A 131,679-nucleotide genomic window follows, 5' to 3' on the forward strand; every position below is an offset into this window, starting at 1 on the left:
CGGTCTTTCAGAGACTCAATTTCTCCAACGCTTCAGGCAAGACTTCACTCCCTCTCTTTCTTCAGATCTCCGTGACTTAAGGCCATCTGCTCAGAAAAGCCTTCTTATTTCTGAAAGAGAAATAGACCCACAGACCTAGAAAAAAAATCTTATGGTTATTAAAGAGGAAAGGGGAAGAAGAAATATATTCAAAGTTTGGACCTAGCAGAAACACACTACTCCATATAAGTACATAAACGTCGTGGTCTGACTGTATAGCACAGGGAATTATACTCATTGTCTTGTAATAACCTGCGATGGAAAAGAATCTGAAGAAAAAAAATATATATATATTATTTTATAAATTACACGTTTATAAAAGAATACATATACACACATAAATAAAATTGTATCACTGTGCTGTATACTTGAAATGAGTACAACAGGATAAATCAACTATACTCAAATTAAAAAAAATTTTTTTTAAACAAAGAAAAGAAATGGATAAACAAGATCCCTACTGTAGAGCATAGGGAACTATATCCAATCTCTTGGGAGAAACCGTAATGGAAAAAAATGTTTTAAAAAATAATGCATATATGTGTCAACCTGAGTCACCATACTGCCCAGCTGAGATTGGCACAACATTGTAAATCAACTGCACTTCCTTATTTTTTTAAAGCCTCTTTAGTCTTCTGTCTAAAGTTCTGACCCCCATAGCTCGCTCTCTCCTTCTCTCTTAGCCTGAGTTAGTGGTCTGCACAGGGCTTATCTCCACCTGGCCTGCTTCTCCACGTTCATGCCCAGATATCCTTGTCTAGGACCCTGCGTGCTTAATGCTTGCTACCTCTCTCCTCCAAGACAGTGTGGACTCAGGAGGCAGCCTTTCTCCTGATCAATACTTTATCTCCAGTAGAATGAAACAGCCTGAGATAAATAATAATACGTGTTCAGCAGCCATTGTTTTAGACTTTGGGTTTTTTTTGTTTGTTTTTTGGCTTGTGGGATCTTCATTCCCCGATCAGGAATCAAACCTGTCCACCCCATGCAGTGGCAGTACAATGTCGTATCCACTGGATCATCAGGGGATTCTCCAAATGAATGGGTGGCCCCCTCAAAGGCTTGGTGGGAGAGATTTATATATCTGAGCAAAATTGTCTTTGTTAAGTCCTCAACATTCATTGGAAGGACTGATGCTGAAGCTGAAGCTCTGATACTTTGGCCACCTGATGCGAAGAACTGACTCACTGGAAAAGACCCTGATGCTGGGAAAGATTGAAGGCGGGAGGAGAAGGGGATGACAGAGGATGAGATGGTTGGATGGCATCTCCGACTCAGTGGACATGAGTCTGAGTAAACTCCGGGAGGTGGTGATGGACAGGGAAGCCTGGGGTGCTGCAGTCCATGGGGTCGCAAAGAGTGAAACATGACTGAGCGACTGAACTGAACTGAAGTAATGATTACTGTTGAGAACACTGTTCCTGCTGTCAGACTGCCTGGATTCAGCTCCTGGCTCCTCTATTTGAACCTCGACTGCTTTATGCCTCACTTTGCTGACATACAAGCTGGAGTAACAACGGCACCTAAGGACTCCCCTAGTGGCCCAGCGGCTAAGACTCTGTGCTCTCAGGGCTGGGGGCCTGGCTGCAACCCCTGGTCAGGGAGTGACCCCCCACATGCTGCATCGAAGTTTCTATGTTCTGCAACTAAGGCCAGGCACAGCCGAATAAATAAATGAAACAAAAATAAATACTGAAAAAAAAAACAATAGCACCTAATTTATAAGATTGCTCTATTATAAGGGTTATTCTGTGTAATGCGATTAAAACAATTCCCTGGCACAGAGTAAGTGCCCAATAATTGTTTTCTTTAATCTTTGCTAAGGCTAGGAAAATCTGCAGGAGATGTGGGTTCAATCCCTGGGCCAGGAAGATCCTCTGGAGAAGGGAGTGGCAACCCACTCCAGTATTCTTGCCTGGAGAATCCCGTGGACAGAGGAGCCTGGTGGGTTACAGTCCATGGGGTTGCAAAGAGTCGGACACGACTGAGTACTAACACATGCACACTGTTAGAAGAACTATTAGGACAGCTAATAATAATAAAATCATTATGTAAAAATTATCACCATATTATATAATCCTATCAAAGTCTCTGTAAGGTAAGCAATAGTATGAATCCAATTTGTGGATGGAGAAATCAAGGTTGAAAACACACAATTTGAAGCGTAACCACTGGTAAAATGTGGGTTTGGAATTCCAATCTCATGTTGTCTGATTCCATACTACATGACCTTCTTGGAAAGGGCCTCCCAAGTTCACAAAATCATGCTTTACTCCAATAGTGAAGTAGAATTTTTCTCTTTTACATGAAGCTTGAACGGTGATGGGCTCAAGCCTGACCCCTAGTGGATTTCTTGAGGAGAACACAGGAGGGTTCCCTTTCCTCCCCACTCTGGCCAATACTTACCTTTGACATTTTGATGATAACCATCCCACCCCTGAGAGGTGATACCTAATTGTGGTATTGGTTTCAATTTCCCTGATGATGAGAGATGTTGAATACCTTCTCACATATTTGTTGGCCATCTGTAAGTCTTTGGAAAAATGTCTATTCCAGACATTGTGGAGAAGAGTTTGGAGGTTTCTTTAAAAACTAAAAATAGAATGGCCATATGCTCCAGCAATCTTACTTCTGGGTATATAGTCAAAGGTAATAAAGTCACTACCCCGAAGAGATGTCTGTACCTCACCCCAAGTTCATTGCAGCGTTAGTCACAACAGCCAAGATCCAGAAACAATCTGCCTCCCTCGATGAATAAATGGATAAAGAAAATGATATATATCATTATGTATGTACAACTGTAACTGTGTGCTATGCTCAGCTGTATATAATGCAATAATATTCAGCCCTAAAGAAGAAGGAAATCATGCCATTTGTGACAACGTGGATTAACTCAGAGGCATTATGCTAAGTGAGATAAGTCACACAAAAAACAGTGTGTTAGTGACTCAGCCAAGTTCAGCTGTTTGTGATTCCATGAGCTGCAGCCCTCCAGGCTCCTCTGTCCATGGAATTCTCCAGGAAAGTATACTGGAGTGGGTTGCCATTCCCTTCTGCAGGGGATCTTCCCAACCCAGGGATCGAACCTGGGTCTCCTGTATTGCAGGCGATTCTTTACCAAGTGAGCCACCAGGAAAGCCCTTATTACTCCTGGTACCTGGGAAAATATTACAGGGGATACTTGGTATCACACTGAGCCAAGAGCATGGGGAACTTAAGTCAGGATTCAATCTCGTGTTCCTAGAATTATCCATTCTAATTACTGGATATTCCATTTTTAATGGAAGATTCTTTTTAGAGGTTCCAAATAGGAAAAGGAGTACATCAAGGCTATATATTGTCACCCTACTTATTTAACTTATATGCAGAGTACATCATGAGAAACGCTGGGCTGGAGGAAGCACAAGCTGTAATCGAGATTGCTGGGAGAAATATCAATAACCTCAGATATGCAGATGATACCACCCTTATGGCAGAAAGTGAAGAAGAACTAAAGGGCCTCTTGATGAAAGTGAAAGAGGAGAGTGAAAAAGTTGGCTTAAAGCTCAATATTCAGAAAACAAAGATCATGGCATCTGGTCCCATCACTTCATGGCAAATAAATGGGGAAACAGTGGCTGACTTTATTTTTCTGGGCTCCAAAATCACTGCAGATGGTAACTGAAGCCATGAAATTAAAAGACACTTACTCCTTGGAAGAAAAGCTATGACCAACATAGACAGCATATTAAAAAGCAGAGACATTACTTTGCCAACAAAGGTCCGTCTAGTCAAGACTATGGTTTTTCCAATGGTCATGTATGGATGTGAGAGTTGGACTATAAAGAAAGCTGAACTCAGAAGAATTGATGCTTTTGAACTATGGTGTTGTAGAAGACTCTTGAGAGTCCTTGGACTGTGAGGAGATCCAACCAGTCCATCCTAAAGGAGATCAGTCCTGGGTGTTCATTGGAAGGACTGATATTGAAGCTGAAACTCCAATACTTTGGCCACCTCATGCGAACAGTTGACTCATTGGAAAAGACCCTGATGCTGGGAAAGATTGAGGGCAGGAGGAGAAGGGGATGACAGAGGGTGAGATGGTTGGATGGCATCACCGACCCAATGGACATGGGTTTGGGTGGACTCTGGGAGTTGGTGATGGACAGGGAGGCTTGGCGTGCTGTGGTTTATGGGGTTGCAAAGAGTCAGACACGAGTGAGCGACTGAACTGAACTGACTGAACTTTTTAGAGGATCGCCTATTCCTCATGAAAAACTAAAACGAGCCTTCTGGGTCCACAGAGATGCTGTTTCCAGACTTAAAAAAAAAACAAAAAACAAACATGATCTACAATATTTAATTAACTAGTTTGTTGTTTTTGTATTCAATTGAAAATGAACCCTCGCTCATAACCAGTATTCAGTAGCTCCTGAAAAGTTTAGGTATTTCCCATTATCTAACAGTTTGGCCACCTGATGGCAAAGAGCCCACTCACTGGAAAAGACCCTGATACTGGGAAACATTGAGGGCAAAAGAAGGGGGAGGCAGAGGACGTGATGGCTGGATGGCATCACCCCGACTCAATGGACGTGAGTTTGAGCCAACTTTCGGAGATAATGAAGGACAGAGGAGCCTGGCGTGCTGTAGTCCATGGGGTCGCAAAGAGTCAGACGCGGCTTGGTGACTGAACAACAGCAACTTTCTCCTGTGCACTAAACCCTATTGCCCCTTTGGGGAAGTCTTCCAAGGAGGATTACGGCGTACACCTATAGAGTTACATCAGTGTGTGTCTTCACTATGATCGAGCCTCCCCTTCATTCAAGAGGCTTTGAGTCTATGAACTGACTCATGCTGGGAAATCAGGTAAAGGGCTTTGATCCTAGCATGGGGGCTCAAGGTTGGCCCTTTGGATCTTCCCTGTCATAGGTCTTTTAGCGAGCTATCTGTTGTTTTTATTTCTGAAAAAACTTTGTTTAGATCATCACCACCAGAGGTCTCCAAGGGTCCACCATTCCCTAGGCTCTAATTAGTTAAGTGATCCCTGTTGTCTGGCATTATCACCATGGTCTCTTGGCTCCTTAAGAAGAATCAGTTCTAATGAGGTGGATGAAACTGGAGCCTATTATACAGAGTGAAGTAAGTCAGAAAGAAAAACACCAATACAGTATACTAACAGTATGCATTAGTATACTGAACACATATATATGGAATTTAGAAAGATGGTAACGATAACCCTGTATGCGGGACAGCAAGAGAGACACAGATGTATTGATGTCTTTTAGACTCTGTGGGAGAGGGCGAGGGCGGGATGATATGGGAGAATGGCATGAAACATGTACATTATCATATATGAAACGAATCACCAGTCCAGGTTTGATGATACAGGATGCTTGGGGCTGGTGCACTGGGATGATCCAGAGGGATGGGATGGGGAGGGAGGTGGGAGGGGGGTTCAGGATGGGGAACACATGTACACCCATGGCAGATTCAAGTCAATGTATGGCAAAACCAATACAATGTTGTAAAGTAAAATAAATTAATTAATTAAAAAAATTATACAAAGAAAAAACTTGAAAAAAAAAAAAAAGAAGAATCGCTAACACCTGGATTCACTCACTGCCAGTTCTGCCCATCTCCATTGAGAGAGTTAAACCCATTTCAAAGATGATTCTTTCTACCAACAATTCCAGACTAGAAAGACAAATCAGAAGCATTCTTTTTAGAGGATCACCTAACCCTCATGAAAAACTACAACAAGCCTTCTGGGTACACAAAGACAATGTTTCCAGACTTTCTTTTTTTAAAAAACCATGATCTACAGTATTTAATTAACTAGTTTGTTGTTTTTGTATTCAGTTAAAGTATATTTGATTTACAATGTCATGTCAGTTTCAGCTGAATAGCACAGTGGTTCATATAAATATATACATATTCTGTTTCAGATATATATATCTGGATTGGATTCTTTTCCCTTATAGATGGTAACAGAATATTGAGTATAGTTCCCTGTGTTATACAGTAGGTCCTTGCTTTGTCTATTTTATATGTAGAACTGTGTTTCTGTTAGTCCCAACCTCCTACTTTAGCCCCCCTTCCCTTTTGGTAACCGTGTTTGTTTTCTATGTCTGTGGGTCTATTTCTGTTCTGTAAATAAGCTCATTTATATATATGTATATATTCCACCTGTAAGTGATATCATATGATATTTCCCTTTCTGACAGTAAGAATACATTTTAAAATATGATCTGGTATATATGGTGATTGTAGCCATGAAATTAAAAGACGCTTGCTTCTTGAAAGAAAAGCTATGACCAACCTAGATAGCATATTGAAAAGCAGAGACATTACTTTGCCAACAAAGGTCCATCTAGTCAAAGCTGTGGTTTTTCCAGTAGTCATGTATGGATGTGAGAGTTGGACTATAAAGAAAGCTGAGCGCCAAAGAATGGATGCTTTTGAACTGTGGTGTTGGAGAAGACTCTTGAGAGTCTCTTGGACTGCAAGGAGATCAAACCAGTCCAATCTAAAGGAAATCAGTCCTAGGTGTTCATTGGAAGGACTGATGCTGAAGTTGAAGCTCCAATACTTTGGCCACCTGACAGGAAGAGCTGACTCATTGGAAAAGACCCTGATGCTCGGAAAGATTGAAGGCAGGAGGAGAAGGGGACGACAGAAGATGAGATGGTTGGATGGCATCACCGACTCGATGGACATGAGTTTGAGTAAGCTCTGGGAGTAGGTGATGGACAGGGAAACCTGGCGTCCTGCAGTCCATGGGGTCACAAAGAGTCAGACACGACTGAGTGACTGAACTGACTGACTGACGTATATGTGTATATATGGAAGGCTGCAGACATCAATACTATGAAGAGGGAAATTCCTATCTATCTAGGTCCTAGTTCTTTCAATAGTAACAAAAATAGCTAATATTTATTGATTACTTTCTAGTGTTAGGAACCATGCATGATACAGTTGCATACTCTGTGGGTCTCGTTATTCATGGATCCCATATTTGTAGATGTACTTACTTGCTGGAATGTATTAAGGACCACAAAGTCAATAGGCACGCATTGCCTTTGCAGAGTCCTTCACAGAACCGAGCAGAGCAGTGATATCGTTGAGGATCTCAGTGTCGCTGTGTTCCCAGTTGAGAGAGAAGACAACAGATCTCCATCTTCCTGTTTCAGCCTTCGTACTACAAACGGTTCCGTTTGCAGTGCATGTGTTGTGTTTTCTTTCTGGTGATTTTTCTGTTTAAAATGCTTCCGAGTATAGTGCTGATCTACACTCTGGTGTCTTAAGCCCAAGGAGGCTGTGATGCATTACCTGGAGAAAATACATGTGTGAGATGAGACTCCTTCAGCCTTCAGTTATGCTGCTGTTGGCTGTGAGTTCATTGTGAATGAACCAACAATATGTATTGAATAAGGTGACTTTAAACAGAAACACATAAAACCAACCTATGTGTTGATCAGTTGGTGCCCATGTTGTGAACGTGTCACCCTGTATTTCACTCTGGAACCATGAGTCAGCAGTCACTAACTCAGCATTCATGGCAACTTTATTGGACATAACTATGGCGAATAATGGGAATGGAGTGTATTGTTTTATGTGCACGGTGAGCCATGAGACGTCGACTGTGCTTATTTTATTTTTAGTAATATTCTCATTTTATTTTATTAAATAGTGACTTATCTGGCTTTGCCAGATCTAAGTTGTGGCATGTGAACTCTTAGTTGCGACGTGTGGGAATTAGTTCCCAGACCAGGGATTGAACCCCTGCATTTGGGAGGGCAGAATCTTAGCCACAGAACCACCAGGGAAGTCCTTGTCCTTATTTTATAGATGAGGAAACCGAGGCTTAGAGAGATCAAGGAAATTGCCTGTCATAAGTGGCACAGTCTGGGTTAGTAAATATATCCCTTTGATGACATGCTTGCTGCAAATATATTCTTTGACCGTCAATGAATTCTTTAAGGAAGATCACAGGTGTTTAGGAAATAGATGTCCTCTGCCAATGGGATTTTTTTCCCATTGTGTGAACTGGGCTGGAAAAGATCGAGGGCAGGAGGAGAAGGGGGCGACTGAGGATGAGAGATTGAATGACATCACCGACTCAATGGACATGAGTTTGAGCTAACTCTGGGAGGTGGTGCAGGACAGGGAAGCCTGGTGTGCTGCAGTCCATGGGGTCACAAAGAGCTGGACATGACTGAGCAACTGAGCTGAGCTGAAGGAGAAAAATAGAAAATGTGAACGGGGCGGGAAGACTCAGTGCAGGGAAATCACCTGAAGGTACTTCTGGGATGACATATGGATGGAGTGGGTCAGAGAGGCTCAAATCTGAGTGTACACAGAGATTACCCGAGGACCTTAAAAAAGTGTGTAAATCAATTGGCACTGGATACTGTTCCTTACAAATGTTCCAACAAATGATTCTTTGTGTTGCTGTTCTTATAAAAAGAATCTTGAGAGTCTGCAAAACCACAGGGAATGATATTTTTCCCTTCCTCCTGAAACTCTACCTCCTAGTCAGTATCTAAAAAACTTTTTCGTGGTCCCGAGGCATAGGGGATCTTAGCTCCTCACCCAGGATTTGAACTCACACCCTCTGCTTTGTAAGGTGAAATCTTAACCACTGGACTGCAGGGAAGCCCCTGTAGTCTGAATTTTGATTGCCTTATTTGTTGGTTAATTTTATGGGTCAACTTGGCTGGGCCATGATGCTCAGATATTTGGTCAAATGTTGTCTTGGAAGTTAAGGGGAATTTTTTTTTTTTTGAGGGGGTGAGATTTATTTTTATATATGTGATTAATCTATTTGCTGTTTTTACATATGTTTCATTTCATTTTTTTCCAGCTTTCCTGAGATATATATGATCTATAACTATGTAAGATAAGGTAAACAATGTGATGATTCAATACATACATATATTATGTGAAATGATTCCTGTAATAAGGTTAGTTAACACCTTGATCACCTTGCAAAGTTACCATTTGTGTCTGTGTGTGTTGAGAGCATTTAAGACTGACTTTCTTATCAATTTTCAACTACTCAATATTAGATCTCCAGAATTTGTTTATCCAGAACTGAAAATGTGTACCTTTTCATCAACATTGCCCATTTCCCCCACTCTCTCAGCCCCTGGCAACCACCAGTCTACTCTCTGTTTCCATGAGTTTAGTTTTTTTAGATTCCACATATAAATGAAATAATATGGTACTTGTCTCTCTCTGGCTTCAAAGACGAAAAAAACTTTCTCTCATGCATCTTTGTTCATCTCTTTCTCTATAATATTGCTCATGGCAATGCTATAGGGTAGAACTCTAACCCAGAGAGTTAGAGGTGGTCAGTAAACAGTGAGTTTTCCATACTAATTGGTGGAGACTGGATGTTGGCAATCCAGTTTTAGCTCTCTGCAGGGTAAGTGCCATCAACCCCTTTCTATGCTTTCAGTTCAGTTCAGTTCAGTCGCTCAGTGTTGTCCGACTCTTTGCAACCCCATGAACCACAGCACGCTAGGCCTCCCTATCCATCACCAACTCCCGGAGTCCACCCAAACCCATGTCCATCGAGTCGGTGATGCCATCCAACCATCTCATCCTCTGTCGTCCCCTTCTCCTCCTACCCTCAATCTTTCCCAGCATCAGGGTCTTTTCAAATGAGTCAGTTCTTCGCATTAGGTGACCAAAGTATTGGGGTTTCAGCTTCAGCATTAGTCCTTCCAATGAACACCCAGGACTGATCTCCTTTAGGATGGACTGGTTGGGTCTCCTTGCAGTCCAAGGGACTCTCAAGAGTCTTCTCCAACACCACAGTTCAAAAGCATCAACTCTTCTGAGCTCAGTTTTCTTTATAGTCCAACTCTCACATCCTTACAGGACCACTGGAAAAACCATAGCCTTGACTAGATGGACCTTTGTTGGCAAAGTAATGTCTCTGCTTTTTAATATGCTGTCTAGGTTGGTCATAACTTTCCTTCCAAGGAGTAAGCATCTTTTAATTTCTGTGCTTTACTGCATCTCTAAATGATTCAGCATGAACAGAGGACTAAAACTCAATCCGATGGCATGCTCTATTAGTCAGGGATCTTGCTTACAAACCAAAAAAGTTGGTTAATTTAGACAGTGCTGTGTTTAGTCACTCAGTCATGTCCGACCCTTTGGGACCCCGTGGACTGTAGCCCACCAGGCTCCTCTGTCCATGGGGATTCTCCAGGCAAGAATACTGGAGTGGGTTGTCCCTCCTCCAGGGTATCTTCCCAACCCAGGGATCAAACCCAGGTCTCCCACATTGCAGGCAGATTCTTTACCATCTGAGCCACCAGGGACGCAATTTAGACAGACAAGCAACTTCGTGCAAATTATATTAGGAGAGGCTCATGAGTACTGCAAAGTATGTGAAAACTTCAGAGCTGAAGGAAATGAAAGTTTGGTTCTTGACAAGTGCAGGTGAAGGTGACGTGAAGGAAACCCACCAGGTCCTTCTCTGCGGTGGGCTTTCTCTCTCTCTACTTTAGGGTCCTCTATTCTTTCCTCTATATCCGGTTTCTCTTGAGTCTGAAAATTCAAGTTCTCTGTGATGGAGGAATGTGTCTGAAACCATATCCATCTACAGTGGCCACCTGGCTCTATTTGAATGCTTGAGCCATAGTCACTCCATTTTGATTTTTTTTAAAATAATTTTATTTATTTATTTTTGGATGTTCTGGGTCTTTGTTGCTGCACGCGGGCTTTCTCTAGTTGTGGCTCACAGGTTCTAGAGCACAGACTCAGTAGTTGTGGTACAGGGGCTTAGTTGCTCTGTGGCATGTGGAATCCTCCAGGACGAGGGGTCGAACCAGTGTCCCCTGCATTGGCAGGAAGATTCTTACCTACTGCACCATCAGGGAAGTCTGAAACTCATTCTTTTTTTTTTTTTTAATATTTATTTATTTGGCCATGTTGAGTCTTAGTGGCAGCATGCAGAATCTTTAGTGGCAACATGTGGGATCTAATTCTCTGACCAGGGATGGAACCTGGGCCCCCTGCCCTGGGAGTGCTGAGTGGTGTCAACCACTGGACTGCCAGAGAAGTCTGAGCCTCATTCCAACACTTCACCTAGTCAACACCCATGTTTCCACCTTCCGTCCCGTCTCAATTATCACTTATTTTTTGTTTTTAAAAAAATTATTAAAATAATGAATTTTAATACATTTTATTTTTTTAGGTGCACAGAAAAATTGAGCAGAAGATACAGAGATTTCTCATATAACCTGCACCCCCATTACAGGAACAGCCTCTCCATAATCAAAATTCCCCAACATCGGTTCTGATCTATGAACCCACATTGACACATCATTACCACCCAGAGTCCATACACTTTTTTAAAAGGACCCAATTTTACATAATCAGCAAGTTAAAGTGCTGAGGCTCGAATATATATATATGGACCTTATAGTCCATAATCAAAATCCCAATTTATTTACAGCCAATCACCTTCCATTCGTATCTCAGAATAAAATTCCTTTAATGAGAGTCTTACATTCTCCTTTCCCAAGCAAAATTGTACAATCTTTCCCATGAGAACAACTGAACATCTTCATGCCCTCCCCTAAATAAATCTCACCATCAGTCACAGTATTTCCAAACCTTGTCCTTGTTATAATTCTGGGTCAGTGAACACCATGCTTTCCCAAACGAATCCCCATCCTTGGTACATTCCCAGTAAATGAGGTGTCTGTACCAGAAGGGAAACACACATTTTGCAAAGTCTACAGAGAAGAGAGAAGCAATCAAAATAAGAACACTTTTCATTTTGTACCTTGTCTCTCTCATCACACACACACACACACACACACACACATGCATACATGTTCCCACTCCCATCTGCTCTGCTCTGTTCCATCATATGCATATGCAAACAGTATTGGTGAGGGATTGAGGTTCTGCTGAAAGGTTTCTTTTCAAGGTAACATGGTCGAAGCACTCAGATGCTTGGTGCAATGTGATTTTTCTCACTGTCAGAGAACCGTTCATCCCTTATTTCACAATTTAATTGACTGTGAATTCCCTTTGCAGAACCCTCTTGTGATCTCACCCACCCCCAGTGCCTCCACCCCAAGACCAATATCACCACCTTGAATTCTGAGTCAAGACTCTCACCTTCTTCAGAACAGTACTTCCAATATCCTTCGTAAGTTTCATTCAAGGAACACCACTTGTGTTTTACCTTGAACTGGACACAGTCATAGAAGATTCCATCTCTATAGTGGAATGGAAAGAAACACTTGCCCTCTAGAGAAAACAAAGATTCAGGTCATCCCTCTCTGGGACTGTTCATTGAGTTGTTATGTTACTTCCTGCTAGGGGATAGAAGGGGGTTTATACTCAAAAGTCAGAATCAGGACCCAATTTTATTGAGCAATATTGAGTCACACAATATAGTGGAGCTGTTGGAACTCTATTAATAAAGGTTTTTTTTCCGCTGTTTGTTTTATACTCCTACATCCATCCCACTATTTTCTATGGCATCAACAGTCTTGAAATTTTGCTCAGAATTTGACCCCAGTTCCAGAAATATATCTTAAGCTTAGAAACATAAATGTAGGCATCTATCTATTAAATGATTACCACCACCTCCCGCCATATCTCTTTTCTTTATTCTCTTCCACCATCATACACCCTCATCCTCACACACACACACGCACGTACACACACAGCTATTTATACTATTATATTTGTGGTTTATTTCCATACCTGATAATATTAATACAGGGTATTTCTCAACCCCAGCACTGTTTTTGTTCATAATATTCCTAATTACTATTGGACATTTTTTTTCTATATTAACTTTAAACTCAGGTATTTTTCTATTGGATTGGCAGAAATTAAAGAGCAGAAACAGACAGTGCCAGCGAAATTTCAGAGTGGTTTCTCCATCTTGTTTTTGTTTGTTTTGTTTCTTGGCTGCACCACATGGGATCTAAGTTCCCCGACCAGGGATCGAACCCAGTCACCTGCATTGCAAGGCAGATTCTTAATCAATGGACCACCAGGGAAGTCCCTATATTACATTTTATGAAAGGAGAAGAAAGATTATATTTTTAACCAGGAAAATATCCCACTGATTTCCCTATGTTTACATTTTTTTAAAAAAAAACATGCTTTTTAGCAGAAGTTTTCTGATCAACTTACCTTTGACTTCTGGAAGATGAGTTATAGTTTCTGAAAAATAAATTTGAAGTTGACATTTATTTCATTATTCCCATGTCTTTCATCCAAGAACATGGCATGATCTTCTACTTTTTTAGGAATTTGGTTTCTGTTCTTCAATATGATTATATCATTTACTTTATATAAGTCCTGCATATTTCTTGCTGATGTAGCCCCAAAACATTTTGTGACATTGATATAAAACAGAATGACTTCATTTTCCATCAGTGTCTAGTTGGTTCTTACCAGTATAGAGAAAAACTACTGATTAAAGCATTGATATGTCTATCTTCAATTCAGTCATGTAGCCTGATTCTGTTTCTAAAACTAGTCATCTACTAGTCTTCCTAAGGACTTTAAGTATACAACCATACAATAATTTTGCCTGTTATGTTCTGCAGGCTTACAGATTATTTCCTTTTGAAAATAGCACATACATTAGAACCACCTCCTTCCAATGATTTTCATCAGTTCTATTTACAATAGACACCTCAGTGGTTTCCTGGTTTTAGTTGGAATGACACTAGGATTAAGGATGGTCATTTCAGCATGGTTAATAACAGTAAAAGAAAAGAGAAAAGAATCCAAAAATATCAGTCACTAAGGGAATTTTAAAACAAAATATAGCTTTATAACATCATACAAGCATCAAAAATGATGAGCATATAAATAGATATGGAAACATTTACACTTTGTTTTCAGATGACAAAAGGCATTTTCTATTTCATTTCATTCTATAAGATGTTATCTTTGAAAAATAAAATCATATTATAAAATTGTATGTAATGAAGATATTTGATGACCTAAAAATATTATCAGTAAAGCATACAGTAAAATTATGATTTCTCTCTTCTTTTTTCTTAACTATTTTTTAACTTGGAATGTCCTTTATCTTATATACAAGGACATAATATAGCAGTTTCATGAAAAATATGATTTCTTACAGGGAAAAGAAGTACAGTATTCAATTGCTTCACATTTTATTGCAAAATTTTAAAAGACTTTTCAACTCACCCATAGTTGGTGAATATTTATCTGAAAGACACAATTTTAAACAAATTTTCATTTCACTAGATTTAGCCTTTAAAATAAAATAAAAAGAAAATACTTTACCAAATTATTCTAGTAAAAATAATATTTTAAAGGTAAAAATTCAATGTTTATTTCCAGTGGTGTTATTGTGGGTGACTTCTAATTTTTCCTTTTGCTTTAACTGTACTTTCCAAATATTGTGAATAAGGCACAATTAAAGTTATTTTTTTAAAAAAGAAGAAATTCAGCAGGCAAAAGTAAATGATTTACTTTTTCCACCTTCCCTACAAAATAAATCACACAATAATAGGAAAAATGTATTTTATCATTTCACCGTTATTTCTTGTTTTGTTTTATTCTATTTCTTTTCAGTACTGTCTGCAAAGTAAAATTTGAAGCAACCATTTACTTAACTGTCTTAAAATGAGGTCCAATTAGTTTTAGTGTCTATTAAAAAAGGATCTTTTCATTAATTTCACAGGTTTGTTGTGAAGATTAAATCAAAAACATATGTTTTGAGCTAACTGCCCAGAGAGTAGTTAGCAAGCACTTCGAATATGATAGCAATTGTACTGCAATGATAAGGTTTTCTCTTATTACAACAACCCTGATTATTTTCTACTATGAAGTGTAAGACTTATTTAAGCTTGCGATGTGATATGCTTAGTCGCTTCATTCGTGTCTGACTCTTTGCAACCCCATGGACTGCAGCAGGCCAGGCTCTCATGTCCATCCATTCGGTGATGCCATCCAACCATCTCATCCTCTGTTGTCCTCTTCTCCTGCCTTCAGTCTTTCCCAGCATCAGGGTCTTTTCCAAAGAGTCAGTTCTTCGCATCAGGTGGCCAAAGTATTGGAGCTTCAGCTTCAGCATCAGTCCTTCCAAAGAATTTTTAGGGTTGATTTCCTTTAGGACTGACTGGTTTGATCTCCTTGCAGTCCAAGGGATTCTCAAGAGTCTTCTCCAACACCACAGTTCAAAAACATCAGTTCTTTGGCACTCAGCTTTCTTTATGTCCAACTCTCACATCCTACATGACTATTGGAAAAAGCATAGTTTTGAGTAGACGGACTTTGTCGGCAAAGTTATGTCTCTGCTTTTTAATATGCTGTCTAGGTTGGTCATAGCTTTTCTTCCAAGGAGCAAGTGTCTTTTAATTTCATGGCTGCAATCATCATCTGCAGTGAGTTTGGAGCCCAAAAAATAAAGTCAGTCACTGTTTCCAACCACAGTGCCTCAGATTTTCTTCTATAAAATGAGGACCAAAACTTTACCTACCCCAGGAGACTATTAAGGGGGCGGCAGAGGATGAGATGGTTGGATGGCATCACTGATTCCCTGGACATGAGTCTGAGCAAACTCCCAAAGATAGTGAAGGACAGGGGAGCCTGGTGGACTTCAGTCCATGGGGTCGCAAAGCATGGGACACGACTGAGCGACTGAACAACAAGGGACTGTTAGGAGGAACAGATTATTACACATATAAAGTACTTAGAATACTGCCTGAAACAAAGAACTTAATAGCCTGTAGCTGCTATTGTTACCAAGAATGTTCTAACTAGTGAAATATTATCACCATCATCATCATCACCATCATTTCATCACAACTGTCATCATTAATAAGATTCAAGCCAATGTACAAGATACTGGGTTGGCCAAAAGACTTCATTTCAGATTTTTGCATAATATGGGAAAACCCGAGCAGACTTTTGTGGCCAACCCAATACTTGTTTCACAGTATCACCTGTGTGCTACATAAAATTATAATGTGAGTCTCACTGCTTAATGCTAGAAATTTTTTCTTCCATTCACACAGAAGGGAGGGCATTAGACAATTCTTTGGAGTATGTGGAAATGCTTGCATGACACAAAGATTTTAAATATTTTTAAAAGGAAACCTGACCTAATCAAAACAGCAAAGAATTATACAGCATTCGTGGTAGGAATGTAAAATAGTACAGCCTCTAAGAAGTTTCTCAAAAGATTTAAAATAGAATTGCCATAGGATCCAGTAACCCCACATCTGGGTATTTATCTGAAAAAACTGAAACCAGGGTCCTGAAGAGATCTGCACTAGCACGTCTTATCATTGCAGCACTATTTACAGTAACCAAGACATGAAAGCAACCTAAATGTCCATCGATGATGAATGGATAAAGATGTGCTCCATATACAGAACAGAATATTTTTCAGCCTTAAAAGGAAGGAAATCTGGCCATGGGCAAAGATATGGATAAATCTGGAGGGCATATTATGCCAAGAGAAATAAGCCAGACCTAGGGGGAAAAACACTGCATGATTCCACTTTATATGAAGTGTCTAAACCAGTCAAACTCATTCTGTGAATGTTGTCACTGCAGTTTACTCGCTAAGTTATGTTCGACTCTTTTGTGACCCCATGGACTGCAGCCACCCACCCTGGAGAAGGAAATGACAGCCCACTCCAGTATTCTTGCCTGGAAAATTCCATGGACAGAGGAGCTTGGTGGGCTATTGTCCGTGGGATTGCAAAGAGCCAGACACGACTGAGCGACTAACACTTTGCTGAAGTTTAACTATTAGTGTTAGCCAGTGGGCGGTCCAACCCCACAGGAGACAGAAATGGTAACAGGCAACAGATGACAATCCCAGAACTCTGGGTTTACATGGCATGTCAGGGTCTGCCCGCCTGGACAGTCCTTCCTGCAAGTGACCCCACTGTCATGGGATCCCTGAGTACGCCTCGAAGCTTGTTCTAGTGGAGAAATTACGTTTTGTGCATGGCACATTTCTCACCCTGGAACAAGATCAATCGGATGAGCCTTCTGTGAAGTCTGGCCAGGTCAGTCGCATGTCCAACTTCAGGACAGGCAGATAGGTGATTTAGCTTGTTGTTGGTCAGTCATGTCCAACTCTTTGTGACCCCATGGACTGTAGCCTGCCAGGCTCCTCCGTCTGTGGGGTCCTCCAGGCAAGAATACTGGAGTGGGTTACCATTTCCTTCTCTAGGGGAATTTTCCCAACCCAGGGGTCAAACCCATGTTTCCTGCATTGGCAGAAGAATTTTTTATCATGAGCCACCAAGGAAGCCCAGGTGATTTAGCGCTTACATTCTTCCTTCTAGCCTGTGAACTACTGGAGTGGAGGTACTCATGTCATTTAATCTCTGCTTCCTGTGCTCCTGAAAAAAGGAAAGTGTTAGTTGCTCAGTCGTGTCCGACTCTTTGCGATCCCGTGGACGGTAGCCCACCAGGCTCCTCTGTTTATGCAATTTTCCAGACAAGAATACTAGAGTGGGTTGCCATTCCTTTCTCCAGGGGATCTTCCCAACCCAGGGATTGAACCTGGGTCTCCTGCTTTGCAGGCAGATTCTTTACCATACAGGATCCAAAACCTACTATCTCATTGCTCCTAAGATGCTAAAATACTTGGCTTTTCATGTTCAAACATTTCCAATAGCAGAATGCCCCCTTACACCTGCTGGCATCTTATTATCTGCAGATCAGGTTGCTATGGAGACGTGGTGGTTATGCGTGCACTGAAGATGACAGTATTCAAGAAGTCAGCATCAAAACGAGTAGTATGGATGTCTGCGGCTCAAAAGAGAAACCCCTGGAGACAAGAATAGGCTTTCTTAACCTCTGGGTTACAAGAGGAGAGAGAGGCAGTGAATAAGCAACAGTTTCAAAGACTCAAAGTAGATCACCCACTACCTACTTGTTAAGACTGGGTCACTGCCCAGGACCAATGAGTTTTAGTTGTTTTATGCATTGTTTCAGGAAATGCTGCCATCACTGAGATTCTGCGCAGCCAAAAGATAATGTTATATGGAAAAATACGACTTTAATAATTCAGAAGGCCAGACACAACAAGCAGAGAAATTTTAGAAACATCTTAACTAGCTTCTTTCACGTATAATCTCCTTCTTATGAATGTACAAAAGTGACATCTTGTAAAAAACCTATGTATAAGCAAAAGTGTTGTTTTTCAACAAGTGTAAAAAAAATCTAACTGATAAGGTAGTACTAGTCATACCAAAAGCATCTTTTCCTTTTTTAAAAACAATTTAATCAATACTATGTTTGATTTGTCTTTCCATGCAAAGATGACCTGAAGAATACTTGAAAGTAGTTTGTGCAAGATCATAGTTTTTTGCCATTCCATAAAAAAGTTGTTTTGACAACTCTATGTAAGTCTCTTCAGACATGTAAGAAATGCACCCATAATGAAATCCCTTCTTTTATTGCCACTTCATAGCAGTTGAAGGCAACATGATTTTGGTAAAGAGAATTAAACAGTCTTTCCAAAAATTAGTTCCATTTTCAAAACATCTTCATAAGGCATTTAAAATATATTAGCATGTGAATTCCCTGGTGGAGCAGTGATTAGAACTCCGTGTTTTCACTGCCAAGGGCCTGGGAACTAAAATTTCACAGGCCTCACTGTGTAGCCAAACCTTCCATCCCCGCCCACCCCCGCCAAAACAAGACAAAAGTACATAAACAAAATATATTAGCACGAAAGGAGACACGTGGTCATCAAGGAGCATGACTTCTGTCAACAAAATTTTCTAATTCACATTCCTGTTCTTTGTCAAATCATCTTATTAAAAAAAAAAAAAGCCTAGGGCTTCCCTGGTGGCCCAGTGGTTAAGACTCCATGCTGCCAGTGCAGAGGTCATGGGTTCAATCCCTGGTCAGGGAACTAAGATTCCACATGCCAAAAGAATTTTCTAAAAAATTAAAACAAAAAAGTTCATCAGTGGATTGTGTCTATTTTATTTTCAAAAATAAAAAAAAAAATACAAAGAGTATCTTTTTCTTTCTGAGGGACCATGAGATAAAGATGGCCCTTACCCTTCATGGCGTCTCTGATTTGACTGCATATGGCAGGAGAGGTTTTCAAATGTCCAGCCCCAGATACTGTCACACCGCTCCTCACCTCCATGTTGGGGACCAGCCACACTGTGGAGCCAGGAGACTGAAAGCAACAGAAGCCCCACGGGCAGCGCCATGCTCCTCCCTCCAGGGAGCAGTGGTCCACCGGGGCGGACCCTCAGGAGTTTATAGCCACAACCCCTGTCTCCTCCCTGTCCCCTCCCCTTCATCCCTCCTCCTCTTTCTCCTTCTTCTGGTTTTCCATCAACCCCAGTCTCCTCCTTCCCCTTTCCTCTTCTCACCTGCCTTCTCCACCTTCACCTCCTCCTCTTTCTTCACCTTCCTCTTCTCTCTCTCTTGGCCCCAACGCCAGACCTCCTCCTTTTTCATAGGAAGATACACACACAAACACACACGCAATAATAAGTTGGCATTCAATAAGACAAGGATTAGAAGTCACCACAAGGAATTTCCAGTTGTTTCCATGACAACAAGGATCACAGGAGCAGTCAGAGATTCATTCAAGTCTTGGACCTTACCGGTCTTCGAAAGCCCGGGCTGAAGAATCCCCTGCAGGATGCCAGAGAGGCTGGGGGAAGCAGGTTTGTTTCAGGAATACAAACATCTCGGTGTATGCTCTGTGAACCTTCGGTGTGAGCCAAGGTTCTCTCTTGGCCCTTGATAATCTAGCTAATGAGTTACAGGTGACCGTGCAGTTCTGGGAATGAGCAATGCACCATTTATGGTCACTTACATCCCACAACTCTGAGAAGTGAGGTTAATTGGTCAGTCATGCAGTGAGCAGTACAAACTTGGACTCAGTTATAGTAATTGTTGCTTTCTCTTCTTGTTCGTAAAAAAACCAAACAAACTACTGGCAGCGCTAGTGGTAAAGAATCTGCCTGCCAATGCAGGAGATGCAGAACATTCGGGTTTGATCTCTGGGTCGGAAAGATCCCCATGAGTAGGAAATGGCAACCCACTCCAGTATTCTTGCCTGGAAAATTCCATGGACAGAGGAGCCTGGAGGCTACCGTCCATGGGGTTGCAGAGTTGGACACAACTGAGCGCATGTGTCTGTGCGCGTGTGCACACACACACACACTTCCCTTCATCCTGGAAAATTCTCAGGCTCTAGGAGCTTCATTATCCAGCTGAAACCTGTCCACTTCCTTGTAGCTCAATATCCAGGAACTCTTTCTCCTCTGTTCATTAATATTCTTGTCTAAGATCCCAGCCCCCGCAAGACCCCATTAATATATCCATGATTGAATTTTATGAGCCTCATAGATATGCATGAGATCCCCTTGGGACATCATTAACCATGGGGTTATCCCACCCAAACTGCCCCTGATTGTAACCACTTACAGAGAACCCTCCTTGGGGGAACTGCAGTCTTATCCTACAGACGGGTTGGAGCCAAAACAATCGGGCCAGTCCCCAGATAATCCAGCGATTTTGGAGGCAGAACCTTAAAGAGGGCTCACGGAGAGAGCTAGGGCGGAAACGACTCTCTTAAAGGTATACCTCAACCTAGAAACCGGGACCGTGTGAGAATCGGGACCTGGGGGCCCCCACAGCAAGGAAGGGAGGGGTCTAGAGCAGCGCTGTCCACTGGGACAAATATGATGTGAGGTGTTTATATCATGGTGGTCACATTGATAATAAGAAAAATAAGAAGAAACAGTGCCATTTAAAAAATAATAATTTTGTTGAACCATGATATCTAAAAAATCACCTTAACAGGTCCTCAACATAATATTGATGAGATACTTTACATTTTTTTTCACCCTGCATCTTCAGAGTCCAGTGTTTTATACTTACAACCTATGGTGATTCGAACTCGCTGCGTTTCAAATGCTAATGGGCCACAGGTGGCCACCATATGCAGCTCTAGAGCTCTGGAAATGAAAATCCAGAGAAAGCGGAGGAGGAAGCCTTGAGGGCAGGTCAGGAGTGGGTGAAATCACATTGTGTGAACAATGTCATGCTGAGGAATGCTGCCTTTATCCTGACTTTGGGGGAAAGAGACGGAAGAAAAGGAAACTAGCCTAGACAAATTGCCTGCTGAGTTCCTGCTAGTGGACGAATAGCTTCATGGTTCTGTGAATCTTTGCATTCACTCCTCTAAGGTAAGGTTCACTCTTTCTGTTTGATGAGGGAGGAAGCTGAGATTCAGAGAGCTCTTTCCGAGGTCCTGTTTCCTCCCTCCAAAGGCAGCCTGAATCCATAATAGAAGAGGGGTGTGTGTGTTTGTGGGGGAGACTTATGTGGAGGTTTTGTTTCGGACATGGAGTTATTTGCTGCTGAGAAGCGAAAGAACTCGGTATTTTGAAGGTACTCTGCACTCCGGTGGCTTTATGCTCATAAACTCCCTTAATCCTCACAATAGGTGTCATAGTTGGGTTATTATTTCCACTTGACAGATGAGAACATTGAAAACTGGAAGTCAGAGAGGTGAAATGACCTTTCCAAGGCTACCCAGTAGACAAATGGAAGAGGTGGGCTCTGAACCCTGATTGGTTGGGTGCCATTCTTTTCTCATTGCTCCGCTGTGATATTTTTGGCTTAAGAAAACCAGAGAGCAGAGGCTGTAGGCTAGGCTGTTCCCTGGCCTCCCACTCAGCACCTTAATACTACCTGGTGTGGCTGTTCTTGTTTTCCACCTTGGGTGATAGATACAGATGTCTCAGATCTGACTGTTGAAGTAAAAAATGGTGTACAGTTCCTTTTGGTAGTTGCCAAATAAACAATATAAATGGTAGGGTTGTGTAATAGTTATTGAATGAATAGATAAAAGGATGGATGAAGAAAAGATGGGGAGATGGAAGGATGGATAATGGACAGAAGAATTGAAGGATGGATGGAAGGAAGGATGGGAGATGAATGGAAGAATGGATAATGGACAGATGGGTGGAAGGACTGAAGGACAGATGTATGGATGGGAGGAAGGATGGGTAGATAGATGGAAGGATGGATGATGGATAGATGGACAGAAGGACTGAAGGAAGAATGAATGGATGAATAGATGAATGGAAACAGGTGAACAGATATTAAGAATACAGAATATCATTAAGTAGGGAAAGCATTTGCTAGACAGTAACATTCTCTGAAAAGTTTGGGAGACAATAAATAACAAAAAGGAAAAGAGAGAAGAAAATCTTAAAATATTCCCAAAGTAAGTTTTCTTAATTAACTAATTGCGGCAGATCTTGCTTGGAGTCACTCTGCCAGTGATCAGTCAAGTGTCCACACGGTCTCTTAATCGCTATGAAATGCTGGCTCTGAGGAAGACTCAGGTATTCTGCCCTATAGATGTTCCTTAAATTTGGTCCCTAAGAGCTACTTTATAAAGTTAATCCACCCTTAAGCCAGCTATCTATGTAGATTTGAGATTTTGTCATTTTAAATTTGTAATTTTGTAGTTTTGGTTTTCTACATAGCTCTTCTATGTTTTATTTCCAAGTCTTAATTATTTGCATGTCTGTGTATATATGTATATGCAACGTGTACCTATTTGTGTATATGTATGTAAATATCTTATCATGTGTCTGCCTGCAATGCAGGAGACACGGGAGATGCGAGTTTGATCCCTGGGTCAGGAAGATCCCCTGGAGGAGGGCATGGCAACCGACTCCAATATTCTTGCCTGGGAAATCCTATGGACACAGGAGCCTGGTGGGCTATACAGTTCATGGGGTCGCAAAGAGTCAGACAAGACAGCACAAGCACCGGCAGCATAGATTATGCGTACATGTGTGTGCGTGCATGTATATAACCATATTATGTATGCATACAGATACAACAGGTACAATTTTTGTTTTTAGTTAAGAAAACCATGTATATGGTAGATGTACCATATACATCTAAGGTAACAATTTACATGGGAAAAGTCTCACATGTGCAATGGGTTGTTTATTTCCACTTCTCAGAGGTGACCGATATTAACTGCTTTCTCGCGTGTCCACTCAGGAGAATTTCTGTGCAAGCCCACACAAAACACAATTGCAGTGTCTCATGGAGAACCACAAGGCTCTCAGTGGCTGATACTCTTTCCCTCCCTTGGCCCTCAGCATGGCCTGGCCGCGTGGACCTCCTCTGGTCCCTAGGAGAGCCCTCTCTGCTGTCTTTGCTCTTACTGTCCCCTTGCCTGGGATGCTCATCCCCACGACTGTGTAGCTGACACTCGGTTGCGACTCCAACCTCACCTTGGTCGTGCTCTGAGGGGACCTCCCTGATTGCCTAAAGCAGACACCTGTCAGGCACCATCTACCACAGCCCCCTGCTTATTGTCTTCATTGCACTTATTCTGAAATGATTGTGATGATTTTTTTTATTGTGGTAAACTGCACATAACCTAAAATGGACTTTTTTTTTTTGGATGCACCATATGGCTTGAGGGAATCTCGGTTCCCCCACCAGGGATCAAACCCAGCGCTGTGAGTGAAAGGCTGGAGTCCTAACCACTCCCCGTGGACATCCGGGGAATTCCCTAAAATGGACCATTTTAAAATGGACTAGTCAGTGGCATTAAGTACATTCCCAATATTGTGTAACCATGACTCCCATTTTGTTCTAGGATTTGTTTATCATCCGAGATGGAAACTCTATTCCTTTTTATCCCAGTAAAATACTAGGCTTTAAAAAAAAAAATTATCTTCACCTGTCCAGGTGACACCACCATATAGTGGATGAATAACAAATGTGTAACAAATGAGTAAATGAACATCTGAGTGAATCAAATAGTGGCTATAGATATTTTTACATACACTTGGAATCACACTGTCCACTATTGTCTAGAACTTGGACTTTTCACTTAATACTGTATTTTTTCAGCAGAATATACACATCCAATTCATTCTATTTAAAAGTATCTCAGGGTTGGCCCATGTGGGTAAATCAGAACTCACTGTACCAGTTCTCCCGCATTCACTATTCATCTTGTTTCCAGTCATTGCTATTAGACAAAGTCCAGATGTTTTTGAACATTATGGTCTCCTGTAATTGATGCTTCTCCAGCAAACTTAATGAAATGTGACCCTTATTTGAGGAACGAGAGCCAGATTCACGAGATTTTGGGGGGATGGTAGGGTTGGGGAAGCTGACAATCTTTGAAAGGTTTGAGATATGTTGGTTTGGCAGCTGATAAGGTCATGATAAAAGGGTGTTAGAGGAAGCAAGATGTAGATTAAGAACAATCAGTTCAATGTGTGACTGAAATAGTAGCTTTGAAGTCAGACTTTGAACTGTACAGAGTGTCATGATGGTTAGGGTGAGCACCTCTTTGCATCCTTAATTCTTCAACCAACCTAAGGTGGTACCCCATTCTCAGACTTGTTTCCCTTCTGGTCAAAGCTGGGCAGTCCTTCTGGGCTCCAGGCAGAGTGGTTAGTAACAGTCACAACTATGGTATCTTAAAGTTAAGAGAGTCTTAAAGTCCGAAGTTGCATTGAATCCTCTCATGAAACTTGGCTCTGAGGGAAGTAATAAAGCTGGTAATTAAACTTATAACTCAGTTGATAATAAAGTGGTTATCACTCACTGGCATTATATATGATTTGAGCTCTGGGCAATTTGAAAGGGTGAGGTTTGTGTCTTTGTAGCAGTATTTTTATTAGAAAAGAGTCCATTGGCCTTTAACATCTGGCCCTTTGTCACCTGCCATCGATGCCTTATGGGTTTTAGGATCTCATTTAAAAACCTTTTGCTGATGCATGACAAATGTCATTGGTACCTACTCATTTATTTGTTTGTATTTAGTTTTGCTGTATTATTTATTTTCCCAGCATTTTTTTCTCCTTATGATTATAATATTCTTTAGTATTAAGCCAAGGCATTGATCATGTATCTGTCTCCATAATGAATTAATAAACTAATTTCCAAAGAAAAAAAAAAGAAGAAACTTGGCTCTGTAGAAATGCACCCCCAGTTTGGTTTGACGATGAAGCACATAGCCTCTTTGGGTTGCCTGGTTTGAGTTATGTGTCTACTTTCATAGGTCATCACTGTATATTTCCATGCCTATTTTTCTATCACACAAACTAATAATAGTTCTGCCTCCTGGGGTTTTTAATTGAGTTTTTTACAATTAATTTTTATTTATTTATTTTTGGCTGCCCTAGGTCTTTGTTGCTGCGCTCGGGCTTTCTCTAATTGCGGTGGGCGGGGGGCTATTCTTCGTGGCGGTTTGTGGGCTTCTCATTGCAGTGGCTTCTCTTGTTGTCGAGCACAGGCCCTAGAGCTCGGGGCTCAGTAGCTGTGGTACACCGCCTTAGGTACCCAAGGGATGTGGGATCTTCCTGGCCCAGGGATCGAACCTGTGCCCCCTACATTGGCAGGCAGATTCTTAACCACTGGACCGCCAGGGAAGTCCCACCTCATAGGGTTTTATGATAATTAAATGCTAATTAAACAAAGCACCCAAAGTTATGCTTTGCACACAAGTGCTCAGTACATATTGACCTTTGTTATTTATTGAGCTTATTTATTGAGCTCATGTAACAAGAATTCTGCTTAGGTGGTCTCATCTCATTCTGAAAACAGTCCAACGGGGTAAATTTCAGTAGTCCCATATATATACCAAGACCCTGAAAGTCAATCACTACCCGTATCACGTCCAAGATCCCCTGGATAAGCTGGAATTCACGTCTGGACCATCCTTTGTCAAAGCCACAATAATAAATATATTTAGCAGTTGTTAAAACAGATATTATGAGAGGCGAAATGCTCAGAATCACAAAGCCAGCTTATGAGGAGGACTAGGGTTGGAAATGATCTTTCCTGGACATCTTCCAGGATGACTGACTCAGATGGGGACAGTGATGACGAAAATGATAACGACTCATATTTACTAAGCACATTTTATGGTGTTCAAAGCCTTTTGGGTCTGTATTAGTTCCCTACGGCTGCTGTAAAAAAAAAAAAAAAATTCATCCAGCTGAAAACAACGCAGATCTGGTCTCTTACACTCTGTAGGTCAGAAGACTTGCTGGGCTGCAATCAAGGTGTTGGCAGGGCTGTGTGCCTTCTGGAAGTTCTAGGGGAGAAGCCATTTCCCAGATTTTCCAGCTTCTAAAGACTTGCCCCTCTGTAGGACTTCCCTGGCAGTCCAGTGGTTAAAATCTTGCCTTCCAATGCAGGGGATGCAGGTTTGATCTCTGGCTGGGAAAACAAGATTGCACATGACTGGGGGCCAAAAAACCAAAACATAAAACAGAAGTGTTATTGTACCAAACTCCATAAAGACGACCTGCCTTCCTTAGCTCATGGCCCCTTCCTGACATCACTCGAACCTCTACTTCCCTTGTTCCATCTGATTTCCTGCCTCCTCCTACCTCCCTTAAAAAAACAGGCATTTATTTATTTTTGGCTGCACTGGGTCTTTCTCTAGTTGCAGTGAGCAGGGGCTACTCTCTAGCTGCAGTATGTCGGCTTCTCACTGCGGTGGCTTCTCTTGTTTCAGAGGACGGGATCTAGACACGTGGGCTTCAGTAGTTGCAGCTCTCCACGCCAGTACTCTTGACTCTAGAGTGTGGGCTCAGCAGTTGTGGTGCCCAGGCTTAGTTGCTCAACGGCACGTGGAATCTTCCTGGACCAGAGATCGTGTCCCCTGCCTTGACAGGTAGATTCTTATCCCCTGCACCACCAGAGAGGTCCCTGCCCCTCTCTTATAAGGACTCTTATGGTTACTCTGAGCCCACCCAGATCATCCAGGGTAATCTCCCCATCTGAAGATCCTTAATGTAATCGAAATCCCCACCGTGTACTGCAACATATTCACGGGTTCTGGGGATTAGGGCGTGGACATCTTTGGCGATGATGAGAATCTGGGTATTAGCATCTACTAACTACCTCACCCTGACTTTTGGAGGCAGCAGCAATTACCATCATTGTCTCCATTTTACAGATGAAGAACTGAGACCGAGAGCCTTGAATAACTTTCTTTTTTAATTTATTAGGGTATAGTTGCTTCCTAGTGTTGTGTTAGCTCTGCTGCACGGAGAAGTGAATCAGCCATATGTATTTACAATCACCAGGAAATAGAAGCAAATGTCCTAAATGTCCACCGACAGATGACTGGATGAAGAAGATCTGGTGCATAAACACGATGAAGAACTTTCTTAACATTGTAAAGGTTCTAAGAGGCAAAGCTTTCCAACCAAGTTCAGGCCTTTAACAGCATTCCAAATTCTGCCTTTGGGGATATCTTAGTATATAGGCCAAAGATGATTAATTAAATTTGAATCTTGGGAAAGGGGGTTTGAAAGGAAAACTTGAGGTGAATGAATTAATGGAGGTATAGATATCGGAGAGTATGGTGAAGCAGAGATATAAGCATGAAATTGTAGGTGGTAAAGAGTTTAGAAGAAGTGGTTCAAATCTGTCTCTCCCCCATATTCACAAAGGGTAGTTATTATCTTGCTTGTACACCCTCCATCATTTGCAAAGTACTTTCCAACATCTATGGCTCTTATCATAAGGTCCTTTGGTGGGTTTTACTCTCCCTGACTTGATGACTGGGAAAACTGCACCCACGCCGGACCGTGGGTTGACTCCAAGACCCCAGCAGCTAGCTTGCCTACCAGCCAACAGTGTGGTGACAGGGGCAGGAGGCCAGCCCCAATGACCCCGTGGCCCGGGACAAAGTGACCTCCAAAGCATGTGGACGTGCGGGTGCTTGAGGAATCGCTTGGTCCGAACCTGAATGTTCCAGACGTTCAGCTATTAAGACTCACTTTATAGCCCATTCCTTGCCTTGAACCACCCCCAACCTATTTTCTATTAATATCCACGACTTGATCCAAGTAGACTCATTAACCTTCCAGGATGGCAGTCCACATCAACTCCTCGAGTCCGCACAAAAATCCTTTATGATACACATGTCTGGTGTCCCATGCAAATGTCTGGTCTGAGTTGGGGCTGGGGGCAGAGCACCCAGGGGAAGAGAAGAGCAAGACCCTGAAGCATAAGCAAGCTCAGCTGGTCTATGCAAGAAACAGCAAAAAGACTAGTGTAGTCTGAACAGATCAAAGGAGGGGACGAGAGATAAGGAATGAGCTTTGAGGGGAGGGCTTAGCATAGACTGTGAATTTTATGATAAACGTGGTGGAGAATTCTGAATTGATGAATGCTGCTTCTCCCCACTTTAATCCGTCCAGTGGCTTTCAGTTGCATTTTAAAAATAGTTTTATTTATTTCATTTTGGCTGGGTCTTTGTTGCTGTGTGGGCTCTCTCTGGTTGCAGCGAGCAGGGTCTACTCTCTAGTTGCGGGGCGCAGGCTTCTCATTGCAGTGGCTTCTCTTCTTGCGGAGCACGGGCTCCAGGGCATGTGGGCTCAGTAGCTGCGCTTCCCCAGCTCTAGAGCACAGGCTCATAGTTGTGGCGCTGGGGCTTAGTTGCTCCAAGGCCTGTGAGACCTTCCGGGACCAGGAATCAAACTTGTTTCTGCTTCATTGGCAGGCAGATTCTTTTACCACTGAGTCAACAGGGAAGCCCTCCAGTTGCATTTAAAAAAAAAAAAATATATATATATATATATATATATTTATTTATTTACTTGGCTGTATTAAGTCTTAGTTGCCCCACGGCATCTTTAGCTGCCGCAAGCAAACACTTAACTGAGGCATATGGGACCTACTTCCCTGACCAGGGATCGAACCTGGACCCTCCTCTGCATGGGGAGCATAGGGTCTTAGCCACTGTGCCACCAGAGAAGTCCCAAACTTGCATTTAGAAAACAATGATGGCTTTGCAGGGTCCACTCTATTTGCCTCACCAAGCATTATTCATAGCGCCAGATATGAGTAGTATCTAGTGACACCACTATATCCCACTGGAGTGATATAGTTCCAGCTCGTCTTGTTCCTTGAACACATCTAGCTATTTTTCATCTTAAGCCTTTTCTCACATCCTGCTGTCTCTGCCTAGATGAGCTGCAGACACACAGCCTGGCTCCGCTCATGTCTGCTCATTCTTCTCTTCCCCCGGGTCTCAGTTTACATGTCATTTTATCTGAAGAGACTTCCCGACCTCGAAAACCTTGCCCCTGTTAGCCTTTATCACAGCCTCTGTTCTCCCGCCTGACTGCTGTTCTTTGTCACTGCACATTCTCATTCCTCTGATCCTGAACCATCGAGTCAGACTTTCTGAAACTCAAGAGATGTTCAGGAGACTGAACAGTTCTTTGGGGATGTGAAGGGGTCTGCTCCAGAGAAAAGCCCATCTGGGGATTGCTCGGTTTCAATCCCCCCCTTTTTTTTGTCACTCCTCAAATCTGAGGGGGTACAGAGGTGGAAAATGGAAAAAAAAATAGAATAAGGTTTGGATAGAGGAGTTAATCGCAAAGTCAGCAGGGGAATTCTATTTCAGCAGCCTTGTATAGCAGACTGGAAGAGACTGGATATATCATCAAAGGGAACACAAGAAGCGTTTAGGGGAGAGACGGTAAAACCCGGACTTTGATCAGTAACAGTGGGGACAGAGAGAGGGGGGTGGATACAGGAGCTATTCAAAAAGTAGAATCACCTGGGTTTGATGACTGATAGGATGTAGGGAGGAGACGGGAAGAGCAAAACTTGACTCTTGGGGGAGTAACTCAAGAGACTGGGAAGGACACTGACAGCAGTTGAACCTGCTCTCTGTCACTTACCATCTGTGGTCTTCGGATAAGTTACGCAACCTCCCAAATTCCAGTTTCCTTCTGCAAAATGGAGATGATCACCATGCCGGCTCCTCCGCCTGCTGGAAGGAGTGAAGTGGATACAAAACCTAGACCATCTAGCAGACAAGAGGCACTCAGGAACTGGGAGCCAGTAGTAGATAAGGCAATAGTAGCTGGGCCTCTAAGGAAACCCAGACCGCCTAGGCTAAGACCGGCATTGTCGTTTCTGCCAAGAATGGCATATTTATGTGTCACTGAGGAAATGGCATAGAGGCAACCAGAGCCAATAGAAATTATGATTGACGAGGATAGTAATGCTGATTGATAAGGTACTTTTCATAGCCAGCCGAGGAGATGGGTGTGGTGCATGAGAACCTAGTGGCATCAAGTATGTTGAGCGTCTAGCCTGGAATATAATAAGTGCTCAACAAATGCTTCATTTTTCCTTTCCATCACACCCTTCCCTCCATAATGACAGAATATATATATGTATATATATCCCTGCAATGTGGGAGACCTGGGTTCGATCCCTGGGTTGGGAAGATCCCCTGGAGAAGGGCTACCCACTCCAGTATTCTTGCCTGGAGAATCCCATGGACAGAGGAGCCTGGTGGGCTACAGTTTGTGGGATCAAAAGAGTTGGACACGACTGAATGACTAACCCTTTCACTTTTTACTTTGTAAGAATAAGCTATTTTTTTCCCTTACCCCCTGGGGATAGAAAGAAAATAGCCTGCATGACATCAAACCTGGGAGTTAGTGGAAGAGGAAGGAAACCCATGGGAACCAAATTTTTGTCTTCCTTCAATCCAGAAAGAAGAAGCCAGCCGAGATGAATGGATGGCCCAGTTACCTGGTGGGGTGGATGGCCTTCCTCCTCTACTCCTATGAAACAACTGGAAGTGAGTATGCTGGGAAGTGATGGGGAGGGCTTGGGACCTGGAAAGAATGAATGAAGTAAAGATGACTGGATCCAAGTGGGGAGAAGATAGCCTAGTAGAAATCTCAGGCCGACACGGGGTGTGGCCCCTGGATCTGCCACTTTTTCTCTGTGTGACCTTGGTCGTGCCCTGTAACCTCTCTGAAGTCAGTCTGCAGCCTTGAAAGAGGAATAATGGCATTTACCTCCTGGGACGATCTTGAAGCCTAAATTAAATAACAGACACAAGCCTCTTTCAAAGATTCAGCGCAGGGCAGTGAAGTCGCTCAGTTGTGTCCGACTCTTTGTGACCCCATGGACTGTAGCCCACCAGGCTCCTCCATCCATGGGATTTCCCAGGCAAGAATACTGCAGTGGGTTGCCATTTCCTCCTTCAGGGGATCTTCCCAATCCAGGGATCAAACCCGGGCCTCTGGCATTGCAGGCAGACTCTTTACCATCTGAGCCACCAGGGGAACCAGCACATGGTAAGGGGGATATAAATATTTTAATATAAAGGGGGGGCTCTATAATTCCAGTACACTGAAAGCTCAGAATCCCCTACTTGGACGTTCCTTTTATACTCATTTAAAAAAAAAAAAAATTGTGGGACTTCCTTTTTGGCTCAGTGGTAAAGAATCTGCCTGCCAAGGCCAGAGACACAGGTTCAATTCCTGGTCCAGGAAGACCCCGCATGCACATGTTTATAGATTAATTTATTCAATACACATTTTTATATTTATTTACTTATTTGGCTGCGACAGATCTTAGTCACAGCACTCAGGATCTTTTAGTTATAGCAAGTGAACTCTCAATTGCAGCATGTGGATTCTAGTTTCCCAGCAGGGATCGAACCCTGGACCCTTTGCACTGGGAGTGTGGAGTCTTAGCCACTGGGCCACCAGGGAAGTCCTTCCAATACATATATGTCGAGTGACTCCTAAGTGCCTGGATTTGTGCTTTGGTCCAGAAACATAACAGTAAATAAAACTCATGCCCTACACTCAGAGTGCTTATGATGAATGGAAGAGAGAGATACATAAACTGATAATATTATCTTAAAAACTGAGTATGTCACTGCTATATTTAAGATGGATCACCATCAAGGACCTGCTGCAAAGTGCAGGGAATTCTGCCCAATGTTATGTGGGTGGCCTAGATGGGAGGGGAGTTTGGGGGAAAATGGATATATGTATATGTATGTCTGAGTTCCTTTGCTGCCCACCTGAATCTATCACAACATCGTTAGTTGGATATATTCCAATATAAAATCAAAAGTTTTTAAAAAATGGTAACTACGTTTACAAAGATTGGCCCAGAGTATTATAAGAGCAAGCTAGTGTGTTAATCCAGGCTGAACTAGGTCTTGATGAATGAGTAGCAGACAGCAAAGTCATTGTGAGCAGGATGAAGAACATGAGCAAAACTCCAAAGACAAAGAACATGGAGGAAGGTCAAGGGAATGTTAATCGCAGAGTGAGAACAGAGAGGTCAGCAAGTCTCGGATTATGGAGGGTTTTAACCCAGTTAAGAAGATTAGACCATCTGCTGGACTACTTTACAGATGGCTAATAGTATCTATTAGTGTTGATTTTTGCTAACAGCTCCCAAGGATAAACTTAATTCTGTACACAGGGTACCAGCCTGCCCCCTCCCCCCCACCACCAGCAGCCTGTATACTCAGGGGTGTTCCTGGGTGAGGACAATCTTTGATGATGATGACAGTTAACTTTTGTTGAGTAGTATCTGCCCACCATGCAGGAGACGCGGGTTCGATCCCTGGGTGGGGAAGATCCCCTGGCGAAGGGAATGACAACCCACTGCAGTATTCTTGCCTGGGAAATCCCATGGACAGAGGAACCTGCCGGGCTACAGTCCATGGGGTCGCAGAGAGTCGGACAAGACTTAGGAACTAAACAACAACAACATCCTAACTGTGGTCCAGTGTTTAAGAATCCGCCTACTGGTGCAGGGGACACAGGTTCAATTCCTAGTCCGGAAAGATTCCATATGCCAAGGGCCAACTAAGCCCATTTACACCACAACTACTGAGGCCCTCGCACCCTAGAGCCCATGCTCTGCAACAAGAGAAGCCACCATAATGAGAAGCCCATGCACCACAACTAGAGAGTGGTCCCCACTCGCCACAACTAGAGAAAGTCCATGCATAGCAATAAACACACAGCACAGCCAATAATACATTTTTAAAAAGAGACGTTTAGCAATATCCTTGGCCTCTACCCAGTAGATATCAGTAGCACAGCTACCAGTTCCTCCCTCTCCCTCTTGTAACAACCAGAAATGTCTCCAAACATTGTCTAATGTCCCCTGGAGGAGGGGAGGTCATGATTGCCCCTTCTCCATTGAGATCCATCATTCTATGCCCAGCTGGCAGACAGAGAAACAAAGAAGTGTGGAGGGTTGATTGGAAAATTTTTTTTGAGCCAGGGAATGATAACATCATTTTAACCCACATTTTATGAGTCATAACTAAGTCCACGGCCCCACCTAACTATCAGAGAAGCTGCAGACCCTTCTCCAGCAGTCTGATGGTTAAGACTTCGCCTTCCAGAGCAGCAGGTGTGGGTTCGATCCCTGATCAGGGTGCTAAGATCCCACATGCTTTTCAGCCAAAAAACCAAAACATAAAGCAGAAGCAATACAATAACAAATTCAATAAAGACTTTAAAAAACCTGGTCCACATCAAAAAATCTTTAAAGAGAGAGAGACATCAAAATGGATTCTGGCTACGAGCTCAGAAAGAGAAGGAAGCTGGGTTTGGCGAATATATGGAAGCTTTGCCTCACCATTTTGTAACATGAGCTAACACACATGCACACACATGCAGGAAGACAGGCATGTACATACATGCACACACATGCATGCACATATGTGTGTGCACACACATAACCTATCAGAGCATCTTACTCATAGTAACCCATCATTATATCTTTGAGGGAGGGAAAGAGGAATGTGGAGGAGATGGCAAAGTGAAAGCAAGGGCTGTTCAGATCCTGCTGAAAAAAATCCAAGTCCTCATTCTAATTGTTGTTTAGTTTCTAGGTTGTGTCCGACTCTTTGTGACCTCATGGACTGTAGCCTGCCAGGCTCCTCTGTCCATGGTATTTCCCAAACTAGAACACTAGAGTCGGTTGCCATTTCCTTCTCCAGGGAATCTTACCAGAGCAGGGGTCGAACCCATGTCTCCTGCATTAGCAGGTTGATTCCTTACCACTGAGCCACCAGGGAAGCTCTCACTCTACTAGTTCTGCTCAAAAAAAAAAAAAAAAAAAGAAAGGTATTAACTTTAAATCACTCCTTGTATGGGTCCTCACTTCCTTCTCCATGAAGTGAAGAATTGGGTTAACACAGCATTCATTTCATTTTTCTAAGGTGTTTTTTTTCTTGATGTCGATCATTTTAAAGTCTTTATTGAATTTGTTATAATATTGTTTCTGCTTTATGTTTCTTTTTTCTTTTTTTGGCCTCAAGGCATGTGGGCTCTTAACTTCCTGACCAGGGATCAAACCCGCACCCCCCAGGTCAGAAGGCGAAGTCTTAACCACTGGACAACAGGGAAGTCCCAGAAGAGCATTTCTTAAGATATGTTTCAGGGACCACTCATCTCTAGCCCTATTGAGTAAAGGGGAAAAAAAATAAAAAGGACAACTCAATATATTCTGTTTCACTCTTGTTAACTAAATCCTCATTTGCAAAGGGACTTTTGTGATGAATCCGTCATTGAAGAAACCTGTTTAACGCTATTTCACATGGTGTTTCCCAAACTTATTTTATTCTGTCAGTTATTTTTTTGAGCACCTGCTATGATCAAGTCCCTCTTCTAGGTTCTCAGGATACCTGGTGTAAAAGATAAAGTCCCTGTCCTGGTACAGAAAGACAGAAAAGTCGAGTTGTGTTTCCTAAACTTTACTCATTCAAGTTCACCCCCTCCATACCTGCATGCCATCAGAAATATTCTGTACTCAACATTTCTCTTTCAATGTGCTTACGCTTCCTGAATATGTTTATTTTAAACGAATTGTTAGCATCAGCCCTGTAATCTAGAAAAGCACTACTACTGCCATAAATAGGAAGTACCAATAAAAATAAATACTATGAGAGCAAAAGCCTATTATTAAGTTCTAGTAGATACCATTGTCCTAATAGTGCTTTGAGCCTGAGTCCTGCTCTCTCTCTCTTTTTTTTTTTTTTTGTTAAAAAGGGAGATTATTAAGTATTAGAGACATGGTAGTGAAATACTAGCATTAAACTGAGGCTTTTTCTTTTATGTCATCAGAAGGGTTGAAAAAGCATTGAAAAACGAAATGGTTTTTTAGTCTGTGATTCAAAATTATTTCACGTGTGTCTTTTCAAGACCAGATGGAATCTTGTAATTTACCAAATTTTTTTTCAAAGATTTTTTGACGTGGACTATTTTTTAAACAGTCTTTATTGACTATGTTACAATATTGCCTCTGTTTTATATATATATATCTTTTTTTTTTTTTTTGGCTGCCAGGCATGTGGGATCTTAGCTTCTCCATCAAGAATCAAACCCCTACCCCAGTGAACCCACATCCCCTGCACTGGAACATGAAGTCATATCCACTGGACTCCCAGGGAACCCCCTAACCAAAAGTGTCTTGTATGACATTTGTGGTAGCCATGCTGGTTTGGAGACATAATGTATCTTGGTTGCCTTCATAGTTCATGAAACTCATCCCTACTACTCTGGGTCCAAACTTAAGCTGGAAATGTTCTTAAACATCATTAGGAAGTTAGATGCAAAGACTATACATGCAGACTTCAGGCCATCATATAAAGCAGACCAAGTCTCATCCTTGGCTCCTTCTTTGGGACTAATCCCCTACTTTGTCCATCTGTCCTTCAGATAAGAAAGATCCATGCATCTTTCCCTTCACCTACAAGGGTTCTACTTACTTCTCTTGCACCAGAACCAACAGCTTATTCCCTTGGTGTTCGACCAGAGCCGTGTATGACGGACGGTGGAAATACTGCATGACGGAAGGTGAGCGGTACCATCTCGTCCTGTCAGCAGGTGTCCTCAGAGCATGGATCACAAATGAGAATGTGTAGGCATGGATAATATGATCTTTTCTTTTGGCAGACCAAACACTGAGTGTTAATAATGGGTAATAATGTTAAGGATCAGAGAATGAGGAGTTTCCCAGCGGTCTAGTGTTGAGGACTTGGCACTTTCACTGCCGAGGGCCCGGGCTCAACCCCTGGTCAGGAAACCAAGATTCCACAAGCCACATGACATGGTCAAAAAAAAAAGGGATAATGGTGTTAAAAATAGTGCTCTTCAAGACATGGAAGCAAACTAAATGTCCATCGACAAATGAATGGATAAAGACGATGTGAGATACACGCATGCGCGTGTGCACACACACACACACACACACACACAGAGGAATATTACTCAGTCATTAAAAGGAATGAAATAATGCCATTTGCAGCAATGTGGATGGACCTAGAGATTATCACACTAAGTAAATGAGAGAAAGACAAATATCTCATGGTGTCATTTATAAGTGGCATCTAGAAAATGATACAAATGGACTTATTTATAAAACAAACAGACTCACAGACACAGAAAACAAACATACAGTTACCAGAGGGGAAACATTGCAAATATTGCAATAAGGTGAGTCATATGAATTTTTTGCTTTCCCAGAACATATAAAAGATATGTCACACTGTACTGCGGTCTAAATGTGCAATGGCATTATATGTCTTTCAAAAAAGTACCTACCCTTAATTTGAAAACTATCTCATTGCTCAAAAATGCTAACCATCCTTTGAATCTTCAGTGAGTTGTAATCTTTTTGCTGGTGGAGGGTCTTACCTTGATGTTGATGGTTGCTGACTGATCAGGGTAATGGGTGCTGAAGGTTGGGTGACTGGCAATTTCTTAAAATAAGACAACAAAGAGGTTTACTGTATCTATTGACTCATCCTTTCATGAACAATTTCTCTGTAGCCTGCAGTGCTGTTTGATAGCATTTTATCTACAGTAGAACGTATTTCAAAATTGGAGTCAGTCCTCTCAAACCCTGCCGATGCTTTATCAACTAACTTCATATAGTATTCTGTATCTTCTGTTGTAATGTCAACACTTTTCACAGCGTCTTCACCAGGAGTAGTTTTCATCTCAAGAAAGCACTTTCTTTTTTTGTCCATTAGAAGCAACTTCTTATCCATAGGTTACATATTTCATGGTACCTCAAAACAATTACATGCATCACATCAAATATCATTGATTGGGTTTCCCTGGTGGCTCAGTGGCAAAGAATCTGCCTGCTAATGCAGGAGACATGGGTTTGATCCCTGGTCCTGAAAGATCCCATTTGCCTCAGAGCAACTAAGCGTATGTAATAAAAAGGGGAAAAAAATCACTGATCCACCATAACAAATACAATAATAATTTCAAAGTGTGGAATATTGGGAGAATTACCAAAATGTAACACAGAGACACAAAATGAGCCAATGCTCCTGGGAAAATGGCTCCAACAGACTTGTTCAAGGCAGGGTTGCCACACACCTTCATCCTGTGAAAAATACAATCTCTGCAAAGCACAATAAAACAAAATGACTAAAAACAAGGTAAGCCTGCACTGCTTCTGTTGCAAAGTCCTCTGCAGTTCAAACAAATCGGGATCAACTGGTTGAAACTGAATAAGAAAATTACAAGTAGATATATATATTTTTTAATGCTGGAAAAGAGGTCCACAGGGGCCTCCCTGGTGGTTGAAAGGTTAGGATTCTGCTCTTCCAATGCAGGGGGCACAGGTTCAATCCCTGGTTGGGGAACTAAGATCTTGCAGCCAAAAATGAATGACCAGAAAAAAGTGAACGCACTCATGGACTTCTCTCTGTGCAGATTACCCACGGTGTGTCTTTCCCTTCATCTACCGAGGAAAGCCCCATAATGGCTGCATCACAGACGGCAGTTTCTTTGGAAGGCAGTGGTGCTCAGTCACTTCCAGCTTTGATGAGAAGCAGCAGTGGAAATACTGTGAAACCAACGGTGAGGCACGGCAACAAGGAGGGTGTGTTTGGTGAGGGTGGGGCTGGTGGCCAGCGATGATTCTCATGAGGGCATGGGGCAGGGCAGTGAACACGCGTGCTCAGTTGCCCAGGCGTGTCCCACTCCTTGTGACCTCGTGAGCTATAGCCCGCCTGGTTCCTCTGTCCATGGGATTCTCCAGGCAAGAATACTGGAGTGGGTTGCCATTTCCTCCTCCAGGGGATCTTCCCAGCCCAGGGATCAATGCAGGGTCTCCTGCATTACAAGTCCCCAAGGCCAGCGTGAAAAACCACTTGTGCGAGGACCAAAACCATAGGCTGTAGTTCTGACACTGGTTTTCAAGGATTTCTATTTCTAGAATCAACAATAATTAGGTTCACCCAATGCCACACCCAAACTGCATTTCAGTGCATCTTAACATTTACTCTTACTTCTAGGCCTCCTCTTAACTGAAAACCCCCATTCATTCTCATGCCTTCTCTGTGTTAGACCCTGATCCAGAAGCTCTATATATAATAACGCACTGAATCTTCCCATGGAAGCTCTACCAGATGCTATTTTTTTCCCACTATTCAGTACAGAGTCCGAATAAAACAATGGCCCAAGGTGATGTCAGAGTTAAAATGTGAATTCAAGTCCATTTGACTCCAAAGCCTGTGCCTTTTTACCTTCTCACTAAGCACTGCTGCCTCTAGAGATGAAAATGCATACAAAGCACCTATCTACGACTACACTTATTCCTACGTAAGATTCTGCATGTGTGTGTGCTAAGTTGCTTCAGTCCTGTCCGACTCTTTGCGACCCCATGGACTGTAGCCCGCCAGGCTCCTCTGCCCATGGAATTCTCCAGGCAAGAATACTGGAGTGGGTTGCCATGCTCTCCTCCAAGGGATCTTCCCAACCCAGGGATCGAATTCGAATCTCTTATGTCTCCTGCGTTGGCAGGCGGGTTGTTTTTTTCTTTTTTCTTTTTTTTTAACTACTAGCGCCACCTGGGAACATAAGGTTGTAATTATGTTCATTTCCATTATTATTTTCAGAGTACGGGGGAAACTCTTTCAGCAAGCCCTGCATCTTCCCTGCGATGTACAGAAATAATGTGGTCTCTGAATGCCTTGAGGATGAAAACAACAAGCTCTGGTGTCCAACCACGGAGAACATGGATAAGGACGGGAAGTGGAGTCTTTGTGCCGACACCAGTACTATGGGGAAGGGGATTGGGTGGGCATGGGTGGATTCCTTCATTCATTCACTCAACAAACATCTATTCCAGCCCTACTGTGTAACAGACCCTGAGCCGAGCACTGGTGCTATGAAGATGAATACGCAGATTCCTGCCCTCAGAGATCTGATGAACAAATAGCATAAAGAATGCCATAATGCAACAGGCAAAAAGGTGGTCTCCTTAAGATTCAAGAGAAAGGGGCCAGTATAAAATTTGCAAAATATTAAATACCCAACACTCATACAAATAATGAGTATGCTATACGATAAGGTTTTGAAAAATCTGTTAATAATGGAACTGGAAAGATGGTGAAGCCAAGTCAAAGGACTTACAAGAAGCATCCAAGGATGCTCAAGTCCTTTATATAAAATGGTGTAGAAGAGTTGAAAGTGAAAGCTGCTCAGTTGTGTCCGACTCTTTGTGACTCCATGGACTGTAGCCTGCCAGGCTCCGCTGTCCATGAAATTCTCCAGGCAAGGATACTGGAGTGGGTAGCCTATCCTTTCTCCAAGTCATCTTCCCAACCTCGGTATTTGTGGGTTGTGGATCCACAGATTCACCAACTAGATATTGCATTCCTCAAGTGGAATATTGAATCCTCAGAGAACCTGTGACTACTGAGGGTCGATTGTACATAGTCAGTGAAGAAAAGAATGCCAAGCTGAAGCAAGATTGCCAAATTAGATACAAGATCCGTTAACATCTAAAAACAATCAAACCTTTGGGTTTATCTTGTCTACCAGATAGAGATGACTGGACTCTCTCTTGAACAGATTGGGCTTCCCAGGTGGCACAGTGGTAAAGAATCTGCCTGCTAATGCAGGGGCCCCAGGAGACTCAGATTCCATCCCTGGGACAGGAAGGTCCCCTGGAAGAGGAAATGGCAACCCACTCCAGTATTCTTGCCTGGAGATTCCCATGGTCAGAAGAGCCTGGCTGGCTACAGTCCATGGGGTTGCAAAAGAGTCTGACATGACTTAGTGACTAAACAACAACAATACATCACCCCTTCGGCAGAAGCCTCTGAGCAAAGCTCAAACAACACAAGCTTAAGTAAGGATGAAGCCTTCACTGTAGTGTAAAGACACAGGAGTAACCACCGTCTTATCTCCATTTCCTCCCTAGGAATTTCCTCATTGGTTCCTGGCTTCCCTTGCCACTTCCCGTTCAACTACAAAAACAAGAATTATTTTAACTGCACCACTAAAGGATCAAAGGAGAACCTTTTATGGTGTGCAACCTCTTACAACTATGACCGGGACCACACTTGGGTGTACTGCTGATGCAAAGGTGAGCTCTTTTCCTTCCAGCATGATTTGCTGAGCTTTCCAGCAAGACAAGTTCTATTTCTCAGAGAAAAGGTGAACTTAGCCAGGGTGGGGGATGCTGGGACAACTTCCCAAAGTAGAAGACTAAAAGAAATCGGGATGTCTCTGAAAAGCAGAGGAGCAGGGTGAGGAGGCGAGCGAATGATTTCAGCACCAGAAATGTGTCATTCCAAAGTTTAGGTCTGGGAGGATTTGGGTGTGAAAAATTCAGAAAGTGGAATTTCTTGAGTTGAGACTTTAAATGAAAGGACAAACTTGAAAGGAGATAACCAAGACCTCTCTGGTCTCCCTGATGACTCAGCAGTAAAGAATCCGTCTGCCAATGCAGGAGGCGCAGGTTCAATCCCTGGGTTGGGAAGATCCCCCAGAGAAGGAAATGGCAACCCACTCCAGTATGCTTGCCTGGGAAATCTCATGGACAGAGGAGCCTGGTGGACTATGCTCCATGGGGTCGCAAAGAGTCAGACATGACTTCGTGACTGAGTACACACACACACGTCCCCAGAAACCTTGTTGTTGATCCCTTACCTGCTTCACTGAGTAGCTAACCAAGGAAAAGTTTAGGTTCACCTCTTACCCTCTCCCCAACCTCAGCCCATACATCATCAACTGTCTCCACAGGACCCATTTCATCCTTCCTTTTTTCTTTTTCCATTTCTTCCTTTTTCAGCTTCCATATTTAACGCCTATAACAATTCTCTCTGGACCTTCTGCACTGACCTTGTCACATTGTAATTCTAGAATTTGAAAGTAAACAGAAGCCCTCTCATCAGATATGTGACCATGCTGGTGATTCCAACAGTATTTATCCTTGCGATTGCATGTGGCTTGAGTGAAGTCGCTCAGTCATGTCTGACTGTTTGCGATCTCATGGACTGTAGCCTACCAGGTTCCTCCGTCCTTGGGATTTTATAGGCAAGAATACTGGAGTGGGTTGCCATTTCCTTTTCCAGGAGCTCTTCCCTACCCAGGGATCGAACTCAGGTCTCCCACATTGTAGGCAGACTCTTTACCGTCTGATAGAACCAAAATGGGTGACTCTTCCTGAAATTTAGTTTGATGGTGAAAATTATCTTCCATGTACAGAGGAAAGGCAAAGAAGTCGGTCTGGGACTCTAGGCGCCATCTTAACAGTTGTTGGTGGTGGTGTTTAGTCTCTAAGTTATGTTCGACTCTTTGCGACCCCATGAACTGTAGCCTGCCAGGTTCATCTGTCCATGGGATTTCCCAGCAAGAATACTGGAGTGGGTTGCCATTTCCTTCTCCAGGGGATCTTCCCAACCCAGGGATGGAACCTATGTCTCCTGTGTCTCCTTCATTGGCAGGTGGATTCTTTGCTACTGTACCACCTGAGAAGCCCCCATCTTAACAGGGTGAATACTAAAAAAAAAACAAAAAACAAAAATCCACAGTGGTCTTCAATCTGTGGCTATGTCTAAGAACATTTTTAGTCTCCAGTCTCAAATTTGTAACCATCAGAGAGCTATCTTGGGATTCCCCTGGCGATCTAGTGGTTAGAACTCCATGCTTCCACTACACGGGGCAGAGGTTAGATTCCCTGCTCGCAGAACTAAGATCCCCACATGCCGTGCCACAGGCAAGCAAAAACAAGCAAACAAATAAACAAACAAAAAGAGCAGAACCATCTCCTTGCAAGTCCTGCTCCTACCAAACCTGTTACAGCATACGTGAGGTTGAGGTGCTTATTATTCACTGACTTGATCCCATGAGCCAGGTGAGGGGCAGGGGGTATCTAACTGCTCTTGGCTCAGCTGCATCATCTTATTTCCAGCTGAATCTTAAAAATCAACATGAAGTCACTTCTTAATTCACATTACATTTGAGTCAGTGTGTACCCGTTACCTGAACACTGGGTTTTGATTTTATTTTCAAGGGAAGGAGACACGTCTCCAGTGGAAGGCTGACATATTAAGTCTGGAACCTGCTTCATCTTTTTCATCGACTCTTTCAAGCTTAGATAATCACCTTTAGAAAGAACCTGTTCACCATCTAGCTTCATCACTTGGTCCTTCGTGAAGAACAGAGGGAAAATGTGGTCTAACCACCAAAAGGGAGCCCCACATTAACTCTGGGGCTGCCTTTCCCGCTTCCTAGAAGGACAGATATGGTGAGGGATCCAAAAGTGTGGGGAAGGAAGCACTGGTGAGTCACACGGTGCAGAGATCAGAGTCTCAGCCCAGGGACTCTAGGAAATAATTGCAGCCTGCTGTCTCTTTCTGGGAAGTTACAGACTTGGGTGGAGCATTTGTAGGTACTTATTAAATCACTAATAAATAAATTAGTACATCAATGGAGGGTAGAAAATTCATTGCAAGATGGCCTCAACTATTCCTTTATGGTGCCTGTGACAGACATCAATAATCAATTACAGAATCCATTTCCTGTGAGCCCAGATGCAACCTCATGTTGTTGGTGTTCTTCCTCTCCATTCTCTCCTTCCTTCTCCTCTTCCCTCTCCTCCTCCTCTTCTCCCTCCCTGTCCTCCTTCTCCTTCATAAAATCCCTCTCAGTGGACTTCCCCGGTGGTGCAGTGGATAAGAATCCGCCTGCCAATGCAGGGGCACGGTTGGATCCCTGGTCTGGGAAGACCCCACATGCCGCAGAACAACTAAACCCCTTTGCCACAACTACTGAAGCCCAAGCTCCAGAGCCCGTGCTCTGCAACAAGGGAAGCCACCGCAGTGAGAAGCCCATGCACCGCAATGCAGAGTAGCCCCGCTTACCACAGCTAGAGAAAGGCCATACACAGTGGCGAATACCTGTCGCCATCAAAAATGAATATTTAAAAACAAAACAGAAAAACCCTCTGAACAACTACTACCATTTTCTCTCACCACAGCCAGACATTAGGAATAGATTTTAGCCACTCAGCCCCATTCACTGCCAGTCTGATCGTTACATTCACATGATGTCACATTGATGTGAGAGACACATGAAAGCTGAATGGTCGGTCTTTTTCACTTTAATTTAACAGCCAGAGCACAGATCTTCACTCAATCATATAAAAACACCCTAGTAAGCGTCATCGTCCTATTCCCAAATCCCACATCTCTGTGCCTTGTTTAACGCTTTCCTACATCTCATTTTCTACCTCTGCCCCCCCACCCCCGCCACCTCCTCACTCACAACTCAAACTGCTACTCTGTTCCTTGAACTCATCAAGCTCACTCCAGCCTCTGCCTTGCTGGTGCTGGAGTTCTCTTCTCCTCTTGAACTTCTGTAGCTCTCCTCCTCACCTTGTTCAGTCTCTGCTGAAATGCCCCGTGATGGAGAGGAGTGGGTGTCACCAGGTCTACAGAAGACTTGCCGCCCACCTCTGGGGAGTGCTGTGTGCAGGCAGCCTTCAGCGGTCAAGCCGGAATCAGGGATGTCCTCCACTTCAGAGAGCCCTCCCTTGCCCGAGCTTATGCCCTCCCCAGGACAGTCCATATGCAAGAATTAACTACGGGCAGATTTAAAGATCCAGCCATTTCAACCCAAATGAGACAAGTTGGAAGAGCTGTGTCAAGAGCGCCTGTGGACTCCGCTGAGATTCTTGAGCTTGCACCATTGTTCAGCTTCTCCCTCTGCTCAATCCCAGTTCCTTCCCAAGTATCGAACCCAAGGATACAGTTTGATAAACCTCCTTCATGCTCTCCTCCACTCTCAGACAAGGAAGAAACCCTGGAACCCAACTGGAGACAGCTCATCTCTAAGTGCCCTCCTGACCTTTTCAGTAAATTAAATTTCATATGGACTTGCATATGTGCCTTCCCTCCAATTCTCTTGGTATAACCACTCCACTTCCTCAAAGTATTCATCCCAGTCTGAACTCTTAAATGATCATTTTTGTCTTCTCCCCTCACATCACACCGTAGGCTCCAAGAAAGTAAAGACTTTATCACTTAACTATCTCCAGGACCTAGAATAATCCCAGGCTCATAGCGCAAACACGCACTGTCCACTGGGGCTTCCCTGGAAGCTCAGCTGGTAAAGAATCCACCTGCAATGCAGGAGACCCCAGTTCCATTCCTGGGTCAGCAAGATCCCCTGGGGAAGGGAAAGGCTACCCCCTCCAGTATTCTTGCCTGGAGAATCCTGTGGACGGAGGAGCCTGGCGGGCTACTATCCATAGGGTTATGAAGAGTCAGACTCGACTGAGTTGACTTAGCACAGCCACATGGGGCTATTTAAATTTAACAAATAATTCATAAAACCAATAATGTATTAAGAAAATGTTATTGACTTACTGAAATAAAAATCAAATGACACCCATATTCTCAGCCTCCCCACATCTAATACTCAATAGTGACACATAGCTGGTGGCTACCATATTGGGTGGTGCAGCAACTCTAGAGCATTTCCATTATCACCGGGAGATCCCATTGGCTTGTGGGGCTCTAGATTACAAGCTTCTTGAGGTCAAGTAACTTATCCTTGCTCTATTTCCATCACTTGGAACAGTGCCAGGCACATATCAGGGACTCAGCAAATATTATGTTTGAGCAGGTGCAGGAATGATTGGATGGGTGACTCGATGAGTGTAGAGATGGGATGTGATGGGTAAGATAGGAGGTTGAAGTCATCTGTTAAATGGGATATGAACTAGGACACTTCTCTGTTCCGTACCCTCCAAGGTCCTCAAAATAGCCTCTAAGAATGCATACTTGCATGAGTTGACTCCTGATCCACTCAGACCCCAAACCATCTACCCCTCTCCAACCACCCTGGTCTCTTTACAATTCCTCCAGAACTTCAGGTGCAATTCCTGCCTCAGGGCCTTTGCATTTGCACTCTGTCAAGTCTGAACTTCCCTTTCCCAGACATGCCCCTAGGGCTCCATAAACTCCCTGATGTGCCTACAGAGAATGCAACCCCTCCCCACCTCCAGAACCTTCTCATTCTTCAACCCATTTCTGCTCCTTCCCCCCCCATCTCATCACCTTCTAACATTCTAGATATGATTATATTTACTCATTTATTTTGTTCAATGTCTATCTCCTCACATTATAATGGAAGCTTCTGGAGTCTAGAGTTTGGGGCTATTTTATTCACTGCTATAGCCTCATTTTTCCTCATGCTTGGAAAAATGTCTGGCACGTAGCAGGCACTTCACACACTGCTGCTGAATAAACTAAAGGTGGAACGGGGAAAGAAGGAAAGGAAGGAATGAAGAAAATAAAAGAAAAAACATAAAATAGTCTTGGGATAGTGAAGAATGGCAAAACAGCATGGCCGCAGTGAAGTTAGAAAATATTACTCTGATTCCACTTTTTAAAATTTAAATTAAAATTTTCTAAAGGGAGGCTATTGAACTAGGCAAGCCATTCTCCAGGTCTATACTTAGGACTTTAAAGGTGAAAAAGAGGGACTTCCCAGGTGGATAAGGGGGTGTCCCAGGTGGCTCAGTGGTAAAAGAAATCTGTCTCCCAATGCAGGAGACTCAGGAGACTCCTGTTCAAATCCTCAGTTGGGAAGATCCCCTGGAGAATAAAATGGCAACCCAATCCAGTATTCTCACCTGTAAAATCCAGTGGACAGAGGAGCCTGGCAGGCTACAGTCCATTGGGTCGCTAACAGCTGGACATGACTGAAGCGACTGAGCGCACACACACAGGATAGCACTCCATTCTCCCAGTTCAGGGGACCCAGGTTCGATCCCTGGTCAGGAAACCAGATCCCACACGCTGCAACTAAAGCTCTTTAGTGCTGCAACTAAGACCTGGCTCAGCCAATTAATTAAGAATAAATAATTGAAGAAGGTTTCAAATGAACTCTTTATTTGGAGGACCTTGGGGTTACCAAAGAGGTAAGGAGGATATATCTTTCCAATTTCTAACACAGATCAGGGTCAGGGTATGAGGGAGAGAACTGACTTCCAATCTAACAGAGGGACTATCTCTGTATGGCCCCCGACACGGAGGCAGGGGGCTTCCAGGAATGGCTTCATGGTGACCCGGCTGAGCCAAGGATTTGGAGGTGTCCATCCTCTCTCTCTTTGCATGATGTCGTTTTGAGGGGGGCTAATCCCCTGGGGGATAAGCTTGCTCTAAACCTTGATAATCCAGATTTGTGATTTAATTCGGTGACCGAAGTATCTGACACAAGGAGAAGGAAGTCGGGGGCTAGAGAGATGAAAAGAGACTGTGCTTCCGGGAAATCAAGTTGTGGTGGGGGTGGGGGGGTAGGTTCACTTGGATGCCTCTTTAATTAACCCTTTCCAAACCCAGTCTCACCAAGAACCCTGTTTCTAGCCTCATGATGGACATGCCTTCTTCGACCGAGAGGAAGAAACTAAGGGGATTCAGGCAGTTGAAGCAAGAAGGGGGAAAGGTAGACGCTGTGTTGAACTTTCTGAATCAAACAGGAGAAGAGACTATTTTCACCCAGAGGAAGTGGGGGAAGAGACCCTGCCAGGTTGGAAGGATTTAGGATTACGAGTTGAAAGATGTCATTAGTCTTTCTTTGGGATTTGGGGGAGTGGCAAGGAGACTCCAGTACTGTTCACACAGATCTCTTCCTCCTTAATCTAGTTCCAACATCACCCCATCTGGCCAAAGCTATCCTTTCTAGGCTACCCTCAATCCATAGCATTGCAACACCAGTCTCCACCCACCCTCCCACCCTCTCTCTCTGGAGCGCCCGTGGGGCACGTGGTCCTCCCCTCCACCATGACTTGATCCACGTTGAGCAGGTGGAGAGAGGCTGGGGATCCCAGGACCTCCTCAACGAGACATCATCTTCACAAACTCTGCAGAAACAAAATTTCTGGTGAGGCAGAATAGGGATTTGTGTGTGTTTTTTTAAATTATTGAAGTATAGTTGATTTATGGAGAGGGGCATGGCAACCCTCTCCAGTATTCTTGCCTGCAGAATCCCCGTGGGCAGAGGAGCCTGGCGGGCTCCAGCCCATGGGGTCACAAAGAGTCAGACATGAGTGAAGTGACTTAGCACGCACACACACAGTTGATTTACAATGTTGTGTTAGTTTCAGGTGTACAACAAAGTGATTCAGCTATACACATTGATGTATTCTTCTTTTTCAGATTCTTTACCCATACAGGTTATTATAGAATACTGAATAGAGTTCCCTGTGCTCTACAATAGGTCCTTATTGTTTATCTCTTTCATATATATTATACATACTAGTGTGTGTATTAATCCCAAGCTCCTAATTTATCCCTCCCCCACCAAGTGAGGACCTGTTTGTAAGAGCAGCTGTCATTAATATTTTCAGCCCTTACTACATGTCAGAAACCACTAAAGATCTTTGGGAAATTAATGACTTGATCCCTCTACACCTCAATTTCTGCTATTTACCTTATAAGATCTTTCAGATGGTTTAACCATATAATGCTTAGAAGACACAGAGTTCAATAATTAGTCATTGTGAGTCTCTGATTTCATCTTTTCAACCAATCCGGGAGGGTTAAATACCATTTTACAGATAAGCAAGCTGAGGCTGGTGAGGTTGACCAATGTGCCCGAGAGTGTGTAGATGGTGAATGGAGAACCCTGGAAGGAACCCCGGTTGTACCTGATTTTGCCGTGACTCAATGTCAGGTGAACTTATTGGTCCCACCCAGGTCTCAAGGCTCATCTGTCCTTCTCTTGCCTGTGGTTGGCCCGAGGGTCTAGTTCCTCAAAAATTCTTACGTCTTCCAGATTTTCACTGACGTCTACTATGGGGCATCATGGATGCATTTGAATATCAAACTAAGGATTTTAGACTTTTGCCTTATAGACAGCAGTCAGATGCTGAAATTTTTGCACCAGAGAATGTCACAATGAGACCGTGACATGCCCTATCTGTGTCTCCCACAGAAATGACCCCCCATCCCTTCCTCTCAAGACTCCAACCTTTCTCATTTATTCAATCAGTCAATGTGTGTATGTCCTCCGTCACTCAGTCGTGTCTGGCTCTTTTGCGACCCCAGGGACTGTAGCCCAGCAGGCTCCTCTGGCAAGAATTTTCCAGGCAAGAATACGGGAGCAGGTTGCCATTTCCTCCTCTAGGAGTCTTCCTGACCCAGGGATAGAACCTGCGTCTCCCACGTCTCCTGCACTGGCAGGCGGGTTCTTTATCACTAGGGCCACCTGGAAAGCCCAATCACTCAATACACGTGTTGAACTCTGTGCCAGGAACTGGGGGTATAATGATGAACCATTTTGTCGGTGGCCTCAGAAGGAAACAGGTAATCAACGACTGGAAGCTATCATGATGTCATGTGTCAGCATCACCGCAGAGGCGGGTGTGGGTATTATGGGAGCTCAGGGATGCTGAGCCTGGCCAGAAAGATGGGGAGGTGGCACCATCCAGGGGCATAACTGAGGCTTAACCAGTGAAAAGATGAAGGCTGCTTCAGACAGCATACAAGCAGAGGAGTCTCTAGTGCACAATTTCTTTTAGTTTTTCGCTAAAACTTTGGGAGTAAGGTGTCCTTACCCCCATTTTGCAGATGTGAAAACTGACACTGAAAGACAGAAAGTGACTAGGATAAGACCACATCATTAGTAAAAGACGATCCTGAACTTGAACCCCATGAACCTGACCCCAGCATCCCAGCAAATAACTAGTCCACTCTCCTTCGGATGGGACATTCTGTTCCTATGACAAAGGTGCCCAGGGAACAAGGAAGGGATGGGAGAGGTGAGGTCGGAATCGGCTTCTGGACAGGGTGTTCCAAGGAGTGGCCAAGTGCAGATATGAATACAAGGAGAGGTGAGAGGCATGAGCTTTTGGAAATGACATGGGCAGAAAGGGAGGCAACACACAGTTCCGAAATCTAACCCTGGCTCCTCCAACTTCAAACTGAGGGAGAATGAGAAGGAATGGCCAACTTGGAAAAACAATCACCCTGGGGAGATAGGGGTGTCTGGCCCCACACAGCGTCACCTTCAAAGTCGACGGTGCCGTCTCCATTAACGTCGGCCTCCTGGACCACCTCGGAGATCTCCTGGGACGTCAGCTTGTCCCCCAGGAGCCTCTGCATGGCCTGCTGCAGCTCCCCCAGCGTGATCGCCCCATCGCCGTTGGCATCAAACTGAAGCGGGGCACAGGGAACAATGTTAACCACAACAACCACAATAATAATGCAGTGTGTACTGATCCCTTACTGTGAGTCAAGGACTCAGCTCAACAGCAAGGACCTACTGAAAAGCACAGGGAGCTATACTCAATATCTTGTAATAACCTATAATGGAAGAGAATGCTTTTAAAAAGAATATATATATATATGTGTGTGTGTATATATATATTTGTGTAAGATGGCTCAGATGGTAAAGAATCTACCTGGGGTTCAGGAGACCCGGGCTCGATCCCTGGGGCGGGAAGATCCCCTGGAGAAGGGACCAGCTACCCACTCCAGTATTCTTGCCTGGGAAATCCCATGGACAGAGGAGCCTGGCGGGCTACAGTCCATGGGGCCGCAAAGACTCGGACACGACTGAGCGACTAACACACTATAACTGAATGAATTGACTGTTCACAGAAACGAACACAATGTTGTAAATCCACGATACTGCAATAAAAGTTAAAAAAAAAAAAAAGGCGGGGGGAGAGAGAGAGAGGCATTCCCTGGTGGTTCCAGGGGTTAGGACTTGGTGCTTGGGGCTCATCCCTGCTAGAGGAATTAAGATCCCTGAACTTGTGGCCAAAAAAACACTCAGTTAAGAGGTTTGGTTCATCATCTGCTAAATGTCAGCTCCTTGAAGGCAGGTTCAAGGACCCTTGTTCCCTGTTGCATGCTTACCCCTTGGGATGCTGCACACCTTTTAAAAAAAATTTTTTTTTTGGCTACACCGCACTGCCTGCAGGACTTGGATTCCCCGACCAGAGATCGAACGTGCACCGCCTGCAGTGGAAGCGCGGAGTAATAACCGCCCGACCACCAGCGAAGTCCCTGCACTCCTTTAACCTACTAGAAAGTCTTAGAATGTCAGTTCTGCGTCCAAACCTGTCTGGGAGCCAACTGTCCTCCGGCTACACCGATGCTAACCGGGTTCAAACCACAATCCTCTCCTGCCTGGATCATGGCTGACAGCCTCCTGTCTAGTTCCAGCTGCCGCTGCGGTCCTACATAATCTGTTCTCTACGCGTCGGAATTTGACATTCGAGTTCATGTAAAACGCCAGTCAGGGACTTCCCTGGCGATCCCGTGGTTAGGACTCCACTCTTCCACAGCAGGGGGCGTGGGTGTGATCCCTGGTCGGGCACTAAGAGCCCAGGTGCCGTGCGGTGTGGCCAAAAAAATAATAAAAATTATTAAAAACAAAGAACACCAATTGGTCTTGTCCCTCCCTAGCTTAAAGTCCTCCAGCGGCTTCCTATCCCACCCAGAAGAAAATCCTGCCACCGCTCCACAACAGGCACGCTCCTATGGGGTGAGGACCTGGCTTCAGCACCTCTGAGACTTTGTTTATCTCATCCTCCTCTATCTCCGGCTCATGACTCTCCAAACAGGACAGACTTCTTGCTCTTCTTCAGACATGCCTTCCTGCCTTCCAGCATCCCTACCTGCTGCTTCCTAATCCTGAGATCTGATTTCCCCTAGAGCAGTGCCCTGTCCAGAAGAAATACGGGAACCTCACGGGTAATTTCAAATTCTTCTAGCAGCCGTCCCCCCACCACACACATTTAAAGGGAACAAGTGGAATTAATTTTTTAGAATTGATTTTACTTTAAAATATCATTTCAGCATGTAATCAATGGGGACTTCCCTGGTGGTCCAGTAGTTAAGACGCTGAGCTCCTACTGCAGGGGGCCTGGGTTTGAGCCCTGGCTGGGAACTAAGATCCCACTCACCCCACAGAATGGCCAAATAAATAAATAATACATCTTTTAAAATTCATTAACGAGCTATTTTACATTCTTGTTTTTTTCTGGAATTAAACTATTTTATTGATGGGCTTCAGAGGAGGATCAAAGGGCTGGGAGGACAATGAAATCAAACGTTTTTCTCCCATTTGGAATCTCCCCAGCTTCATAGTCGTTGAAAAGCTGTTATATACTTTCAGTGCTGTATTTCATAAGACTTAGTATAATACCATACTGGAGTACTTATTTAGTATGTCCTTAGCATGGCTAGTTAACACAGCCAGCCTCCAAGGACACTCAAGCTAAAATAGTAAACCTTAATCCAGCGTGTGTCTTACACTCAGAGCACACCTCAATTCAGACATGAATGTTATAAGAAATACCTGATCTGTGTTTAAATTTGGTAAAATACATAGTTGAGAAGGTAGATTAGTACACCCAGTTGTTCTAAATCAAAGTTTTCTAATAATTGCTTTGAGTATTCATTTTCAGATTTAAATGAACTGAAATCATATTCCATTGAATACAAATAGAAATGAATTTAATAGAAATTAACCAAAATTAAATACAATTATATATATGTACATGGACATATTGCAAGTCTCATTCATTGGCATGTGGGTTCTTTACCACTGAGCCACTACGGTTTTGTCCCCCATTAATGACTGATCATAGAACCCTGGGGTCTCCTTCTACCACCTCCAACATTAGGAAACTCACTTCCTTGAAGGCATCTCGCATCTCCTGGACACCAATCATCCCAGCCGTTTCTGCAAGCAATTTGGGGGTCATCAGCTCCACAAAGTCATCAAAGTCTACACGGCCACCCACTGGGGACAGAAGAGGCAGGTCTGGTGAGCCTTCATACGCCCCCACCTTCCATTTCCTCACTTTGCCCTTCAACTCTGTTCAAGAAAGAGATCTGCTCCAATCTCTCTGCCTTCTAAGAGCTTCCTCTTTCAGCCAACTCAAGCCCTCTCGCTCCTCTCATCTGAACAGGAGCGGGACGTACAGTGGAAGTAACTAACTGTTGATGTGACCTTAGGAAAAGTCTCTTAATTGGTTCAGACCTAGGCTCCCTCATCTGTAGATCTGGAGAAGAGAGGGTATGAATTAAATGAGCACCAAATCCCTTCCAGAAGTGAATCTCCTTGAATTCAGTGTTGTTTACTCAGGAACATGCTCAGATGCAAACCCATGAGCAATCTTATCAAGCACAAAATCAACTCTAGTCTCCATCTAAAGACCCATCTTTTTTGTTACATTATTCGGCAACAGTTAGGCTCCAACTCCAAGTATGTTTTCAGCATCAAATCCCGCACTCCACTGATGAATCTTAGTGGTGGTAGCAATGACCTATATTTAATAAGCATTTACTGGAGGCTAAGCCTTTACCTGTATTAACATCTTTATCCCTTCCTTTCTACAGTCTCACTAAGTTAAGGAGTGATAACATCTTCACTGAGATTCAAGAGTGGGGTTAACTCTGCTTCTCATAATGACTACAATTAGTAAACAACAGAACTGGGACTTGAACCCAAATCTATCTTAAAAATAACCCTTTTGGCCACTTCAAATGCTGCCTCCCTAAGTACAGTCTGAGCTGTTTCCTTCCAGACTTCTAGCCCTGCTTCCCTCCTCCCCATCTCCAACTCTACTCTCAACCTCCATATCCTTCCTAACTTCACTTTTAACCCTCCCCCAAAGCCCCATCGTTCCTCCCACCCCCAAGCCTCACAGTTCATCCGGATTTGCTGGCCCAGTTCAATCAGTTCCATCTCCGTGGGCATGTAACCCATTGTCCTCATGAGATTCCCCAAGTCCTTACAAGAGATGAACCCATCTCGGTCCTTGTCAAACTCAAGAAATGCTTCCCGAAGCTCTGAAAGTTAAGAGACAAGAACTTTGGGGTAACTTGAAACAGTCATTGGGGAAATGGAGCATCCCTTGAAACTGTCAATGAGGCACCAACTCAAGACTCCTTAAAAGAGAATACATTTAATAAGAATACATTTTAAATGTATGAAATTAAATTAATTAAATTAAATGTAAAAGAATACATTTAAAAATGTCCAATAGGAGGGATATATGAAGTGTGTTAGCAAGAGGAATAATTCCCGAGACCACTAAATGATAGCACTGACGTCCTTCACATTGTTGGGTGAAGTAATGAGAAACTTCAAAATCACCAAGAGACAAAAAAGAACAATTCTGGACTCATCCTTAAAACTCAGGCATCATTCATGGGTCTCCGAGACACTTGGGGGTCAGGATGGCTTCTGAACACTTTGGGAAGTACTTAAACCGCCACAAAATCACAGCTGAGTGGGAAGCGAGAGTGATGTAAACTTTTTGTGTCGAGGGATTTATACTGAAATGCACAAAGGAACTGAGTGCAGGGGAATGGGCGGACGGTGGTACGGGGATGTTTGGGGGAGAAATCGTTACCTTCAATCTCATCTGGTCCCAGTGGTCTTTCCTAGAAAGGAAGGCGGGGAGTGGGGGCAGGATTTGGAAAGAGAATCAGAGATCCACATTCATTTCTCCAAACACGTCTCATCCTCATCCTTTCCTGGTTCTTTTCCCTTCTCCCTCCCCTCTACCCTTCTCACCTTCCTTCTCCCACCTCCTGACTCCCCTTCCCCAGCTGTGTGCTCCTCCCACTCCTCCTCACCCCTTCTCACTTCCTCTCTCCCATCCCTGAACCTTGGTGTCTCTTCTCCTGCCTTTCCCCAGTGGACTGTGCCGAAACCGATCCTGGAGGCCATGGAATCCAATCTCCTCCCCCAGATGAGGAAAGTCAGACTTAGAATCAGTTAACATATTCAGAGTGCTAACTGTGCCGGGCTTCCACAATCATTTCATTTAAACTTCAGAACCACTCTGTGAGGTAGAGCCAAATACCATTCCCATCTTACTTAAGAGAAAGCTGAGGAACAGAGAGGTTAAGGAACCTGTCTGAGGTCACACAGCTCATAAGTGGCTGGGTGAGAATCTCTTGGTGTCAGAGCTGTGTTCAGTAGCACCCAGGCAGGATGAGCACCGCCAGCATGATCAATTTCTGAAACCTTTCATATTGCCACTAGCCACGCCAGGACATACCTGAGGGGTCACGCTTGAGCACATATCACATCCCCAGGGAAATTCCAGCAACCCCTGGCCTCTTTCACCAACCCCCCTCCCCATACCTTGGAGACTTTTCCCCACCTTCTCTTTTTCAGTATCTGCTTCCCCCCTCCAGTTGGGGCTTCCCTGGCAGCTCAGAAAGTAATCTGTCTGCAATGCAGGAGACCCAGGTTCAATTGCTGGGTCGGGAAGATCCCCTGAAGAAGGGAATGGCAGCCCACTCCAGTATTCCTGTCTGGAGAATTCCATGGACAGAGGAGTCTGGTGGGCCACAGTTCATGGGTCACAAAGTGTTAGAGCGGCTAACACTTTCACTTTCCCCCCAGTCAGTTTGTCTAACGGTGAAAAGCATGCCCATTGGAATCAAATGGTTCTGGCCCTGCCATTCACTAATTGTCAAAGCTTAAAGCAAAGGACTTCATAACTCACAGCCTTACCTTCCACATCTGTAAAATGGGAATGAAGGTATTACGGACCTCATGAGTCATTGATTGTGAGGATTAAATAATATCAAGAATGCAAAACCCTTTGCACAAGTCTGGGCACATCGCAATGACTTAAGTGGCAGCTACAGACTTTCCTGGTGATCCAGTGACTAAGACTCTGTGCTGTTAATGCATGGGGGCCAGGTTCGATCCCTGGTCAGGGAACTAGATCCTACATGCAGCAACTAAGACCCAGCACAAATTTAAAAATTATAAATGGCAGCTACTGTTATCCCCACCACCACCATCGTCACTGGCATCACTATGGGTGTCCGTAGAAAAGAATGATGTTGGTCAACAGTGACGTCACCCCAGTTCCCCTTTTCTTTGTCTCCTCTTTCATCTTCCACCTTTCGGTCCTGACTTCTGATTTCATCCTCCCCTCCCTGACCCACGTGTCCCCACCGTGCTCTCTTTAACCTTCTCAGTTCATGCTCTCCCCCCCCGGCCCCGCTCCCCTCTTCCACTGTACCGGTCACAGCCTTTCTCTTCCCCTCATCCCAGCTCCCTTTGCCCTTCCCACCGTCCTTCCCCACTGCCCCGAGCCTCACCCGCTGTTTCTCCGCGATGCCTTTTCTTAGGAAGATGCAGGCAGGGCCCATGGGAAACTGCATGGAAGGTGTCATGGTGGAACTCATCAGGCTCCAATCTCAAGACGCCGCCCCCCCCACTTCGGGTCCCCCTTTGGTGGCTCAGCCTCCTTTGCTTCTCTGCCAGTCCTCGGCCAACTCTGCCTGCTTCTCCCCCGGTCACCTTGGCTCCCTTGGGGCTGTGACAGCTGGGTGGGAAATCTCTACTCGAGTTGGGGAGGGATCACAGTTGTTCCTGCCTCCCCATCTGGCTTGAGGGAGACCGGAGGGAGGCGGGGAGCCAGTGTCAGGCTCTGACCTTTTATCCCCAGAATAGAATTGGAAGGATAGTTTCAAAAATGAGGATTAGAGTGGAGAGCATCCATTCATACAATGTTCCAATAGGCATGTGGTGTGATCGGCCTAAGCCTGGCCTCTGCTGGCCTTTGTGCACGTGAAGATGGAGAGGGCATGGCCCCTGGCTTCCAGGAGCTCTGGAGTAAGCCAGGAACGTGAGTAAATGAGCAGAATGTGAACATCGCGTGACAACCTGACTTTGGCAATAGGCATGTATAGTGGCTAGTTCAGTCGCCAAGTCGTGTCCGACTCTTCGCGACCCCCATGGACTGCAGCACACCAGGCTTCCCTGTCCCTCACCATTTCCCAGAGTTTGCCCAAGTTCATGTCTGTTGAATCGGTGATGCCATCCAATTATCTCATCCTCTGATGCCCTCTTCACCTTCTGCCCTCAACCTTCCCCAGCACCAGGGTTTTTTCCAGTGAGTCAGGAGGGTGGTGTTTGATCTTCCTCTGCTCATCTCCTCCTTTCCTTTCTTCCTGAACATTTCAGGGCAGGAGGGGCAAGGTAGGCATCCATGCCGATGGGGGTAGTCAAAGGCCACGGTGAAGTGATGAAGAGACTTCCCCGGTGAGGGAATTTAAGACCCTGGGCTTCCACTGCATGGGGCGCAGGTTCAATCCTTGATTAGGGAACTAAGAGCCCATGTGCCATGTGGTGTAGACAAAAAAAAAAAAAAAGAGGGGGGGGGGGGGGAGGCGATAAGGGTGTCTGCATGGCCCAGAGTGTTGGGGCCTGGGAAGGTGAGGATGAACCCATGGAAGAGCAGCCTGGTATGGGATACTGGAGCATGAGCTGGGTGATGAGGTTTATCTACACGTAGGTATCACATCACCTAGGGTAAGGGTTAGCCCTGTGAGCAGAGTGAAGATATCCACTCATGGAGGTGGTGTGGTGTAGGGTGTTGAAGCCAGATCATGGCGAGAAAGGTGTCCCCACAGGAGCAGATGGCAAAGGAGAAGGGAGATTGGTTACACATGGGATTATACTAAGGATAATGGGAATCGGGTTTCTCACTGCTGGTAAAGGGAGCTTTTAATACAGAAAGGGGGAAAGATAGAACAAGCTCTGTGGTGTTGGATTGGAATTGGAGGCACTGTTATACACTCATGGACTTCAATATATAGGGAGGGATAAATAAACGGGCTCCCCAGGTGGACTAGGGGTAAAACGTGCCTGCGTTCCAACACAGAAGATGTAAGAGACTCAGGTTCTATCCCTGGATCGGGAAGATCCCCTGGAGGAGGGCACAGCAACTCACTCCGGTAGTCTTGCCTGGGGAATCTCCACAGAGGAGCCTGGTGGGCTACGATCTATGGGGTCGCACAGAGTCAGACACGACTGAAGCAACTCAGCACACATGAACGCATACAAATAAACACAGACGTCACGTGTCTGTGGGGACTCGGGAACATATATTCTCTAGCTAAAAGGACGCACCCTAGTATTAATGAACACCTCTAGCTTCCAGACCCTGACCATTCTTCACTAAATAGCAACCAAGACTCCTGGAAGCAACGGCTGATTTCGGGTCTGAAGCAGGACAAGTATTATAGGGTCAGCCTAAAATTTGTCTTCTTGTGCTGTAAAGCAAGAATGTGTTCAGAGAGTTATGGGGGCATGCCAGAAGAACAGAGGGGCTTCCCTGGTGGCTCAGTGGTAAAGAACCTGCCTGCCAATGCAGGAGACCCAAGTCCGATCCCTGGGTTAGGAAGGTCCTCTGGAGAAGGAAATGGCAGCCCACTCCAGTATTCTTGCCTGAAGAATTCCATGGACAGACGAGTTTGGTGGACTACAGTCCATGGAGTCCAAAGAGTTGGACACTACTTAGCAACTAAGCAACAACAAAAGCTTGAGGAAGCTCCACTGGCCGTTTGATGGGCAATTTGAAAATCAAAATAACAACAAACTATATCAGATAAAGAGGGAACTGGGAGTCTGTACAAATAAAAGTACAAAGTTTGGTAATACGTAGATAACTTAAAGCACCTCCACACAAAATACCGGGCTTCCCAGGTGGCACTAGTGGTGAAGAACCCTCCTGCCAATGCAGGAGACAAAGAGACATGGGTTTGATCCCTGGGTCAGGAAGATCCCCTAGAGGAGGGCATGGCAACCCACTCCAGTATTCTTGCCTGGAGAATCCCCATGGACAGAGGAGCCTGGCGGGCTAGAGTCCATTAGGGTAGCAAAGAGTCAGATGTGACTGAAGCGACTTACCACACACACATGTACAAAATACTAATTTCAGAAGAGTCACTTTATAGTGGGGAGACCCCATAGATACTTTCTTAAATAGTTAAAATGAAGGTCAACAGTAATGTAGCAAATCAAAATGACACATTCCAACTTATATGCAACTATGAGTTTTTGTTCCTGCAAACCTGACTGCCCTCCCGCCGACTCTCCCCAGAGCCCAGCTCTAAGCATCTTCTCCCGATGGGTTCCAACTATTTTTGAGAGGAAATCGATGTCACCAGAACATGGTCTCCACCACTCCCCTCAGCTCCAGGCTCATCTCTTCAGGGTCCATGTACTCCAACATGATTTTTTCACTCTAGACCTTACCAGGTCCCTCTCTGCCGGTGAGATAAGGTTCCACACCCTGTAGCAGCACGTGGGGCTCAGCGCTAGGCACTACAGTTGGGGGCTGAGTGCAGACTGCCCAGACCAAACCCTGGCCCTCCATTCCCTCGATGGTAGACCTGGGGAAAATAACTCACATCCTGTACCTCAGGGTTCTCATCTGCTTAATGGGGATAATGAAAGCATCTCCCTAGCAGGGGTGTCATGAGGGTCACTAGTGAGATCCCTGCCCAACCCTGGCAGAGAGACATGGACAGTCATGGGTGCTTGAGGAGTGTGCTCACAGGGGCCCCGAAGGGGTGTGGGGGGGAAGCGTCCTTGGTTCCAGTTTCCTCAGGAAGACCCTGTTCCACGCCTAAGGGAACCTCAGGATTCTGCACAGAGCTGGTCACTGGGATCCCCAGACATACAATATTTAACACTTAATGTTACTTGAACGTGATAAATATGGATGCACATTAACTTGCCAATGCTTTAAGGTAGAACTCTTAACTATGAGAAACAAACCCCATTTGTACAGTGGTGTGAACACAAGGGAATTTATTTTTTTCTTCCACTCCCACCCCACCCCCATGACAAGAAGTCCAGTTAGGCAGCTGCTGCCCTTGGTTCACTGGTTAACGGTTATCAGGGCGACTTTCTCCGACTCTCCTGGCTTGTTCCTCATGATCACAAGGTGGCAGCCCCTGCTCCAGCCATCACGCCCACAGCTGCATGTACACGTGTGCTCAGTTGCTGAGTCGTGTCCGACCCTTTGCAACCCTATGGACTGTAGCCCACCAGGCTCCTCTGTCCGTGGGATTCTCCAGGCAAGACGACTGGAGTGGGTTGCCATCTCCTCCTCCAGGGGACCTTCAGGGGTCAGATCCCAGTTCTCCGGCAGCGGCGGGTGGACTCTTACCGCCAAGCCACCAGGGCAGCCACACTGTCACACACGACCAGAGTGTGAACTGTTGAGGCCATACCCCCGAGCCCAGCAAGGACACAGAGCAGGTGTTCAATAATTATTTATTGAAAAAAATGACCAAACCCCGACCCCCGCTGAAACCATCCCCTCACACACACCTGACTTTCAAATCCCACGTGCGCAGGGCAACACCAGCCGTGCAGAGCACTAGCAGCCACACCCCCGACCCCGGCACCCCCGGCCCCCCGGGCCAGCAGGAACTCTAGTAGAACTCTTCCTGCTCGGAGTCCGGCTCAGCACCCTGCTGGTTCTGAATCTGACTTTGCTTCTTGTACAGACCGGCCACCTGAGGTGAGAGGGTGGTGGTGGTGGAGTCAGAAGCCCAGCGCAGCCCCACCTTCTTGCCGGCCAAATCAGCCCACAGCCCATGCTCTCTGAGAGGCTGGCCTGGCGAGGTGAGCCCACCCCCCTACCACGGGCCTCACCTGGGCACTGGTAGTGGCCTGCTCCGGCTTCTTGTCTTCACGGACACGAATAAACCGAGGGAAGCGGAGGGAGATCCCCTTCTCACTGTCCACCTGGGGGAGGCGGGGGAAGTGGTAAAGAGAGCAGGCAGAATTCCCCATCCAAGGTCTCCTCCCTGCTCCTGTGCCTCTGGGCCTCAGTCTCCTGATCCATACAATGGGGCTAAGTGATGGGTCACTGTAAAAATCACATCAGGTAAATCGAGTGTTTGGGGCTGCACCAAGTGGCAGAAGAACTGGGGGCTGCTGTGGCTTCCGTTGCCATTATTACTAGGGCTGAAATGCCAGAGGGCACAGAGCCAGAGGTGGACTCTAAAACCAGACTTCGGGGTTCAAATCCCAGCTCCCAACTCAGAAGCTAAGTGAACCTGGGCATTAGGCGCCCTGGGACTCGCTTTTCCCATCTGTTAAATGGGAAGGTCGGTGTTTTACTCAGGATGAGTGTGAACAAGCGCTGTGCCTGCTTCACCTAGGTGCGTGATAAATGCTGCTCCCACTGCTTGTTACCAGGGAACTCTGACTGCCCCAGGTGAAGGAGTGAGAAATTTCAAGAAGGAAACAAGGTAACAAGTATATAAGCTTTGCCTTTACGTGGAAGTCTGCTGCTAAGCAGAAATGCGCATGCCAGATTTTGAAGGATCAGAAGAAATCCCAAAGGGAGTGCATTTTTAAAGTTTCCTATTCTTCAGTTAACTAGATTTCAATTTTAAAAAATTGTATTTCCTGTTCTTTGGAAGGAGGATGCTAAGAGCTGCCCTAGTGCTGGTCAGGTGGCAGGAAGTGGGGGTCCCCCGGGACACAGACCCTTTGGCAGCCGTGGAGAATGGAATCACTAGTGAGAGAAGTTAGCCAAGGAACATTAAACCTTGGAACGTGAAAACGAATTACCGTTGATCAAGAAACAGAGTAGTTTCTTTTTCTCGTAAATGGTCAGCAGGAAGTATCCTAAGTTTTTACTGAAAAGAATTGTTTTCAAAAATTACTTAAGAGCTGAATGTGAGACTGATATTTAAGAAAGTGATTTCAAAAAAAAAAAGTGATACAAATGTGGGCTTCCCCGATGGCTGAGCAGGTGAAGAATCCACCTGCAGTGCAGGAGACAGGTTCCACTCCATGGACAGAGGAGCCTGGCACACTGCAGTCCATGGGGCCACAGAGTCGGATTCGATTAGTGACTAAACAAAACTAACTGAATCACTCTGCCCTACACCTGAAACTAACAGAACTCTGTAAATCAACTATACTCCAATAAGAACATAAAATTAAAGACAGAAAATGTAAAAATTTGAAAGTCAGAGAAATCAATTTCATTGTTTTCTACTCCTGGGGAATTTTTCTTTTTTTTTAATGAGACTGATCTCATTGTCTGAAACCCAAATAAAACGCCAGCTCTGGTCTTCCGAAGCATCACCCTGGAAGCACAGACATGGGCCCCAGAATCCCCTCCCGCTGCTCTCCTGCCACTCAGTCAGCTAGGATTCTCTTGGAGGGTCTCCTCAGGGTCCCCCAGTTACTCACCAGGCCCCGGGCCGCAGGGTAGATGGGGGACAGGGAGAGGTCCGCGCACTTCACCTCCCACACGTCGCTGGGGTCCAGCCAGTGGTCGGGGGCCACTGCGCCGTCGGCCCGGACGTAGGAGCGCGGGGTGGGCAGCACTAAGGCCTGCAGCCAGCGCGAGAAAGGGGAGAGGGTCTTGGATCTATGTCAAGGATGAGGGCTGGGGGAGGGAGGGCAGTGAGGAAAGAGGGAGAAGATGGGGAAGGGGAGACACAGACACCCCTCAAATTAAAACGCTGGCAGGGGCGAGGGGTGATGAAAGAAACGGGAGGAGGAAGAAATGGAGACCCTGGGAGCCGAGACAAGAAATTAAAGGCAGAGAGAGAGAGGAGCAGAGACCCAGAGACGGTAGTCAGAGGCCAAGAGAGACAGAACCAAGACGGGGACACAGAGATCAGAGACACGAACACACAGGAAGCTGGAGCGCGCCCCAGACGTCTGGCACCAGGACGGCGGACACCCCATGACGAGGGGCTGCACTGGCATTCCGAGGGCGGACCCGGGGAGCCAGCAACACGCCCGGCCCTGAGTGCAGCAGACAGGGCTCCCTGATGGCGTCTCTGCCCGGAGCTGGCGGGGCTGGGACTTGAACTTGGACGTGCTGGGCTCCCCCGGCCAAGCCTCCCGGAGGACAAGGGTCCCGAGCGGGCGGGGAGGGCTCACCTGGAGCCTCTGGTGGTGCTCTTCCAGCTCCTCGTCACTGAAGCCAGTTCCAAGCTGTGAGGAGGACAGGGGTCAGTAGCTCTGCTTCCCCCCAGCTCCCGCGGGCCCAGGATGAGCCTGGTCTGCTCCTCCCTGCCCCCCGCCTCCAGGGTCCACCCGGCACCTTGCAGATGGCCTGGAACTCCTCGCTCTCCTCATCGTACGAGGCCAGCAGGAAGCCCCCGTACCGGCCAGCCCGTTTCCCCTTGCCCAGGTAGGCACCGATCACTACAAGGTCCAGGGTGTCGCCCACACCCTCGAGGTAGTCCTTCTTCAGCTGTGGGGAGGGAAGGCCGGAGATGAGGGTGGGGAGTCAGGTGTGGACCCCACTGCTGGTGTGAGGGAGGGCTGGGTGAGAAGACCCAGGACAGACACTGGGAGGAGAGCGGATGAGGGACAGGTTTCTCGGCTAAAAGGCTGATGAGAAAGGGGCCACTCTGATGAGAGGAGGAGGGGAGATGGAGGGGACGGGTCAGATGGGGAGACTTCGGGGGGTCACCCCAGATCCTCCCTTCCTTCAGTATGGAGGGACACTCCACTGCTTCACAGGGAGAACATTTATCCACTCATTCCATAAACTAAATTAAGTGCCAACTGTGTGCCAGGCAGGAGCTTGTTCCTACCCCAGGGCCTTTGCACTTGCTGTGGCCCTGCCCCCGACTTTACCCCGCTCGTTACTCCCCATCTCTATCCCATCTGCATCCTGGCTGACCTCCTGGTGGAAGGCAAGAACAGAGAGCTCCCCAGGCTCCCTCATCTCGCCATCTGGGGCACCCAGACAGGCGGTTCTCCACCAGTCCTTGGTGAATTTGCTCACGGGGAGCATTGAGGGCCACAGGGCCAAGGTGGCTGCTGTGGGAGGTGGGAGGGAAAGAAAAGAGCAAAGGGCTCCAGAGCTCGAATGGGGCGAGGTGGGGATGGGGCGCAGACCACCCAGCAGGGACAGGCTTCTGGGCCCAAGCTCAGTGGGTAGGTGGGGTAAGGGGGTGGGCAGCACCTTGAGCCAGTTGTGCGACCTCTTGGCGATCTCGTAGGTGGCGTCCACGTCCAGGGTCTTCACCATCAGCCCCTCGCAGGAGTCTAGGGACCACAGGAGGGCCACGTGAAGCCCCGGCTCACAGCCTCACCGCAGCCGTGGGGGGACTCTGGTCCAGTTGTCTAGGGTGGGGCGGGGTGGGTGCAGATCACGGAGCGGGGAGGGACAGTGTGGAGGGGCACAGACCTCATGGGACACCCTCACCTTTCACCGACTGCTCCAGGAACTCGGCAATCTGCTCCGTGTCCTTGGTGTCCAGGGAGGTGGCAAAGACGAACTCGCCCTCTGTCTCCACGAAGTTCTCCCGGAGCAGCTGCCGGCGTCGGGAGAGGGGCTCACGTACCAGGGACTGCAGGGCGGGATGAGAGAGACAGACGTCACCATGAAAATAAAGAGGAAAAGCCCAACTTCGGGTGAAGCAGGAAGCAGGTGGGTCACAGGTCACCCTGTGGCTGATGGAGATGAGTGTGAAACGGGGCGTCAGTTTACATTTTAGGCAATGCTCTAGTGTCTGGCTTAACAGAGGCTGGATTCTCACATCTGCTCCTGCCCTCAGGCTGCAGTAGGTTGTTCTGGTTGCAGGACAGGCACACAGATGGGGAGGTGGAAAGGGTAGGCCTCAGGGGCCACACTTTGAGAACCGCTGCCCAAGCGTGGCCTCCCAGCTCAGCCCGCTGGTTCCCAGGTTTACACACCCTCTTCATCCCCCGACCACCCGAGACACAATGCCAGAACTCACCTCTCCGTTGAGGTAGATGAGATCGAAAGCATACAGACACACCTGCACCTGGATCTCTGCCGCATCCACCTCCTGTGTTGGGGCGGGATGGAAACCCGGAGTGGGGGGTGGGGAAAGGTGAGATGGGGCTGGGTGGGTCCCCTCCCATCACGCCCGAGGCAGACACCCAATCACCTGTCACTCTCCCCTTCTCCCAGCCAAAAGGTTGCCTGCCTATAAGCACAGCGATGATGCCAGCCGCTGGCACTGAACTATGATAGCAACCATCTCATTCCTCTCTGCTAGTTATTTGCTTGCCCAGCCTCCCTCACAACTAGTGGGGTGACATGACAATTCTGGCCAATGAAAGTAAAGAAGTTTTCTGGGGTGCAGGTTGAGGGAGCTCCTGGAACAGATCTTTCATAATAAGAAAAGAACCCTTCCCCCCTTCCTACTTGGCATGCTGGGATAAGAACGTGATGGCTGGAGCTGTGGCAGCCGCGTTGTAAAAGGCTGAAAGAACTACATTCCAACTGACAGCTCTGTCTGTCTGGGACAGGGCAGGATTGGGTGGAAGATGACGGCAGGTGCTGGAGTGGGGCAGAGGCTACCTTGCGTTTGCGGGTGGTGAGCACTTGGAATGGCTGGATCTGCTTCTTTTCCCGGTCCCAAGCTACAGCTTCTGTGTCCAGGATGAAGGATGTGACAGATGGGAGTTTAATCTGAAAGGTGAAGAGGAAAACCCAGAGCTCATGAGAGGTGGTGGATGAGGCCAAAAGACAGATGGAGAGAAACCAGTTTCTTTCCCTTCTACATGGAGAAGATCCAATGACAAACTGATGCCAGCCTTAGAGACACGTGTGAACACAGACCCCTTCTGTTCCCCACCGAGAGGGGAAAAAACTAGGTTTTCTGAGGACTTACTATGTGGTCCCACAAGCTGGAAACCCAGGAGCCTTTGTTATCTTCCTCTTCTGCCCACTTTACATTCAATTCAGCTGTGAACGTGTCCATTTTCTCTCTGAAACCTCTAAGTCGTCCATTTGCCACCACCTCGCCAAGCCCAGTCCAGCCTAAGCCACAGCATCCTACCAGTCCCCCTGCCCCTGCACTGACTCTGTCCAATATACTCTCCTCACAGCAGCCAGGCTGCTCTCAGCAGACCTCACGTCTGCTCGGTGCTCACCCGTGCTGAAAACACACGGCTCCCCAGAGCTTTGGAACCTCTCCTTGGCCAGCCCCCGCACCCCTTCACCTCACCTAGCCCCTCAGACTCACTCTCTGCACCCCCACACACAAGCCTTTCTGGTTCTGGAATGGACTGTGCCCCTCCAACCACAGGGCCTTTGCACATGCTCTGGACGTGAGAATCTGCATGGCTCCCAGGGCCATCCACATTGTATCCTGGGCTGTGTTTCATGACGGCCCTGTCTTCCTGATACCAAGGCTAGGTCTTATTCTGTTAAAGGCTCAGAGGACGCTGGACCTTTTCTTCAGAGCCTGATCTCTGAGTACACTCAGAGGCAACAGCAGGGCTCTGATGAAGACCTGCCTGCTCTGCCATCTGGGTTAAAGTTGCTGCCTCCAGCACAGGGCTCAGCACAGAGCAGACGCCCAGTAAATACTTGAATGAATGGGTGACAGAAGCCAGATCTCACCGACCCTGTACTGTGACCACTTACATGAAGCTCTAGCACAGGGAAGACGAATTTATACCAACGAAAAAAGCAGATCGGTGGTTGTTGCCGCAGGAGATGGATGGTGGGGGTGGGGAGAGGGGCCTGCCTGGCATGGGGCACAAGCAAACTCTCTGGAGTGATAAAAACATGGAAATGTTTTATATGTTGATTACGTGGCTGGGTGACCTTGTCCAAACTCTTCAAACTCTATACGTAAAGTCAGAACCTTTAATGGAAACTACACCTTAAGTTGGTTTCAAAAATAAACAGAACTTAGCACATCACAGGAGCTCAATTAATGCTTGCGCTGCACTGTGCCTCTGTCCTCACTGCTCCAGGAAGGAACAAACGTCCTCATTAATTACGGAAGGCCACTCCTCTGTGGGCTTCCCTGGTGGCTCAGTGGTAAAGAATCCGCCTGCACTAGGGTTCGATCCCTGTGTCAGAAAATCTCTTGGAGAAGGAAATGGCAACCCACTCCAGTCTTTTTGTCTGGGAAATCCCATGGACGGAAGGGCCTGGCAGGCTATAGTCTATGGGGTCACAAAGAGTTGGACACGACTTAGCAACTGAACAATAACAAAGTCCTCTTTGACTGAGATCTCCTAAAGTAGGTCCAAACAGCCCTTGGGAGCAGAGACAGCCTGGCTCCAGGGCCCTAGAGATCCAGCCCTATTTACAGACTGTGCGGCCAGCGTGCAGGCTTCATCCCAAACCCTCTCCCCATCAGAGCGTGATTCTGCCTTTCCCAGCCTCGGCTGCACCAGTGCCCGTGACCCGGTGCTGCACAGGGGACCCCCAAGCCTGAGTCAGCCGGGGGTGATGGGAGGTGCCCGGAAAAGTGCTAACTTTCCTCATGGGAGGGGACAGCAGCTGGAACCCCCTTCCCATCTGTCTTTCTGTCTAGAAGTGTGGCGGCTACCTGGAGACCAAGGGGCCAGGCATTGGGATGAAAAGGCAACGAGCAGAGGACAGCAGACCCAGCTGGGTTCGGGAAGACCTTGGTCCTCAGCTGAGCCAGCCCACGGCCACCCGCCTTCAGATTTAATGGGGAAAAAAAGAAAATCTGCAGGCGTTCTGTTATCTATAACCCAACACACTCCATTCTCCTTCCAATCACTCCCGCTGCACCGGGCCGGCCTGGCTGGCCCTCTGTTCCCTGCTCCCCTATCAGCACCCCCACAGACCACCCAGGTGGAGCCGGCGGCAGGAGCTCACCTTGGGGATGCGGCTGATGATGTCGGGGTACCTTCCAGTATTGTCCTCCTGATTCCTGCTGAAGATCTTCACTTCCCCGCCTTCCAGAACGTGGATCTGCCACCGTGGGGGAGGGGAGAGGGACTCAGAGACGGGCCCACCCCAGGGAGCCCCGACTTTCTCTTCTTGACCCCACTTCCAGGGGCAGGAGGTTCCAGAAGCTCTGCAGGAGGAACTGATGCAGAGACCTGAGTGAATCCTCTCCCAGGTTCAGAGAGCACCTCCGAGGCCTGTCTGTGGAGCCCCTGCCACCTCGGCTTCATCTCCAGTCCACACCCTCCTCTCCCGGCTAGCAAAGGTGCTTTGGGGTGTGTGTGTGTTTGTGTGTGTGTGTGTGTGTGTGCGCGCGCGCTGGTTTGTCTGGATGTTGTGGTGCTGTAAATAACATTCTGGTTTTCATGATTTACATGTATTCACTTTAACATGTCTGGATCCCAGTTATATTATGTGCCACAGCAGCAGCAGCGTGTATATTGCCCCAAGAAACAGTGTACGTGTGTATAACACATGACTTCAAATATACATGTGTGTAAGTCACTGTCGCTCTCTTGAGTCACCTTACTGATTTTCTGCTCAGCGCTGTATTTCGAAGATCCATCTGTGCTGAGTCTATCGAATCTACTGCGTGCAGCCTGTACCACAGGGTGGCGCCCACCGAGCTCGCTTACCTGTCCCCAGGTGAGACCAGGGAGCGGCCCCCACTCCCCCCAGGACAGAAGAGCCACCACAAGTATCCTCACAGCCCAGACCAAGGCCGTCTCCGGCCCTGGGAGCCGGGACACACGTCCAGGTGACCTGAGGGGGACGCAGGGCCCCTGTCACATTAACACGCCCACCGGCAGCCCACGCTTGAGCTCCCAGTGCCGTGGGTCTGGACTCTGATGACGTTACCTAGTGAGATCTGTTTCCAGAGGAGCCAGTCAGGTGGCTATTATCACACCACTGCCTGGAGGTGGGAACTAACGCCCCGAGGGCTGTGCGAGACCAGATGAGGAGTCATGGCGAGCCCGGCCGGCCCCGAGCTCGGGTCTGAGGGACCCCCTTACCTGTGCCCTCTGCCCATCGTATTTGTACTCGCAGGTGAAAGCTGCCTCCTCAAAGCGCTTCAGGACCTCGCTGACACCCCGGGTGGGGTGGGCCAACATTGGTTTCAGGGGAACCCCTGGGAGGGGAGGAGAGAGTGAATTCAGATAGAATTTACTGGGGGTAGGTGGTGAATTCGTGGAGGCGGGGTAGAGACTGCTAATCACACTCAGAAGCGATGCAAGCAACACCTGGGTTCTGTCATCACAGAGTCTAGCTGCCCCCTTCTCGAAAACTAAAACAGAAACACCAGCGGTCTCTGGTCACACGTATTAGAGTGACAGCCTTGGGATGACGAAGTGAAGAGAGAAGGAACTTGGGTGGGTGAGCCCTGGAGCGTGGCGCGGCCCTTCCCCTGCCACCTGCCTCCCTCCGGGCCCTTCCGTATACAGAAGAACAAGATGCTGTCTGCCTGCCACCTGCCTCCCTCCGGGCCCTTCCGTATACAGAAGAACAAGATGCTGTCTGCCTGCCGCCTGCCTCTCGGTATCTCGGTACAGAGCTCCAACAGAAGCGGGGACTCCATGGAGACAAGGCACGGCTCGGGGGACAGGGCTGACTTCGGGGCAGACGGCGGTGCTCTCTGAGCAGGGGGCCCTGTGCTGGCCACCCCGGGGGATGGAGGGCGGGGAGCCTGACGGCAGCCAGCCTGGGGCGAGGCTGTGGGTGGATGGCAGGGGGCGGGAGGGCTCTCACGGAGGCCAGTACCTGGGCTCAGCCTGCAGTGCTCCGGGAGCCGCTCCAGGCCGTGCTCCAGCAGCACGGGGACGATCCGGTCCAGGTCAGGCACCTCACTGGGGCAGGGAGCGAGAACAAGGCCGGTGGGGGTGTCTTCTAGAACCCTGCTCGCTGGCTGCGAGATCCACCACTGCCTGCCTGTCACCCCTTCCCCGGGTCGGCTCCTGCCTCCCTCGACTCCCCTCGTCGACCCGTCTGTCGTGGTCCTTCATGTTTCTTCCAGGCCGGCTTCCACCTCCCAAGACTCCAGTTTAACTGGTCTGGGGCCGGCCTGAGAGCGACAGTCTGCAGGTCTCCACGCAGGTGCAGAGTCCTCTCCATGACAGTCACGACCCTCACGGTCTGCCCGTCACCAGGCCCCATCTGGGCTTCTCATGGCCTTTCCACAAGCACAGTCCTGCCTGGAACTCAGAAGCCTCTGCCTGCTTCTCTCCTTGGCTGTCAGGATCTCCGCCTCTCCCCGTCCCTGTGTCCCTGACTCCCCGCTGTTGGCCGCCTCCCTGATCTTTGTCACCTCCCCGTGCCCAGAGCCTATATCATCTGGATCCCCACCCAGGGCTCTGTCGCCAGCCCCATGAGGGTTATGGATGCTTGCTGGCTGCTGGCCCCTCCCAAGTCACCCACGCCCCCCGGGCTCCCCTGCCGGGCCCCCAGGTCTCACCAGAAGGTCTGCTTCAGGATCATGCCTTGCTCCTCCAGCCACGCCTTTCTGGCTTCTGCCGTCTTGCCCTTCCCGGCATCCACCAAGGCGGGGGGGCATTCTAGGATGAACCCCAGAGGAAGGGGCTTTGGGATGGGCCCGACCCCCCTCAGCCACCCCCGGGTCCACAGTGGGTGTTGGTGAGAGGTTCCTCAGGGAAAGGGGCCTGGAGGGGCAGAGGGAACCAGGTGGGGGTGGGGGTCAGGTGGCCAGGTTAACGTGAGTGGTGGGCGTGGGGCCGGCCATCGGGGCTCACCTTGACTGGGGGGCGTGAGGCTCACAGCCTGGGCGAGGGCCGCCAGCACCGACTGCTCGGCCAGCCCGAGGCGCAGCCGTCCACTCAGGGCTCTGGGGGGACAGCGGGTAATGGGGATGGGCCTGTTGAGCCCTTTGCTCCTCCCTCCTCCAGTCTCCCCACCGCAACCCTCTCCTCTAAACCAGAGCAGCCTCCAGAGCTGGAAGGGACCCGCGATCACACAGCCCCACTTGACAGAGGAGGAAACTGAGGCTGACCATGAAGCATCATGACCGCGGGCAGTGCCTACGGGCAAAACTAGGGGCCTGGCAAGGTCTCCGTCTCTCTCCTCAGCTGCTCTCTGACAAAGCGGAGATGGTGGAGCTGGGGCACGGCCGGGCCTGGAACAGCCTGCCCCGGGGTGCCAGGTATGATGGCCAAGAACCTATCCCCGCAAGGGAGCTTGAGCCAGCGACCTCAGGCAGGAGGGTGCACCGCCTGTGCCTCCATCTCCCCTTCTCTAAACGGGGGTGAGGCTCACAGCCCCCCGGAGCTGCAGGGAGGAGCTCATGGCAGAAAGCGCAAGGCACAGGCCAGGGCACCCAAGAAACACCCCAGTGATGGCAGCGGGCAAAGGCCCCCACGCAGGCAAGGGCAGACATCACTAATCGACCGCAGCATGCTTCACCCACGAGCCCAGCCTTCTCCAGCCAGCACTGCTGAGAAGAGGAGCGCCTGGGCTCCGTGACGGTGCTCCCATCCGAGGGCGGTCAGGGCACCAGCAGTGATGCGCCTGCCAGCCCTCCTTCCCACCTCACAGGCCCACACCCTCACCTGGCAATGAAACGTGCCTCTGAGTGACGGCAGGCCACAAAGAGGCCTTTGATGACATCTATCTTCTTGGTTGTGGACTGGAGAGAAGGGGGCAGGGCGGTCAGTAATGGGGCTGAAGGGAGGGCGGCCATCCTCGCTGCCTGGGGAGCTGCCACCCTTGGAGACCTGCCCGCCTCCCACCCCTGCTCCCCAGTCCCACCGCCCAGAGCGCAGAGAACAGTGAGAAGCTGGCCCTCCTTCTGGCCTCCCACCCCGGCTCTACTCAGCAGGTGTTCACGGAGCCCCACAGCCCGCACTACATCGGGGCTATGGTCTGTCTCAGGAGGAGGGTCCCGCAGTCTTGAAAGCAGCAGGAGGGGAGAAGCTCTGATCCCAAAAGCAGGCAGGACCGAGGCGACCCAGCCTTGAGCAATCGAACTAGAGCCTTCTGGGTCCCCAGGAGGAGAGGGTCTGGGGAGGGCCAGCCCCCTGCCCACTCACAGCGCTGCCTGCCAGCTGCGCGATGTCCCGGAACTTGGCGAAGACGCCGGTGGCGGTGAGCGCAGGCGGCGGCAGCACGAGCCTCTGGGTGCTGCGGCTGCTCTCGGCCACCAGCCCCACATCACCCTTCTCAGCCACCTCGGCCCGGACGGACTCCAGCTGCCGACCTTGTGGGGGAGAGGGAGCGGGGGCTGAGCACCAGGAGGGGTGTGGCTGCCGGGCTCCCTTCTCCAGAAGCCGGGATGATGAGCCTATCTACACTAGAGGGGTCGTCTGGGGTGGCATCATCAGTGTGGAGATGGGATTTAAAGCCCTGGATCTCGGCCCCGACTTCCTCCCTGGCCTCCTGGTTTCCTGTCCGTCTTCCACGCGGGTCCACAACTGACCCTGCCTGGGACCTTTCCACGGTTCCCAGACGCCCTCACAGTAAAGATGGAGCACCCCAGGCCCTGGACAGGCAGGCCCCGCCCACTGGGCCAGCCTCTCCCAGGCACCAAGAGCTGCTGTCCCTGCCCACAACTGCACTCTGTCCCCAGCTCTCCTCGTGGCTCTGCTGGTCAAAGCCCTTAAGGACCTCTGCAACCTCCACAGCCCCGACCCTCAGCCTTGCTCTGTGCCTGTGGCATCCCCCTCTCCCACCTGGACTGGGTGCAGAGCTGGTCCTGATCTCCCCCTGCCATCTGGCCCCTTCGCTCTCAGCCCATCAGTGGCCCCTCTCCCCCTCCCACACCCTCCCAGTCCCTCCCCATCACCTCCTGGCCTCTCCACGTCCTCCCTGGAAGCCCCTCCCACCCGGCCCTGGGCGTCCACCACCACCCCCGCCTCACCCGTGGCCTGGGCCACTGCCTTGAGGAGGATGCCCTCTCCGATGCCGAGCTCCAGGCCCTGCTGGGGTGGCCCCAGGCGGTTGAGGCTCAGGTAGAGTACGGGCAGGAGGTCGGCAGGTGACAGGGCCACCACGGAGCGCAGCAGGTTGCTCAGCGTTTCCACCATCCGGAGCCTGGAGGAGGGGATCGGGGTGAGAACACGTAACATTTCAGGGTCATGATGGGGTAAGGGAGCGTGGTGATAAATGCAGAAAGAGAGATGAGGAGAGGGCTCCCGGCCAGCGCCCGGCGTGTGACCCGAGCCACAGGGGCTGTCACAGGCTGCTGGTGGGAGAGGAACCCCATCAGACAACAACGAGGAAGGGGATGATCACCTATAGGAAGTAACAGCTGATGCGTATGGACTGTTTTCCGGGTGCCAGGCATTGGTATTAAACCTTCAAAGTGCTCTCTGACTCCCTGAATTCTCACAGCTGCCCTGAGCTAGATATTATTTCATTTTACAGGTGAAAAAACTGAGGCACGAAAGACTATGTAACTTGCCAAGGTCACAGAGCTAGTGAGTATCGGGCTGAGATGGGTTCTCGCCACAAATAAGACGCGGGCTCCCTCTGACACTGAGGACCGGAGATCAGCCAGGCTGCAGGTGCTCTTGGTTACTGGAGCTTAGTATCCAGTCCCTGCCGCCAGGCCTGTCTCCCCACGCCAGGGATCACGGGTCACCCTCCTGCCTTGCTCTGACCAACAAACCAGGCAGAAACAGAGGCCTGTGGCCGCTCTTGTGGCCAGGCCTGTGGTCTCGTGCGTGAGGGTGCAGCTGAGCCAGGAGGTGGTTAAGAGGATTAAACAGCTGGAGGTACAGACAGAACCAGGAGAGGCCCCCCGACCCCGGCCAGGCGGTCTGGTTAATTACCGAGCAGAGACCTCCTCAATCTTCTCGAACGCCCGGGCCACAGCCAGATAAGGGACCCTGGGGGAGAAGGAAAACAGGAGCATGTGTACACCCACACTGCCCCCGCCCAGCCCCCTGCCCCCACACGCCTCCCGGTGAAAGACCTGCTGATCCCCAGGTGCTCACACACATCCTGCCTGACCCCCGCCTGGGGTTCTCTCTCCATCCCCTTCAGAGCGGCCAATGGTCTCCCGAAAACTCTGAGGGTTGTGTGTGGGGGGGGAAGGACTGGCAAATCTCTCATTGAAGCCTCCGGGACAGGGCCTCCTGCAGTGCCAGGGACCAGAGGAAGGGTTCTGGGGAGGGCCACGCCTCACCTCTGGCCTGCCTTCCAGCAGGCATCTTCGATGGGGTGGTAGTTGTTCTTGGCAGGATTGTAGCTCGGTGGGTCCAGGTGTCTGTGGAGGGAAAGGGGAGGCTGCAGGGTAGATGCCTGGGTCGAGAAGTGTGAGAGTCGGGGGTGAAAAACAAACAAGACCAAAAAGCAGAAGAGAATAAATCATTTTAGGTATTAAAACATTTTTAAGACAAAAACCAAGTAAGGGGAGAAATCAGAAAGGCAGATGCTGCTTCAGAGGACAGTTGGGGAAGGCCAGAGGAGACATCCAGGCAGAATGATGTGAGGGGTTAGCAGAGTGGGGACCAGGGAGAAGAGTATTCCAGAGGGGAGCTGCAAGTGCGAAGGCCCTGAGGTAGGGACACGCCTGGCATGTTGGAGGAACAGGAAAGGGGTCAGTGTGGTTGAAGTGGAGCAGTGTGATCCGAATATTGTTCAGTTTAGTCGTTCAGTTGTGTCTGACTCTTTATGATCTCATGGACTGTAGCCCGCCAGGCTCCTCTGTCCATAGGGTTTCCCAGGCAAGAATACTGGAGTGGGTTGCCATTTCCTCCTCTGGGGGATCTTCCCGACCCAGGGATTGAACCCATGTCTCCTATACTAGCAGACGAATTCTTTACCACTGAGCCACCTGGGAAGTCCATGTTGTTCAGAGTCCACTCTGAGAGGCAAGGATCCCCCCAGCGCCTCTGGGTCAGACCCGCCCTCACTCTGGCTGGAACAGGAGGAAGGTGCAGTCCCTGGGTGCCCCAAGGAGCCAGGCACCGTGCTAAGGGCACTCTATCTGCTAGCAAATCAGTCCTGCAGGCAGGGACTCATCTACCCCACCTAGTCACATAAGGAAACTGGGCACAGAGTGGTTAAGTAGCTCACCCGAGGTCACACAGCTAGTAAGCGGCACAGTTCTGAGACTGTTCTAACCCTCTACATCATACGTGCCTCGGGAAATGCCTCACACCCACCCCGTTAGAGCCGCTGCAGTCCAGACTCTGCAGTCACACTCATTTGGGTTAAAATCGCTGCTCCATCAGTGACCAGTTGTGTCCTGTTGAGGAAGCAATTTCCCTCTGAACCAACCGTATGATGGAGCTACCCAGAGTCCCTGCCCTGACACGTCCTGAGGTTAAGGAAGAAATTAGGGGGAGAGTTCCCTGTGCTTTGTGGGGAGCATTTTTACAACACTGACTCCCCAGCCTCAGACCTATGTCTCTGCCAAACATGGGGTGAGGGAGAAGACTGCCGACTATTTATAGCTCTTCAGCTGATCCTGTGCAGACAGGGCTGAGGATGGCTGAGCTGGACGGAGCACGCACAGTGAGTTGTATGGCCTCAGTATTTGATAAGGGGTCACCCTCCTGGTTCTTCCTATTATATTACAAGGAGAAACGGCAGAGCTGAGGTGTAAGAAATTCTGCAGCCATGCTGCCTGGCTCAAATCCCAACTCTGCCACACTCATCTGTGGTCTAAGCAAGGCAATCAAAATTAATAATAATAACAACAGCTACTACTTGCCAAGTGTGGGCATGGCCAGACGTTAGTCTGCAAACCCTCAGGAGGAAACTGGCCCAGAAAGGCTAAGTCGCTTAGCCAAGGTCACAAGCTGACAAAGGTGGAGCTGGGATTTCCAAGCACTCCAGAACACTGTCCTGCCTCCACGCCTCACTTTTGCCATCTGTGAAATGGGAGTCCCAACAGAATCGATGCACAGGGTTGCTGTGAGGCTTCAATGCATCAAGATATGGAGGGCACAGTGTCTGGTGATGGGCACACCGTTTACAGTGGATAAAGGGTGTGATTTCTACCATTAACAAGTCTTCATATTAAAGGTGAGGAAACTGGAGGTCCTGACAGTTTGTCTGTCTCCTGGAGGCAGCCATCAGTGATCAGGTTGAGAATGGTGTAAGAAAAACAATCACAGTATCCCAAGTAAAAACCAGGGCATAGAACTTCATGTCAGACACCAAGTTGGTGAGAGAAACTTACAAGTAATATAAGCACAGATGCGTGCCCAGAGGCACAACAGTGGTGCAGAAAAGAGGCCCGGCTTAGGAATCAGGGGAACTCCACTTTCAGGCCTGGCCTTACCCCCACCCTCCCTGTGTGTTCCAAGGGAAGATGACCTAGCTGCTCTGGGCTGCTGGTTTCCATGCCTGTGAAACGGCTAAAACACCAGCTTCTGCACAGGCCTGCAGAGATGAAGTAAAAAGGCATAAAAGAAACCTTTCGGATGTGATTTCATACAGAGGAGGCACAAGAAAAGGAGCCGACCGTTCCTACAGCACAGTCACGTGCTGAAATGGGGCCATGTAATCTCACTAATAAGATTCCGACTGGGGTACAAAGTTGTCATTAAGAACCCCGAATTTTTTATTAGAATAATTAAACCTGAATCACAAAATTCTAACGCTGAAAGGATACTGGGTGATTACTGGTCTCCGTTCTGGAGGCCCACCTACAGTCAGACCGGTGAGACCTGGGACTCACTGGCTTACTTTGTTTCATCTGCTGTTCTCTTAATGGATCCTGACTCACCCCTTGGTCTCCTCCTTTCTCAGAGCACCAGGTCCTTCTTCTTTGGCTTCTTTTTTGACAGCTGGCTTCCGGGGGGCTGGGGAATGAAGCAGGGAACAGTGGACCCTTTCTCCTTCCCACAGCCCCCACCTCCCAGGAACTCTCCAGGTGGCATTCGCCCCGTGCTTGGGGCGGGAACATGGCAGGAGGGGTGAGTTAGGCCTTCTCACCCACAGGGAGGCCGAGCTCCTTGCAGCAAGACCCACCTGCCTCTTCCCTGCACGGCCCTGCGAAGAGCAGGGCAGACACTCACAGAAGAAACTGCTGAGGGTCTTTGGCGCTTTGGGGGGCAGCTGAGCCTGGCCGTCCTCCTGTGGTTCCTGCTTCACCGTCACCTCGGACTCTGAAACGCTTTCTGGCGGGGACTCTGCTGAAAGTGAGAGAGGTCAGATGGTGATGCAAACTTTAAAAAAGTGTCTTTTTTGGCCACAAGGTATGTGGGACCTAGTTCCCTGACCAAGGATGGAACCCAGGCCCCCTGCATTGGGAGCACAGAGTCCTAGCCACCAGACTCCCCAGGGAAGTCCCCGGTGCCTATGATTTCTGAAAGATAACTTGTTGGCTTTTTCCCCCACATGTGTGGAGAAAAACAACAATAAAAATAACAATAGTAACAAAACCTAAAGTTTCCCCTAGAATTTGCTTTCAGACAAGACATTGGAGAATCTTATTGAAGTCTTATCTAAGCCTTATTTACATTAACTGTCCTCCAAAGACATGTGACCCCCCCAAAAAAAAACAGAGAGAGGGGGCCCCAGGGAGGAAGATGGTTAGACACTCACTGGCGGTCTTCTGGGGCTCAAGGGGCGTCGTGGGCTGGTCCCCGCCTTCCGCTTCCTCCTTGTTGCCCCCTTCAGGCTCTGGGAGGCTTTCTGTTGGTATCTCTGCTTCTGATGACAAAAAAAGCAGATGGCAAAAAGTGTCACTGTGAACCCCTCCCCAAGGGCATTTGAATTCCCAAGACACTCTGCTCCATTTTTTCTTTGCTGTGCTGACCGCACATATGTGAAGTGATGGGAGGTGTGAGGGTTGGTCAGCCCTGGGCCACATGGGGACCTTGAGGGAAGCCAACCCCAATGCTTGCTTGTATAGCTGAGAAACGGGGAGGGCCAGGCTTTTCTTATAATTTTTGAATGATTGAATTTTTGAATTATTCATGGTGAAATAGACCTGGAAAGGGTTCAAAATGCCAATGATAACTTGTTAGTGATAAAAATAAAGCTTTTTTAAGCTGACTGAAAAAATAAAAAATCCCCATCTCCAGGGTAATAATAATAACTGCATCAACTGACTTGGGAATAATCTGTCTTAGCAGAAAGAAGTCATCCTCTGACCTGGCCCCCAAAACCCCTGGACACAGATAAGGGCTAAAACTGCATGATTTACAGTAAAATTTGTTACTGACTAAAAACTGCCAACCAGAAATCAGATCTCCACCAAATTCAGACCTTACCTGGAAAGGACAAACCCAATAAGGACCTCTTATTAAAACAAATGACGGTGACAAAGACTGATTATTATAAACTTGTAAAGGCCCCAAATGATCTGTGGATCAGATGTTTATGGCTGTATATTTCCCAGGTAAGATATTTTACATTTTCAAGGCAAATGGGCTGGACACTGTGTGACCTACTAGCTCAGGGCATTTCACTTGTCATTATTAGATCACATTCTTGGTAATTCATGACATAGCTTTCTGCAAAGCTGGATACTCATGGGTGGTGTGGTAAAAACCAAGTATTACATGAAAATCAACATGAACAGAAAACAAGGACAGCAGTTTTCAACTGGACTCCAAGGTCTGAGCAACTGTGCAGTGCCCAGGAGACATCCTGTTAGAAACCAACTGTGATTATTTAGGAGTGAAACATTATTTTTCTTTCCTTTCAGTGCTATGTATATTATTTTCTCAAATGCCCAAGCTGCTAGAACATAAATAAATAGTTGTTTGGACATAACTCGACACAACGAACAGTAAAGGCCTTGGGGCAATGAGGCAGTTACTAAGACACTACGGGTCCTGGAAGTTTGTACACTTCTCTGCTTTTTGGCAAAACTTAAAAACAAATCATTTAGAGGAAAATATTTTCCATACGAGAAATAAAAAGAGAAAAATAGGAAACTGTGTATGAATTAAGATGGCCAAACTAATGTATTCCAGAATCCTTTCATGACAAAATTCCCTGGGCGGCGGTGTGGGATTGACGGACACGTGTGGATTCTCGGTCAAAGTGTCAAATCAAGTGGGGTCCCCATACCCTGTCCTCCCAGACAGGCCCCCACCTTTCCAGATCCCACACACACAGACACACAGAGTTAGCCTCTCCACTGCTTCCTCCCTCCCGACCAGGGTCTCACCTTCTTCCTCCTTCTTCTTCTTAGTTTCTGGGTCCTCGTCCTCGTCCTGCTCTTTCAGCACATCTCGAAATGTCCGTTTGGGAAGCTGCTTCCGGGCTGGAAAGACAAAGGGCTCAGTGTGGCCTCCTTGCTGGCCCACCGGACCCGCCACAGTGGGCTCAGACCCCCATGGTGATGGCCCCTGAGAAGGCTCTGGGGCCCTGCCCTTCTCCGCCTGCCCCCCCCCACAGCCACCGCCCTGGTGCAGGGCTCATCCTTCAGGCTTCTGCTTCCTAGCCGTGTGACTGTGGCAGGTAGGTTCCTTCATCTTGGGAGCCAGCACCCGCCCTCCTCTCTGCCTCACCTCTCGCCACACGCTATCCTCAAGCCCTCCCTGCTCCCCACATCACATCTCATTCTCAGAGACTCCAAGGTGTGTGGGATTCCCCCACTTGCTGTGCTGTTCCCACCCCGAGGCCTTCACATGTGCTTTTCTTGGCAGCGACATTTCCCTGTCACCCTTTCTCAACAGAACCGACCCCGACCAAGACCCTGATCCAAGACTCAGGCCAGACTGCCCCTCCCCTGGGCCCTGCCTCAATCTGCAGCTACCCCCGTGCGGGCTCGTCATTCCTTATAAGCAGCATCGTCAGTGACACACACTGAGCCATACATGTCATCTTAAACTTTCCAGTGACTACACTGAGGAAAGGAAAAAGAACCAGGTGAATTTAAGTTTGGGTAATCTTGTTTACTTAACCCAGCATAACCAAAATATGATGATTCGAACATGTTTCAAATATTTAAAATCAGTATCATTCTTTTTCCTATGCTAGGTCTTCAATATCTGATGCACTTACAAGCACATCTCAACTGGGCACTGAATTTTCATCAGAAATACTTGATGTGTTTAGATTTCATACAATCTACTGGTGAGAAAGCCCAGAGAAGGGAAGTCATTTGCCCAAGGTCACAGTCAGGGGTTGGTGGAGCCATGCTCTTAACCTCAATGCTAAGACCAGAGCTGTCAGGAGGATGGCTCAATGGTGGAGAAATCCACAGGTGGATAAAGACAGGCAGCTGAAACAGCGTGGCCCGGGGGTCCTTACCCGTGCGACGCTTCGGGATCCCTGATGGGGAGAACACCGCTGGAGAGGGGTTGGAGCGGGAAGGGCTGCTCTCAGGCAGTATGACAGGACTGGGAGGTGAGGCCTGTGGAGAGTCTGAAGCAGGCTTCTGGAAAGAAAGAGAAAGAGCAACTCCTGAGTTGGAGGAGGAAGGAGGCAGCACCCAGCTATATCAGTTTCCAAAAACTTGAGAGAACAGAGTGACTCAGCCCCAGCTCTGGCCTCTTACCTGGGCCATCACTCCACTATCCTATGTAGTTTCATGGTCCCAGACTGTCCCTATTGTGGACCACAGTAACAATTCTTTTTTTCCCCTAAAGTGACAAGATCTTTGATTTTTAGCTAAGCATAATATGGCCCAACCAAAAAGTGGTGGCTCAGATGGTAAAGAATTTGCCTGCAATGCGGGAGACTTTGCAGGTCCCCGGGTTGGGAAGATCCCCTGAAGGAGGGCATGGCAACCCACTCCAGTCTTCTTGCCTGGAGAAACCCCATGGACAGAGGAGCCTGGTGGGCTACTGTCCACAGGGTCGCAAAGAGCCAGACACGACTGGGCGACTAAGCACAGCACAGCACATAATATGGCCCAACCAAAAACTTCCCAGACTCCCTTGCAGGTAGGTGTGGTCAGGAGCCTGAGGACTACACTTCCCAGACTCCCTTGCAGCTAGGTCAGAAGCCCCAGGTCTACCTGATCAATGTAAGGGCAAGTGGTTCAAATAACATTCACCTACATGCAAGTGGAGTGCCCTGCTCTTCCCACTGGCTGAATGTGGGCATTCACTTGGACGACTTCATCTAAGGATGGTGAGCAACAATACAGAAGCACCCTGGGGCAGACTGAGCCAAGGAAAAGACAGAGATGACAAGAGGCGGCTCACGAGGGGCCTTGGAGGCTTCATCAGGACTGTCTTTGTCCTGAGCTGGCAACCCCAGGTTTGGGGGAGGGGAGAGCTGAAGACAGAAGTGGGGTGAGCAGTGGGGGAGACAGGATGTCCATTCACCATCGACAGACTGAGAAGTGCTGCACTTCAGATGTTATCTTGAGAGCAGCCAACAGGCAAGAAATGACTTAAATGAGGGGAGCAAGTGAACCGATGCACTTGGGGAAGATGGAAAGCCTTCGATTCCATGGATTCTGAGCCCTTCCTCCACAGCAGGCATTCTCTCCCATCACTGTGTAAATCAACTCACAGCACCTCCATGGCCACCTGTGATGGGGGAAGCTATCCGGAGCTGCCCGAGCCACCTGAGGCTGCCTGCCAAGGCATCACCAGGGCAAGGAGCCACACCCAGGCCCCAGGGCAGAGGCAGGGTTAGGAGCACAGAAACCAGGCACAACCACTGAACTCCTCTGCCCCTGGGGCATCAGCTCCAGAATTTTCCTGAGTAGCTACTGCACTCAGCTCCAGGGCCAAAGAGAATGACGCATCTGGCAAATGGGGGCAGGCTGCGGGGGCCCCACCTGGCTTCTGGGGGTGGTGGGGGCTTCCTCCTCCTCCTCCTCGCCCTCACTGCCCAGGACCCGGGTCGCCTTCCTCCCCGGCCTCTTCACTGGAGAGTCGCCCTCAGACACCACTCTATTCCGCTCCTTCAGCGCCACCCTGGAAAGTGAAAAAATGGAGGTTTTTCCAGCAGACAGAGTGGAGATGCTGCCCCCAGACTCTCCAGCAATTTCATTATGTTTCATTCCCTTCCTTGCCTTTCAAGCATGCAATGAACATTTCGAGAAGCCTCCTTGGCATATATATTTTTTTAGGCTATGTTGGGTCTTTGTTGCTTTTCTCTACTTGTGGTGCATGGGCTTCTCATTGCAGTGGCTTCTCTTGTTGCAGAGCATGGGACCTAGGGTGGTCAAACTTAGTAGTTACGGCTTCCAGCCTCTATACTGCTCAGGCTCAGTAATTATGGCACATGGGCTCAGTTGCTCTGCAGCATGTGGGATCTCTCTGAACCAAGGATTGAACATGTGTCTCCTGCATTGGCAGGCAGATTCTTTACCACTGAGCCACCAGGGAAGCCTTCAGCATATACTCTGAAATACCCATCCCCCTGTCCCATTTCTCTGGAGGGCTCCTGTGTGCCCACCCTGTGGTGGGCGATGCTGGAGGAACACATGAAGTCCCTACCAAGGGCAGACAATGGCCTCCAGTATTCCTTTGGAAACTTTCTTTCAGTCAGTCATGTAAGACCCTGATCCTCTAGGTAGGGACTACACTTCCCAGCAACATAAAAACAAAAGGGGTGGATCTCAAAGTCAGAAATGTTGATAAACCGTGACCTGATCTTAATCACTTGCTGAGCATCTTTTATGAATCAGGCCCTGTTCTGTAAGTTGCTAGTGTGTTAATGCATCAAGTCCACACTGAAAGCCTGATACAGATCATGATACCCCATTACCCAGGAGGAAACTAGGCGCAGGAAGTGAAGTTACTCTCCCAGGGTCCCAAACTGGGAAGGTAAGCTAAAGCTACCTTGAATGGTCCAGGGACACGGTCTTCCCAAGAACTTATGACAAGAATGGTGGCAGAGAGAACACTGTTCTCTTCAGAAGCAGCCAGTGGCAGGGTCCCTGCTTTGTGAAGGAAGTCTGCTCCAGATGAAGTCAAGACACTAGGCCAGAGTCCTGAAGACAACTCGGAGGTCCTGGATCCAACTATACCTGAAGCTGACACTACCTTTAGCCTTTCAGGTTACAAGAATCAAAAATTTCCCCATGGAGGCCTGAGACATTCTGAGCCGAGTTTGTTAACACTTGCAGCCAAGAAAGTCCTGACTGATGAAAGGAACAGATTCACGACCTCCCAGCCCCAGAACATACTTCGGAGGGGACTCTGTTTCTCTGATGCTGTTGGATGTCTCCTTCTCTGGCTTCTTCACTTTGCCCTCATTCTTGGGCTGGAAAAATGACCTGGAGGAGCAGAAGAGGGGGAAGTGAATGATAATAGTACCAATACCCCTCCAATACATGCTACATCCCACAGCTTCCGAGGTCTGTCCCCATTTCTGGCACACCACAGAAGACTTCCCCTTAGATGGATGAGGAAACTGAGGCTTGGACAGAGGAGGCAGCACTATGTACTTTTCTGCCTCAGCTAACCTCTCACGTGAGACCTAGGACACATCCCAATTTCCATTCTACAAGTATTAACTGTGCACTTACTATGCGGCAGGGCCTGTCCTGGGAACCCAGGGGCACAGGAGCAGCCCAGACACATTAAGTCCCTGCCCTCAAAGGGCTGACGCTCCAGGAGTAGGCAGACATTAAGTAATGTGTTCATTGCTTAGTTGTGTCCAGCTCTTTGCAACCCCGTGGACTGTAGCCCACCAGGCTCCTTTGTCCACAGGGATTCTCCAGGCAAGAATACTGGAGTGGGTTGCCATTTCCTTCTCCAGGGGATCTTCCCAACCCAGGATCTGGGTCTCCCGCATTGCAGGCAGATTCTTTATTGTTTGAGCCACCAGGGAAGCCAGTAGCTAATATGAAATGTTTGTGGAGGTGTTATGTGCTCTGGAAAAGGTAAAGTAATGGGCCCTCCCTTCCACTCAGGCGTTACCGGCCCTTTATGCTAGATCATACTTTGTTGTGGGGGGCTACCTGGGGCACTGTAGGATATTAACAGCCTGCCCTGCCTTTACCCACCAGATGCCAAGGGAGGCCCCCTCTCCCTCCAAGTGGTGACAACCAAGAATGTCTGATATACCCTGCTAGGGGCGGGGGTTGGAAACTGCCCCAGATTGAGAACCACAGGGCTAGGGTCTCTGAACCTTGCAGCAACTAAAATTCTCAGTTACTACACCACCTGGTTTTCCAATCCCCCTCCCCACTCTCCATACTGCTCACTCCTGGAAATTCCTATATGAAGACTAATCCAAGTTCTTCTAAGATAAGGGCAGAGGTAGAGACAGGAGCAGAGAATTTGGAAAATGGAAGCTGCTGGTGAGTGGGGTGGGGGTCCTTACATGATACTTCGCTGCATGATGGTATCAGAATTCTCTTCCCCCTCCTCCTCTTCTCTGGTCACCAGTTTCTGAAAAGAACATCCAAACATACTTGATGAGAATACTCATTTTCGTGCAGAGATCCAAGCACAAAACACACTGATTGTGTGGAGATCGGAACACACACACCTCTGATGGGAGAGGAGAAACTTCCATGAATTGAGGTTTGGGGAAATCACCCTGAAATCTACATCATTTGGCTCCAACTTCACACTGACAGACCTGACATATGGGCTGTCAAACATAATATGCAGCTGCTTTAACCAGCTAAAGAAGAGAATGCATTTGCCAGAAATAAAAAGTCTACTCTGAAGACAGGGCTAAAAGCCTTCCTTCCTATGAATCCAGACTAGCAGCTCTTCAAAGACAAGGTTCCTTTCCCAGGTGCCCAGGCCATAATGACTGTATGTATATGTTAATCTTTTTCTTCTTTTTGAAACCTTGAAAGAATGTGTCCCTGGTCACATCTGATATACATTCTTCGCTCTGTTGTTTAGTCACTAAGATGTGTCTGACTCTTTTGCAACCCCATGGGCTGCAGCCCCCAGGTTCCTCTGTCCATGGGATTTCCCAGGCAAGAATACTGGAGTGGGTTGCCATTTCCTTCTCCACGGAATCTTCCTAGCTCAGGGATCAACCAGCATCTCCTGCACTGCAGGTAGATTCTTTACCATGGAGGCCCACTCTTTGTTCTAACAAGATATAAATCTGCTGAAAACCACGCTTCACTGGAGCAGTTCCTCAGAACTGAAAGGCTTTCTCCTGGGCTAGAATCCTCCGTTTGGCTCAAATAAAACTCTTTCTCCATTCCTCTAATATTATTTCTATTCCAACTTCAAATGTTCCCCAGTCCTTCCCTAAGTCTCTAAGCCAGTCAATGCTCCCTCTTTTCACTGTCCTTCCCCATCACGTCCTCCCTTCCTTACTTAACTCTGGCAGACTCCGGTACACCTTTCATCGCTCTCTGGGCCCTGCCTCCTGCCCTCGTCTCACCGGGCAAAACCCCGAAGCTGCTGATTGAAGCCAACTTTCCACACCCACCCTGTTCCTGCACCCGCAGAGGAGAGCGGGACTGGTCGCCAGGAGTCCTTCGGGTTGCTGTCCGAGCCTCTCCATTTCCCCAGACCATTCAATTCTCCAGCTCTCTCAGGCTACACTTCAAAGCGGCTTCTTCAGCCAACACCGACTCCACCCTCCACCGCCGCCGAGAAAATGCAAGCAAACTCAAGAAAGGCAATTTCCCACCGCCTTATCTACCTCCTGCTGCGCCTGCGCACCACTCGGAATCCCAGCTGCAGGTACTTCGACCGCCCAGCTGTGCTCTCATCTGAGATAAGACCCTTGACCTGCGCACCAGATCTCATGCCCTCTCACCTCCTCAAACCCTATGCTCCAGTAACCCCTCCTTTCTCTCCTCTAGATCAACTTTTCTCTATTAGACCATGCCTATCAATTTACAAATCTGCTGTGATTTGTCCCATCTTAAAAATCAAACAAAATCCCTTCTCTTGAGCCTACATGTTCCAGCAGCTATCACTGCATCTCTCCTCCCCTTTTCAGAGACGTCATAGAAAGAACTGTCCCAAGGCATCATCTCCAGTCTCTCTCCTACCATCCCTGCTTGAACCTTCAAGTTTCTCCACATCCCTCAGCTGGCCCTGCTCATCAAGGTGATAGAGGATCTCTGGGTTGCTAATTCCGGAAGTCACCTCCTGTTCCTCATCTTGGCCCATCAACAGGATTAGAAACATCTGACTCCTTGCTCCATTGAAATTCTTTCTTCATACCACACCCTCACCTTGGTGTCCGTAAATAAATATTAAAAAAAAAAAAATTCAATGACTCATATTTCTAGTTTTCTATGCTGATATCTCCATCTGGATATCTAACCAATATCTCAGACCCAATAAAACCAGCTCAAGATCCTTCTCTCTTCCGTCCCCAAGCTCTTCTAGCCCTCCCTCCACCATCCTTGGCAATAACAAGCGCAGTGTTGTGGGTGCTAAGTCTTTTCAGAGTTTTGCGACCCTATGGACCTTAGGGATTTTCCTGGCAAGAATACTGGAGTGGATTGCTATGCCCTCCAACAGGAGATCGATCTTCCAGACCCAGGGATCGAAGCTGTGTCTTTCAAGTCCCCTGCATTGACAGGCAGGTTCTTTACCACTAGCGCCACCTGAGAAGCCCAGACCTTTCAGCTCCCCTCCCCTGGAACCCACCCCTTCACGTCTCTTCCCTTGACTCCGCCCCCTCAAAAGGCCTTTGCTTTAGGTCTAGATCTCACCACTGACTTGCCCCACCCCCCGACCCACCTCCTTCTCCCTGGGCTCTCCCCTTAAAGCTTACCCTTCTCCTTCAACCTTTTCCCCGGCCCCGCCCACTATTAAACTTTTCCCTAGACCCACCCCATTCCAGGTGGGCCCGCCTCCCCGGCCCTCCCAACTTCCGGGTGACCCCGCCCACCTACAGCCTTTCCCCGCCCCCTCATCACTATATAACCACGCCTCTTTCAGGTAGTCCCGTCCATCCAGGCCTCTCTTCAGATCCTGTCCCGTGCAGAGTTTTCGGTCTTCGTCTACCTTCTACCTGATCCTGAACCTCTGACGGACGCCGTCCCACCCCCTCCGGCGGCCCGCAGCCCGCGCACTCCCCTCCGCAGCGCGCTCCCGGCCACCTCAGCGTGCCCCCATGTCCTCCTTTGCAGCCGACCTACTCAGCGAAAGCTGAAGCCCCAAGTTGCCGACGCGCGTTGTTCAACAGCCCTGAAGCCCCGCAAGGCTGGTGCCACTTGCCTCGCGCCAGGCCCGCGCGCCGCTGTCCTGAGCGTCTCGCCCGGAACCTCCCGGCGCGACCCCGCAGTCCCAAATTCGCGCCACCGACTTCGCGCGCAGACTTCAGCGGGCGGGGGCGGGGCCCAGTCGAGGGGCGGGGCCGGGCGACGTCCGCGCCGCCGTCGCGAGGAGGACGCTGGGAGTTGTAGTCTCCCTGACGTGAGACTCCCTGGAAAGGGAATGAAATGGGGCGAGCCCTCCCGCAGAGCACGCTGGGAAACAGCCCCGAGCCACTGTTGCTCTGGATTGAGGAGTGACCAGCGGGAAAACGGAGACTCGGTGGGAGCCGCCGCGCGAGGCACGGCGGGAAGAGAGGCGGGAGGCCGCGCGGGGCATCCCGGGAGCAAGGGCCGGGCCGGGCCGCGGCGCGGGGCATTGTGGGAGGTGGACGCCGCTCCGGGGCGGGTAGGTGAGTGGGGAGGGGCGGGAAGGGTGCACATCTGGGGGAGGGGAGAGGCACAGCTGGGTGGGACAGCCGGGATGGGAGGTGCCGCGGCTGGCAGGGCTGGGAGGGGTTGTGGAGCCTGGAGCCGGCTGGGAGTGGCTCCAAGAGTGGGGGAGGCGCAGCTGGACGTGGGGGAGCATCTGAGGCGATGCAGCCCGTCTAACGACAACGGGCCACGTCTAGGGCGAGGACGCGAATCTGGGGGAGGATAATAGCTGGACGTGGGAGGAGGGGGCCACAGCTGGGCCGCGCAGTTCTTCTGGACAGATGGGGACCGCAGATGAATATTGGTGACACTTTTGAGAATTGGCCATAAGTGAATGGGGCACACACCTGTATGCGAAGGGGCCATACTCGATGTGGGGAGGACGTCTGGATACGAGAGCATCTCTTGGAAGTAGGGGCACAGCTGCATGTGGCAACCCATGGGGGCCCCATCTGGGAGAGGGGCAACAGCCGCCTAGTATCTGAGACACATCTGGGGAGGAGAGAGCCACAGGTGCATGAAGAATAAGACTGGGGATGAGCGATCCATGACTGGAGGTGCGGAGCACATCCGGAGATCGAGCAACTTTAGATGGGCGGGGGGGGGGGGGGGCGGTGCTCGCAGCTGGATGTGGGTTACAGCCCCCGTATAGGCACATGAAAGTGGGCGTTCTAGTTACCGCTAAGTGCAGAAGGCACATCCGGAAGGGGAGGAAATCCTACTCGGAAGCTGGGAACACATTCGGGAAGGGGTCCACAACTGAGTTTTAAGAGTCATATTTTGGGAGAGGGACCGCAACTGTAGTAGGGATCACGTACGTCTATGAAGGAGGAGACCAGAACTGGAGTTAAAAGATCAGCCTGGCAGGTTCCAACTGTCCCAGGAATATAGCTGGGCGTGGGAGGAGGCCAAAGACGGGCTGGAGATTAACGGGTACACCCCGCTCCCCGCCCCCGCCCCCGGTCCCACCTGGAGAGAGGCGTCAGCTCTGAAGAGGCAGGCGGAGACTGGAGCAAGCGGGAGACCTCCTAGGGAGAGGATGGATCTGATATCCAGGTGTTCTCCCCACCTCTCCCACCCAGGCGCCCCAGGATGGAGCCTCCACCCGGCACAGCGGCGGGGCAGGAGGAGCAGGAGCTGCGGGAGAGGGCCTTCTTCTCGTGGGCCGAGTTCAGTCGCTTCTTCGACGCGTGGTGCCAGCAGCGGCTGGCACTCTTCTTCGTCAAGAGCTCCATGCACCTGGCGCGCTGCCGCTGGGCCAGCGCGCCCCCGCTCTACACGCTCATCGACGTGCTCAAGTACAGCTACGTGCGGCTGGTGTGCAAGGACGTGCGCGCGCCCAGCCGGCCCGCCGTGGGGTGCGTGAGCCGGGCTGGGGGCTGGCGGGGGCGGCGGGGGGGGGGGGGTGTGTGCGTCCTGGGGGAGGGGGAAGCAGCGAGCCCGCACCCGGGAGACCGGGAGGGGAGAGATGTCAACTGAAACCGCTAAATACACCTTGAACAGAGACTAAGAGGGTCAAGGAGGGAAGTTTCCTGAGACAGAAGCAGTTTGCTAGAGGGATGGAGAGCCACTTGCAAAGTGTGGCCTCCACTTAGAGATTTTATTAGAGACCCGTGGAGAGGCACAGAGCGAGACAGACACACACACCCAAGGGACATTAAAAAAGAAAATTCCAAAAACATGGAGACATGGCGCCAAAGACACCAGCCAGCCAGAAAAACAGATGAGAGCCAGATTTAGGACACCTACGAAGAGGCTAGCTGCAGAGAAAGCCACAGGACAAAAATAGCCAAAAAAAAAAAAAAATCCATGCATTCAGTAAATGCAGGGCCAGGTCCCCTGCCAGGAGGTAGGGATATTTCACTTGGGGGAGGTGGGGAGTTTAGCAAGACAGACAAATTCCCAGCCCTTCTGCTTTCAAAAGGGAGACAAGACTGACATGATATGAACGAGCTCACGGATAATAGTTCCCTCTAACTGTAATGCTTCAGAGGGCTTGAGGAATCCAAGAGGGCTAGGAGGCACAACCAAGTGGCCAGGGGTATTTTAACTGACCCTAATTTTAAACCCTGCACATTCCCCATACAGTCTTGGGTTTCCACCTTCCCTTGTGACTCGGGAGGAGGCTGACCTTGTTCCCTTGTGGCAGACAGCCACCCCAATCAGACGGGCTCTGGCACTCAGGTTTGCCCCAGACCCCACCACTCTCTGCCACCTCCTCCTTTGCCACTTCCTTCGTCTGTCTGGCCCCTGCCCGTGTATGAGTTGGAGAGACCCTTGGATGGGGAGCCAGGGACAGAGGGGCTCGCTTAAGAACACAAGCTCTGCCTGTAGACTGCTTGAGACCGGCTCTACCACTTCCTGGGTGGGTCTCTTTGGGCGGCGAACTTGACATCTCCAAGCCTCAGTTTTCTCATCTATGGAGAGGGCTGTTGTAAGGTTACCGTGAACAGGAAGGCGGCTTTCCAGTGCCTGGAACACGGGGCAGCTCAATACATAAGAACTGTTATAGCAGTCACATGCACAGAGCCGGAAGCCGGCAGCCTGGGGCCCCCCACGGCTCCACTGCTCATCAGCCCGTGATGTTGAGCTTGTGACATCCCCTTTCTGGGCCTCAGTTACCTCCCTGGGAAAATGGGAGAAGTAATATATTAATGGGCTTCCCAGTTGACTCAGTGGTAAAGAATCCACCTGCAATGCAAGGGATACAGGAGACGGTGGTTCGATCCCTGGGTCAGGAAGATGCCCTGGAAGAAAGCAGGGCAGCCCACTCCAGTATTCTTGCCTGGAGAATCCCATGGACAGAGGAGCCTGGAGGGCTGGAGTCCATAGGGTCACAAAGAGTCGAAGATGACTGGAGCAACTTGGCACGCATACACACACGCTAGTATTGATCAATAGGTTTTGTGAGGATTCAGTGAGCAAATAGATTGAGATCATTCAGCCCAGGTGATTGCTTAGTAACTACAGTTCTCATTCAGAGTTTATTAAGTTTTTATTGTGAGGATTACAATTCTCAGTAGCTTCAGTTCAGTTCAGTCGCTCAGTTGTGTCCGACTCTTTGCGACCCCATGAATCGCAGCACGCCAGGCCTCCCTGTCCATCACCAACTCCTGGAGTCCACCCAAACCTATGTCCATTGTGTCGGTGATGCCATCCAACCATCTCATCCTCTGTCGTCCCCTTCTCCTCCTGCCCTCAATTTTTCCCAGCATCAGGGTCTTTTCAGTAGCTTACCCACTGCTTATTCTAGAAACAGACTTGGAGAGCTAGAAGCAGAACAGCATCAAACACTCATTATCACCCGGACACCTAGAACATGAGAGCTCGTTGGGAGCTCAGGCCCAATCTGGAATCGCTCCTTGTTTTTGTTTTTTCTCTTCGTTAATAGAACCCAATTCAAAGCAACAGACACTAAGCCCCTACCGTATTCATGCTCTTCACAGGGCATGTGGAACCCAGAGAGCTGATGTCTGCCCTTGAGCAGCTCAGGAATCTAATAGAGGAGACAAAGGCCACCACCCCCAAGAAATGGCCCAAAGTAATGAGAAAGATGGGCTTCCCTAGTGGCTGAGTGGTGAAAAATCTGCCTGCCAATGCAGAGACGCAGTTTCCATCCCTGGATCAGGAAGACCCCCTGGGGAAGGAAATGGCAACCCACTCTAGTATTCTTGCCTGGAGAATCCCATGGACAGAGGAGCCTGGGGGGCTATAGTCCATGCGATCGTAAAAGAGTTGGACACAACTTAGCGACCAAACAAAATGCCACAACAACAACAACAAAAAAAAAAGAGAAAGATGGAGGAGGATAAAAGAGAAATGATCAGCTCTACCGAGAGCTCCCAGGGTAGATCCGGAAGGCTTCCTGGAAGAGGTGACCAGTAGGTGGTATTTTCTCTATATGTTTGTGTTATGTATGTTTGTGACTTAACAAACACATGGCACATACTACATGGAGGCACTGTCCCTCTACACATTTCAGAGGAACCCAGGGGGCAGGAGGGATGGGAGGGAGTGACAGAGCAGCAAGGGAGCAAGGACCGTGCCTTGGGCTTGGGCCGGGTGACTGGGAGGACAGTGGGATGGTCCCAGGATGCAGAGCCTGGGAATGGAGGTGGTTGATGAAGTGGCTGAGGACATGGGGGCCCATCACTTCTGAGCCCCTCTATTCCCTCCAGCTGCTCAGGCAGGGCCTGTCCAGTTTCCATGGACTGAGGACAGTGTCTGGGGATTTAGTTCATGAGAAAGGACCGGAGACATGGCTGGAATGGTGTCAGGCCCAGACCTGCAGAGCTGAGTCTAAGAGCTGGGACTTCATCCTGGTGCTTCTTGGGGCTGTGAGCAGGGTCAGCTCTGGGAATAGGAAGACCCTCTGGGGCCTGATAGGGGATGGACTAGAGGTGGGAAACCAGAGGCCAGAGAGGCAGCTGGGGCTGAGACCATCTTTCTAGCCCATCCTTTCCTGGAGGTTGCACACTGACCCCCAAATCACCATTGGTGTATCTCCCCCAGCTCTCACAGCACTCCCCACTTTAGAACAGAACTCCCAACCTTTCCCAACACACACCAGCCTTTGAAAACACAAAGATCTTGAGAACCTGAAATATCCAGAACTGTGTGAGTGGAATGCACAACACAGCAGTGGTACTTTTTTTGACGGCAAGACTTGCAGGATCTTAGTTCCCCAACCAGGGATGGAACCTGCACCCTGGGCAGCAAAAGTGCAGAGTCCTAACCACTGAACCACCAGGGAAGTCCTAGGAAGGGTACTTTTAGAAGAAAAAAAGATGTTTGAAAATAGCAGCTACTTTTTAATTAACTGTTCATTAGATGTCAGCCCCCTTTGTCACCATATATTTTAATCATCTCACTGAATCCTCAACGACCCTGCAAGGTCAGTATGATTATTAGCCTCTATTTCCAGATGAGAAAACTGAGGCACAGAGAGGTTAAAAGACTTTCCCAAAATAACACAGCTGCTAAGAGGGAAAACCAAAATTTAGACCCACACAACTTGACCACAAAACCCAGGCTTTTAATTACCATCCTATCTCCCTCTTTTTCCTCTCATCTTTATTTCAATCATGGATCATTAATGTGAGAGTTGAGTGTGCTGACACCCTAAGGATATTTTGGTCCTAGGCATCTTGCATTTGTTCATTTCATCGAGTTTTGTTTTGAGCATCTACTATATGCAGGGTGTATGTGTTTTAGGTGCTGTGATTTCAGTGGGGAGCATTCATTACAGATGCGCATCAATCAAATCATCATGCCAATATTGTGATGGAATCTGCCCAGGGATGGTCAGGGAGGGCTTCCTGGAGGAAGTGATGCTGGCTCTGAGTTGTGAAGGATGAGTAGGAGTTATTTAGATGAAAAGAAGGGAGAAGGATGTTACATGAAGAGGGAAAGAACTTATGGTAGGTTGGTTGCAATGGAAATGGCGGGGGGGGGGGTGGTGGTGAATGGTTTGGAGAGTTTAGAAGGTGTGATAGGCAGGACTTGGTGGTGGATGATTTTGGTGGGATGAGTAATCAGTGGTGTACCTGGGGTTCAGACAGTGGCATACAGTCATTCACTCATATATTACTGAGCACCTCCCAGGGGCCAGAGCCTTTCTAGGAGTTGAGGATCCAGCAGTAGACAAAACAGACTAAAATTCCTGCCCATGTGGAGCTGACAGTGAGAGGGGCTCATGATATTATTCCGCCAGTTAGATGGAGAGAAGTGGCATGTTGAGGCTGCCATAGACCATTGTGTGATATACTGGGACCCCATAGAGGGCACGTGCCATTCTCTGGTACATCCATTCTTCTGGATGCATGGCTTCCCCCGGAGTTGGGGCTTGTTCTAGGGGCTGAAACACCCAGGCCCAAAGAGGTCAGACCAGAGAGAAAGTCCATGAGTTTTCCTAGACAAATGTACTGGGTAGAACCCCATGAACTTGTCACTTGTTTAGATTAGAAATGGCTGCATGTTGGAAATTCTTTGAGTTTCATCAGTTACCACCATGGTGACTCCACTGTGCTGTGCTTAGTCGCTCAGTCATGTCTGACTCTTTGCGACCCCGTGGCCTGTAGCCCACCAGCCTCCTCTGTCCATGGGGATTCTCCAGGCAAGAATACTGGGATGGGTTGACATGCCCTTCTGCAGAGGATCTTTGCAACCCAGGGATCAAACCCAGGTCTCCCACATTGCAGGCAGATTCTTCACCATCTGAGCCACCAGGGAAGCCCATCAGGGAGGCTTCACATCTATATTTTATTTAGAATGATTTGTACACTGAAGATTTTTCCAAATTTGCATTCTTTCTGTTACTTTAAGTTAGGCAAAAAGTCTCAAATGCTTTTTGTGGATTTTTAAAATCTCTTAAACTCTTGGGTTTTGCTTTGTGCATAGAGGGGAAAAAAGAATTGTCTCCGATTTAACAGAGACAATTCCAAGTATTTAGACTGGAGGTTTCTCAGGTTGATCCTGAGAAGGATCACCCTCCTCAAGGACTGTTTAGAAAGAACGTGGGAACATTTAGGGGTTGGGGTGTGCTACTGGCATTTACCACCCAGGAGCCTTCTTAACTCTACCAGACCCCAGATGGTCTATGTTAGAAGGGTTGGCAGACTAGGAGCCCTGGGGCCAAATGCAACCTGCAGCTCATCCTTGTAAATAAAGTTTTATTGACACACAGACACACCCATTCAGTTACATATCATCCATGGCTGTGTCTATGGTACAACAACAGGACCTGTACGTTTGCTGACCCCTGCTCTATAAACGTGAAATCTACCAAAAATGCCAGTCTCACCTCCCCATGGAGAAACACGGCCCCCACTTTTGGACAACAGATGTCAATTTAAATATTATCAGAGAAATACACTCTGATTTTCTTTTTCTTTTTTTTTGGTACCCTGATTTTCTTTTCCCTTATTCTCTTCTGTTTTTCACCGTGCCGGATGGCATTCCCTAAGTTGATGCCAGGTGCCAGAATGGGCCATGCCCTGCAGTTTGAAAACTTCTGTCTGAGATGGGCTTTTCCTCACGCACATAGAGATGTGTAAGGGAGTGTTAGCTCACGTGTTGTCTGTAAGAAGGGAGAACTGGGGACAACCTAACAGTTGGCATAGTTGTAGAGTGGAATATTAGGCAGCAAATAATGAAAGAGAAAAGTCGTGGAGAGCTAATGAGTGAGAAAGCTACGAAAGGTTATACAGAGTGTGATGCTTGTATTAGTTTCTAGTTGCTGCTGTAACAAATTACCACAGGCATAGTGGCTTACCACACACATCATACAGACGCGTGATCTTACACTGCTGAAGGTCAGAAGTCCAACACGGGTCTCAGTGGGCTAAATCAAGTTGTCTGCAGGGTTGTGTTTCTTCGGGAGGCTGCAGGAGAGAATCTGTTTCGTTGCCTTTTCCAGCTTCTAGAGCTCACCCCCATTCCTTGGTTTGCAGCCTCTTCCTCCCTTTTCAAAGCCAACAGCATAGCATCTTTCAATCGTTCTCTGACTTTGATGCTCCTCTTTCCTTTTTCCCCTTATTTAAGGACCCTTGTGATTCCACTGGGCCCGTCTGGATAACCTAGTATCATCTCCTCATCTCAAATCCGAATTTAATCATATGTGCAAAGTCTGTTTGCCCTATACAATAACATTTGCACAGCTCCTTCGACTAAGATGTGACTATCCTTGTGGGCACGTGTGCGTGCAAAGTTGCTTCAGCTGTGTCTGACTCTTTGCAACCCTATGGACCACAGCCCACCAGGCTCCTCTGTCCATGGAATTTCCCAAGCAAGAATACTGGGGTGGGTTGCCATTTCCTTCTCCAGGGGATCTTCCCGACCCAGGGATCAAACCTGTGTGTCCTGCATTGCAGACAGACTCTTTACCACTGAGCCAACAGGGAGCCTATGTTATATATAGTAGTGTGTATACTTTAATCCCAAACTTCTAAGTTACCCCACCCCCTTCCCACTTCCCCTTTGGTAACCATAAGTTTGTTTGAGTCTGTTTTGTGAATAAGCTTGTGTCATTTTTTTCAGTTCCATGTATAAGCAGTGTTGTATATTTGTCTTTGACTTAACGTCAGTATAGTAGTCTCTAAGTGCATTCATATTGCTGCAAATGGCATTATTTTATTTTTATGGCTGAGTAATAGTCCACCATATCTGTATCTACATCTATATATAATATAGATGTCTCATCGTCAAGTTTTATGTTCCTTTGATACCTAATCAGTTTAAGCACCTTTTCATGTATACAGAGTTTTAAAACCTAGTAACACACTTTTCATTGCTTATGAATACATAAAATCACATGGGGGAATGCTCAGTACCCCCCTTTGGGGAGTACTACCTCTGGGGACAGAAGGATGGAGGGGATTTTGTTAGGACAGAGTTCACAGAAGGCCTCAGCTTGCAATGTTATTGCTAAGTCAGAAGCGGATACAGGAGTATATGAAATGTTGTATTTCTTCAAATTGATTAAGGTAAGTAAAATAAACCATGCATTCACTTTTAATAGAGCTAGGGGTGGTGCATACAGAATTCTAGCAAACATACAGCCCTCCCCCATGTTCCAGACACTGTTTTCCAATACTTTCCAGGTAGCAACTCTTTTAATCCTCCCAACAACCCTATGAGAAATGTATGATGATTGTTACCTCCCTTTTAAGAGGAAACTGAGGCCGGGAGACCTGAGGCAACCTGCCCAAGGTCACATAGCCGGCATATTCTTAAGGCCCTCTACTCTTCTCTATGCTCAAAACAATTCTTTTTAAAACAATTTTATTGAAAGATAGTTGATTAAGTGCTGTGTCAGTTTCATGTGTGTAGCAAAGAGATTCAGTTAAGACATATATTCTTTTTTTTAAGATTCTTTTCCATTGTGGGTTATGACAGGGTATTGAGTATAGGTCCCGGCACTATAAGGTAGGTCCTTGTTGGTTATCTAGTTTATATATAGTAGTGTATTTATTTTATTTTAGTACTGTGTATGTTTTAATCCGGAACTCATAATGAATGGATCCGTCCCCCACCTTGAAACAATCCTTACTGTTAAAAACTAAGAATAAAGGAGAGAGAGAGAAGGCAGAAGAGGGCGGGCAGCGGGGTGATGTGACTGGCGCCGTGATCCTTCTTCCGCAGGCCCCCCCAGCCTGGCTGCCCGGCCTTCATCATCGTCAAGCTGAGCCCGCTGCGGGACCGCCTCGTGGTGACGGAGTGTCAGCTGACCCACTCGCACCCGGCCTGCCCGCTCGAGTTCGCCTACTACTTCCGCCCGGGCCACCTGCTGGCCAACGCCTGCCTGCCCGTGCGCACCACCAACAAGATCTCCAAGCAGTTCGTGGCCCCGGCCGACGTGCGCCGCCTGCTCTCCTACTGCAAAGGCCGCGACCACGGCGTCCTGGACGCCCTGCACGTGCTCGAAGGGCTCTTCCGCACCGACCCCGAGGCCAAGGTGGGGTCTCGCGAGAGGCAGGCGGGAGGCGGGGGAGAGCCACGCCCAAGTCTCGCGGGTCTTTCATTCATTCATCCATCCATCCTCCCATTCATTCATTCTTGTCTTCCTTTCATTCATTCCTTTCCGCATTCATTCAGCACTCATGGAGGCATGCGATGGGGGTGAGAGGCGGCCGCCAGCAGGACACACACAGTCCCTCAGAGAACTCATCCTCTAGGATCGCGCCCTGCAGTAGGACTTTGCGGGGCTGTGGAGAGAGAGACAGAAAGAGAAAGAACCTACGCACACATGGGAGAGAGAGAGAGCCCTTTGGCTCCTCTTTTTATCTGTTTTTTTTCTTCCCCCTGGGCCTCCCCTATGCAAATTGGGCTTGGGCAGGAGCGCTGTTCTACCTGAAGTCCTCACTCCGGTCCTTGGACCTTCCTTTGACCTTCCTCTGTTCTATTTTCGCGGGCTTTTCCCTTCCTTGTCTTTTAGCCACCGCCATTTTGGACTCCTTTTCCCTATTCTAACTACCTAACAAAGATGAATGGGGGTTGCGGGGGTTGGGGGAGAATCGTAAAGGAGAATAGGGCAAGGGTGTGGACAGGGACCATTGTAAGGGGGCTATTTTAATGTGAATGGTCACAGAAGGCCTCTATGAGGACATGATGGTGAAGCTGAGGAGACAGACTGGAGGGAGGGGACCCCCACCCCCACCACCATTCTGTCTTCAGAAGGAAGCGGGTTCCAGGCAGAGGGAACAGTCATTGCAGCGGCTCTGATGCTGGGGGGAGATCCAGGTGCTGGAGGAACGGTGAGAATACTGCTCCTCAGTGAGGAATCTCTCTGCTGCTTTGATCCGACTTCAAAGCCAGGGAGGACTTGAAGGGAAAGAAAGAAGGAAGGGAGGGAGAAAAGAAGGGAGGAAAGAAGATTGGTTTCTTCTTTCTCCTTCTGGCTGTGCTTTTCTTTCATGCATGGAAGAGGTCCCAACTCAGGATAAAGATGAGGTGTGAACCTGTTACCAAATCCAAGCTCACTCTGCTTGCTGCACGAGAGGCCAATAAATCCAAGGGACGAGGTGTTGAAGGAAGGACTATGACTTTATGCCGAAAGCCAGCTAACCGAGAAGAAGGCAGACTAATGTCTCAAAATAACCATCTTCTTAGTTACCAGGAGGAAGCCAGTTCTGACTCCATGTTGGAAACTGTTTCTTTGACTTGCTTTTATTATTATAACCATACTCAATGGCTTGCCTGGAGGACCCTGCCCCTCTGCTTGGCTGTAAACTAAAGTGCCTTTGTTCAGCTCCTGGAGAGATAGTTTGTCCCTGCCCACCTGTGAATAGAAGAGATTAACACACCTCTTCTGAAGGTTGGACATTCCCTTGGAGGTGTTTTGCAAGACTGAAGACCCTTTCACTTTACTTCCCCACTGCATCTCCCTCTCTATTCTGCCTTTTGACTTTAGTTCCTCATTGCCTCTTTCTCTCCGATCTATAAAACAACCTGGCGTCCAGACCCCAATAAGATGATTATTTTGAGGTGCTAACCTGCCATCTTCTCGGTCTTCCGGCTCCCCGATTAAAGTCTCTTCCTTGCCTCAACACCTCACCTCATCTCTCGGATTCATTGGCCTATTGTGCAGCAAGCAGAGCGAGCTTGGACTCAGTAACATTCTCAGGGCCTGGATGTTCTTTTATGGATAGGAGATGGAGGGAGGTGAGGAGACAAGTTTAAAAGACCATTTAATTCTTGAAAATACCTCCTAGAATGGCAAGTCTCAGGCAAGAGAATGTTAGTTTTTTACAGTCTTTCATAGGTAGGTAGGGGCAGGTTATCTCCCTGTGAGCTAAACAAAGGCACTTTAGCTTAAGGGTCAGACCAAGGAGACAGGGTTCTCTGAGGCAGGCCATCATGTATGATTGTAACAAACAACAAAAACAGCAAAAAAAAGAAAAAACAAAACCGAGGGTTAAAGCCATAGAAACAGCAAGGAGTCAAAATTAACCCTTCCCAGTAATAAACCCACTCTCTAGAAGCAAGTCCAAGCACTCTTCCCATCCCCACCTCATGCCCAGTAACAAGCCTTCTTTCACACCCAGCCCTCTGTCCACACACAATATTGATAATTTCACTAACGTTTATCAGGGATTTACTATGTGCCGGGCACTACCCTAAGTGCTTTATAAATTGTAATTTGTTTAAAATCTCACCAGCACACGACAAGGAAGGAGTTCACTGTCCTCATTTTCATTTTGCAAATGAGGAAACTGAGGCACAGAGGGGGCAAGTAATTGGCCGGAGGTCACACAGCTCACTTAGCGACAGAGCTGGACTTCAGACCCACTGTCTGGATCCAAGGACATACTCTTTACCACTCTGTATATCCCTCAGTTTAGAACTGAGGTTCCCGCCCCTCCTTGTCAGTTCCAGCTCTTGCCTGGAAACACCCTGTGTAGGGTCACCCCTGCAAGAAGCAGCATGTTCATATTGGAAAGAGTTCAAAGTCAGAGGGTCATCCTTTTAGCTCCCAGTTTGGAGGCTGTCATGAAATCCAGCCTAAACTGAGGTTGGTCCTGGGTCTGTGACTTGCCCTGCCTTAATTTTTTCAATTGAAGTGTAGTTGATTGACAGTGTTGTGTTAGTTTCAGGTATGCAGCAAAGTGATTCTGTTATGCATACATATAGCTGTTCTTTTTCCTTATAGGTTGTTACAAAATGTTGAGTTTAGTTCCCTGTGCTATACTCAACTTTGGTGCTTATCTCTTTTATATATAATAATGTGTATATGTTTCTGGAGGAGAGCATGGCAAACCACTCCAGTATTCCTACCTGGAGAATCCCATGGACAGAGGAGCCTGGCGGGCTACCGTCCATGGTGTCACACTGAGTCGGACACAACTGAGCGACTAAGCACAGCACAGCACGGTGTGTGTATGTTCATCCCAAACTCTTAGTTTATCCCTCCCCCTGCCTTTCCCCTTTGGTAACCATAAGTCTTTTTGCTTCTAAGTCTTTGAGTTTATGTCTGTTTTGTGAATAAGTTCGTTTGTATGCTTTTTTCAGATTCCACATATAAGCATTATCATAGATGTTTGTCTTTCTCTGTCTGGCTTACTTCACTTAGGATGATAATCTCTAGGTCCATGTATGATGCTACAAATGGCATTACCTCCTTCTTTTTCATGGCTGAGTAATATTCCATTGTGCACACGTGTGTGTGTGTGTGTGTGCGCGCGTGTGTGCGTGTGTGTGTGTGTGTGTGTATGCTAAGTCGCTTTGTCATCTCTGACTCTTTCCCACCCTATGGACTGTAGCCCATTAGGCTCCTCTGTCCATGGGATTCTCTAGGCAAGAATACTGGAGTGGGTTACTGTGCCCTCCTCCAGGGGATCTTCCCAACCCAGGTATTGAACCTGGGTATATTATGTCTACTTACATTGGCAGGCAGGTTCTTTACCACTAATGCCACCTAGGAAGCCCATTTTATATATATATGTAAATATATATATATATATATATATATACACACACACACACACATATATATGTATATATACACACACACCACATCTTCTTTATCCATTGATCTTCTGTCCATGGACATTTAGGTTGCTTCCATGTCTTGGCTCTTGTGAATAATGCTGTTGTGATCATGAGGGTGCATGTATCACTTCAAATTAATAGTTTTCTTTGGATATATGCCCAGGAGTGGGATTGCAGGATTATATGTTGACTTGCCTTAATACTTTTGAAAGAAATGAAGAAGTTCTAGAAAACCAAGACACGGACTAGTGAAAGGGCTCTTCCTTTTAAAATAAAAATTTAAATACTGGTGTTTTGAATATGTAAAACGTTCACATGGTCCTAAATTCAAAAGGTACGAAGGGTATGTAGTGACAAGTCCCCTTCTCATATCCTGTCCCTCAGGGCTCCTCCTCAGAGGCTGCTGGAGTATTCAGTGGCTTATCCATCATTTGTATCTTTCTGTTTTATAGCCCAGTGCTGTCCAGCAGAACTTTCTGTGATGCTACAAATGATTTGTGTCTTGCTGTCCAGTAGGCTAGCTTATGTGGCTATTGAGTGCTTGAAATATCGAAATATGGCCAGTCTGACTGAGGAACTGAAGTCTTTTATTTTATTTGGCTGTGCTATGCCAGATTTTTAAGTTGTGACTTGCAGGACCTTAGTTCCCCCACCAAGGAACCAACCCATGCCCCACTGGAGTGAAAGTGTGGAGTTTTAACCTCTGGGCTGCCAGGGAAGTCCCTTGAATTCTTCATTGAATTACATGAATGGAAATTTCAGTAGCCCCATGTGGCTAGTGCCTTCTGCACAGAACGGAACGCACAGCTCTCTGCACAGATAACATTTGCATGTGTTTATTTTTAATCTTTTTTCCCCTCACCCCCTCCCCCAGCAAGGCAGCACATCACACCCACTTTCTTGCATCTTGCTCTGTATGCTAGGACCTGCCAGACGCTAGCATCTTTTGTTCTCCCTCTGGGGCCGTTCAAATCCCCCTGAGAAAACTCCAACCACTTGGCTGGCTGGCAGGTAAAAAAATACAAGCATATAGAGCTGTTTCACCGAGGGTGTCCCAGAGCCCTATCTGAATCTGGGGCTCATGCACCCCCTGGTCTGTGGTTACCCTGATCTCTCACAGCTCAGTCTCAGCCTTTCTGCCTCTTGTTGGCTCCCAAAGCGAATCTTCTCTGTGTCCTGTTTTTTACATCAGGATAGTCATTTGGGGGGTGATATAGTAACAGCTAGAAATTTGCTTTTATTTATGTGGACGTACACTAAAAACGTGATATACATTCTAACTGTACCGTTTCCTGGCTGGGGAACATCCAGTAAGTTGTGAACATAACTTATTAATACATAACCTCTTTGGACCTTGGTTTGTTCATCTGTAGAATGGAGATAATCAAAGATACTATTTCATAGGGTTTGGGGGCTTGGTTTAGGGTCTGGTGGCTCAGACCATAAAGAATCTGCCTGCAATGTGGGAGAGCTCGGTTCAATCCCTGGGTCAGGAAGATTCCCCTGGAGAAGGGAATGGCTGCCCACTCCAGTGTTCTTGCCTGGAGAATTCCATGGACAGAGGAGCCTGGCGGGCTACAGCCCATGGGGTCACAAAGAGTCGGACATGAGTGAGCGACTAACACTTTCATAGGGTTTAGGGTTCTTGTTTTTGTAGTTGTGTGTGTGTGTATAAGGAACAGAGCCCAGAAAGTTGGAAACTCTATATGATATGGCTATTTAGCTATTATTTGTATTCCTTCATTTTGGGGGGGACAGTCTGGACACTGTCCTCATGGTGTTCTGTTTTTCTGTACATGTGAAAAGGGAGGCTGTATGCCTGAATATAGGAAGATGTGTGGGTGGGGAGTGTGAGGTGGCGTGGTTTCCGATATTCACATCACATTCTGATGTGGAATCTGGTCTATGGATGCTGCATCCCAGGGCCGCCGACCTGTGTGTCTGAGACAGTACCCACGCTCATTCTCACCCTCCCAGCTGCTCCTCCCCCGGCCACTCCACCCCGGCTGTGCCCTACCATCCACTGTGCACCTCACCCTGGAAGCCTGGGAGGCAGGGCCGATCACTTTTGTGAAGGGTCTAGTGGTCAGAAGCACGGACCCGGGCCAAGTGCCTGAGTTCAAATCCCAGCTCTGCTGCTTACTACCTGTGTGACCCCAGACAAGCAACCGAACCACTCTGTGCCTCAGTTTCCCCGTGTGAAAAACAGGATGGGAATAATGGGCCCTGTTGTTCAGGATTGTTGTGGCAGTTGAAAAAGTTAATTTCTCAGAACTGTGGGGTTAGTTCTTCCCAGCATTTTGCACGTGTGCTAAATCGCCTCTCTTCAGTCGCGTCCGACTCTTTGCCACCCCATGGACTGTGGCCCGCCAGGCTTCACTGTCCGTGGGATTCTCCAGGCAAGAACACTGAAGTGGGTTGCCGTGGACTCCTCCAGGGCATCTTCTCAACCCGGTGATCAAACTGATGTTTCTTACATCTCTGGCATTGGCAGGCAGTTCTTTACCACGAGCGCCACCTGGGAAGCCCTTTGCGCCATTTGCTATTATCTTATTCTTTTTCCCAAGGAGAAAAAGATAAGAACTTACTTAATACAAGGGAAACATGTAAGGTTGTTCTGGGTTTCTTTTAACCCATTGTATCTATTAATATTTTCTTTTCATTTCTGTTTTGTAATTGAAGTATAGTTGATTGGCAGTGTGATTCAGTTGTACACGCATGTACATTCTTTTTTCCATTATTTTCCATTATGGTTTGTCTCAGGATACTGAATATAGTTTCCTGTGCTATACAGTGCTGTGGTTAGTCACTCAGTCGTGTCTGACTCTTTGCGACCCCATGGACTGTAGCCCACCAGGCTCCTCTGTCCATGGGGATTCTCCAGACAAGAATACTGGAGTGGGTTGCCATGCCCTCCTCCAGGGGATCTTCCCAACCCAGGTCTCCTGCATTACAGGAGGATTCTTTACCGTCTGAGCCACCCAGAAAGCCCGTGCTATACAGTAGAACCTTGTTTTTATCCTTTCTTTTTCTTTTTTTGAGACATAATTGACATATAACATTCTGTTAGTTTCAGGTGTACAACATAAGGGTTTTTCTTTTATCTTTACTTATTTTTATTTATTTACTTGACTGTGTCTGGTCTTAGCTGTGGCATGCAAGATCTTCCATTGGGAACAATGATTCTCTAGTTGTGGTGCCCAGACTCCAGAGCGTGTTGGGCTCAGAAGTTTTGGCGCCGGGCTTATTTGCTCCACGACATGTGGGATCTTAGTTCCCCAATCAGGGATCGAACCCGCATCCCCTGCACTGCAAGGTGGGTTCTTAACCCCTGAACCACCAGGGAAGTCCCCATAAGGGTTTGGATATTTGTATATATTGTGAAATGATCGCCTCAGTAAGTCTAGTTAGCATCCGACGACTTTTATCTTTACATTGGTTTCTACACCAGCTCCATCAAATAGGATTTTCTGTGTTGATGGAAATGTCCCGTCTGCCCTGACCCACAGAGTAGACATTAACCTCACATGGCCGTTAAGCAGTGAAATATGACTGGTGTGACTGAGCAAGTGAATTTTTACATCTTTTTAAATCTTCATTTAAATGTAAATTGCTACTCTATTGAACAGAGCTGTCCTAGATGGAAACATCTGCTAATATAAATTAAATCATAAAGTAATTGTAGATATAAAAATTAATGGTGGTTGAAAAAGTGACTGTGGTGCTGTAACTGGTTCAGTGGTAAGCTGACTAGGCTTTTCCATAAAATGTATCGAATGCCTCTGCTCCTTAAGATGCTGAATGTATAATCTTAGGGTGGAGAAGACAATTTCTGTGTTCTTTTTGGACTCCACTAGGCTTTTTTTTAATTGAAATTTTTGTTGTTGTTATTGTTTTGGTGTTGTTTTTTTCTTTTCCTTTGAATGTGGAGAACTGTGCATTGCTTTTTAACCCATTTTGAGGGATGAGGTCAGATTATGGCAGAATAGTTTGTGGAGAGATCTATGCTTAAACTATATTCCAATCCCGGTTCTTCAGCTATGGGTCAGCTCTGCAGGGCCTGGCCGAAACAGCCTAGCTGCCTGCTTGGTAGAAGGGACCTAAGCTCATTGCCACTAATCTGCCTACCCCATTAAGTGACTTTCATGCAAAAATAATGAGGCCAGAATGGCTGAGGCCAAGGCAGATGAGAGGGACAGGAGATGAGGTCCAAGGACCCAATCATTCAGCCAGAGAGCTGTGGGCTGAACTCTGGATTTGACTATCATCCATGCTTAAAGACCAGGTGTGATCGGAATTTCTGGGAAAGGTTTTCAAGCAGGGGAGGGCGTGATCTGATCTTGAAAATGCCCCCTGGCAGCTCTGTGGGGTACTGGGAGAGACAGGGAGCCCAGGTGGAAATGGCTACAACAATCCAGGTGAGAGATGGTGATGGCTCTGACCAGTGGCCACAGGAATGGGGAAAAGGGGTCAGATTCTGGACTCATTTTGAAGGTTGCTGCTAGAATTTGGGGATGGGTTGAATTTTTTAAAATATATTTATTTGCCTGCTTCAGGTCTTGGTTGCGGCATGCAGAAGAATTTTTAGTTGCATCATATGAACTCTTAGTTGCAGGACGTGGGATCTAGTTCCCTGACCAGGGATTGGACCCGTGGCCCCTGCATTGGGAGTGAGGAGTCTTAGCCACTGGGCCCCTAGGGAAGTCCCCAGGGGATGAATTGCATCTGGAGGGTGAAGAAACAGAGGAGCTAAGAGTCAGTCTTGAGTGCTGGGGACTAAGCTATAAAGTGGAGATGGATTCGAAACTAGGATTCAAAACCAGCATTCCCTGAACTTCCACTCCAGAGATGTGGCCAGTGGCGATCACTATACACTCATGCATTCATTCCCTCACTCACTAGGGGTGTATTGAGCTGTGGCTCAGGCCAGGTGCCATTCAAAGCACCAAGGACTGCAAAAGTGAAATGAAGCAGTATCCTTGTGAGGCTGACATCCTAGGGAGGACAAACAGGCAATAAGAGAAACAGCAAATAAAAATGTAACATGCTTTAGGGGGGTAAGTGCCATGGCTATAAGTGGCTAGAGAGAGATGGGTGTCTGCTTACATGGGGTGGTCAGAGAAGACCTTTGTGAGCACCTGGTCTTTAAGCATGGATGATAGTTGTGATAATAACAAACACTTCCAAAGCACTTACTGGTTATTGAGTGAGTATTGTTGAATAATAGTGATGTTATTTGTCAGTGCTGCATGCGTGCATGCTCAGTCGCTAAGTCGTGTCCGACACTTTTCGACCCCATGGACTACTGGCCGGTCTCCTCTATCCATGGGATTTCCCAGGAAAGAATACTGGAGTGAGTTGCCATTTCCTTCTCCAGTGGATCTTCCTGATTCAGGAATTGAACCCGGGTCTCCTGCATTGGCAGGAGGATTCTTTACCACTGAGCCACCAGGGGAACCCGTTTGTGCCCTGCGATGTTCTAAATACTTCCATTCATTTCATCTGCCCAATCACACTCTCATCATCATCATTTGCAAATGATAGCGGTCAGGGAAGTGGTCAGAAGAAACACACAGCCAGGAAGTGGGGGCTCTAGGGTCTCAGCTCAGGCCATCTAGCTCCAGATGCTATGCTAAACCTGACTATCCATGCACGAAGGAATGACTCCTCATTTCCCAGAAGGGGGAATTGGGAAACAAGGAGGAAGCTGAGGCACGGAGAGCCTAAGTCACAAGGTTAGAAAGTGGTGGTGCAGGGACTCAAAGCCAGGCAAACTGGCTCCACAGTCTATGCCCTTGAGTTCTAGACCAGTGGCTCTCAGACTTGAGCATGGCTGGGAGCCCCAGGTGCATGCGTGCTCAGTTGCTTCTTCCTGTCCGACGCTTTGTAACCCCACCAAGTCTACAGTCTAACCCCGACTGTAGCCCACCAAGCTCCTCTGTCCATGGGATTCTCCAGGCAAGAATACTGGAGTGGGTTGCCATGCCCTCCTCTAGGGGATCTTCCCAACCCAGGGATCCAACCCATGTGTCCTGCCTTGCAGGCAGATTCTTATACCACTGAGCCACCAGGGAAGCCCTGGGGACCCTGGGAGAGTTTGTCAAGGCAGATTGCTGGGCCCCTCCCCCTGAACTTCTGACTCAGCAGGGCTGCAGAGGGCCTGGGAATATGCATTTTTGTCAAGGAACCAATAGGTGATGCTGATGCTGCTGGTCTAGGACTTAACACTTTGAGAACCACTACCCTAGACTGCCTTTGAGTGTAGGAAGGAATGACTACCCACTTTCTAGTAGGGGGAACTGAGGTTCAGAGATGCTGTCTAGTGGGCAAAAACCACACAGCTCTTAGATGGTAATGCCAGCATCGCAAATCCAGGCAATCTGGCCTGCGAGCTCAGTGTCTCAATTGTGTCCTGTTCTGTGTGACCCCATGGACTGTAGCCTGCCAGGCTCCTCTGTCCATGGAATTTTCCAGGCAAGAGTGCTGGAGTGGCTTGTCATTTCCTACTCCAGGGGCTCTTCCCCATCCAGGGAATGAACCCCCATCTCTTGCGTTTCCTGCACTGGCAAGTGGATTCTTTACCATGGCTCCACCTGGGAAGGCCCCGGACAATCTGGAGTCTGGGTTTTAAATAATTCTCCTGCACTGCCTCCTCCTGGTCAAATGGATAAATGCAGGCACTAATGAATGAATGCTTGGATAGCATCACAGACTCAATGGACATGAATTTGAGCAAACTCCGGCAAATAGTGAAGGACAGAGAAGCCTGGAGTGCTACAGTTCATGGGGTCGCAAAGAATGGGACACGACTTGGCCACTGAACAAGAACAGCAACAATGAATTAATGAATGGAGTCCCAGTTCCCGCCGAGGGGGAAATAGTGGGCAGGGCGACGACCCCTGCGCCTCTTGACAGCTCTCCCCGCCTCTCCGCTGCCGCCCGCAGGTGAAGCTGGTGTTCGTGGAGGACCAGGCGGTGGTGGAGACCGTGTTCTTCCTGACGTCACGCACCCGGGCGCTGCTGCGGCGCTTTCCACGCATGCTTCTGGTGGACCGGCTGCCGGGGCTGCAGGGCGCGCTGGATCTGCTGGCGGTGCTGTGCGTGGACGGCGCGGGCCGAGCGCGTCAGGCCGCCTGCTGCGTGGCGCGCCCGGGCACGCCGAGCCTGCTGCGCTTCGCGCTGGCCTCGCTGCTGCAGAGCGCGCCCGACGTCAAGGGCCGCGTGCGCTGCCTGACTGCCGGGCCCGAGGTGGCGGCGCAGCTGCCCGCCGTGCGCCAGCTGCTGCCCGGTGCGCGCGTCCAGATCTGCAGGGCGCAGGGCCTGGAGACGCTCTTCAGCAAGGCGCAGGAGCTGGGCGGCGCCGGCCGCGAGGACCCGGGCCTGTGGCCCCGCCTGTGTCGCCTGGCGGGCGCGTCGTCCCCCGCCGCCTATGCCGAGGCCCTGGCCGAGCTGCGCGCCCACGGCCCGGCCGCCTTCGTCGATTACTTTGAGCGCAACTGGGCGCCACGCCGGGACATGTGGGTGCGCTTCCGCGCCTTCGAAGCGGCCCGCGATCTGGACGCGTGCGCCCTGGTGCGCGGCCACCGCCGGCGTTTGCTGCGCCGCTTGAGCCCCTCGCGCAGCGTGGCGCAGTGCCTGCGCGATCTAGTGGCCATGCAGTGGGCCGACGCCGCTGGGGAGGCGGCGCCCGACGTCTCCGATGATGGGGGCCCATGGCTGGAGGGGGAGCCAGGGAGGGGAGCCCAGGTGGAGAACCAGAGGTTGAAGGGCCTGGAAACCGGAGACTGGGTAGGGGCGCGGAAGGAGGGAAGTTTTTGGAGAGAAGCCCAGTTGGAGAAGGAGTGGGCCCGAGGGCTGGAGACCAGAGACCGGGGAGGGGCTCAGGTGGAAAGTGAGAAGGGGAGAGGGTTGCAAATCCGAGACTGGAGAGGGGTCCAGTTGGAAAACCAGGTGAGAGGGCTAGAGGGGAGTGTCTGGAGAGGGTCCCAGTTGGAGAAGGAGCGCTTGAGAGCGCCCGAGATCAGAGACTGGAGGGGGGGCCCGTTGGAGAGTGAGAAAGATTGGGGACTGGAAAGTTATATCTGGAGGGGGGCCCAGGTGGACGACCAGAGGTTGAGGGGACTGGAAGGGTATACCTGGAGGCTGGCACAGCTGGAGGATCGAAGGGTTAGGGTGCTGGAGACCGCAGACGGGAGGGGGACCCAGTTTGATTGCGAGAGGGCCAGGAGTCATGATGGGAGCTCCTGGAGGGGGCCCAAGTTGCACGATGAACGGCTAAGTGGCCTGAAAACCAGGGACTGGAAGGGGCCGCATTTGGAAGCTGAGAAGGAGAGGGGGCTGGAGGTAAAAAACTGGAGAGGGGTCCCTGTGGAGAAGGCCCTGGAACTGGTCCCTGAGAATGGAGACCCCAGGGGGCCCCAGTGGGGAGATGGGAGGCAGAGAGGGCCAGAGACTAGAGAAGAGGGAGGAGCGAGGTTGGGTGTCAAAAGAAGAAGGGGCCTGGAGGATGTAGTTCTGATCCAGCTGGGGGACCCAAGGGTGGCGGGCCTGGAGAATGGAGAGGGAGGGGGTGCCCAGGCTGGGAGCCCCAGGAGCAGAGGTGGGCAGGGCAGGGAGTGTGGGGACCCAGGAGGGGGCTGTTTAGGGCTGGGGGATGGAGTCACATGCAGCACCCCAGGGGGGACCGTGTCAGAGGGTGACCCAGAGCGGGCAGCGAGAAGAAGGACGTACCCGGCCCCTGGGGAGAGCTTGCAGGAAGGAAGTGGAGGAGAAGGCCCAAGGGAACCAAAGAGGCCGTGCTGCCCCTCAGGGGATGAGGAGGTGGACTGGGAGCCGCTGGCCAAGTTCCGAGCAGCCTGCGGGCCAGAACTGGCGGAGCTGGTGGCCGAAGAGCTGGCCTTTGCCAGGCAGCACGGGACCCGCGGTTTCCACTGGACCGGGACTGGCTTCGCCCTGCAGGACGGCACCTCGGACTTCTTCCTGGACGGAGCGCTGACGCGCTGCACCTGCTCCATCCACGCCGCGCGCCGCCTGCCCTGCCGCCACGTGTTCGCCGCGCGCCTCCTCACAGGGGCAGCCTTATTCCACATGGACCTGCTCAGGGATTGTTGGGGGAGGGCCCCCGAGCCCTGAGCCCGCCGGCCCCTGCCCGTGACCCTCCACGGTGGGGGCGGGAGGGCACGCTTCGATCCCAAAGATAACAGGGCTGCGGCCAAGAGGGCCACCCCATTCTGTCCCCGGCCACCTCCTGGGGTACCCAGGGACCCCATCCTGGCAGCTGGCCTCTCTGGATCCGAGGGGGAGCCGACAGTGTGGTCTCTGAGGTCCCTCCCGTGGCAGATGGTGGTGGCCAAGGGATTCTCCTTCGGAGAGGAAAGTCGGGGTGAGACAGTGTAGACAGGGTCAGGTCGGGACAGGAGAAGGAAGGGGATAGAGCTGGGGGAGGGGAGGACACCAGGATGTGGGGAGAGTCTGGCAGGAGGAGGGAGAAAAGCAAAGGGGAATGAAGGAGAGGGGAGGGGAGGCAGGACAAAGGAGACACAGACACGGAGGAGCGAGGACAAGGAAAGAGGCAGAAAGGAGGAAGAAATGGAGACAAGCAGGAGGAGGGTGGGGGAGGGGCAGAGGAGATGCGGATGAAGCAGAGGGAAGGGGAAAAGGAACCGGCAAAAGAAAGGAAGGGGAGAAAAGAAACGGGAGGGGGTTGATTTGGGGATTTCTCTGAGGCCTGGAGTCTTGGATCGCCTTCGCCTACTGGTTAGTCATTCCAGGAAGAGGCAGAATAAGAGGGGGGGCTCTGGGGGTCTGATGGGATGGGCTGGGGGCTCTCCAGCGGGGCAGGGGAACCGTCTGGACTCTGGCGCTTCAAGATTGGAATAAAACAGTACTATTTTGGTTTTTGTGCTGAGTTCTTGGCTTGTTGGGGGTGGGTGGGAGGCCCAGGCCCAGACGACAGTTGAAAAGGTTCAGCATTCCTCGATTTTTTTTTTCTATCAACAGGCCCTACAGGGGCTTGACGGAATGTGGGGACCCAAAATGAATACATCTCCATGGCAGCTCAGGCCCCATCCTCCCTTGCCTGGACCAGTAGGCCGTGGGGACAGCTTGCCATCTGTGGATGCTTTGCTCCAATGACTAGTCCATGCCAATCTCAACCACTGCCAGTGATTGGTTTAAGGGCATTGCCATTGGGGCATCTGGCCTGATCCAGGCCAGTGGGTCTGCTTAGGGCAGGAGACTTCTAAAAGTTCTCTCAATCCTAAGGAGAAGCCCCAGAATGCAATAGTTAGGCCTAGAGCTGCTTGCAAGCCTCCTAATAAAATGTGAGAATGAAGGATGTCATTGAGGACGACAGAGCTAAGAGAGGAAGAAAATCTGGGGAATCCCCTGGTAGTTCAGTGGTTAGGACTCTGCACTCTCACTACTGAGGGCCCGGGTTCAATCCCTGGTCAGGGATCTAAAATCCCGTAAACTGCGTGGCCAAAAGGAAAGAAAGAAAGAAAAAAAACACCTGTATCTGGAGTCTGCCTACTGGGGAGCTTCCTAAGTAAGATAAAGATAAGTTAATACTTAATGGCACTTGGAGTTGGGGTTTCTGTTATTGTAGGTGGTGTGGGGGACTGAATTCTCCTGCAGGTGATACAAATCCAAGCAGAAATAGCTCAGCACTCTTCAAAATTTATGAATGGATGAATCACCAGTCAGTCTGAAATGGGGCCCAATATTTTATTATTGTTGTCGTTTAGTCGCTAAGTCGTGTCTGACTCTTTCAACATCCTATGGACTGTAGCCGGCCAGGCTCCTCTGTCCGTAGGATTTCCCAGGCAAGAATACTGGAGTGGGTTGCCATTTCCTTCTCCAGGGGATCTTCCCAACCCAGGGAAGGAACTGGCATCTCCTGCATTGGCAGGCAGAATCTTTACTGCTGAGCCACCAGGGAAGCCCCCAAGATTGTATAAGTTTCTCCAATGATGCGGTTGCTGCTGGACTATGGAGCACACTTTGAGTAGCAACAAAGGAGCTTGATATAAAAGGTGGTCCAGCCATTCACATCACTGGGAAATCAGAGGCTTCAAGTGCAGCCGAATCCAGGAGCTCAAATAATGTCAGGTTTGTCCCTTGTGCTTTTTGTCCCTTGTGCCTTTTGTGTATGGTTTCTTTTAAAAGAAGGCTATCTCCCTTGGCTGAGAAAGATAGTGACTTGGAGCCCTAATCTCATATCCTCAGATTTTGATCCCCACAGATCTTTCCATCAGCATCCCTGTATCAAGTCTCAAAGAAGAAACTGATTGGATGTACTAAGTGTATTGGTATCAGTTATCTATGGTTACATTAATGCTGTGTAACAACCATGACACTTCAAAGCTATTTAACAATAAGCATTGATTTTTTTTTTTTTTTTTTTTTGTCTTTCATTGTCTCTTGTTTATGTGTTGCTCAAACTTGAGGAAGCCTCAGGAAATTGATCACCCAGAGACCTTGTTAAGACATAGACATCACCCTGAATTTCTGATTGAGTAGATCTGAGGTAGGGCCTGAGAATTTGCATGTCTAATGATGCTGATGCATCTGGTTTAAAGACCATGCTCGGAGAATCACTGCTCTGATCAGTCAGCCTGGACATCTGCCTATTCCTATAAAAGGAAGACAGGCCAGACAATGTACAGGATCACAGAGAGTGAGGAGTTTGGGGGTTTTTTATATTTATTATGTATTTGGCTGCACTGGGTCTTCATTGCAGCATGTGGGATCTAGTTCTCTGACCAGGGATTGAGCCCAGGTACCCTGCATTGGGAGCATGGAGTCTTAGCCACTGGACCACCAGGGAAGTTCCAGAGAGGGAGAGTTGTTCAAGAAAGGAGGCAGGAGGAATTCTGAGCAGGCAAACCCCACCGCAGTCCAATGCACGTCAATGTCCCAAACCTTCCCACTTAACTGTTTTATACTTAGATTCTTGGACGTGGGTTAGGGAGAGTCCTAGGAGGGAAAGATCTCGGCCATACTGTAAATTGAAGAAGGGCTAGTAGAAGGGGGTCAGGGTATGAGAAAGGGAGAGATGTGGATAATGACGTCAGGACCTTAAAGGTACAGGAGGAACAGGAGGAGATGAGTATCATGGGACAGTGGGAAGCCATTCAGTTTTTCATGTGGGGTGAGGGGAGTGGGGCTCCCTAGCGGTCCAGTTACTAAGAATCTGCTTTGCAATGCAGGGATGTGGGTTCCATCCCTGTTGGGGGAACTAAGATCCCACATGCTGAGAAGCAGCTAAGCCCACATGCCACAACTACAGAAGCCCAGATGCCACAGCTAAAGAGTCGGTGCCCTGCAGTGAAAGAGCCCACGTGGCACAAGGAAGATCCCTTGTGCAGGAACTAAGACCTGATGCAGCAAAATAAATTAATTTTTTAAAAAGAGATGGGGTAAAATCTTACAAAAAAATTTTTTTTCACACAAGGGCATGGCTTGATGGGGCTCCCCCCTGGTGGTTCAGACAGTAAAGAATCCGCCTTCAATGCAGAAGATCCAGGTTCGATCCCTGGGTTGGGAAGATCCCCTCGGAGAAGGGAATGGCAATCCACTCCAGTATTATTGCCTGGAGAATTCCATGGACAGAGCAGCCTGGCGGGCTACAGTCCATGGGGTCGCAAAGAATCTGACACGACTGAGTGAAAGACACACACACCCCTGGCTTGGTTGGATGTACAGAAATAAAATCACCCCCAGCAACTTTCTTGTGACAAAGGGATCGGATGTGCGTGCAGAGGAAGAAGAGGGTTATGGTCAGCAAAACAGGACAGAGCAGAAGTTTCTTCAGAGAACTGGATCTTGAAGGATGCATTTGACAGGGTAAGAATGGGGAAGTGCATTCTCAGCAGAGGGAACATCGAGTGTAACAGTTTGCCCTTGGGGAAGGCAAGAGAAAACTCTAAAGTTCAGTGACCCTTGGACCTCTACATCGTCTACATGCCCAGCACGATCCCTTCAAGCCTCTGCTCAAATGACATCTTCTTCTAAAAGCCATCCCTAAACTGTCCATTTAAAGAGCCATCCCATCCCCTTTCCCTGCTTTATTTTTCACAAGCACTATCACTGCCTGAAATCACACCACACATCCCTACCAGGTCAGCACTTTGGTTCAATCCCAGCTCCACTCCTTGCCATGTGCCCTTCCGTTGCTTAGTCTCTGTTTCTGTAGCTTAATCTCTGTTTGTTACAGATTGGGGACAACAGTACCTCTCACAGGGCTTTGTGAGATAGATGAATTAGGGTGTGTGCGGATGTTCTCACATGATCTGCATTCCCTCTTCTCCCAAAGCACGTCAGTTACCTATTAATACACCGTTTGCTCTAGCGACTTGCTCTAAGAATGTGTTCATTGTTATTAATAGTCCATCTTTCCCCGTCAAAGTATGAACTCTTTATTTTGTTTCCCACTGTATCTCCAGTGCTTAGAACAGTGTCCAGTGAAAAGTGATCACTGAACAAGAAAGATGAAAGAATAAAAATGGCAGACTGGCTTGTAGGGCTAGTGCTTCATCACGCCTCATTGTTGCTATGGTGACATTGGAGCCTGCCAGACGATTCTCAGCTTCAGTAACTGTTTTTATCCGGCTCACCCATTGGCCACCGGTGTCTCCGCTGTAGCAGCCAGAAAACTACAACTCCCGGCAAGCTGAGCGCCTGCAGCCCCGACCGCTAAGCATGGGCGCCCGCGCAGTAAAATCTGCCGCCCGGAGGTCCACTAGAGCGGTGCCGGGCGCAGGGCGCTGGGTAGGATGGGAGCAGAAAAATTGGAGGGGGGGCGGGGGGCGGGGACCCTTTGCTCGCTGAGCATTGTGGGGCTCCCTAGTTTCTTCTGGCTCTCTCGGGTCTAAAGGGTCTGGGTCTCAGAACAATTCACCGTGAGGTGGGTGGAGGAAACTGCTCCGGTTTCCATAGTGATGAGCCTGGCTAGGTGCGCAGAGGATTGCTGCGGGGGACTGCGGGCAGAGAGAGATCAGAGATGGGCGTTGCCATGGTAACCCTGGGGCAGACGAGGATGGGGGTGAGATGAAGGGATTTAAGGGTTGTCATGGGAGAAAATAGAATAACAGCCCGAGGAACTGAGATGCTCGGAGGAGCATCTGTACACAGATGCTCTGTACACACTGTGCCCAGGAGAGTGTGATGGGGGAATCGGGTGTGAAATTGGGGGCGTTATGAGGGGAGTGGGAGTTTTTTAGCAAATTCATATGTAAAAAGAACAGGAATGAGAAGAGGGTTGTTTGTGCGGTTGTTACAGGATTCTTATAGAGACGAGTGGAGGCTTGTAGGAAGCATTGGAATGTTTGGGGTTAGTGGGGGAGTTACAGGAAGAGTTTGATGTTGAGGTGTAATCAGAAGTTGTATGGGCTTCACTGGTGGCTCAAACGGTGAAGAATCTGCCTGCAGTGTAGGAGACCCGGGTTGGATCCCCTTCCTGGGTCGGGAAGATCCCCTGGAGAAGAGAATAGCTACCCACTCCAGTGTTCTTGCCTGGAGAATTCCATGGACAGAGGAACCTGGCAGGCGACAGTCCATGGGATCACAGAGTTCGACATGACTGAGCAGCTCACACTGTACCGCTATGTTGTCCAATACCGTAGCAGGTAGCCGCATGTGGCTAACTTACAGTGAAATATAATCAAAAATTCAGTTCTTCAGTCACAGTCACTCCATTGCAAATACTGTATTGGACACTGATGATATAGAACATTTCCATTATCGGAGAAAGTTCTGTTGGCCAGCTCTGATACAGCGCTGAATTGGGATGCTAAAGGGAACTGGAGTTTCCTGACTCCTAACTTCCAGACGTATCTCTTATCGCTTGCCATGCTGCCTCACCTACAGCGGGCTCCATCCCTTTCCAAAAACAGGACCAGCTTAATTCATTGTTTGCCCCTTCCAGTCCCTCTACCTGGATTGCTCATCCAACTCTTTGCCTTTCAGGCCTCCCAGGAGAGGATGCCCTGGACAGCCCTATTTAAAGTAGCCACCACCCTCTTCCCACCAGGAGCAACTATTCCATCTCCTGCCTTATTTCTTTCAGAAACTTCATCAGAATCTAAAAAAGTATATTGTTCATCATTTATCTTTTAATTGCTCATCTTCCCCACTAGGGGGAGGTCTTGTGCTGTTTACCATGAAAAATTCCAGTGCCCAGAAGAGTGCCTGGCACAGAGGGGACACGTCACAAATTTTGTTGATTAAACGAATGGAGGCGATTCAGAATTTGAGAGCTGTGGTGTTACAGGGGAGATTAGGAGTGTTATAATCATAGTAGAGTCGGGGGACATAGAAGAGGAACTAATACCAGGAATTCAAGTGATAAAAAAGGAATTGGGACATAAGTGTTACATTAGAAAACGAATGTGTGCTCCAATTAAAAAGTAAAAATAAAAAAACTTTTAAAAGAAAATGTATGAACAAAGCAAACAAACAAAAAGACACATAAATGTGGGGGTGGAAGAGGAGGACTTGGGATATTCTGTGGAACTCATTGCTATTTGCAGGATTATTAAATGCCTAGTGTCTCAGTCTCCTCATCTGTAAAATGGAAATAATAGTAGTATCCATCTCATAAGTTTGAAGAATAACTAAGGAATAATACATGCAATATGTTTGGAAGACTGCCTGTCATCATCAAAATTATTACTTAAGTTAAAGCAGGAGTTGGTATACACAGGGTCCTGCCCCCTTGCCCCACCCCCAAGCTTAGTCTCATGAACCTGGGAAGAACCCTAGGGTTCGAAAAATATGGTGTGAAACCCAGTCTGCTGAAGAAGGCCATTGGAGACTGTGGGCCTGTGTTCTTTGTAGTAAAGGGCAGCAGTAACTCTTTGTGTAGATAGTACAGAACTCTCTTCATAATTGGCCTCTTCCCTCATCAAAATCCTATGCCTGCCCCCAGGCCGCTATTTAATTAGCCCTCTACTACATTATGCCAGGTGGTTTACCTACAGGATCATCCCAAACACTCAAGGAAGTGGGTATCGTGACAGTTTTCCAGGTGGGGAAAAAATTAAATCAGAGAGGTTCAGTGACTTTCCTAAGGACACACAGCAGAGAGGAGGGTAGTTCCCCCCCCCCAACCTCCACCCCTGCACTTTCAATGGCTCTCATTTTAGCAAAGAATGTCTGAACGGAATGGCTGTCACGCATTTGTTGAGGCTCCTTCTATCTGAGCCTCAGTTTCTTCATGTGGAAAATGGGGATAATAGTAACGCACCAAGGCTGTTTTGAAAATTGAGAATACTGTGCTTATATTCGGCACATGTTAAGCACATCAGTAATTGGTTATTACTATATATCAGCCTTCTCCGTTTCTTTTTGAGAGATTGAAGCAGTGGTTTGACGTTAAGTGGAGATTAGTGAAGTTACAGAGGGACAGAAAAAACCCCTCGTCAATTTCCTGATAAAAACCAGCCACTGTACTAGAAATGCACTACGCATGCGCCTTCGGGTGGGGGATGGGCCGCGGCCTCCATTCCTATTGTGCATGCAGACTCCTGTGAATCCGCAATATACCTGAGCCGAGAGGTGAGGCGACGAAGTTTGGGAAGATACGGGTCGAATCTGAAAGGCACTGGGGGAGCCAGATGTCCGCTCAGTCCTAGTTGAAGGGCCTCCCTTTATACTTCGCACCCCGCCCCGCTCGGGTAATGGTCTCGCCCGATTCCGGTTCTCTGCCACCACTCCGGGACATACCAAGTTTCCAGCAGAGGGGTGGGGGTAGTAGACAGGGACAATTCAGCAGACGAGACCCTTGTCTCGGAGGTCAAGAAAAAATGAGGGGAGGGGGGAAAGGGGGTCCATACAGAAGAGGAGCGGGGAGGCCTTCAAGAGACTGTGTCCAGGGGGAGGGGCCTGGAAGACCTTTGTCAAAAATGCAGGCGGGGCCTCTGGATGGGCGAGTTCATTGGGTGCGAAGGTGGGAGTTGGGGTGGGCGAGTTCATTGTGTGTCCGACTGAGGGGGACGAATGGTTGGGAGAGACCATTGTTTGTAGACATTTGGGCAATGTTTGGGAATGACCTCAGCGCGTATGAATGGGGAGGGTCAGGGTGAATGGATGCGCAGGTAACAGGTTTGAATGGTGCCCTAGGCAGGAGTTGGATTCTGACAGAGAACAGAGGCTCTGAGATGTGGGTGAACAACAGGTGCAAACGCCCCACTGACGGAAGAGTTAAGGACCTACCTGCAGAAGGAGGGTCTGCCTGTTGGAATGTAAGGTCCGCGGGCAAACATAACGAGAGTGATGCTGGAGAGGATGCAGGGGACATATCAGCGGGGCCTGGACGGCCAGGCTGAGGGGCCTGACGCTGTCCCGCCGTACTGGGGAGCCACGGGCGGGTTGTGAGCCGCAGAGGGGCAAGATCAGCTCTAGGTGTAGAAAGACCTGCCTGGGGCCGTGAGCGAGATGGACTGGAGAGGACAGACTGGAGGCAGGGAGGCCTGGGAAGAGGCTGGGCGAGGACACACATGAACCGGTTTCAGGGCTGTGGCGAGGGAGAGTACAGTGTATAGTTGGTGGTGGAGGCCATGGGAATGTCTGCCATTGTTCCGAGGAGGGTCTTGGAGAGAGATGGCCTTCCCTGCTCCCCCACCCCAACCCCCCCCCTCCACCCCCAGGGCAGATGAGAACTCGGAGGAGTTCTCTCTCTCAACACCAGCGTCGTGGAGAAAACCCTCCCTGTCACTTCCCTTCTTCCTTCCACAGTCCCCTTTGCCTCCTCACCACTAGGAGTTGACCTGTAGCAGCCCTGCCTCACCCTCACTTCAGCATCCAGAGCCCAAGAGCCGATCAAGGACAGACTCCACCTCATGAAGCCGGGAGATGGAGAAGTGGATCCCGGAGAACCCCCAGACCGTCTGGGGTTCGATCCGTCTCACCTGAGGACACACCAGGAGGATGCTGAGGACCCAGAAGAGGTGAGACCCCACCCCCCACCACCCCAGGAGCTGGGTCACAGTCTGCATAGAGGTTCAAGCAGCTGTGAGTTTGACCCCCAGGTCTATCACCTCCTGGCTTGATGAGAAAGAAAGTAACATTTGACCAAAGACCCGATCAAGGTGAGGGAGGGGAAGAGGGTTCCAGGCACCAACTCCCTTGAGGAGGCTTTGGGTGTGGCCAGAGCCTAGTGAGCCTACGGGAGACGGCGAGAGATGACGTTAAAGGGGGAAGGCAGGCGGGTCATGCAGGGCCTCCTGGGTCTTGGTGAGGACTCGGGCTCTTCTCTGAGTTAGAGGGGAGCCGGGAGAAGGCACTGAGCGGAGAATCGACGTGAGCTCACGTAGGTGTTAACAGGCGCCCTCTGGCGGCCGCATGGGGAACAGACCTGGGGATCGGGGTCTGAGGCAGGGAACCCAGGAGAGCAGACAGTTGCAGGGGCTTCCCAGGTGGCACCAGCTGTAAAGAACCCGCCTGCGAGTGCAGAAGACATAAGAGACGCGAGCTCGATCCCTGGGTCGGGAAGATCCCCTGGAGGAGGGCACAGCAACCCACTCCAGTATTCTTGCCAAGAGAATCCCATGGACAGAGAAGCCTGGCGGGCTACGGCCCATAGGGTCACAAAGAGTCGGACACGACTGAGCACGCAGCACGGGCAAGAGATGATCATAAAAGGGTGATCATAAGAGGGTGCTGTCTGTGGAGGTGTTGAGATGTGGTCCGATTCTGGATGTATTTTCAAGTTGACGCCAACAGGCTTAATAAGGGATTAGATGAAGGTGTGTGAGAAAGAGGTGTCAGGTTTTTGCCCCCAGCACTTGGAAGGAAAGAAGCTGCCTTTTCCTCAGATGAAGGCATCAGAAGGGGCAGGCCTGGAGTGAGGGGACAGGATTTCAATCTTAACCCATTTGATCCGCATCGTAGCCGCTCCAAGAGGGAGGTCCCGTTATCTGCCCATTTTGCAGATGAGACAGCTGCAGTTCCAAGCCACGGTCACGCCTGGTTAGCGGGGGAATGGGGCGGGGGGGGGGGGGCGGATGACTTGAGGACTGTGCCCTCTCTCCACCTCTCCCAGGCGCCCGGAGGAGCCGAGGCGGAGGCAGGGACCCTGGTGCAGCTCATCGACGAGCACGGGGCGTACTCGACCGCGCGCCTGGTGCCCGACGGTTCGGCGGAGGAGCGCTCCGAGAAGCCGGGGCCAGGCTTGCTCCGCGCCGGCTCTGAGGGTCGGGAGGGGCTGGCGCGGCCCTGGCGGTTCAGCTGCGCCGCCTGCGGGAAGGCCTTCAAGCGCGCGTGGGAGCTGCTGAGCCACGAGGTGGTGCACACGGCCGCGCGGCCCTTCCGCTGTGGCCTGTGCACGGCCGCCTTCAAACGCCACTCGGACTGCAAGAGTCACCGGCTGGTGCACAGCGACGAGCGGCCGCACTGCTGTGACGCCTGCGGCAAGCGCTTCAAGCGAGCCAGCAACCTGCAGGTGCGGTCCGTGGGGCGGGGCCTGGGGTGGAGCCAAGAGAGGCCTGCAGAAAAAGAGCAGGGCGGAACTGAGGCTGGGTCAGATGTGGGCGGGGCCTGTAGGAAGGGGCGGGGTCTGCGGGAACGGGGCGGGGCAGGGCGTTGGACCGGATGTTCAGCTGCTCAGTCGCTGACTCTGCGACTCCATGGACTGCAGGACGCCAGGCTTCCCCGTCCTTCATTATCTTCCGGAGTTTGCTCAAACTTACGTCCATTGGGTCCAGGGACCCTGGAATTCTTTGTCCAAAGAGCCCTAAGGCTGGTTCCAGGACTCTCTCCAGATCCACCATCCCCAGGGTGCACTTTGCTCCCTCTAGCAGGCATAACCCTCTAGCCTGAAAGGGAGGCAGGGAGGCTTGGGCATCTGGGCAGGGCTGTCCAACTGTGGGTGCGATATCCCCTGAGGCCTGGAAAGCCCCAACCAGCTGGCAGCAAGGTGCCAGGTGACCTGGGCCACCAAGTTCTAGTGTGCAGTTCTGAGGATTCCAAAAATTGTGAATTTGAACCTAGGCTTCTAGATCATGGTGAAGGTCTATTTGTTAAGGGAGAAGGAAGAACTTATTTTATTTGATAGTTTGATTTGTAATTTTAAAAATGCTTAAACAATTGGTAAGTGTACTTTCATGGGCTTCCCCAATGGCTCAGTGGTAAAGAATTCACCTGCCAAACAGGAGGTGCGACTTCAGTTCGGTTGGGAAGAGCCCCTGGAGAAGGGAATGGCAACCCACTCCAGTATTCTTGCCTGGGAAATCCCATGGACAGAGGAGCGTGCCGGCTACAGTCCATGGGGTCGCAAAAGAGTTGAGCGTGACTCAGAGACTAAACCACAACAAATGTATACTTTCACCTGGTCTCTTTCCTGGAGACCTGCGAGGACTAGGGGTGAATCTGTCTGGAGAGGCGTGTCGTGCAGAGATGAGTGTCCTCACCCCCTCTGCTGTCCCTGTCCCCAGGAGCACCGCCGCATCCACACGGGCGAGCGTCCCTTCCCCTGCCAGTCCTGCCCGAAGCGCTTCAAGACCCCCTACGAGCTGCACCGCCACGAGCCGCTGCACGCCCCCTCGCGGCCCTTCCCCTGCCCGGACTGCGGCAAGGCCTTCGCGGCCGGGCCAGCCCTGCTCCTCCACCGGCGGCAGCACTGCGTGGACAAGCCGCACGCGTGCGGGGTGTGCGGCAAGCGCTTCAGCCACAGTCACAGCCTGCGGGTGCACGAGCGCGTGCACACAGGCGATCGGCCCTTCGTGTGCCCGCTGTGCGCCAAGGCCTTCAAGCAGTCCAACGCGCTGGCCTCTCACCGTCGCGTGCATTCGGGGGAGCGGCCCTACCGGTGCGCCACGTGCGGCAAGGCTTTCAAGCAATCGTCCTACCTGGCCATCCACCAGCGCACGCACACGGGCGAGCGGCCCTATCCCTGCGATGCCTGCGGCAAAGCCTTCTCCAGGCCCTCGCTGCTCCTGCAGCATCGCCGGGTGCATAGCCCCCTGCGCCCCCACGCCTGTCGCTTCTGCCCCAAGCACTTCAAGGACCTGAACTACCACGCGGTCCACGAGAGGCTGCACACGGGAGACATGCCCTACAAGTGTAGTCTCTGTGGCAAGGGCTTCGCGCATCCCAGCAACTTGCTGCAGCATCAGAGCGTGCATCCGGATGGGTGAGGGTGGGGTGTGGGGCCTCGAGGAGGCCAATGAGAGCTCCGTGTCCCCAGAGCTGGAATGGGAGGGAACCGGGTCCAGTGGACGCCCGGTTTCAGACAGCGCCGTCCAATAGCATCTCTGCAGAAACACTGCATCTAGGCCGTCCAGTGTCTTAGCGACCAGGCACCTGTGGTTCCTTTGAGCGTTTGAAACATGGTTAGTGCCCCTGTGGACGTGATTTTTTTCTTTTTTTTGGAGGGGTGTAACTTTTTAGTTTGCAGTCCTTTAAGACTCGCAAGAAGTTGCAAAAATTAGCACAGAGCTTTCCCATGTACCCTTCACCCAGCTCTCCGCCATGGATGCCATCTTAGATAGTCTTCCTGGCACCGTGTGCCCGCGTGCGTGCTCAGTCCTGTCTGATTCTTTGCGACCCCATGGACTGTAGCCCACCAGGCAGGCTCCTCTGTCCATAGGGTGTCCCAGGCAAGAATACTGGGGTGGGTTTCCATTTCCTTCTCCAGGGGATCTTCCCGACCCAGAGATTGAACCTGCGTCTCCTGCACTGGCAGGCGTGTTTTTTGTTTTTTGTTTTTTACCACTGAGCCACCTGGGAAGCCCCAGCATACTGTCAATAACCAGGAAATCGATTCCCATAAGATTCTGTTAACTCAGGTACAGATCTTATTCAGAGTTTGTCAAAACATAAGTGACTATTTAAGCTCACTGAATTTGAATCAATTTCCCTTTAAACAGCCACTGTTATCTAGTTGCTGCCATCCTGCACAGTGCAAGTCTAAGGCTTGAAGGCATGAGGGGTGCCCGGCAGTGGCTGTGATATTTGAAGAATTGCTGCACACGCCCATGTGAGACGCTTAATATTCTTGAGAAGGACTTTGCAGAGGACCTTTAACAAAGCCTTTCCCGCCCCCCCCCCCTTTAAAAGCCAAGAGGAAAGTTTATAAATCTCATTCCAGGGCAGAAAGTACACACATTCAAACCCAACACACTGGTATTATGTGGTGTAAATGTACATGGTAATAACTATGATCAAATCACAGCTGCTTCCGGGTGTAGCCTGTTATGTGACCCTGTGGCTGTTTCGGCATTCCTCATAACTAAAACATTAACGTGGTAATGGGATCATGTGGTCATCTTGTGTCTTCCCATACATAAAAAAGTGCTGAATTCCTTCACTTGGAATATCTGGCTTTCCTTAATTAACAATAATCATTTGATGTTCTGACTACCTGCCCTTTGTTGCAAAACCTCTATATGACCTGGCTCGTCCCCTTGCTTCCTCAGAGCAGTTCTCTCAGGGTCATTTGAGATGCTGCCTCCCAGGCCTGAAGTCCTAAAAATTCCCACCGAATAAAACATAACTGTCAACTTTTAGGTGGTGACTGTTTTTTTTTTTTAAGTCGACAATGCAATTGGCTATATAGTACTGTGCCACAATAGATCTGTAATACTTTTCACACAAATAATACATAAAAAAACAGACACTAAAAATAAAGAAACTATTTTTAATCTTAGAGAACCTTGAAAAGTACAGTAGTGCAGTACAGTAGCTGGCATACAGGGGCTGGCACCAAGTGAACAGGAGAGAAGAGTTACTGACTAGACAGCGGAGACGTGGTGGGGGATGGCAGAAGCATCATCAGCAACAGGAGACAGAGGGCAAGCCACAAATTCACCCACTCCTGACGTTGATGGCACAGATTCTGGTTCCTTGCTGGATTCAATTGTATCTACTCCCTTGAAAAAATGATCCGGTGATGTCTGGTTCGTAGCTCTTTTTTTTTTCCTCCTCGTAGACGACACGGTAGTACTGGATTGCATTCTGAATGACTGCCGCAACCTCCCTGTACCATTCTACGGTCAGCTCCCGTGCTTCAAAATGCGAACAGTGCCTCCTGGAATGAAGAAAATCCCCTTGCCCTTTCCTGCATCGTGAATCTCTTCGGTTCTTCCATTAGTTCTTCTTCGTCTTGTCTCTCGTCGTCCTTTCTCTGGGCTTCTGATTCCATCAGGTCTTCATCAGTTTCATTAGTAAGCTCCTCGTTGCATACCAGGGAGTTCAATGAAGTCATCCTCTTGTAGATCTGGCTTGAAATAAAGGTAGAGTACCACAGCACTCTACATAGTACTGTCCAGTAAAGGATGCAAAACACAACCACTTATAGAGGTTGTGTGCATGAGACAATGTACTCCAGCTATGTGAACTAACTTATGTGATTGGACGTGAATGCCAACGCATGTTCACATCTTTGAGAGTTCACAACCTGCAGGTTCGTATGTAGGGCACTTACTGTATTCCCAGAGTTGACTGAGCGAGGTAGCAGCCACATTTTTAATAGAGCAAAATCAAGCAGATAAAGTTAGTTTTAATCACATTGTATAACGTATTTTAACTCAAAATATTGTAAACAAGTAGTATGGAAATTATTAATTTCATATTGATGTGCTCTTTTTCATTATAAGACTTCCGATCTGTATGTATTTTTTAATGGAGAACTTGTCTCAATTCATACTCAGCTCCATTTCAGAATTCAAGAGCCACACAGCATTTTTTTTTCCCTTCTATAAATTATGGAGACTCTTTGGTTGTCACAGAAAGTTGTGGGTATGAGACCATCTATTGAATATCTTTCAAGAAAAGATGATTCTCAGCTTCAAAAGGGAAGAAGTCAATTTGGAAGTAATCTTACTGTTTTTCAGCAGCACGAAAGGGCAGATGGTTGGGTAGCAGGATGAAAATATCCCAGTAATTCTCTTCAGTCTTGAATTTTTCTCAGGTTTATGAAACAAATAAAAGACAATGAAGTTGTTTGAGCAATGGAAGAAAACAAAACAACTTACCAGCAAAAGAATAGTGTGGGTGGCTTTGATTTCAGGAGATGACTGGGGAGAGAGGCTGGGGCTGTGAATGTGCTGGGCCCTTTGGCGGTGTTTGTAGAGGAGATTCACGGTGTAGAGACTGGACCACATCACAAGGATCACAAAGAGAAGATCTCGAATTATTACAACACTTCCAAATGCAACCGAATGATTCTGTCTCAACTGATTCGTTTGGCAGTGTAGTGTAGAATACTCCAAACCAACAATCGTGAAATTGTGATCGGCTTCTACAGTTTCAATGATGTAGATATAGATGAGCATGTTGGTGATCCAGAAGAAAAGGAAAGAGGAGTAAATGCACATAGAGAGTTTAGATCTAAGCCATACCCACCTAGAATGAACAGGACTGATAGTAATGGCTTGGTACCCACTCAGGAGAGCAGTGGTACATATGGAAAGACCCCGGGTAACTCTATGTATGTACAAAGTTGCCTTACAACCAACATCATCCAGAAAATGTTTTACTCCGAAGGATGACACAATGTCTGGTATCAACTTGAACAAGATGGTCAAAGCATTGACCGAGGTCAGATGTATACAGATCAAATCTATGGGTTTTTTCAGGTGATTTTTATCTAAGAAGATAAACACACAAAGCATGAAAAGCAATGAGTTCCCCATGAACCCAATACTAATTTGAAATACAAAGAAAAGTCCCCAAATCATGTCACTTGGAAACATTATGAGATTGATGTTTTATACACTATAATGGAGTCAACCAGGTTTAAAATAAAATCAATTATATTGTGAAGTTATACATAATGGAGCTTGTGAAAGGGCATAAGGATTGACAGTTCAGTGTGAAGGTAAGGGGTAGGAACATTTAACTCTTCCGTATTTCAGGCCAAGATGTGTCACTTCCAGACCCTCAATTCCAGGAATTCTTGAGAACCTCTGATATAGAATTAGGTTTCTAAAAAAGGGAGAATTCACAAATAATATCAGAATTTAAAAATGTTGTTAGGACGGCAGTGGAGAAGTTGACAAATATTAGAAAAATAACATGATACTACAATTATCGAGCCAACTCACTGGAAAAGACCCTGATGCTGAGAAAGACTGAAAGCCAAAGGAGAAAAGGGTGAGAGAGGAAGAGATGGTTGGATGGCATCACCGACTCAATGGACATGAGTTTGAGCAAGCTCTGGGAGATGGTGAAGGACAGGGAAGCCTGGTGTGCTGCAGTCCAAGAGGTCTCAAAGAGTCCAACGTGACTTAGCAACTGAAAACAATAACACCATTATCTATGCCAATAAATTTGGAAACTTAGGAGACTGGGGGACAAAACTCCAGAAGACTTTAACTCACCCCCCCCCCAAATATATTGAAATAATAGAAAGACATAAGTATATAAAGTTCCTCATGATAACACTGATCTGTAGGAAGAATTCATCCAGAAGATATATCAAAGAATGCTTCGATGTTGAAGTGTGCCAAACACTACCAGATATAAATAACATCTATGAACCACTGCTAAGGAGAGAATAACAGAATATTCCATCAATCATATTATGGGCTTTACATAACTTTGGAAGCAAAAAAATAACAAAATATGAAAAAGACAATGCCAACTCTATTTCATAAACAAAAACTTTTTTAAAAAGTTACAGAATAATTGTAAAATTATGTTTACAGTGCATAAAAGCATCAGGCACTTAACCAAAGGTTTATCTGAACACAAAACATAAGCTGAACAGTTGAACCTTCATCTGCATGATTGCCCAAACTAGTAGGCTAAAAGGACAAAAGTAGATGATCACTTTAATATATGCAGAAGATCATAGGATAAAGTTTAAGATATTCAACATATATTTATGATAGAAATATTTAGGTATTAACAATAGAAAGAAATAATCTTATCCTGACAAAAGCATCAACAATGACAAGACTCCTAATTCAGGTTACATATGAAAAGCTTTACATTTGAGATCGGCTCTAAGTAAAAATATCTTCTCTCACTCCTTCTATTCCTCATTTTATCAGATTTCATGGGCTTTACTGTAAAGAAAGAAAGTGAAGAAGGAAGACTTTTTGTCATTGACAGTATATAAATTTAAAGAAGGAAACCAATAGAATCATTGGTTGAATTATCAGACTATATAAGAGTGCTTTTCAGCATTACTGAAAGCAAAGTCAGTAAAAAAAATTTTTTTGGATTTCTATGTGCCAGCATAAAAATAGTTTTTCAGTGCAATTTAAAGTGCTATTAATATAGCATAAAATTTGTTAAACCTAGGAGTTAATGTATGATTAGAAATATGTAAAACCTCTAAGAGAAAACAATGGCATATATTTGTCTACAAGTGATTAAAGCATTTTAATTGAAAATGATGTAAAATAATTTGAGATAAATGGCATTATCCATAAAAATACAATTAATAGATAATACCTATTAAAAATAAAATCTTAAAATAGAAAAACAAAAGTGACACATACTCATGGCTGGGAAAGGAATGAAGTGAAACTAAGAGGCAAATTTTATCACATGTACATTTATAACAACTAAATGTAGAGAAAGGGCTTCCCCCCGGCTCAGTAAAGAGCCTGCCTACAAATGCAGGAGACACAGGAGATGTGAGTTTGACCCCTGGGTTTGGGAAGATCTCCTGGAGGAAGGAAATGGCAACCCACTCCAGTATTCTTGCCTGGAGAATTCCAGGGACAGAGGAGCCTGGCGGGCTACAGTCCATGAGGTCTCACAGAGTCAGACACGAGTGATGAAGCACAGCACAAGTGTAGAGAATAAAGAAGAGACAAAAGAAAACATAAATAAGGGGTGATATTAGCTGATATGTGGACCATATGGAATTTTCAAATAGTTGCAAACAATACACTGAAAGTCAAAATACAATAAAGAAAATGTGATATGGTTTTAAATGGAAACAAAAAGGACAGTGAAACAGTATTGGAGAGGGGTAAGTGATACTAATGAGTAAAAGAAATGAAAGAATGAAGAAAGCAAAAGCAATAGAAAAGAGAATGGGGGCAATAATAGAAGAAAGGAGATAAAATACGCTGTATTGAACAGAAAATTTAACTGAAGGTTAAGTCTGGAAAAAAATGGCAGACTCCATAAGGAAGCTTTGGATGGGGAATGGGAATACTGAAAAGTCTCCATACCGCTGTCCCTTTCTCGAGGCTGAGAGTCTCAGATCCTTAAGGAAAGCAGTCAGATTCCCCAAGAAGGTGGAAGCATCTTGGACAGGCCGGGTCTGACGCACAAAGACTGTATATCAGGGACCAGATGGCAGGGCGTCTCCTCCCAGCGGGTCCCCTCGTCACCTGCTGTCTCCAGCACCTTGTTTGTTGGGGTCATCCTGACGCTCCCAGAGGGGCAGCAAATTGCTCTCCCAGATGCAAAATGATTCTCCTGGTAAACTTATTAGGTTTATTGACGAGGAGGCAAAGGCACGGTCTGGGGATGTACATTTCCCCAGTAGATCTATATCATGAACTTCAGAATTGAGAGACGTGATCAAAGTCAGTTTTCATTTTGGTGATGGAAATTCCCCCAGGACTTGTTAAACTCTGACCTCAGAGCAGCTCCTCAGAAATCACGGTTCACTTTCCCTCTTTAGCCTTTTATGCCTCCTGCTTTTTTTTTAAATTAATTAATTAATTAATTTTAATTGGATGCTAATTACTTTACAATATTGTAGTGGTTTTTGCCATACATTGATATGAATCAGCCATGAGTGTACATGTGTTCCCCATCCTGAACCCTCTCCCACCTCCCTCCCCATCACATCCCTCAGGGTCATCCCAGGGCACCAGCCCTGAGCACCCTGCATCATGCATCAAATCTGGACTGGTGATCTATTTCACATATGATAATATACATGTTTCATTGCTATTCTCTCAAATCATCCTATCCTCGCCTTCTCCCACAGAGTCCAAAAGTCTGTTCTTTACATCTGTGTCTCTTTTGCTGTCTTGTATATAGGGTCAACGTTACTATCTCTCTAAATTCCATATATATTATGACTCCTGCTTTTATTGTTCACTTTTCCCACAGCTTTGTTGAGATAGAGTTGACATGTAACGTTGTGTAAGTTTAAGGAGTATAATGTGGTGATCTGATATGCTGAACTACATGGGTTTGCAAATGAGCAGATCCACTTACATGTGGATCATTTTTCCCACGAAATATGTACTGTAGTACTTACTACATGATCCACGGTTGACTGAACTCACTGAACCAAGACCACAGATACAGAGGGCTCACCGGATTTTCAATCGTGCGGGCATCAGAGCCCCTGACCTTCATGTTGTAGGCCAGCTGATATTGCACAATGACTATTGTGATAAAGCCATTGTCTCAGGCATCTCACACAATTACGTGTGTGCCTGTGTCTCTCTGTGTGTGTTGAGAACATTCAAGATCTACACTCCCGGCCACTCTCAAGTGTACAGTGCAGTACTGTTAATTAGTGTTAAATATAGTAACCAGGCTATGGACTAGAGTCCCAGAAATTATTCGTTTTAGAAATGGCAGTTTGTGTCCTTTGACCAAGATCTCTCAGTTTCCCCCATTGTTCAGCCCCTGACAATCACATTCTGCAGTCTGTTCCTGCAGGAGTCAGGCTTTTTCATTTTAAAATTTTAAATTATGATATCTTTTATTATTTTTAAAATTTTTACTGAAATTATGTTGTTTGTTTCAGGTGTACAACAAGGTGATTCAGTTATACATGTACATAAATAGACTCTTTTTTAGATTCTTTTCCCATATGGGCCATTACAGAGTGTTGAGTAGAGTTTCCTGTGCTATAAGCAGGTCCTTACTAGTTATCTCTTTTATATACAGCATTGGGTATATGTCAATCCCAATCTCCCAGTTTACCCCCCTCCCCACCCCCACTTTTAACCATACGACTGTTTTCTACATCTGTGATTCTATTTCTGTTTTGTAAACAAGTACATTTGTACCACTTTCTTCGACACCACATATAAGCAACACCATTGGATATTTATCCTGAATTGGGCTTTTTTAGATTCCACATATAAATGAGATCATGTGGCTTGCCTTTCTCTGTCTGACTTATCTCGAAAAACATAATAATCCTCAGTTTCCCAAATTGTTCCAAGTGGCAGGTTTTCCTTTTTTTAAAAAATATTTATTTTTTGTTTATTTTGGTTACACTGGGTCTTAGTTGTGGCCTTTGGGATCTTTAGTTAGTGCATGTGGAATGTAGGTCCCTGACCAGGGATCAAACCTGGGCCCCTGGCATTGGGAGCACAGTCTTAGCCACTGGACTGTCAGGCAAGTCCCACCTGTTTGTTTTTTTTAACTGCAGCCTATTGATATTCACCAATCCAAAAACCCAGCCGTTCATAATTGCCCGATTTTGTCCAGGCTTTGCCTACTAAAGGTTTTTTTTTTTTTAAAGGTTTTGTTTTTTTTAAGTGAAATATTGTTGCCGGACATTATGTCTGTTAAGGTTTTAGCATGCTAGTGGCTAGGCAAAAAAAATCTTTTTCAAATGAAAGACAATTACACAAAAGAAAAAGTTTGATCTTGAAGAGTAACGGAGAGTGTGGCAACATTCGTTTGTTTATCCCGATATTCCTTGGGTGTCTATATGGGCTACACATGAATCCAGCCATCTAGGATTCTGGGAATGGCGAAGGAGACATATGCATTGCCCCTTCCCATACTGGACCAAAAAATCACACCAAGAAACCCAAAGACTCTTATCATCTGAATGATCAGACATTTTAAAGAATGGAAGCAGGACCAGGTGTGCCAAGACCTGGAGAGGCAAGTGTCCAGCTGCCCTGGAAGGTGACCGCAGGCTTGAAGTCCCAACACACAGACAGGACCTAAGCAAGATGGTAACTTGCCTGGGCAAGAGGAGATTCATCATGCAGGTGACCTTGAATCTCTGGACCCTACCGTGGGGCAGGAGATGAGGTGCCATTGTGAAGATTCAGTAGAAGGATGACCAGTAGCTGAGGACCCCAGAATGACAGGGTCAGCTCCACCAACAGTGTGACAAAGTCACCTCATCCTAACAAAATACATCGGCACCTATAGACAAAACTCAGCGAAAGAGTCAGAGATTGTTTCATGACATGGATTCTCCCCTTTGGTTTCAACTATTGCACTATTCTCAGGAATTCAATTGGTGTTATTTTTCCCCACTACATATAACGGTTCAGGGAATATCTTTCCATGTTCTTGCTCTGCATATAGGTGCTCTTATGTTATAGAATTGATTTCTAAAGGTGGCTTTTGGGGTCAAGTGACAATTCAAAATTTTAACCTATGTTTCCACACTATTCAAAAAGTTTAAGGCAGTTCATAGCTCCTCTACTAATTTCATCTTATAAAGTCTTACATAAATGGTTCTTTGCATAATATTGCCCAAGGTGATGAATTTCTACTCTTGAAGACATTCCTTTCTGAGTCTTTATAAGTATCAAATAGAGAAAGTCCTTTACAAAAGATGTTGTATTAGATTTTTTAAAAAATATCCAGCATCCAGAGATTTGATAACCTATAGAAGATTTTTTGGCCTATATCAGGGGGTATATCTCATCTTGATGAAATCATGTTTATGATGTTCAGTTTATGTAAATAGATAAAACATTTTATAAGAATATTCATCAGGTTGTCTAAAGGATATGACACCCCAAATTAAGAAGGGTGACTGTGTATATATATTTTCATAAAAGTCATTTAGGGTATTTTCTTTTTAAAACATGTTTATTCATTTCCTTTTGACTATGCTGAGTCTTCGTTGCTCCTAGGGCTTTTCTCAAGCTATGGCAAACAGGGGCTACTCTTTAATTGCAGTACTTGGGCTTCTCATTGCGGTGACTTCTCTTATTGCAGAGCATGGGTTTCTAGAGTGTACAGGCTTCAGTAGTTGTGGCTCAAGGGCTTAGTTGCTCCATGGCATGTGGGATCTTCCCAGACCAAGAATTGAACCCATGTCTCCTGCGCTAGCAGGCAGATTTTTATCCACTGTGTCACCAGGGAAGCCCAGGGTATTTTCCTGATATTCTAATTCAGTCTTTTTGTATGAGCCTTAATTTTGGTGACAGATAAAATTTTATGGCAGGACCTATATGACTTCTAGGAACTTCCTACAATTTCTGGGAAACTTATAACATACCTCTATAGACACATTGTTAATAAACTGTTAATGTTACTTATTTGACAATGCTTCCCATGTAATTTAATATATCAAATATACCTAGTTAGTTTAATCTCTTTTTTCTCAATAAGGAGAGAAAGCAAATCTTTGAGATATTTCAGGGGCCTCTGAATATCTTAAAATTAGTCCAAAGTCAAAAAGACCTTGTTTAGAATTTAACTTAATGTTTTAAAAGTTTATAAAAACTATTAAAGGGTTTTAAAACACTTAGTCAGATAGATCAGTTGGAAACAATGCTTAGTTATCCATTTAACCAAAATTACAAAGATTTCATAGGTAAATACAGAAGCTAAAAGAAAACTTAGATCTTTCAATGCTATCAAGACCAGATCTACTTAAAAACCAAAGACATGATGAAGATAACATAGAACATAACTAATTATTTTGACATGGCAGAAGATTTTTATTTATTTAGGCAAATGACTTAAAGGTAAGGAAAAAGTTTTTTAGAAACTCTGGTGGCTCAGAATTCAACTGCCAGTGCAGGAGACGCAGCTTCAACCCCTGGGTCAGGGAAGATCCTCTGGAGAAGGAAATGGCAACCCACTCCAGTATTGCCTGGGAAATCCCATGACAGGGGAGCCTGGTGGGCTACAATCCATGGAATCAAAAACAGTCAGGTGGGACTTAGCGACCGAACAACAACAGCAACAATCATGTGCAGACCATTTTTTTTTTTTTAATTTGTCCTCTCAACAGATAGAAAACCAAATTCCAGTTTTGCATCAGTTTACTTTAGATATTGGGGGCTTCCCTGGTGGCTCAGAAGGTAAAGAATCTGCCTGCAATGAAGGAGACTCGTGTTCGATCCCTGGGCCAGGAAGATCCCCCAGAGAAGGAAATGGTAACCCACTCCAGTATTCTGGCCTGAAGAATCCCATGGACAGAGGAGCCTAGTGGGCTGCAGTCCATGGGGTCGAAAAGAGTCAGACACAACTGAGTGAACAACACCACCACCAGTGGTTAAGACTCCGAGCTTCCACTGCAGGGGGCTAAGGCGCCATCCCTAACTGGGCAACTAAGATCCAACATGCAACATGGGCAAAAATAAATAAATAAATAAATAAATATTAAAATTTAAAAAAGAAACCTATAAGACCTTGGCTGGACCTTGAGAGCATTAAACGGTGTAGGTCAGACAGCGAAGGACAAAGGCTGTATGATCTCACTTACACGTGACATCTAAAACAACCAAACTCATGAGACAGAGCAGAAGGGCGGCTGTCAGGGGCTGGGGTGTGGGGGAAACGGAGAGCTCTTAGTCAAAGGCCATACACCTCCAGTTCTAAGATAAATAGTTTGGAGGAATCTAAGGGACAGCACAGTCAAGTATACTTAACAATACTGTACTGTTCACTTGAAAGTTGCTAAGAGAGCTGATCTTAAATATATTCTTATCACACAAAAAATGATGGCAATTATG

General features: G+C 47.8%; 6 protein-coding genes and 1 long non-coding RNA gene across 17 annotated transcripts; 3 read left to right on the forward strand and 4 right to left on the reverse strand.

Annotated features, from left to right (window-relative positions):
* Positions 1–11,208: 11,208 nt before the first annotated feature.
* LOC122420874 (binder of sperm protein homolog 1-like) lies at positions 11,209–20,497 on the reverse strand. The gene is made up of 7 exons (XM_043436427.1): positions 20,473–20,497; positions 19,407–19,485; positions 19,169–19,249; positions 14,230–14,250; positions 13,198–13,227; positions 12,166–12,297; positions 11,209–11,774 (listed from the first exon to the last, which is right to left on the reverse strand). The coding sequence occupies exons 3-7, from the start codon at positions 19,239–19,241 to the stop codon at positions 11,632–11,634; spliced, it is 399 nt and encodes a 132-aa protein (XP_043292362.1). The 5' UTR covers positions 19,242–19,249; positions 19,407–19,485; positions 20,473–20,497; the 3' UTR covers positions 11,209–11,631.
* A 10,100-nt stretch (positions 20,498–30,597) lies between these two features.
* Positions 30,598–48,854, forward strand: ELSPBP1 (epididymal sperm binding protein 1). The gene is made up of 6 exons (XM_043436425.1): positions 30,598–30,667; positions 35,577–35,714; positions 37,590–37,736; positions 38,777–38,935; positions 40,087–40,251; positions 48,749–48,854. The coding sequence occupies exons 1-5, from the start codon at positions 30,598–30,600 to the stop codon at positions 40,242–40,244; spliced, it is 672 nt and encodes a 223-aa protein (XP_043292360.1). The 3' UTR covers positions 40,245–40,251; positions 48,749–48,854.
* CABP5 (calcium binding protein 5) lies at positions 46,448–55,432 on the reverse strand. The gene is made up of 6 exons (XM_043436426.1): positions 55,268–55,432; positions 53,554–53,584; positions 52,844–52,987; positions 51,826–51,935; positions 49,186–49,333; positions 46,448–47,040 (listed from the first exon to the last, which is right to left on the reverse strand). Exons 1-6 carry the CDS (start codon positions 55,352–55,354, stop codon positions 47,015–47,017), a joined length of 546 nt encoding a protein of 181 aa, XP_043292361.1. The 5' UTR covers positions 55,355–55,432; the 3' UTR covers positions 46,448–47,014.
* A 3,788-nt stretch (positions 55,433–59,220) lies between these two features.
* On the reverse strand, positions 59,221–85,789 carry LIG1 (DNA ligase 1). Of its 5 annotated transcripts, none has more exons than XM_043436131.1 (28): positions 85,626–85,777; positions 82,795–82,862; positions 81,653–81,742; positions 80,297–80,435; positions 78,814–78,940; positions 77,726–77,821; positions 76,150–76,257; positions 75,621–75,734; positions 75,329–75,404; positions 72,776–72,856; positions 72,420–72,476; positions 71,507–71,679; positions 70,680–70,846; positions 70,200–70,276; positions 69,387–69,478; positions 69,092–69,191; positions 68,401–68,486; positions 67,656–67,771; positions 66,571–66,666; positions 64,285–64,395; positions 63,695–63,766; positions 63,160–63,304; positions 62,917–62,999; positions 62,044–62,196; positions 61,881–61,934; positions 61,179–61,322; positions 59,622–59,714; positions 59,221–59,482 (listed from the first exon to the last, which is right to left on the reverse strand). In XM_043436131.1, the coding sequence occupies exons 2-28, from the start codon at positions 82,809–82,811 to the stop codon at positions 59,399–59,401; spliced, it is 2,751 nt and encodes a 916-aa protein (XP_043292066.1). In that variant the 5' UTR covers positions 82,812–82,862; positions 85,626–85,777; the 3' UTR covers positions 59,221–59,398. The 5 variants fall into 5 exon arrangements, with proteins under 5 accessions (XP_043292066.1, XP_043292064.1, XP_043292065.1 ...); XM_043436129.1 differs by having other exon boundaries at positions 75,621–75,737; XM_043436130.1 differs by lacking the exon at positions 85,626–85,777 and adding an exon at positions 85,547–85,605 and having other exon boundaries at positions 75,621–75,737.
* Positions 85,790–85,954: 165 nt separating this feature from the next.
* Positions 85,955–108,620, forward strand: ZSWIM9 (zinc finger SWIM-type containing 9). Of its 4 annotated transcripts, none has more exons than XM_043436126.1 (4): positions 85,955–86,069; positions 87,178–87,453; positions 95,237–95,549; positions 106,028–108,620. In XM_043436126.1, exons 2-4 carry the CDS (start codon positions 87,188–87,190, stop codon positions 108,212–108,214), a joined length of 2,766 nt encoding a protein of 921 aa, XP_043292061.1. In that variant the 5' UTR covers positions 85,955–86,069; positions 87,178–87,187; the 3' UTR covers positions 108,215–108,620. The 4 variants fall into 4 exon arrangements, with proteins under 4 accessions (XP_043292061.1, XP_043292060.1, XP_043292059.1 ...); XM_043436125.1 differs by having other exon boundaries at positions 85,971–86,073; XM_043436124.1 differs by lacking the exon at positions 85,955–86,069 and adding an exon at positions 86,302–86,506.
* LOC122420728 lies at positions 86,482–87,203 on the reverse strand. Its single transcript, XR_006263364.1, has 3 exons — positions 87,065–87,203; positions 86,775–86,915; positions 86,482–86,587 (listed from the first exon to the last, which is right to left on the reverse strand). It is a non-coding gene; the product is annotated as an uncharacterized LOC122420728 (long non-coding RNA).
* Positions 108,621–115,560: 6,940 nt separating the features above from the next.
* On the forward strand, positions 115,561–121,587 carry LOC122421594 (zinc finger protein 664-like). 4 transcript variants are annotated; one of them, XM_043437744.1, is made up of 5 exons: positions 115,565–115,639; positions 116,204–116,325; positions 116,819–117,030; positions 118,125–118,523; positions 119,515–121,587. In XM_043437744.1, the coding sequence occupies exons 3-5, from the start codon at positions 116,923–116,925 to the stop codon at positions 120,214–120,216; spliced, it is 1,209 nt and encodes a 402-aa protein (XP_043293679.1). In that variant the 5' UTR covers positions 115,565–115,639; positions 116,204–116,325; positions 116,819–116,922; the 3' UTR covers positions 120,217–121,587. The 4 variants fall into 4 exon arrangements, with proteins under 4 accessions (XP_043293677.1, XP_043293679.1, XP_043293680.1 ...); XM_043437742.1 differs by lacking the exon at positions 116,204–116,325 and having other exon boundaries at positions 115,561–115,639; XM_043437745.1 differs by lacking the exon at positions 116,204–116,325 and having other exon boundaries at positions 115,568–115,639; positions 116,843–117,030.
* Positions 121,588–131,679: the final 10,092 nt, after the last annotated feature.

Source organism: Cervus canadensis, chromosome 18 (genome assembly GCF_019320065.1).
Source record: "Cervus canadensis isolate Bull #8, Minnesota chromosome 18, ASM1932006v1, whole genome shotgun sequence".
NCBI classification, from domain to species: Eukaryota; Metazoa; Chordata; class Mammalia; order Artiodactyla; family Cervidae; genus Cervus; species Cervus canadensis.

Coding starts and splice junctions, on each gene's coding strand:
- ZSWIM9 (XM_043436124.1), top strand. CDS start 86,430: ATGGGGCACACACCTGTATGCGAAGGGGCCATACTCGATGTGGGGAGG. Junction 87,454..95,236: donor CCCAGCCGGCCCGCCGTGGG/GTGCGTGAGCCG, acceptor CTTCTTCCGCAG/GCCCCCCCAGCCTGGCTGCC. Junction 95,550..106,027: donor GCACCGACCCCGAGGCCAAG/GTGGGGTCTCGC, acceptor TGCCGCCCGCAG/GTGAAGCTGGTGTTCGTGGA.
- ELSPBP1 (XM_043436425.1), top strand. CDS start 30,598: ATGAATGGATGGCCCAGTTACCTGGTGGGGTGGATGGCCTTCCTCCTC. Junction 30,668..35,576: donor CTCCTATGAAACAACTGGAA/GTGAGTATGCTG, acceptor TCTGTCCTTCAG/ATAAGAAAGATCCATGCATC. Junction 38,936..40,086: donor GAGTCTTTGTGCCGACACCA/GTACTATGGGGA, acceptor TTTCCTCCCTAG/GAATTTCCTCATTGGTTCCT.
- CABP5 (XM_043436426.1), bottom strand. CDS start 55,354: ATGAGTTCCACCATGACACCTTCCATGCAGTTTCCCATGGGCCCTGCC. Junction 53,585..55,267: donor GCATCGCGGAGAAACAGCGG/GTGAGGCTCGGG, acceptor CTTCCTTTCTAG/GAAAGACCACTGGGACCAGA. Junction 52,988..53,553: donor GGGACCAGATGAGATTGAAG/GTAACGATTTCT, acceptor CTTAACTTTCAG/AGCTTCGGGAAGCATTTCTT.
- LOC122421594 (XM_043437742.1), top strand. CDS start 116,923: ATGAAGCCGGGAGATGGAGAAGTGGATCCCGGAGAACCCCCAGACCGT. Junction 117,031..118,124: donor ATGCTGAGGACCCAGAAGAG/GTGAGACCCCAC, acceptor CACCTCTCCCAG/GCGCCCGGAGGAGCCGAGGC. Junction 118,524..119,514: donor AGCGAGCCAGCAACCTGCAG/GTGCGGTCCGTG, acceptor CCCTGTCCCCAG/GAGCACCGCCGCATCCACAC.
- LIG1 (XM_043436129.1), bottom strand. Junction 77,822..78,813: donor GATCCCGAAGCGTCGCACGG/GTAAGGACCCCC, acceptor TTGTCTTTCCAG/CCCGGAAGCAGCTTCCCAAA. Junction 67,772..68,400: donor GCACTGCAGGCTGAGCCCAG/GTACTGGCCTCC, acceptor CTCCCCTCCCAG/GGGTTCCCCTGAAACCAATG.
- LOC122420874 (XM_043436427.1), bottom strand. CDS start 19,241: ATGGCGCTGCCCGTGGGGCTTCTGTTGCTTTCAGTCTCCTGGCTCCAC. Junction 13,228..14,229: donor TAAATATTCACCAACTATGG/GTGAGTTGAAAA, acceptor TTTATTTTTCAG/AAACTATAACTCATCTTCCA. Junction 11,775..12,165: donor GAAGTACTGTTCTGAAGAAG/GTGAGAGTCTTG, acceptor TCTTCTCTGTAG/ACTTTGCAAAATGTGTGTTT.